Source organism: Pelobates fuscus, chromosome 4, assembly GCF_036172605.1.
Source record: "Pelobates fuscus isolate aPelFus1 chromosome 4, aPelFus1.pri, whole genome shotgun sequence".
Taxonomy (NCBI): Eukaryota; Metazoa; Chordata; class Amphibia; order Anura; family Pelobatidae; genus Pelobates; species Pelobates fuscus.
This window is the reverse complement of record NC_086320.1, coordinates 112133899-112278077: the sequence shown is the minus strand read 5'-3', so window position 1 is coordinate 112278077 and position 144179 is coordinate 112133899. Positions and strand designations below refer to the sequence as shown.

Sequence of the window (144179 nt, the reverse complement as noted above, 5' to 3'; positions counted from 1 at the left end):
AAACGATAAGCAGTAGTCGCAGGCGCCCAGTGTCATCCTAGGACGGCCATATACTTCCTCCCATTTCGTGCTTCTATGTTCAGTTTGATGTCGGGTCTTTCGTGGCCATACAAATGGTCAGGATATAAACGCTCCGGTTCGACATAGGAATTATTAACAATTGTAGGGTACTTCACACACTGCATTTCGCATAGGTTTCGTGGTTTGAAAAGTTTGGTGATATTCTCAACCTCCTTAGCCATCACAAGGGCCGTTCGTATATGTTTTAACTGAACGGCCAATGTTAGCATTAATACACACGACTTTCATACGAATGGTTGTTTCTCTATAGCGTTTATGCATTGTCGACCTCTGGTGGTTCATTTTGATAATGCACAGATAGAGTTAAGTTTTGTCACTATGTTAAATTGGTTAAAGTCATACAACACAGTACTGATTACTTGTGCTTAGTTAGGACTCATTAAGAAACCTGCAATTACGTTTCCTTTTCTAGGTATTTCTATTGTACTACTCAATTTGATCCAGGTCTCTTTTGTTCATACTATAGGTACGGTTATCTCCCTACCATACTTGATTTACTCTCTGGGGGGTGGTTAGGTGGGTGTTACAGGTATGCAATCAATCATGTAGATGCATTTTATGTTTCAGTCCCACGAAGCGCTCAGCATTTAAGTGACACCACTCTTATCTATGCAATTCACCATTTCTCATAGGTTAGTGGTCACTGTTATTCTGGCCCACATACAGTCTCATTAGTCTTCCAGTACTTATGTTATATTTTCTACATTACTATGTAGTCAAAACTTTCGTGGGGTTCTGAAGTTATTAACCCCTTAAGACCGCAGCCAAATGTACAAGTTGTGATCCAAAAGAAATGTAAACAAACCACAGAATTTAACTATATGTAAATGTAAACACTAGCCAAAGTTAACTTGAATATTTGTTTGTGTGTGAAAAATGCAAAAAAACTCATTTGAACGCCAATTTTGAACGCCAAAATTCAAAAAATTTTACTTTCACTGATGATATCATCGTTGTAATACATTTTACGGTTTTGAAACACAAATATTTGTGTTCAGCGATGTCTCCCGAGTAAAACAGTACCCCCCATGTACAGGTTTTATGGTGTCTTGGAAAGTTACAGGGTTAAATATAGTGCTAGCAAATTAAATTCCCTATACTTTCGGCATGGGTTGTCAGGCAGGTCCCGCAAATTGTAATTATGTAAAATTATTACATAAATATATATGTAAAATTATTATATATACACACGTGTGTATATAGAAATGTATATATATATATATATATATATATATATATATATATATATATATATATAAAACATTTTTTTATTATTTTTATTTATATATAGGTATACATATAGTGATATATACGTATATACTTAGGTATATACATATATATTATTTAGTTCTACGTGTATTTTGATATCAATATATATATATAAAACAAAACCGTCTTTAATTTATCAGATAGACCACTTGACCACCAGGAGCTGGATATCCTCAACAAGGGGTTATCATTTATACCTACCAAGGCTCCAAATCAGTTCCAGTTGTGGCAAACCTAGCCACTTCTGAGCTATATGCAGTATAGGTTGTCCGTAGGCTGAATGTATAATGTGTTCCGTTAAATGTATATGTGTTGTGCTATGGCCGTTCGCATGCTGACAGCCGTACGCTGCCAGCATACAAGCAGTCATACGACGAAACACGGCTATCCTGGCCGTTCGCCGTACGAATACGGGCTCCCCAGGTCGACCACACATTCACAAGTCGTGGGGTACCAATTAACCGATTGCAACATTGTTGCAATCGGTAATTAAGGGCTCTCCTAGGTGGCCGTCGTTCGACTACCGACCATGCGGCGGTCGGCCATCTTGAATCCTTTGTCTCTGCAGCGGTGTTCGGTCGTCGAGAGCCTGGAACTGAAAACGGCTACTCAATGATCCGAGCACCGCTGGACTTCCAGAGCGTTCGGGAGTTCCGCGTTCGGTACATTATGTGTCCCGTACTTATTCGGTACTTTTAGACCAACTTCCATGTTTAAATGTATTAGGTGCGGCGTTCGGTCAATTCAGCTGGGATCAGAGCGGTATTCTCACAAAGTGTGCGCTCCGACCCCAGCTATCTACCGAACGTTCGGTTATTCCAAAGTACCGAATATTGTGTGAATTATGTATTTTAAAGTCAATTGTCGGTTTTGCTGCACGAGGGGATAATCCACTTAATCGTCCATTTTGGTGGGAGTATCCTTCTCGTGCAGCAATGCCTGTTGGGAAAGTCACAATGCATGTTGGGGGAAATCCCCTGGATTATCTGTGTGGAAACCCCTTGCATGGGGAACTGCTTAAATATGCTGCTTGTGAATAAACCGAGTTAGTTGACTCCCAAACTGTGTTTCGTCCGGTTATTGGGAGGATTGGGGATATTGCCTTGCTTTCTACTCTGACTGTGGATTTCCTGAGGATACCAACGGATATCGGGTATTATTATACTGCATTCCGTTACACCAGTGGAACGTGGAATTATATAAATTTGGCCGTACACTAAGGTTGAAAGATTTTTCCAATAAAAATCAAAAGCCAGGGGATCAGAATTTGAAATCTAACCAACAATTGTTTAGGAAGCCTAGCCAATTTGATCCTCCAACAAACCAACCCACGATTAGAACATTCTTATCCACGGTGATGAATGAGACTTCGGATGCTCTGAAGAAACATAAACCACTATATTGGAATTTTACAAAGGAACAACATTCTTTAGTTCGTCGACTGGCGTCAGACCCAACAATCATCATCAGACCCGCAGATAAGGGCGGGGGTATAGTGGTACTCAATTACGCTCAGTATGCGAGTGAGATCCATAAACAACTGGCAGTAGAAACAACTTACCAACTGCTGGATAAAGATCCAACTAGTGATATTGCACAGAAAATTGAGGAAACACTCCAATTTGGATTGAGGGCGGGCTTTATTGGAACAGAGCTGTTTGAATATCTGCAGAAAACCCATCCCCGCACTCCTGTGCTATATACACTTCCAAAGATCCATAAAAATCCATATAACCCACCAGGCAGACCAATTGTGTCCGCATTGGATGGCATCTTGGAGCCTATAGCCAAGTACCTTGATCATCTTTTTAAACAACCTGTCACTGCGATTCCAACTTGTATTAAGGACACAAATAGCCTCATACAAAATCTGAGACAAATAGAAGAGTTTGATGGGTTATTTATTACTATGGACGTCAACAGTCTATATACTGTTATCCCGCACGAAGAGGGTATTGAGGCCATGAGGGAACTCTTGTCCAGTTCTGCACATTACCGTGGACCCCCCATAGAGTTTACAATGGAATTGTTGTCATTGGCATTACGGAATAATTATTTTAGGTTTGAGACCCAATGGTTCTTACAAGTCTCAGGCACTTCTATGGGGGCAGCGATGGCCCCCATGTATGCCAATACGTTCATGTTTGATTTTGAGCAGAAATACATTTTGACATGATACCAGAACCAAATAATACGATATTATCGATTTATCGATGACATCTTAATACTCTGGAATGGAACACATGAAGAAGCAGACACACTGATTGAATACATTAATAACTTACCGACACCGATCAAAGTGACCTCACATATTGATTCAAAAAATGTTCAATTTCTTGACATAGAACTTTCTGTCATTAATCACAAACTTGAGTACAAATTGTACACTAAACCCACGGACCGGAACACCATTCTGCATGCCGAAAGTTTTCACCCGCCACATTTAAAAAAATCATTACCGCTCTCTCAATTTTTAAGAGTATATAGGAACAACTCTCAAGAAGAGCAAAGGGAAGAACAATTAAAAATGATGTATGCTAAGTTCGTTAAGAGGGGATATAGACGTCCTGTATTGGAAAAGGCTCTATGTCAAGCAAAACAACAACACTTTAACAAGGAAAGGATTCCTCCAAAGGAAACAATAAATAGAGTGGTATTCCCCATGAAATTACACTCTGCAAGCCAGGAAATAACGGAGTCCATCAGCCGAAATTGGAATATGATACAACAAGATGCGACGCTTCCAAAAGAATTGACATCTAAACCGATGTTCTGCTACAAGAGAAATCGGAACCTAAGGGATCTATTAGTGAAAACTGATCCCATCCATTGCTATAGTCCCTCACAAAGAGGGAAGACGAACAATGGATGCATTAGATGCCTAGGGTGTGTAACCTGTGGGCATATCATTCCATCTAAAACACTCACCCACATACGGGCAAATTATACAAGATTGCTCATAGGATACACTGTCGCACAGAATTTGTCATATATAAACTCACATGTCCTTGTGGACTGAGTTATATAGGGAAGACAGAGACAGCTCTGTGCGAGAGAATTAGAGGCCACAGGTCAAGTATCCGTCTTGCCTACCGTGATGGCAGATCGGACAAACCTGTGGCCAGACATTTCTTGGAAAAGCAACATCCACTCTCTGCCTTGCGATGTGTGGCGTTCGATCATATTCCATTGGCAGCAAGAGGGGGAAATCGAGGAAAGCTTCTCTTGCAGAGAGAGACCTACTGGATAGTGGAGTTGGACACTGTGGCCCCTAAAGGCCTAAATGAAAAATGTTCCTTTGTATCATTTCTATAATTTCGTAACAAAGACTGTAGGACTATAACCCTCGAATATATTGGAGATTGAGGAAATAAGTTTTCTCACGGGGACCTCGCTAGGGAAGATGATCCCTTGCTATGAACCCGTGGAGAAACTGTTTCTGTAATTTTAAGCCAAAAATATTTTTTTATGATTTAGTTATAAATTCAGTTTATGCATTAGTAATCGGTCAAAGATGGCAACCTAACACTCACCAAAGGCTGTATATATAAATATTAGGGTATGTAGGGGTTGGTTTAAATTTAAATTTAATATTTTGTACATCACATTTTGAAGCTCCAGATCACACTGTATGAGAGGGTGTGTACTTAATAATATATAACCCCTCCTTAATTATTAACACATCATAAGAATTTTTTCACTCTTATTTACTATGTGGAAATATACTAAGTAATTCTTAGTAGGTTAAAATATATATATTTTGTATTAGGTAATGTAGTATGTAATGATATTTAGAATTGAATTTGAAACACTATATGATAGCAGAAGAGCTGCTATTACGATGAGACGTTAGTGGCACAATTTATAAATTGGGTGATGACTTCACTGTATGATTATCAGTTTAATTTGTTTTCACTTGTTTATTTATTTATTTATTTGGTATCTAGGTGCTATAAATTAACAAGAAGCTCCTCTTACCCTATAACATAATCTGTATTTTAGCTCTGTTCATTTTTATCTGCTCCTGCTGACACGGCTAGAGCCGGTTGCCATAGCAATTGTCCGTTGCGTTGTGTAGTGGGTGGTGCCAATTACGAAAGGAGATTCCTTCTTCCGGAGGCAGTATACAAAGTAGTTACCGTTGCCGATTGTATCGGAGGTTGCTAGGATACTATGACGCTTCCTGGGTTGATACATGGCCCCCCCTCCGTCATGTGACGCGGAAGAGTGAATTGCTTTGACACATGCGCTGTTATGCCGAGCACACGCCGTGCAGGATGAGCGATGAGCTTCAGCTGATTTGGTGAGTGATTATTGGATGAGATGTCTTATTTAAGTTTGTTTTTTGCAATGTCTTATGCCTTGTGTGTCCTGATGAAAGCTCCGATCGGGAGCTGAAACGTTGACTGGTTCTACTAACAAATAAATTGAATAAATTTACTCCAAGAGTGCCGGTAATATTTCTTTTGAATTTTAATATATATATATATATATATATATATATATATATGAATATCAAAATACAGTTAGAACGTAATTACACACATATATATTTTTAATTATTTATTTTTTATTTTTATTTTTTAACGTATTTACATATTTTTTTATTATATATAAATATATATATAATTATAATTATGTATATATTTAATCAATATCCTTCTACGTGTATTTTGATAATATATATATATATTAATATTAAAATACACTTAGACAGTGTATGTGTAAGTGTGTGTGTGTGTGTGTGTATATATATATATATATATATATATATATATATACTTAGATCATATATATAATATATATAAATGATCTAAGTATATTTTATTTGTAACTTTAATTTATTTTATTTTTAACTTTAAGGGGTTAACAGGGGAGGAGAGGGGCAGAGACAGTGTCAGCCAGTGATTTCACATCACTGGCTGACACACAGGATCAGTGATCACAGTGGCTGTCACTGTGATCACCTCGTGCAGATCGCGGTAATTGGCCACAGGGGGAGTGCCTGGGTGGCCAGGCATGCCCCCCAACGCGATCTGCAGGGGGATCCTGCCTGCAGTTACTATGGGTCAGCCAGTAGGCTGACCCATAGTAACTCTGATCGCAGTGAGAGGCTGTCACTGCGATCAGATCGCAGTGAGAGGCTGTCTCTGCATTCAGATCGCAGAGACAGCCTGCCACTGCGATCATACTCTGCAGATCGCGGTCACAGGCTTGTGCAATTTTGGTAATTATTGTTTACTTATTTGACCATTAATTGTTCATTTGTTTTCTGCTTTATGTATGTCCACCTTTTTGGTTCAATAAAAGCATTTATACAATTCTTAGTAGTGGTTATAGTGTGAAATCTCTTTTGTTGTATTTAAAAACATAAATGTATTATCACGGCACATCAAAAAATAAAGAATTTTAAAAAGGTTTTTTAAATTAAAGTAAAAAATACAGGAATGATGAAACTCTGATCGGAATAGTAGAAAGACAAAGGATAGGAAACCTACATTTTATTACAAGACACTGTGACGGAGCTCCCATACTCTGACTGAGTACCTCCGCCAGGTTTGCATCCTAGCTCCTATCAGGGACCCTGGAGCATTTCAGACCAAGTCACCAAAGCTTGGCTGGGATTGCTGAGGATCTCTTCCACCCTGGACAAGGCTAAAGAGAATATAGCTCTTGAGGCCCTCTCTCCTGAAAAAAGCAGTGATTATTTTAATTTTTATATAGCCTTTCCCCAACACATCAGATGTGTCTAAATGCAGGGGTAGAATGATTTTTATTGCAGGCACACAACTATTACTATGCAATTTGCACATGCTTCCCACGGCCAATCCTGAGGGAACAGTTGATAAATTAGCCTGTGTTTTTAGCTATGTGCTGCATAGTGCCATTATCTGTACTTCACCTATGTAGTGAGCTACTGTTGCATACATATACTTTTCCTAAGTGTCATACCTGTGGTGTGATTGTACAAGAGCCCTGTATCTCTCACACATATTGCTACTGCAACTTCTATTAGTCCCTGTTGTCAGCAGCTGCACTTTGACTTTATAATTACCAGTTTAGTTATTTATTATAGTATGCAGTCCTCATCTCAATAGGAAGTGACTCAGGCTGGACACTCCGCCAGCACTACTAGTCCTACTATTCCATTTGCTTAACCCTGTGCTTTCTGGGGACGATGATGTCTGTCAGGAGCAAATTAATTCTGAGGAATTTCACTTCTTCCTGGATGCTACTACTGCCAAATCTGTCACCAAAGCAATGTATGCCTCTATGGCACTGATGTTTGACAAATCTCTCCCATTCCATTAGTCACACTATATGCCTACCATCTAGGATTTCCCAGGAAGCCCCTGATAAACCAGTTGTGCCATCACTTGGCCAACTACAGGTCACCACTAAGGGACCCATAACTCCATAACTTAACAATCAGAGTCCGTCTTGTCACTCATGATGCCGTGGTTGTACCATGGAAAAGACCCCCCTCACCTGGCAAAATCTGTGAGAAACTGGAAGAGAGCTAAACTGACTCCAGAGACTTCCGATGAAGCCCCTTCTCTTTCCAGTAGGTCTTCTCCTAACCACTCGGCTTGGATTCGGAGTGCCTGTGAGTCTCTCTTCTTTACCTATTATTCTGGGATTGCTGGTCCTGCTCTGGAGCACCCGTGGCCGCTGGGAATAAGTGCGGTTCCCACCATTTACACTACACTAAGTCATCTACTGACATCCTCAAATATGTGATGGATGAGTCTGTCTTGCTAGACGCACAGGGTGAACTAATGTTAAACCCAGAGGACCTGCAACATCCCAGGTCCATGAACTGGTATTTCCACAATCATGTTCCTAAGTAACTGACCTTGAGAGACCTTATGCCTCTTGACAAGGCAATGAGAAATAAGCTCATGCACAATGCCCACATCCCACTGACTCAGATTCAGTATGTGTCCCCAGACATTGATCCACAGATAGCCCAAGTTAGGTTGTAAAGCCCAGGGAGGGTGTGAACGTTTCATTCTGCAACTGCCATGATAAGGTCCTTAATATCAGTGGTCCTTATTAGACATGTGCAATTCGTTTCGGTCCGAATATGTATTCAGACGAATTTCGGGCACTTCGGACATTTGGGTACTTCCGAATGTCCGAATTTCTGAAGTGCCGAATTGCCGAGGTCCCGAAGTTCCGAAATTACAGAATTTCCGAAGTTCCGAAATTACAGAATTTCCGAAGTTCCGAAATTACAGAATTTCCGAAGTGCTGAAGTGCCGAAGTTGCCGAAGTTCCAAAGCACAGTATTGCCTAAGTACTAATATACTTACCCAGTGAAAGAAGAAAAATGTTACATTGTATACAATTTTAAATAAAAAGTATACAAACATAGCCAGGATTCACCTGTAAGCATTTGCAACACTTTCAACAATCAAGTAACATACATTGATATAAAATGTAAGTTACTTGGCCAGTCAATGTAATGACAGGAATGAATAAGTAGATAACTCCCTAATTCCCACGGCATTAGGGAGCTATCTACTAAAAGGCTGAAAGACCTAAATTGGTCTTTCAGACAAATTTACTAATACCAAGTAAAGATCACTTGGTATTAGTAAATTATGCCCCTACTCGCTGTACCGCGAGTAGGGGCCTGTGGCTGCTCACTGTTAAAAAAAAAATAAATGTCCCCCTTCCCGAGCCCCCACCCCTGAGCGCCAGGTGGGGGCCCTAAATTATGATAAGGGGGGGACCTAATGTCCTTCCCCCTGGCCCCACCCCTGAGCGGCAGGTGGGGGCCCTAAATACTAATAGGGGGGGGACCTAATGTCCTACCCCCTGGCCCCCACCCCTGAGCGGTGGGTGGGGGCCCTAAATTATAATAAGGGGGGGACCTAATGTCCTTCCCCCTGGCCCCCACCCCTGAGCGGCAGATGGGGGCCCTAAATACTAATAATGGGGGGACCTAATGTCCTCCCCTCTGGCCCCCACCCCTGAGCGGTGGGTGGGGGCCCTAAATAGTAATAGGGGGGGACCTAATGTCCTACCCCCTACCCCTGAGCGGCGGGTGGGGGCCCTATATACACTAATAACGGGGGGGGGGACTTAATGTCCTTCCCCCTGGCCCCCACCCCTGAGCGGCGGGTGGGGGCCCTAAATACTAATAAAGGGGGGGGACCTAATGTCCTCCCCCTGGCCCCTACCCCTGAGCGGCGGGTGGGGGCCCTATATACTAATAAAGGGGGGAACCTAATGTCCTCCCCCCTGGCCCCCACCCCTGAGCGGCGGGTGGGGGCCCTAAAAAAATGTCCCTCCCCAGGCCCCAGGTGACTAGGGGTCCCCAAACCCCTAGTCACCCCCTCCCCCCCCAAAAAAAATGATCCCCCTACCTACCCTCCTCACCCTAAAAATAATGAGGGGGGGGACCTTTAACTAAGAACCTGTAAAAAAAATAATAACTTACCATTCGATGTTTTCTTTCTTCTAAAATCTTCTTTTTTCAGCCCCCAAAAAAGTCCAAATAAAAAACCATAATAACCGACGCAATTAAAAAAAAAAAAAAACGAGGGCAGATTTTAGAAGAAAGAAAACATTGAATGGTAAGTTATTATTTTTTTTTACAGGTTCTTAGTTAAATGTCCCCCCCTCATTATTTTTAGGGTGACGAGGTTAGGTAGGGGGATAATTTTTTGGGGGGGGAGGGAGGGGTGACTAGGGGTTTGGGGACTCCTAGTCACCTGGGGGGGCATTTTTTTAGGGCCCCCACCCGCCGCTCAGGGGTGGGCGCCGGGGGGGGGGGACAATAGGTCCCTCCCTATTGGTATTTAGGGCCCCCACCCACCGCTCAGGGGGGAGGACCTTAGGTCCTGAAATTACGAAGTTCCGAAATGCCGAAGTTTCGAAGTGCCGTAGTTGCCGAAGGTGCCAAAGTTGCCGACGTGCTGAAGTTCCGAAGTGCTGAAGTTCCGAAGTGCTGAAGTTCCGGAGTGCTGAAGTGCCGAAGTTCTGAAGTGCCAAAGTTCTGAAGTTGCGAACTGCCGAAGTGCCGAAGTTCTGAAGTGCCGAAGTTCCGAAGTGCCGAAGTTCCGAAGTGCCGAAGTTCCGAAGTGCCGAAGTGTTGAAGAGCCGAATTGCCGAAGTGTTGAAGAGCCGAATTGCCGAAGTCCCGAATTGCGAAAATTCCGAATTTCGGAATGCCGAACCGAACCGAAAATTTTCCCCATGCACATGCCTAGTCCTAATACCAATATATTTGACATGTTAGAGACAGCCTTGGTGGAAAGGACCCAGGCAGAACTTCATGCTATCAAGAGTTGGATAAAAAAATATCAATTTGCGGGGGCGGAGCTAGCGGCGCAACGAAGAGGTCGCCATTCCCAGCAGCTCCGAGACTTCGGAGCCAAAAAGAGCGACAAACGCAAAAACCGAAGCCCATCCGCTGATAAGAACAACGGGTACTTACCCCCGACACCCGACGGAACCGGCAAATGCGTTTTTTTGCAAAAACTCAGGCACGAAATGCCGCGTCAAGGGATCTGGGGCCTACCGCACACGCGACCAGATCCTAACAAAGGAGCTAACTTCATGGCTCGGGGCGAGCCCATGCTGCACCGAGGCGGACTTTTATACCTCAGAAGAAATGGGACGGAGATCCCACAAAACAGCTCCGGGCACAGACTCCTCCACCGACGCGGACCCGAAACGCCATGACAGCCTCACCTGAGCGATCTGAAGATGGTGACTCCATGCACAACATGGCTGCAGCTGACATAGACGGCACACGCACACAGACTGCCGAGGACTCAATCCCGGCTTCCAAAAAGGACATCCAGACAATGCTGACTGGCCTCCAAACTAATTTACAACTAATGTGGCAGGCGGATTTGAAAGGGCTAGCAGCGGAGGTACAAGCAGTATCGGCCCACACACAGGCTGCGGAACAAGAGGTGAGAGACCTGCGCCACGACCTCACCTCCCTAAAAGACACAGTCACCCAAATACAAACCGCACAAACTAATATTAACAGACAAGTCAATGTCCTAGACGACAGGGGCAGGAGAAAGAATATTAAAATAAGAGGAGTATCTGAAGCGGTGCCATTGGAGGAACTACCCCACTTTATAAGGCGCCTGGTGGCCTCTCTCCTTCACAATAAGCAGGCGACATGTCAGACATTCTGTGACATGAAAAAAGCACTCTTGCTATTGGGGAGGAAGCTGGATAGTGACAAAGTGAAGCAGACATATGTCGGTAATCCATAGAACTGCAAAATTAACAAATTGTGTAGGAAGGGGACCAATGAGCTAGAGGCATTGGGAAGGTTGATATTAGAAATAAGTGGATTAGTGACACTGACTTAGTGGTCTGAAGAAAGAAGTTAAGCAAAAAGCAATGGCAAAAATCTGTGAATAAGTGCATTGGTTCTATTTGGAAGGGGATGTGACATTTGCAATATGTCAGGGCAGGCCCGGACTGGCTATCGGGCACACCGGGCAAATGCCCGGTGGGCCGCGATGTCCGTGGGGCCGAGGCCGGCAGGGGAGATCACAGGATCTCCCCTGCCATCCTGTGCAGGGCCAGCGCTATCCGAGCGCCGGCCCTGCTGTGTGTCTCCATGGGCCGGTGGGGAGATCAAAGATCTCCCTCACCGGCCCAGAGACACTGTTACATGCGGCTGCCGGCTGGGGTGTGAGGGAGGGAGAAGAGGACCGGCGGAGCTCTAGCCAGCAGCTCCGCCGGATCCTCTCGCGAGGTCTGAGCGTTGCCGCGGTTACCGCGGCAACGCTCAGATCTCGCGAGAGTGAACTCTAGCCGGCAGGGGCTAGAGTTCACTCTCACCACTGGACCACCAGGGAAGGCAGCATGGTCCCCCTCCCAGGCAGACCGGCTCCCCACACCCAGGCAGACCGCCCCAGGCTAAAGGTAAAGTGGGAGGGAGGGGGATATAACTTTTTTTTTATTTATTTTTTTACTTATTAATAAAAAACATATTTAAATGTAAAAAAAAACAGCCCCCTTATACACACACACACATCACCCCCAGAAAAACTCATCACCCCCAGATACACAGCACCCAGACACACACATCCCCCCAGACACACACATCACCCCCAGACACACACAGCACCCCCAGACACACACAGCACCCCCAGACACACACAGCACCCTCAGACAGACAGCACCATCGCTCACACACACACATATATTTTCTTTGTCTGTTAACTCACTGAGGGTTATTATATATATATATATATATATATATATATATATATATATATATATATAGATATAGATATATAAAATAACCCTCAGTGAGTTAACAGACAAAGAAAATTAGAAACCTAGAATGTGACGGCAGATAAAAACACCCTCACACACAGCACCCCTCTTACATACACACAAACTGCGCCCCTCACACATACAATACGTCCAAATATATATATATATATATATATATATATATATATACATACACACACACTACAGCACCCCACACACTGCACCACTACACACATTACGCTCCAGATACACGCTAGATCCCTTACCCTATATGCACTCTTAATCCTCTATACACACACACACACACACACACACACACGATCTCCTATACACACTCTGGGTCCTTTACACACTAGATCTCCTACACACACACACACTGCACCACCTACACACACACTACATTTATTGTCAGCAAACACATACAACATTCTCTAAACACACCCTCTCTACAACCCCTACACACACTACAGCCCGTATGCACACACTCGCTACATCCCCTATAACACTATGCCCCCTATACACACACTCTCTACAGCCCCTAGCCACACATATTACTCCACAAACACAAATTAAATTGACCTATTTACGCAATACCACACTACGCTCTACACACACGCAATCCCACAAGCAGGCTCCAAACGCATGCACCATACACTTTCCTGGCCCTTTTGTCCTCTGGTATCCCACTTGTGGAGACACCAGAGACAATTTAAAAGCAAACACAGCGCAAGCATGTTATTAAATTTGCTTGTGCTGCGCAGAACAAATACAGGGCCTTTTTCTAATGCCAGAGCTCTTCAGCGGGGCTCTCTGAGCATTGAACCAACTTGCTCACTTTGAGAGGGGGCGTGCTTGTCATTAGTGATGACAAAACACACCCTCTCTGGCCCCGCCCCCTTCTTAGGGGGCCGCTCTGATTGAAAAATGCCCGGGCCTGATTTTTTTCCCAGTCCGGCCATGTGTCAGGGAATAAATTGGAATAGAATGGATAAATATCATCTAGAAGAAATCTTCTCAATTGGAGGAGGCATGTCCTTTCTAATTCTATTCTGATGTATGCCTAAAATATTGCAAGTTATACATCTCAAATAAATGCTATGATTGTATATTTATTTATTTTAACAGGAACTCTCATTTCCCAGGATTTTAATACTATACTTATTTATACTGTAAATTTAATAAATCTCCATCTGTCAATCATCATTGTTTTAAACTCTGTCCTGTGCACCTGGCAGTCAGCGAAAGCATACAGAGAAGAGGAGAAATGAAACCGTTTCTATTTCTCCTCTGCTCAATGTTTACCTGAGCTTTGCCTCGTCTGTGAACTAGATTGAGAAGTCATTTGGTAAATCTTTAACATAAATGTAAACGAAAATGGAACAACTCGTGGAAAAAAAGGTTAACAGAAGTCTTATGTGATATTCACTGTTTTAGGCAATGGTGTAAATATCAGAGTGGTGGCAGTTCCCAACCCTTAAGGACACATGACTGAAATATTCCATCATGGTTCCATTTTATTTCTGAAGTTGTGTCCTTAAGGGGTTAAGGAGCTTGTTTGTGATGGGGCTTAAAATGTTTCATGCACATCTACAGAATTATCAAGGTAAAACAGATGCTTTGTTGGGGCAAGGTGTTACATAAAAAGCAGTCATCATGGAAACCAAAAAAGGCATACTTTCCAATGGACAAATAAGGACATTTTAAGTTTAGTGGTCTGAGTGGGGGAGTGTCCAGGAGTGGGGCTTTTATAAGAAACGTAGGTGACTTTAGGTTAGTAATAACAGTTTATGCAATTAAATGTTATTTAGAACAAGAACAATGTATCGTATTTACACAGATTGGTTTCTAAATAGATGTGCTGTAGTTTAAAGATACATTACTGGAAGTATTATTGCTGTGGAGCTCTGTTATACACTCAGACACAGAAACAATATGGAGCTCCTAGAAAATAGGGACATTAGGATAAAAAGAGGGACAGAGGGATTTAGGCCCTAAAATAGAGACTTATCCTTCCTAAATAGGGTCACTTGGGAGGTATGAAAATGTCAATCATTTAGCACTTTGCTTCAGCATAGCACTTGTTTTCAGTTTGATTTTGCTTGTTTAATGCATTTGGCAAAAGAAATGTGTTTTTTTTTGGGGGGGGGGGGGGGGGTTGCATCATTCTCTATAAACCAAATGATTACACATTTTATAGCAACAATAAGCGTCTTTAAGAAAAACCAGTCGGATATAAAGTCCTGCTGCCAGAAGGTTTTTGATAAATATCAGCACATATATTGCTTTCTATGTTTTTAAATTGCAAGTAGCAGAGGTCAGCTCATAGAAAGGCTGGGGGAAAACACCCACATTAAGAATACTCATACAATGAATGTAGCATTTACCCAACATCCTCCAACTTAGAAATAGCACACGAAAACTAATGTGACCTCAGTGGGGTTTTGTTTTCTCCCTTATCAGTGAAAAAAAGAGACCAACAGTCTATTATTTCTTCACATGGTGTAGGTTGCTGGGGCCATGCAAAATGGAAGTAGTTGCCAAAAAATGTCAGAGGTAATTAAGGTGCAGTTGTTAAGATAATGGTGTTGTTAAACTGTGGCAGGTGACCGCTTGAAGCCTGCGGTGTTGTAATTACTGAAGTATAACCTTACATAGAGTTTTGAAAGGAAGTTTCATACAAACAAAGGAAGCTGGGCTCTTTCTGAGGAGCTGCTGATGCTTAGCATCGATAAAACCTGGGAAAATTCTATTTCTTATTGTTGCCCAGGAGAGTTTTACTTGTACATCTGAACTGTTGTGCATATATCACTGATTTAGATATGGCGCCCGCTGACAAAGCGGAAACCATTTTACTACTATGGGTTAGGGCTGAGTCATTAAGTCATGCCGTGTTTTTTGTCTTTATTTAAAAAAGAATAATGTGTTTCATCTAGTTTCCTTCATTATTTCTCTGCAAACAGAAAAGGTGAAAAAAACAACTACTAAAAAAACTCAATTGTGTTTCTCTTGTTTTTCCAAGATTTAACATCAATTAATCAAACTCAGGCCAATCCGAGTTGTACAAAAAAACAACTGCAGAATATTTTATTTATTGTCCTTTCTTGACAAAAAATATACATAGGCATGCTAAAATGCTGATACATCATGGGTGTGCACAAAGGGTATACTGGGTCTATCCCAGGTCTCCATACGGAAAGTCAGTTTGTTCCCTGAGAATTTTTGGTTTTGGTGAGAATTTTATGTTTTATGAAGAAATAATCACGACTATTTCTGTAAATAGATACGATTATTGATAAAGTAAAAATATGTAAATTCTATAAATAGTATTTTTTCCACCTCTAACACACACGTATAGGTTCTTGATACAAAAGCTGTGGTAACATATAACACCATGCAATATAAAGGGCGGAATGTTAAAACTATTTGGATTACAGTGGGCTTGTTTTAATACATTCAAATGCATATTTTGTTGCCAAAGAGTATGGACATATTCTATTTAGTGTTAAGTTTAAAAAAAAAAAAAGGAAAATATTTTTTGATCTTGAACCAGTCTATGAATGGCCAACTGCCCATAAAATTTCTTTTTATAAAGTGTACACTAGGTGGCGCGCAAAATACACGCAACTGTGTTTTTCAGTGGATAAATTAAGCTATTAATGAGTGACATGCCAACAGTTATTGGATATTTTGGTAGAGATTGCTACATTCAATTGCCCATTACTACATGTTAAAATTTACCTACAAACTGCTGTGAATTTCGAGCACCTATGAGACAAAATATCACACGATGTAATGATCCAACAAGAGTAAAAAAGTATTTTAAACCAGAAATATTGTTAGCCTTGCTGCAGCCTATGTTAACTGATGTACAATCCTAACAACCACAAATAAATCAGTAGATTTTCTAAGTCGTAACCCTTTACAAAGCATCCATAACATGTCTAGCTGTCACTACACGGACATTGCACTACACTAACAGAAGTACTCACTACTCTCATTTTGCTGCTACATAATAGTGCTATTTCTCCCCTGTAAACAGGAAGGATCTCAATGATTCTCAATGAGAGCTGTTATCTCCTACAATTATTTCTTCTTCAATACCCCTCTTCAATAGCCCTGTACTGCACGGCTTAGCTTTGAAGAACTAACAGAAGCTCTCTTTTCGGCTGTTTGTAGGCAGGTAGCGTTGCCCTGAAGACCCCAGGTCAAACAACACTAAACGGTTTAACTGCTAGAGAACTCTTGGAACCATAACCACTGAAGTTTGTTGTAGTGACTGAAATGTAATGACTGTCGTGAGTGTTTCTCTAAAATTTATAATAAATTATTCAGTGTCAACCCACCATTATCTATGTCAGGGGAAACTGGATCCCCAAACTATATTCCTACAACAAAACTATTGAATAAAAGAAAAGAGAAACAAAACAAGTGTCCAGTATAGTCCATATTTCAAACCAAACTAGACAGCATTGCATTAACTCATTGGTGGTTGCCCCCTGCTTGAGCTGGCCCCCTGCCCAACCCCCCCCCCCCCCTTGCAGCCCCGTCCTTTCCTGCATTGTAAAGGACTACGCCATTACTGTACTCAACCGATTCCAGTGCCGATCTCCCTGGGTCGGCACTCCGTCTCCTCCAACGTCACCAAACAGAGGGGGGCTAATGCCCATGCGCATCGAGCACATTTGGCCCTCCACTTTGGAAAACATTGCTTCAATACTTTCCTATAAGGTTTTTTCAGACACTGGATATCCTCATGCAGAACGTTAGGACATCCAGTGTCAGGTGATCAAAAGTCCCCTAACAAGCAGGAAGTAATCAGAAAAAGAAGTGAAGAAATCAAGAGGTCTCTCCACAGAGGTACACATTTATACAAATTGAAAGAGCAGAGCCAACACCGGCAAGCATTTCCTGCTTAAGAACGTCCTTGTCGCTTGAGCACACACACCATCTTGATTATGAACAGAAATATACAACTAGCTTTTGACCTGTTTTTTAGAGGCAAGTCATGTGGCAGAGACTCATACACTAATCTTTCAACATTTATCCTTTTCACCTTGTGAGTCCCATATATCTGGGTTCATTGTGCTGGGGTAAAATAAAAATATCTAAATATTTTAAAATGTAACAAAACATCTGCACATCTGCTAAAAAAAAACATTTTCATCTTGTTATCATTTTGGGTAGGTCACAAGAGAAAGGGACAACTAGAGCAGTATTTCATTATTCATGAAAGGACGTCACATTTAGAAATGTTCTACTGCCAAAGAGAAACTAGAAGTCAAGAATATCTCTCCAATTCATAGTTAGTGGGATGATCTCTAGGTTAGACTTCTACAACCTTACACTGACCTTCATAATCAACGTATAGCAAGTGACATATAAGAGGGAAATAATGTTACTTGGTTCTAAATGTTTACAGAGAAAGGAATTAACCGTATAATAATTTGATACGGACAACCTGAGCCATAAATAATGTTACATCCCCTACTAATCACCGAAACAAAGACGGTAATTTTGATGGGATTGGCTGGAAAGTCTGGTTTATAGCCAGGCCAGGAAGCATCTATTAAAGGATCACTATATGGTCAGGAACACAAACATGTATTCCTGACCCTATAGTGTTTAACCCACCATTTAAAAACTCACCTTATTTCCATACAGGTCTGCTGGCGTTGGCTCCGCCCCCTTTGTGACATCATCAAAATGTCCAATTTTTAGCCAATCCAATGCTTTCCCGTAGGGAAAGCATTGGATTGGCTAAAATCGGCACGGGGGCAGGGCCAAATTCAGTTTTAGCCAATCAGGACATCCTCATAGAGATGCATTGATTCAATCAATGCATCTCTATGAGGAAAATTCAGCGTCTCCATGCAGAGCGTTGAGACGCTGAACGTCAGGGCTGCTTACTGTGCAGCCCTAAGCCAGGAAGCCCCCCCCTCCCCCCCCGTGGCCATCTGATGAGTGGCCACTTGGAGGTGTCCATTGGGGCAATGTAAACACTGCCTTTTCTCTGAAAAGGCAGTGTTTACATGAAAAAAAGCCTGAAGGGAGCTATTATACTCACCAGAACAACTACATTAAGCTGTGTAGTGTCCCTTTAACTATATTAAAATAATAGTAGTGAGATCATGCATGCTCAAGCACTTATCGGTTATGATCGAGTAGGGGTTTTAGAATGGTCTGTGGAATCCTAACACATTTTTTATTACGTGTAGATGATTTTTTTGTTACATTGGAGATACTATTGAATGGATTCAAGGCTACAGTATTTTATTTTCTAATGTTTACATGATGGGAGGAGCCTGAACATGAATTACTGCTTTGAGGAATGCATTCTGAGCCTCTACTGGTAAAGGCATGTCACTGATGCTACTAAAACAAATCCGGAAGATAAAATGAACTTCAAGTCTCCACTTGCTTGCAGTACAGGGTGCGCTTGCAGCTGCTGTCATCAGCCTTGTGGCTATTTTTTTTTTCTAATGTGTCTAATGTCTCGTTTAAAGCACAAAGCCTGTTAAATTGGGAGGAGAATTAGATTACCTCGACAAAACTGAATAGTCTGCTTTTATCCATCTTTTTCTGTATGCGTGAATGAAGTGTATATTTAAAGTAATGGCTGTGACTGAACCACGACATGCCTGAAATTGTGTAGCTAATCAGACACAAGTTGGAGTGAAGGCTAGGTCTCTTCATTTATGAGTCAATCAGCTGTTGGTCACCAGGCACATACAGTACTGTATTAGAAGCAATGGGTTTTTTTGACACAGGAACTCCATGCTCATTCTTGGATTGCAGATATGGAAGTAAAGTTTGCAAAGGGGCTGCTCCATTCCTTCAGCTGGGTTTGAGATCACCAAACACAGGGTCTCAGTTCCAAGCACCCTGTTCGAGCTTTCAGCAATAAAAGTGTATTTATTTCTTTATCCTCACTTTGTCTTTATTTTTCTGTATTTCATTTTTGTTTTATGCTAATCATGATTTTTATTTCTGTCTATATTATAGATGCTACAAATGTATTGATTTTTAGATTTGGACATTCATTTTGTTACAAACTGTAATTCATCCAAATTTTAGTTGAATGGGTGAATATCCAAAGTCCGGATTTCCGTACAGCCATACAGACAAATGACTCACGCAATGGATATGCATGTTTGTTTGATTCATGTTCCGCCAGTGATAGCAAAATTTGATTCATGTTCCGCCAGTGATAGCAAAAAAAGAGGTGATTGATGCAAAAAAAGCTAATTGATGGCTAGGTAACAGCCACTAAATGTTGATTTTATGCACAGATCAAGTGAAAAGTGACCAAAAGAGGGGGGTGGGGGGGGGGGGGGAGGAGCAATAAAACAATTCTATTTATGCATTATATAATTAATTAATAAATCTATATAGATTGATTTTATTGCTCCTCTTCTTTTTCCCTCTATTGGTTAGTTTTTTTCACTTGATCTCTAAACAAATATTATATGATGTGTATATTCTGCAGTACACTGATTGGCCCATTTTCGTGCTCTTTTGGTTCATCTGATCTTTTTCAGCAGCCACAATTCTTAGCCGCACAGCCACGTGCACGAAATTCTGCTTTCACTATTTATTCATTTTTTACGAAATAGTTTGGCCTCAATAAGTTTTTCCACCATACACAAGTGCAGCTATATTTAAACTTTAAAACAAAATTTTTGACTACGCTACTGCTATTCCATTTTTGTTATTTCCATTCTACGGAATACTTAAAACTAATGCTTTATTGCTTAATTGTGCTTCTATACCAGCAACTTGGCAGCCATCAGTATTAGGACATCACTCTGTGCCCTTGACTACTTTGTTGGATCCAGATTGTGTGATTAATGACTGGTTTATTTACTATCTGACTCTTTGTTGCCAGTACTAATGCCTGGCTTAATTGACATGTAGCATCATTCACTAAAGTGTCAATTATTGGGAATTTGTAGCTGAATTGGAAAACTAGAGAAAAGAAAACGGAGTCTGTCCAAAAGTGTATGAATATATACACAAATGTCATTAAATAAACAGTTAGAAATAATACACTTTATTAAGTGAAAAACAAAAACTGAACTATATACAAAAGGGGAAGAGGGAGGGGGGAGAGGGAGATGTAGGGTGCAAAGCACCTAGGTAAGTAAAATACAGCTTCCTAACTCAAGGGCTAGGAAAGAGAGCGCTGGCCTCCCCTGACGAGCCAGGTATACACAGGCGAAACGCGCGTTGGGCTAGACATTGGGAGATCTTATCCAATTCTATTGACTGACATTGACCTCGGGTGAGACCTTCACCCGCCCCACTGCACTGAACAGTTGGGTTATTTCTGTCTAATATTGACTTTAGATACCATTGTCGGGAAAAAACCCTACCCGACCTCCTATACGCTATCATTTACACACAGAACCTTTTTGCCGATCAGGGCAATTTACAGGTTACTACAGAGTACCTAATGGGAACTTTCGAACTCCCGGGCATTCTATAATTTAGAAAATTCATGGGGCACCCCCCCATACGACTATTATACACTTAATTTGTACGGGTCATTGCTATATCCGTACTCAGTATTGCACTCCTTCTCATCCTCCTTTTACTCATCTTTCCTATACCTGGTACCCATGAAGGCACCATTCCTCTCTATCGCTATCCGGCTCTGTTAGACTAGCTGGTAAATAATGACCTCTTGCAATAAGACTTAAATCTCTTAAGGCTCTTATCCCATAGCCTTACTGTTATAGTAGGAGGGTGCATTTTACAGTGTATTATATCTGGGGGAATCCCGGCCATTCATCAATTGCCTACTACTTATCAGTCACATGTGTGACACTCCTGCTTAATCTAATTTTGCCTACTTTAGGGTTACCCGTCTATGAGTACTGCTAATCACTATTTGGGGATTTCTGTGCAGCTCTACATATGAGCACACGTACCCCTGCAGGCGGATTCCGTCACCATTGCAGCAATTTCAAACAGGCATTGGTGTACTCAAAAATCCAGCCTCATTGTGTTCCTATTCAGTATCATGGTACCTTCATTGCCCATGAACCAGAGGTTTATTGTATAGACTTATCTAACCAAGTGGGCAATCGAATTTACCGTAGCCTCTGTTACTACAGGCATACATACCTAGGTGATCGCCCTGCACAGTTACTTATCATCATTTGTTTCTCTCTCGGCAAGAGTAACATTGTACCGAGTAGAGTTTTGATGATATTTGTATCCTATGCGATCTGATACTTTCTTTTAGTGGACTTTGTTACCACTGGAGTACCCTGTAGCCAGCGCTCTCTTTCCTAGCCCTTGAGTTAGGAAGCTGTATTTTACTTACCTAGGTGCGTTGCACCCTACATCTCCCTCTCCCCCTCCCTCTTCCACTTTTGTATATAGTTCAGTTTTTGTTTTTCACTTAATAAAGTTTATTATTTTTAACTGTTTATTTAATGACATTTGTGTATATATTCATACACTTTTGGACAGACTCCGTTCTCTTTTCTCCTCTTCACCATTTAGGGTTATCCCCTGTTCTGTCCTCTAGGATCTTTTCTCTGGCCATTCTCCCTTATACTTGAATTGGAAAACTACCAATAAATAGGTCAGTTGTGTTTTTAATTCAGCTGTTCTGGTCTCAAATTAGAAATTAACTTTCGAATCCCCAACAATTCACACTCCAGTAAATAACTGTGGTTTGATTTTTTTGTTTTATTTAATTATTTTTTTCAAATTTTTTACCCTCTATGTCAGATCACATGTTGTATCAGCTGTTTCCAAATATATTGGAGCGTTTCATTTTGAAAGAAAGAGAGAGCTTCCCTGTGCGATAGTGGTTTTCTCCTTGAAACATCAGGATTAATTGTGATTTGTTTTACACATAACTTCAAAATAAATTCTTAAGAGGAGTGAAAAAGGAGCTATATTAGTGCACTAACTGCACTCCAAGGCAGTTTTTAAGAAAACATTTGAAAAAGCCTTTGTGCTCAGGCGATGGTTTTAAAGTCGGCATACGTGCACTGATTAATGTACATGTTTTACAATTAATGTTACATGTTCCATAAAATATAATTTGTTAATGGATAATGTTGATAGGTTTCGACTGTCAAACCCACCTGGTGTGCCAATACGTTTTACGGCTGACAAAGAAACGCCTACCAGCAGGTGCTTGACTTTGGTTAACAAATAAACAATGATTGGGTTACAATAACCACAACTAAATTGACTTACCTTTCTGGCACAGAACTCAGACACTGTCCTTGATCTGACCTCTTGAAAAGCACACAGAGTTATAGGTATTGCCGACTAGAAACCTATGATACTGAGACTGTGTAAAATAAATCAATTTTTTTTTATCGAAATGCAAATATTTGAAATAACATTCATAATCAACTTAAAGGAAGTATTTTAAGAAATGTTTTAATAATAAAGGTCAGTTCTCTGATTTAATTGTCCGTTGTTTTTTGTTTTTTATTCTAGCTTGTATTGTGTTTTAACAGTACAATGGCTTATTTTATTAGGTAGAATAGAACATTTTCTATGGTCAGTGAGTTCTGTGGAATCCCATTCCAATGTTTTTTTTACTCCAAATAAAATTGCAATGTCCTCTAAGACCACCTTTGGGACTCAGATCCTTTTTTTCTAGGAGCTCAGAATACTCTGAGTATATATGTGTATTAGAGTTCCAACAAAATAATACTCTAAAGCAATGTTTATTAACATTACTAAGGATAGTAAGTGTCTTTAGAAATTAGCATATTAAAAAAATAATTCATGGCAATAAAATATTTGGTTGTGTATGCAACTATGGTCACACATCCTAAAATCACCCACACCCTTTATCAGTGTCCCTTTTTGGCAATTCAAAATTCAAGTGCTAACCGCTTTTTTTCAAATGCATTAATGTTTATGGATAGCCATAGACGTGATACAAGGGAAGAGAGGTAAAGGAAAACTGTAGACATATTATTTTTTCATAAGGTAAGTTTTTTACATGGCAAGATAGAAGAAATGTTAGCAGTGTTATTAAAAGACACCTAGCAGATTTAATTATTACCTTTTCATTGTTCCGTATCGAACATATGAAAAGAAGCAGAAAGGAGGATCCCTTGTCAGTCATTTTATTTGTTCTAGGCTTCTTCATGACTTATTCTAAGCCTTCCATGCACATTCAAATCATTGAAGTAGAAGACTGTAAGCTCGTTTGAGCAGGGTCCTCTTCAACCTATCGTTCCTGTAAGTTTTCTTGTAATTGTCCTATTTATAGTTAAGTCCCCCCCTCTGATATTATTGTAAAGCGCTACGGAATCTGTTGGCGCTATATAAATGGCAATAATAATAATTATAACTTATAGCTATGCAGTAGGGTTCACATAAAAGTAGCAGCATTACACCCATCAGCATGGGATCCAAAGAAAATCTTGGAGGAGACAGTTTTTCATAGCATCCCCTGGAGCTCAATAGTTTGGGTCACTCAGACATTTCCTTATTTTCTATTAAAACATACACGAATGGGGTTGAATAGAAGGTTAGACATAAAGAATGTTAAGTGTCTAAAAAATAATTGTGTTATTCGAAGTTTGCCTTTGTCAAAGAATTCCCAGATTTTACTAGTAACATGACGTAAAGTCATGATTTTATTAAAGACACGGAGGCGAGTATTATGCATAACTCTTTCTTTATTTCCTCAGCAGCAAAGATAGAGGAATATAGGGGGCGTGGTTTGGCCGCAAGCGAGAATGGCTGCTTAGGGGAAGAGCTCCGTCCCACACAGCCTTAACAGCAAAGCTAACACCGCAGCACGGCACGATAATGGGGCGCACAAAACGCCCAGACGGCTCACAAACCCCCAGGACTCACCCGAGCAATCCCCAAGCTGGTCCTATGGACGGGTACCTGGCACCGTCGACGACCGGACGCCACGTGGCAGCGGGCGCAAACATGGCCGACTCCCCGGTCAGCACACATGCCTCTGAGCCGGCTGAACTCTCGCTGGCTGACATCAGCGCCGATATAAGAGCCCTGACAGCAACCATGGCAACCATGGTTACCAAGGAGGACATGAAAGCTCTATCTGACACCCTGCATGCGGCGATCCGCACAGAGGTAACCACGCTCAGGGCTGAACTTACAGCACAGGCCACCAGGGTGCAGGCTACTGAACACTCTGTGCAAGCTATAGGGGAGAGAGTGGAAGCTTCAAACCTTGCAATCCACAGGCAAGGTAATATGCTTTTACATTTAAGACGCCAAACGGAAGATCTTGACAACAGGGGTCGCCGATCAAACATAAGGGTCCGCGGCGTACCTGAACCAGAAGGGACAGAGGACGTCGAGGCCAAATTACAGACGCTATTCCGAAACATATTGGGACCGGAAGCGCCGGAATCCATGGTGTTCGACAGGGCACACAGGGCTAATAAAGCCCGCGCAACCGATAATTCGCCAAGAGACATTATATGCTGTATGCATTCCTACAAACTAAAGGAGAAGATAATGCACAAAGCCCGTTCGAGACCCACCTGGCAATTCAGTGGCGCTGAGGTGGCCCTCTACCAGGACCTGTCTCCCCTTACGCTAGAGGCACGTAGGGCCCTGAGACCTATCACTACGCTGCTCAGGGATAGAGGGATCCCATATAAATGGGGTTTCCCCTTTATGCTCTTAGCCAGACACCACAAAGAATGGTTCCCGTTAAGATGGCCAGAGGAAGTTCCACGATTCCTGCAGCACCTTAACCTTCCACCCACAGAGGTCACCGACTGGATCCTGGGGCCAACAGACCAGAGGCAAGGGATCCGAACCCCAGGCCAGCAGCGCAGAAGAAGAGACAACACACCACAGCGCCCGCAAGCCCGCAGGCAACTAATCCCCACGGACCCTGAGGAGTGAGGCTAGGCACCCCTCCCACCAGGCACGAATGGCCGACCACGACACGTGCACCCTACCAGAGCAGGCAGATACCTTCGGACGCCAGCGTCGTCCCGAGCACCACAGAATACAGATAAGTACTGTTTGCACGCATACACAAGCAAGGGGTATTCACATGGTCCCCTAGACCAGGCATGGCAGCACAATAATAGCACACCCCTTGGACTGGGAGGCTACCCTGAGTTAACTGGGGTGGGGGGGCCTGTTGGGGGAGGGGCACATGGCACACCAAACTCACAGGCTGCGGCCCATGGTGGGACAGACCCGAATGTGCACATGTCCTGCAAGCTGCGGCACTCCACGGGACTGTTGACAGATTCCGGGACACTTGGGCTCAAGCTACAGGGTAACACTTCTGGTACTACGAAAGCGTTCCAGTCGTACCAAGTTGGCACTCTAGAGACTACCTGAAGATTTGCCAGTGGGATGGTCGGGGGGTGGGAGGTGCCTAGAGAAACCTAACCATGGGTCATTGTATTGTATTGAATTGTATTATATTATATTATTTTGTTGAAAATGTTTTATCGGGCTTTATTAGATGAGGTGGTCCTACGGGTGGGAACAAGGTAGTGATTAGTGTACCTATAACTTAGAAGGTAGTGGGACAAGGGGGGGGGACAAATCGGGACTGAAACTATGTCACTCTGGGTTATACACAGTTTTAGTAGTGGAATATTGAAGACAAGCCTGGCAGAGTGAGGGCATAAATGGGTTCCCGGACAGTACAGATGAGTAACACAGTATACTTGATGTAATGTATCTCGTGAGAGCATGTGATCCCACAACACAGCGCGATCACCGCGCGCGTAGACGCACACATATGCCGCAACCAAATATACGCACACACGCAGGAACTTTTACACCGCGGACAGGTAACTAGACCACCAGACCAGTTCGTCCCTGGATTCCTCGTCCAGTCGTACCCGGGATTGGAGTGCCCCGAACGGAGGTGTGAACCCTTGAGACGTTGGAGGGCTCGGTAATGTAGCGGGCCCGGGAATATCGCCTGCATGGAAGCTGCAAGTAGGCCGATAAACCTTGCTAGCTGTCTGATGGACAAATCCGACACCCGGAGCGCTCGTCGAAGCTCCTTCTGGATGGTCTTCATCTTGGATTCCGGTAGGTATAGGAATTGCTGGATGGAATCCACCCGGAAACCCAAGAATTACATGGATTGGGTAGGAATCAGGGCCGACTTGTCCCAGTTGATCAGAAAACCTAAGTTTTGCAGTAGGTTGATCGTCCAGTCCAAATGTAACAGTAGCTGGTCTCTGGACTGTGACATGATTAAAATGTCGTAAAAATAGAAATCCAGCGCACTCACTTATCAACTAAACAGCTACTTTGATGCTGACAGATTTGACTAGGTTTTATTAAAAACACCTAATCTAGGCAAAAAATAATGGGGGTTTAGTTACACTATATGATCATACATTGCATAAGCCTGCCACAAACGTCAATGTACCCCATCTTTGGCAGGTCCTACTCTCACTGTCAACTGTCTACTAAATGAGCTACTCACTTGGGGAAATCCTTCCATCTCGAGTTCTCTGCAGTACAAGGCTTAAATAGGGTCCTGAGATGAGACACCTGTGACAGGGGGCGGTGCAAAACCAAGGTTCTACCTGCCATGACTGACGCGCTAGGGCCCTGGATGATGGGTCGGATACCGACTAGAGTGTGGAGAATGAGTCTGACGCTATGGAGTATGAGTATAATGAGGGGGAGTCGGGTGAGGATCTACCCCTTATGGGTGTAACCCCTTATGGGACCTCTGCCGCCTCTAGCGCGTCAGTCATGGCAGGTAGAACCTGCATCGAGGAGTGGGAGTCTACGTGTTTTGACTTCGCCTTAGCCTTACGGGCCCCAGGCACAGTCGGGGTAGGTGAGGGGGTCCCCACACCCAGGAGGGCAGGGGCCGCTAGGGAAGGTAATAGCATGGTATGCAGAGACTGAGAAAAGGAGGAAGACACAGCACCCATGGCTGAAGCAAAAGCTTTTTGCAAGGAAGAAGCCATAGTGGCATGTAACAGGGCTTGAAATTCCTGGGAAACATTAGCACCCTCAGGATTGTCTATGGTAAAATCAGTAGTGAGGCCCTCAGACCCTTCCTCCCTGTCCTGCATAGTGGTAATAGTCAGTAGAAGAAAAACCCCAGAGTAGAAACTATAGAAGTAAAGTGAAAGAAAAAGGGTTGATTAACCCACAGAGAAAACTGCACAGGGGAGAAAACCTGAACGCTGGTGCACCCAAGGGACCCAGAGACAGAGCAGACCGCACGGCAGCAGAGGGAGCGACCGACTACAAAGAAGGACCGCCCCTAAAATGGCCGCCGCACGTGCAGTGAGTGCTCGCGGACTGAAACCCGGCGGGGGAAGGGGCGCGTGCACCCTACCCACGCGGGCAGCCCGCGAGCGAGCAGTGAGACACTAACAGCCGCGGCAGATGTTAAATAGCCGCGGCTGAAAGCCGGTACTGGGTCCTGCGCGGCACCCACAGGCAAGCAGGGCGGGCGCAGGGGAGAGCAGAAAAGGTGGAAAAAACCCAGGGAACAGATACCAGGGATTAGACACCAGCGCAAGGGGAAAATATGAGAAGGAAAACACAAAGACTGCTGCACAATAAATAGGCAGCAGCAAATAATGACAAAATAAGACAATCATAAATCAAATAATATACAATCATAAATCAAACAACCATGAACATGAGCACAAGAGCAAAGTACTTAGCTGTCTGAGGAAGCAGCAAAGAAAGAGGGGGATTGTGGGAGACACAGGCCTTATATAGCCACTCCTCTACTGTGTGATTGGTTGCCTATGTACCTATACAGTTTTTTCTTTCATTTTGATAATATTTATATTCCTCTATCTTTGCTGCTGAGGAAATAAAGAAAGAGTTATGCATAATGTGAGCCTCCGTGTCTTTAATAAAATTGTCCATGTGCAGCAATTACAGACTTGCAGACCTGTGGCATTATAGTTGTAAAATTGTTTTATATAATCTGAAGATATTTCACCTAATGCTTCCCAAAGCACCTCCCACAACGTGGATTGGTTTGATGGGCACTTCTTATGTACTATACAGTCAAGCTGTTCCCACAACAATCAATCTGGTGACTCCACTTTAATAAAGGCAGAATACGAGCTGACTGCGTCTTCCCTAAATAGTTCTTGAATATACTTTGGAGCTGTGTTTTGGGTCATTGTCCTATTGTAAGAGGAAATGGCTTTGACCAAGCGTATGGCATGGTGTTGCAAAGTGGTAGCCTTACTTCTTCAAGGTCCCTTCTACCATGTGTACATCTTCCACTTTACCACCACCAAAGCTACCCCAGACGATCACATTGCCTCCGCCCTGCTTGACAGATGGTGCCAAGTACTCCTCTAGCATCTTTTCATTTGGTCTGCGTCTTACAAATGTTCTTATTTGTGATCCGAACACTTCTTTCCCCCACAATTTCTATGTCCAGTGTCTGTGTTCATTTGTCGGTCTTCATATTTTAATTTTATTGGCCAGCCTGAGATGTACCTAGAAGACCAGCATCATTGAGTCGCCTCTTCTCTGTTGACATTGAAACTGATGTTTTGTGAGTACTATTTAACGAAGCTGCTAGCCTATGGGGTGTCTTTTTTTCTGTAATGTATTTTTCTTCCTGCTCAATTGTGCACTGGGGGTCTCCTACTCCTCTTTATATTCTGGTTAGGGCCAGTTGGATCTGTTCTGTGAAGGATGCAGTACACACAGCATTGTACAAGATCTTCAGTTTCTTGGAAATTGCTCACATTGAATAGCATTCATTTCTCAGAACAAGAATAAACTAAAGAGTTTCAGAAAATGATTTGCTTCTGACCATCTTGAGCCTTTAATTGGATCTACAATTGCTGATGCTCTGGATACTCAACTAGTCAAATGAAGGCTACTTTTACTTCCTTCATAAGCAGCAGAACAATTTTCAGCTGTGCTAACTTCATTGCAAAAGAGTTTTATAATGATCATTTAGCCTTTTTTCATTCTAAACGTGGATTAGAAAACACATTGTGACATTGTGACACCTATGTAGATTATTCCATTACAAATTAAAGCTATTCGCAAACTATCGAATACAGACAGTGGCATACATACCGGGGTCGCAGGGGTCGCAGCTGCGACCGGGCCCGGCCCACCAGGGGGCCCGGCCGCCCTGCGACCCGGTATGTATGTCACTGGGCCAGCCTCTTCTCCTGGGGGGCCCAGGAGCCGGCCACCTCCGGGCCCCCCGAGGCTGGCCCTGCTGTCATCCGGCTGGCCGGTACTGCGGGCGCGCGAGGGAGCACTGTCTCCTGGGTGCTTCCTCTTCAGCTCCCTCGCGCACCGCACTGATACCGGAGCCGGAAGATGACGTCATCTTCCGGCTCCGGCATCAGTACGCGGCGCGCGAGGGAGCTGAAGAGGAAGCACCCAGGAGACAGTGCTCCCTCGCGCGCCCGCCAGTCTGCCTGCCCACCGGGTGACCGGCCCCCCAGGAGCCCAGCAGCACCACTGGACCCCAGGGAATCCCCTCAGCTCTCCCACAGGTAAGGAGGCTGGGGGGGATTTAAAAAAAAAATGTGTTTGTGAGTGTTAGTGTTAGTGAGTGTGTGTTAGAGTGTGAGTGTATGTTAGTGTGTGTTTGTGAGTGTGTGTGAGTGTATGTTAGTGTTAGTGAGTGTGTGTTAGAGTGTGAGTGTGTGTTAGAGTGTGTTTGTGAGTGTATGTTAGTGTGTGTGAGTGTATGTTAGTGTGTGTGAGTGTATGTTAGTGTGTGTTTGTGAGTGTTAGTGTGTGAGTGTATGTTAGTGTGTGTTTGTGAGTGTTAGTGTGTGAGTGTGTGTTAGTGAGTGTGTTAGTGTGTGTGAGTGTATGTTAGTGTGTGTGAGTGTGAGTGTATGTTAGTGTGTGTGAGTGTGTGTTAGCGTGTGTGTGTTAGTCTTAGAGTGTGTGTGTGAGTGTATGTTAGTGTGTGTGTCTGTTACTGAGTATGTTTGTGTGCATCTGTTAGTGAGTGTGTATGTATGTCTGTCACTGAGTGTGTGTCTGTCAGTAAATGTGTGCGTCTGTTCATGAGAGTCTGTGTGTGTGTGTCTTAAGCACTTACCTTTCTCCAGCGCCGGACTCCCTTGGAGTTTTCTCTGAAACGGCTATGTTTTCAGCTGCAGGGTTAAAACTAGAGACCTGGCACCCAGACCACTTCATTGAGCTGATGTGATCTGGGTGTCTGTAGTGGTCCTTAAAGTGTATGTGTTTATGCATGCACTGGCGTACATACCGCGGTCACACAGGTCGCAGCCCTGCGACCCGGTGCCCGCCGCCATGTGTTGCGGCCCCTGCCCGCGCAGCGTAAGCACGCGCGCGGGGGGGCCCACGGATCAGTTTTCGCACCGGGGCCCCATGGGTTGTGTGTACGCCACTGAATACAGAGTTATGTTTTCAATTTTTATTTAATATAAAATATTATAGGATGGCACAGTATGAAGGCAATGAAAGGGTGATGACATGAGTTGTTTTTGGCAGAAAGAAAATGCAAAATTATATACAAATATATCATGACATGTAGAATATTTTCCCTTGGAAACTAAACAAACAACAAAAAAAAGAGCCCAGATCTGGTGACAGTAGAAAAAGAATCCAAAGATTGTTTAGAGCAAATGATGTACAGCTAGATCAAGGAGGCTATTCATTAAACTGACAGTTACCATGGCAATTTCGGTGCTTACTTGCTAACTCATGATCAGTGCTGCCCAACTCAATAAAATCAAGAAATATAATAGAAGCAGCTGATTTCAGGTGATATCCGAACATTTTTTTTGGAACCAGGATAACGTATCAGAGCAGAAAACAAGCTAAGGTAGTGTCTTGAAAATACGGGAAAGGGAGAAATTTTAAATAAACATTCTGAAAATCTTTGTCATATCTTAAATCTGTTTGAAAAAAATGTTTCCTTCTCCACCACCACCACATCTACAGGATTATCAAACCATATTCCTATATATAAATTGCATAAGGATGGGACAACTGCCAGTATCCCTCCCTGTTCGTCTCCTTCGTGGTATGTGAGATGGTGGTCATAATGAATGCATTTTAGCTATGGGTTAGCCTGAGGGGGCAGGGCCTGGCTCCTGATCATGCAGGTCACATACTGGAGAAGCTCCTCTGATTCTATAAGAATTTAAGTTTGATTAGTAAGTTTTCCTTCCATTTTCTGCAAATAACTGACCTATAACTGTATGAAAGACACCCTGCAACCTTTTTGTACTGTGACTTTTTATTTTTATTGTGATCCTGCTGGTCACCTCGAGATGGAGGAGGTGGCTGATTTCCACGCTTTGTGGTGCTTGTACTATTCTCTGTGCTCCCTTTACCTCTCTCTGGGCTTTTGGGGGTCTGCACTGCTTAATGTAGCATCTCACGGGTTCAGCCGGGGTGGACTGACAAGTCACAGGGCCCACGGACAATGGGAGACCAAGGTCCCCCATCTGTTGCAAAGTTTTTCATCTGTGTTTGCTGGTGACATCACAAGCAGCGCCCGATTTCCATACGTCAGCAGTCTCTGAAAGTCAGCTTGGTAAATGACCATCAGCCAGTGTGTCCAAATGTCCCTATAAGTCTGAGAGCGGTCTTGTGTCGCAAATGTCAGTTCCTCAAGTCTTCAGAGGTGCTCCATCTTATCAAACCGCACTGTCAAGGGAGGTGGCGTATCTTTTTTCCAGAACAGAGGCAACACTTGTTTGGCTGCGTTCAGTATTCTTACCATCAGGGATTTCTTGTACGTCGTTGTAGGCGTGGTGGTGTGATGTAAGAGGTAGGGGGCCAGTCGGAAAGGGGGCGGGTTGTCAGAGAATTTGTTTAAGATTTCACTTATTGCCTACCAAAAAGGTGTTACCATAGGGCATTCCCACAAATGTGCAGGAACGTTCCAGTGCTGGCCCCACAGCGCCAACAATCATCTCCCAGGGCCGGATTCAAATACCTTAGAGCTTGTGGGGTAATATACCATAATGACAAAACCTTATAGGCCGTCTCCTGTGTCTTACTGGCTAATTCACAGTGATGTACTAAGTCACATATCTTACCCCACTGCTGTTCTGTGAAAGTTTCCCCTAGCCAAGTTTCCCATTTGCCCATGTACGTGGGAGGAGGGAGGTTTCTATGCTGTAGGAGTAAGGAGTATAGGTAGGATACCGTATGCGGTAGTGGGTCATGGTCATCGACTAGGGTTTTAAACGGGGTTAGTGCCCTAATCAAGTTGGGTTTTTGTGGGATGTGGTTTATGAACTGTTTCAGTTTTTCATACCTCAATCCCTTAATAAAAGTGTGGTGTGCACTATCTACGAGCTTACAAAGGGGTTTAAGTTCCCCCCATCATCAGGTACCGGGCTTGTACTTGTGGCTGTAGAAGTAAGCATGTTTACGCTTTGTCCTCTATTCCGGGGGCAAACTCTGGGTTATGTATCAAAGAGTAGAGAGGGGAGGAGAAGGACGAGAGCTTCATTCTCGTTGCGGTTCTTTGCCAGACGTCTAGGGTGGTCCGTACGAAAGGTTGGTGGTGTGCAAGTTTCCTGCTCACTGCCAGATGCATCCGCTTGAGCGCCCTCAGAGAACCTCCCATCTGGAATTGCTCAATCTCTTTCCACAGTTTGGATACTCCATCCTTGACCCACTCCAGTACTCTCTGTAGATGGGAGGCCCGGTAGTATAAATGGAAGTCTGGTACCACCAGCCCTCTTCAGTCTTTGGTCTTGTTAGTAGTTGGTATGCCAACCTCGGCTTGTGCGAACCCCAGATGTATCTGTTTATCATTGACCTGAGAGATGTGAAGAAAGCTGTTGGAATATGAATGGGCAGCATTTTAAATAGATAGAGGGTGTGCGGTAGCAAGTTCATTTTCGTCACTGCGATACGCAGTCCACCCTTCCAGGTTCATCTTAAAGATATTCAGCATGGGCGTGAAGTTAGCGTTATACAACTGAGAAAGATCGTCAGTGAGCCAGGTTCCCAGGTATGATCGCCTCATCCGCCCAATGGAATTGAAAGCACGGGCGTAGCGCTGCGGCCCTTCTTGTCGGCACTGTGATATTCAGTACGGTAGATTTAAAGTAGTTGATCTTGAAATGGGAAAACTTGCCATAGGTATCAAACTCCTGCATAATATTGGGAAGGGTCGTCTCTGACAAGGAAACGGAAAATATCAGGTCATCTGCGTATGCGCCCACCTTATGCGACGTGGGTCCCACTTTGAGTCCCTTAATGTCAGAAAGGAGTGTTTCATTAAGTCGCCAATGAGTGGACCCCAGTCTGGACACAGGGGAGGATATGGTCAGCAATACCAGAGCATGGTCCGTCCAAGTCATCAGCCCTATGTACCTGAGATAGGTAGTAGTGCGGGACAAAAGAGTAATACAGTCGCGAGTATCTAGCATGGGGTATGGAGTAATAAGAGTAGTCCCTACCATCTGGGTGCAGAGCACGCCAGCAGTCAGCATGACAGTGAGCATGCAGAAGGTTTTTAATCATCAGCAGGACCTGTGAGGGCATTGTCGACATGCCCGTGGAGGTGTCAGCCCGAGGATCCAGGGCAATATTAAAGTCTCCCCCAAGGATCAAGAAGCCCGCTGTAAATGGCATTAATTGTTTAATTCTACGCTGCAAAAACTTAACTTGTCTGAATTCGGTGCGTAGATGTTGGCCAGCATGTATGTCTGCCCCAGAATAGACCCGTTCATGAATACATAATGACTTTCCCTACCTACAAGCGTGTCCGTGTGTTGGAAAGGGATTGACTTAAAAATGAGTATGGCTGTCCCTTTTTATTTACTCTCGAGATTATTCCCATAAAAGCCTTGAGTATAAATGTGATTGGTCAGTTTCAGGGTGGTACCCTCCCTGAAATGAGTTTCCTGGGCAAAGACTAGGTGTGCATTTTGTTCCTTAAAATCTCTCAGGGCAAGTGTATGTTTCTCCGGGGTATTAAGGATTTTTGCGTTGATGGACATGAGTTTCAAGGGGGTACCGTTGTGAGTTATTGTCTGAGATTCCCGCAGGGATAATGCAGTCCTGTTTCCCTAAAGGGTCTCGAGTCACTGGTCACCTTCCAAATGCAGACTAGCGTGCACTGTGTAAAAGCAGCAATTAAGTGATAACCAAATTGTCACAAAGCGAAGTGAAATATAAAAACAGGTAAATTAAGTAAACAGCAGTCCAGGTGGGACAGTGGGGTAGAGGGAAAGGCGGGTCTGAAGCGTGGCTGTAGTGGGTATGCTGGAAAGGGTGACTGAGCGGGTCAGGCCCCCAGCCCAGACCAGCTGGTTGGGAGGAAACATGTCCGCTCAAAATCTGTCACTAAAGCGTAAGTGGGATAGTGAGTGGAAAGCCAAAAAGAAAGTCCTGTATAACGGTGTGTACGGTGGGAAAATAGAAAAATATATTTTTTAAAATGTTTTAGAGCAAAATCTTGTAACAATAAGAGTTTGAAGAGGATGCCCCAACGAAAATTGGCCACAGCAATAAGAAACAATTACCCAGTGGCTGACTCATCCCCACTCACCGCACCGTTCCATGCTGGGTCAGGTCGACTTCTGGGTGTCGGGTGGTGGCTTGGGCCAAAGTATAAGCAAGGTCCGTGAGAGCCCCCTTCGACATAGGCTGGGAGGCCAGTTCCAGTAGGGTAGAGAGGTATTGGCATAACAACGGGGTAAGAGACCTCTTTTTTAGGATCTGTGGCCCCCTGGGAGCCTGATGCTCTGTGAGTTTTCCCAATAATGAGGGCAGCTTGCAGTATTTTTCGCTAATTTACACGAGGTGGTGGAGGAGAACAAAATGAAGTGGCCATCTCGGTTCCCTGTCAGGGTCCGCCCGCCCCACATATGTTTTCAATCATACAAGTAGCCTCCAAAAACATGTGTTTGTAGGCGACTTGTGGGGTTCAGTGTGTGGGATGCTGCTTGTGATGTTAAAGAAAAAAATTAGAAAGACACCTAACCAGGGGCTAACATGGAGGTAGCCAGTGGGTTGGTGTGGATATGCCCTGAAAACTCTCCAAAGCGGGGAATAACCCACAAATGTTAAACGTAGAAAAAAAGAGAAAAGAGACCTAAGTCCCTATTAGGAGAGTAATGGAATGAAGGGGTCCCTACCTTTAATAAATCTAAAGTAATAAGTAAAAAAGACAGGAGGGGACCAAACAGGGATAATAGGAACCAGTCTAGACCATTATTATGTGGTGAGTGAAAATAGGTAGATGATAATGGGAGGGGGAGGGGATGGAAGCCAGAGAAGTAAGGGAGACAATTCTCCTTGGAATAACCAATACCCCAATGGCTCACCTAGGGTCCCGAATCCCCACACCTAAAGAGGGCACACTAGCTGCCCTGTATATCTCAGCACTGTAGAGAAAATCAAAAGTGTCTACCTAAAAACTCAATATCCTATCCAACTACACAGCTGAAGATCAGGATCTCGTGACCTGGTCCTATACGAAAGGGGGGGAGGAGGTTAACCAGGGGTAGAGGGAGAGGAAACCGGAGGAAACATAAAAGGATTCCCTTCCTTGGAGGGGTCCCAGTAATCCACCCAGAGTCCAAAGTATCCCAGTAGTACACACTTGGAGAGCACACTGAACCTTGCCCTGTATACCTCAGCACTCTGGATAATCCGAGAGTGCCTACCTTTAACCCTGATGCCCTTCCTGTCTTAGTAGCAACGAACACACACTTAGTGAAATCACTCCATAGTGCTACCTAAATCAATAGTGCTACCTAAGGTGAAAAAAGAAAATTAATTAAATTAAAATTCTATCTCGACGCGCGTTTCGGCGTTCTAACACGCCGTCGTCAGGAGTAATGAGCTTCAGTATAAACTGTGTTATCCAGAGTGCTGAGGTATACAGGGCAAGGTTCAGTGTGCTCTCCAAGTGTGTACTACTGGGATACTTTGGACTCTGGGTGGATTACTGGGACCCCTCCAAGGAAGGGAATCCTTTTATGTTTCCTCCGGTTTCCTCTCCCTCTACCCCTGGTTAACCTCCTCCCCCCCTTTCGTATAGGACCAGGTCACGAGATCCTGATCTTCAGCTGTGTAGTTGGATAGGATATTGAGTTTTTAGGTAGACACTTTTGATTTTCTCTACAGTGCTGAGATATACAGGGCAGCTAGTGTGCCCTCTTTAGGTGTGGGGATTCGGGACCCTAGGTGAGCCATTGGGGTATTGGTTATTCCAAGGAGAATTGTCTCCCTTACTTCTCTGGCTTCCATCCCCTCCCCCTCCCATTATCATCTACCTATTTTCACTCACCACATAATAATGGTCTAGACTGGTTCCTATTATCCCTGTTTGGTCCCCTCCTGTCTTTTTTACTTATTACTTTAGATTTATTAAAGGTAGGGACCCCTTCATTCCATTACTCTCCTAATAGGGACTTAGGTCTCTTTTCTCTTTTTTTCTATGCTTGTGATGTTGTGTTCCTGTATGTCAACGTGTTGTGTTAGAGATGTTTGTCTTCTTTTACCTATTGTACTGCGCTGCAGAATATGTTGGTGCTATATAGATGATTGTAAGTATTGCGTGAGCATTTGTGAGAAGTGGCCAATATTTTGTATATTGACTAATCTGTCTGTTGAGCATTTACCTTAAAAAAAAAATAATAATAATAATAATACCTAAAAAAAGATATGGGCTGGGTTAGACAGTCATGTGTGGTATAAACGAGGAGAGCTAACCAATTCTGTGAAATGAAAGAATTGAAACCTACCATATTTGGTCTAAATTTATGACCATTAGAAAAAATGACAATGCAATCTAAATATTTGTCACTTTTAAAGATACAAATACCAGCGCACGCTGAAGGAGAGGTACCATTATTTTTTCATCCATTGATTAGTTTACTTATACGTCCAGAATTTTGGACCTAGATTCTGGTAAACATTAGAAATGTTAAAAACTATTTATTTAAATTAGTACAGAACAAAACAACAAAATATTTAGCAATATTACTACAACTTTTATTAGAATTTTTATTACAGGTTAACTGTTCATGACTAGCCAAGCTTGCACTTGTTAATACACAACCAGAAATTAGGAATTGTTGGATCCCCATCAGCCTTTATTCCTGTCATGTTTAATACCTTTGGTACCAGGACAAAACAAGCTTAAATGTAAAATGTGCAAAGACAAAAAAAAAAAAAGGTATTTCATGCATATGAAAAGCAAATAGGGGATCCTACACTTATCATATTCTGCAATATTTAAAGATTTTAAGAATTTTGCTTTCAGGCCATTTAAAAACACTCAGCATTCTACTCAGCAAGAGAGCTTGTACACAAGTGACGATTCAGAGAGAATCAATGACTGAGCTATTGGGGTTTGGCGGCTCCAAGCCAGATCATCTTACAGGCACCAAGATTTGTCATTGCATTATTTGTTAACAGATCATCGGCACCCATTAACATGAAGATAGCTGATAGATTGTCATATACCTCTAAATAATCTATAAACCAAACAGGGAAATTAACAACCTTCTGACATTTGACTGAAGAGAAACTGATTGGGTGAACAAAATCATAATTTTTAGTGCGTTCTTTAGTTTCTAGTTATCATTTTTAGCATCTCAGCTGTAGTGCCTCCTCTGATACCCGGTTAAAAATTGAATGCTCTGAAGCATAAAATTAATTAAATCTTCCTGATTGCAGTGCTGAAACTGTCTGTTGACATGGAACTTAATATTCTTAATATCCATCAAATCTCCCTTGATTCTCTCCATTTAATGCTTCCTAATTCCTGTATATTGAGCAGTTGCAGCAGACATAGATAAAGTAAGTGCATATTTCCAGTGATGATACAATCAATATGTGATACTCTAACAACCTGTGTGGGTTCCCCTTAACCCGCATCAACAAATTATGAAACAAAAATATATAGACACGGTGGAGTATCTTACATTTGTTCTTGAAATATTGTATACAATAGGTACAAGGAAGGTTGGTTTATGGGCTTTGGAAAATAGTTGATAGATCCTTAGAGAATGGGATCCTAAAACAAGAGAGAAGCAAACACTGGTGCAATATCGTTTGTATCCTAGTTTTGCAATAAATAGGTATATGAAAATGCACGCATAAGTGAGGAGCCAGTAAAGTCTGGGTCAAAGTATCAGCTTGTTGGGATTTAGGGGTCCCACTCTCTCTCCTTTGGAGCGAAGTAGCTGCAGTATATTTGATTGTAGCCACAGGTTGTAGTATTTTTAAAGTGCTTTATTGGTAATAAACTGCACAATACATGAGTAAAATAAACATATAAAATAAGATAAAAAGTTTTTACAGTCTGTGTAGTCCTTAGCAAAATGTGTTTCGCCTCTCTAGAAGGCTTCTTCAGTTGCTGTGTAGTGGTCTCTGATTCTTCTTCTTTTTAAATAGTGTTTGATTGACGCTTTCCGGTGTTTCGTATTAGCGCCGGAAACAGTGTCCGTCTATTTCCGGTATTGCGTTTCACCGCAACGTCCGCGTTGCGTCTAATGAACTTCTGGTTCCACTGTGTCATTAACTATTATCCCAGAGGTGTAGGAAGTCCTTCTAATTGGAACGCAACAGTGCGTTCCACCGCTATTGGATATGGCATTCATATGTACATTGTCCCAATTGTCCATGACAAACTAAGTATTGTGCGGGAACGGAGATGTAGGGGGATGTAAAGAGCTACCTTCTCGACTGATAGATCTACAGCCAGCCAGATACTCCAACGGATAAACACAAGGGAACCTAACAGGAAAAAAACAGCAACAGAAAACACAAGCAAAGTGCCAGTTGCTACTAATCTGTCTGTTTATTTACATTATACATTTACTATGCAGGGGTTTGCATAAACACAGGGTCTCCTGAAAATTAGAGGACCTCTAAGAAGAGACGAAATAGGGATAATAAAGAAAACTGCATACAGGGGGCAATACACGATTTAAAGATTATTTAAATCAAGTTCATTTCTGCCAATAGCTGGGAACAGACTACTATACAGGTCTGTGTGTGCTAGGGGGAATTGCCCAGAGGCTTCAGTTACTTTTTGTGCTTTTCCTTTTAGTTATTGTCTGTATTTTTTTGTTATTATTTTTTCTTTGCTGTCACACCACTTGCACTTCTCCCCTACTCCTGTTACTTAGTGCAATTCTCTGCGCAACAGAATAGAAAACAGAATAGGAGGGAAAGGGAAGAGGAAAGGGAGGAAATAATAAGGAAAAAAAGAAAGGGGAAAAATAATAAAACAATTGTTTACCAGGATAGAAAGGTGAAGGTGGGAGTGAAGGCGAGGAGGAGAAGAAGTTGGGAAGCAAGAAACGGAAGATAAAAAAAGAAACGGAAGATAAAAAAAACGGAAGATAAAAGCGGAGATAGCTCTAGCCTAAACAGCATATAACCTCCAGAAAAAAAACAGAGTAACACTAAAATACAAATACAAATTAAAACAAAAATGGCTACAAAAAAACACAAAATGGCAAGCACCTAAAAAAAAGAAAAAAAGCCTGAAAATAAAACAGAAAAATGTCTTTCCTTCTTTTCTCCAAACCTATCAAGCAATAAAACAAATCTTGAGGAATCTCTTATCTCTTATATCCCATCAGAAGAAGGCACCAATAAAGGACAAGTGGAAGAAATGCAAGAGTCAAGAGAAGGAAGAAATGAATATGACATCTTACTCAGACACTTAGATACACAATTTGTAAATCTGAGAGAAGAAATCCAAGCTAATACTCTAGAAAGAACTGTTGACTCTCAACCAACGTTTTCAAGGAATAGAAGAAAAACTAAACGGGTTTGAACAAAAGGAAAATGTCCACAGAGAAGAACATCTGGTGCTGGAAAAAAATGGCTGACATGGAGAACAAATTGATAGATCTGGAGGACAGGTCAAGATGGAACAACTTAAGAATTAGAGGAGTATCAGAACAAATAAATCTAAAAAATCTGGAACCATGCACAGATGAATTCTTTAAGCATTTGAAGGTGGAATAGGACCTCAGACTTCCCATAATGGAAAGATGCCACAGAGTTAACAAACCCACGGGATTCCCAGAACATCTTCCAAGAGATGTATTGATATGCTGCACCTCCTCCAAAATTAAGTCACAAATTTTGAGAGCCATAAGAAGCAATAAATACGCAGAAGAATACGAAACATTGAAAATATTCCAGGATCTGTCAGGGCCAACCAGACAAAAAAGGAAGACCTTCTCTAACGGCACACTAATTCTGAGACAGAACAATATTAATTATCAATGGGGATTCCCAACGGGAATTATCATATCTCAGGAAGGGAAGACCACCACCATTAATTATGCAGAAGACCTAAAAAGCTGGTTAAGGAAAAATAAAATTGGAAACAGCTCCAACCACTAGTTAACAAAGGGGGAGGTCCCAAATACTAGAGGTTAGAGATAAGAAAAATGGCACTAGTGACACTTAACCTTTTAACAAGGGAAGACGAAAACGAATCATACATAAAATAAGAGAAATCACAGATTTTTTTTCTTTTCTTTTTTTCCTTTTGCAGTTAATAACACAAGGGGATAAATGGGATATTCGGGAGTTATAAAAAGTATAACCAAGCATCTAGGGGAAACAAAGAAATGAAATTAGATAAATGTAGAATATATTACAGGCACTTAACAAGATAAGTAATGCACAAAATGAATGAAAACTATCTTCCTTTTACGTTTACTTTATTAGAATGAAATGACATAATGTACACTAAAAAATTATATTAAACAAAAGGAACATATAAATACACAGAAGGGCACACACCTACATAAGGAGGAAAAGAGAAAAAGGGGTAAGTGAAAGAGTGATAGATCTAAGAATAACACAAGTTTTGTAAAATAAAAATGTAAAGTAATAATCAGTTAAAACACTTTAGAAAAATAGACTCACATAAAGTATGTGGGGTGTAGATTTACAAGGTTCCCTCTACCCCTAGTTCTATACACAGTAGGAACATTAATGCGTACTTGGGTGGTTTTCTTCTTTCATTTTTTTTGTTTTTAAATTTTTTTTGTTTATAAATTACTTTTTTATTTACTTATTTATTTATATATATGTACATATATATATATATATATATATATGTATATATATATATATATATATGTGTATATATATATATATATATATATATATATATATATATATCTTGTCCTATACTAGTAGTACCTTTAGGTAGGCTCCCCCTAGATTGTCTACCCTCAGTACGCTTTTCCCACAGGACATGTGGAACCTATATCTCAGTAATGTTTTGTATTACTCAAGATACTGTATGGCAGGGGCTTTTTGCCATACATCACGTTTCTCTTAGGTTTACACCATTGCTTGGGATCAACCTGTCATATTTTATGTAATCACAAATAATTATGTTTTTTTACTTTTTTATAAAACTTTGGAAACTCATGGAGAGAGAGAGCCTCGAGAACAGATAAGAAAATACAATTTATGTTGATATTAATAAATGTCAACACACCATGTAAAAGGTCTATAATTGTGGACTTCCTGATTAAAAATCAGGTACAAATTTGTGCCCTGCAAGAAACCCACTGGATAAGATCTAATCAAAACATAATTAACTCAACAAGATACCCTACAATTATAAGTGTGGCTCTAGAAAACAAAAACATGGCGTTGCATTTATGTTTGCAAAAAATTTCTCCCTAATCATTAAATATCAAGACTTAGATCCAGAAGGACGTTACATTATTTGAATATGTGAAATAAATAATAAGCTATTCACATTAGTTAACATTTTTGCATCAAATAAATTTATCACAGAAGCGAAAATAGAGCAGATTAAACAAGGGTTGGTATTAATTATGGGGAACTTTAATTGCGTAGTGGACCCTCTCAAAGATAAAAAGAGCCAGAATGACAGGATAAGTAGGAAAATAGACTGCAAAACCTATATAGAAATATTGAGAACATTTTATCCCTCAGACCTAGATTATACATGCTATTCTAGAACATTCAATTCATACTCCAGAATCGACCTTATCCTGGGTAACATAACCATGCTATATCTTGTTAAAAGAATAGAGATACATGATATTGCATGGTCAGACCATAGTCCAATTATGTTCAAAAATACATTTTTGATACATTTCGAAAAGAGTGGCATGTAAAAGATTTTTTATTACACAAAAAAATAATGTTGAAGAAATTAAGAATATAACAAATCTTTTCTTTTTAGAAAATAAAAATAAAGGTACATCGGATATCACGGTCTGGTGCGCTTATAAATGGCAGCCACTGCAAATAAAAATGGATTACCGCCTCTCTTCAAACTGTATATAACATTAAGCGAATATAAGAGGCAAAATAAAACAACCCCTTCCACACAAATAGCAAGGAAGATTGTAGAAATAGAAAAACAGATAAATAGCCAGCTAATGTATAAAGCAACCAAGCAGTTAGACGCATTACAATCCAAGTGGTATCTAAGGGGTAACAAGCCAGAAACATTAATATCTAATACATTTAAAAAAGAGAAACATAAAATAGTAATATCTAAAATAAAAGATAAAGAAACCTATCTAATGTCCCGAGAAAAATAGGTAGAGCATTTCAGAGATTTTATCAGAATCTATATAATCTACCAAAATAAATATATGGCAAGAAAAAAGAGATTGAGGAATTCTTCAAAAACGTATCCATTCCAAAAATCCTACCTGACCAATTAAAGCTGATAAACAAGCCTATAACCTAAAAAGAGGTCAGTAAATCCATAGATAAGCTTAAAATAAAGACTGCCCCAGGCCCAGATGGCTTCACAAACAAATTTTATAAACTAATGAAAGACCAACTAAAAGGGGAATTTACCACCATTTCCAACTATATAATGAAAACAGGAAGCTGTCCTGGAGAGCTGTTGAGAGCGAATATTGGCCCTATCCCAAAAGCAGATAAAGATGTAGAACTGATTGGCAATTATAGACCTATATCATTAATCAATACAAATATTAAAATATTATCTTCTATCCTTGCTGATTGATTAAAAACAGTAATACCACAACTAATTAATAATGACAAAGTAGGATTCACGCCAGGGATGTCCTAAATCAAGAATATTAGAAAAATAATAAATATATTGGAAGAAACAGAGAATAATGGAACCCTTCTAATGCTACTGTCAATAGAGGCAAAGCAAGCGTTTGACAGGGTTGGATGGGGTTTCATGTTTGCCACCTTAAAACAATTTAAAATCACTGGATCAATATTACAAGCTATATCCACTCTCCACAGCTCTTCATCAGCTAATGTAACAGGGTCAGGATTCACATCACAAAACTTCAGTGTTAAAAATGGGACTAGACAAGGGTGCCCTCTTTCCCTTTTACTGTACTTAATGGTGTTAGAGCCCCTTGCGATTCTAATAAGACAAAATAAAATAATTAAAGGATTTACGAACTCCTTACTAACTTTAGAAGAACCAAAAACCTCAGTCCCAGAGATTCTGAAGGAGATAAATAAATACTCCAAAGTGGCAGGATATAAAATGAATATAGAGAAATCAATATTTATAGCTAAAAATCTGAACAAATGGTTAATTAACTTTCTTGTACAAAACCTTGGGCTCTCAGAAAACAAGGCAGGCTAACATATTTAGGTATAACATTAACCTCAGATTTAAAAGACCTAAGAGAAGCCAACCTTTTATCCTTACAAACACAAACTAACAAAAATTTAAGGGACTGGAAAGGTATGGGATTTTCCTGGTCGGGAAGGATCAATATCCTACAAGCATATATTTTACCAAAATGGCTGTACCCATGGAGAATGATCCCACTTAATCTACTCAAATTAAAGAACTATAAAAACATAATGGCAAAATGCGCTAAAGTTATATACAGATGGAGACACGATAAACTGATAGCACTTATTAATAAATGGGAAAAGAACTGCAAGTACATATAGAAGAAGAAGAGTGGATAAGCTCTCTAAATAAATTAAATAAATATGTACAATGCTTAAATCTTATGGAAACCCAATTTAAACTCTCAAACAGATGGTACCTAACACCGAAACATTTAAAGAAAATTTTCCCAGAGTCATCAGATAGATGCTGGAAATGTAATATTAATAAAGGCAATCTAACCATAGTTGGTGGCAGTGCATACCCATGAATAAATTCTGGAAAGATGTAATCAAGGTAATATATCAAATAACAGATAAACTGTTCTGATAAACTCGCACTGACCAAAAACGACAAAAAAAATATTTATGTTAATTTGACATATAATTACAGCAGCTAAATTACTTCTAGCATGAAACTGGAAAACAGGGATAATTCCACGCACTCAAGAATTAATAGCACAAGTCATATGGCAAGCAAGAATGGAAAGGGGTATCCTGGTGAACTTGGGAAATAGATATACCCAAAATCAAAGATTGGGATACATGGATATGCAAAATGGAAATGATAACCTAATAAATACCATCATGATTACTTTCCTCCCCGCTGAATCACACAATAATCAAATCAGGCATAGTTAAGGTCCAGACTAAGCGAGTCGAGGGCCAGAAAAGAGGAGGGGAGGAAAAGAAAAGAAGGTAAAGATTTCAACCCCTAAGCGGGCAGACAAAACAGAATAAGAAAAATACACTGGGCATAAGTGTCTCTCTCTCTCTCTCTCCAAAAGTAAAGGGAAAAAGTAAATTGATAAATGAGAATATACAATAAAATCAAACAAGGGACGGAGGGGGAGGGAGGAACGGGGATTCGGGTGGGGGCTCACAGGGAGTTTAATAATACAGCATGAGATATTTATGATGACAAGAGTACCAAGGCCTGAAATATATATATATATATATATATATATATATATATATATATATATATAAATTATGTATGTGTGTATGTATATATATTGTTTGTATATTGAATTTTTGTAATATTGTATCCTATTGTAACAATGCAATGTGGACCCAGGACATAATTAAAAATGAGAGAATTCTCAATGTATTCATCCTGGTAAAAATTTTTATAAATAAATAAATACTCTAAATAAACGTTTTTAAAATATATTATGTGATAAGTGCATTTAGTTCATGTTGTAGGAGAATTCATACATAATACTTATATATATATATATACATATATATATTTTTATATATATATATATATATATATATATATATACTTATATATTTAACCCCGTCATTTATCAGCAATATAATATATTTGCAAAAATTGCTGTGTTAAAATGTTATAATAGATTGTATCTACTTAATAAATTCGCAGCAATTGTTTGTAAATCATTTTATAGTGTTGGTTGAAGGCCTGGATTTCACATAGGGTGCCCTTAATTGGTGCTAATAATTGTAATAATGTATCTTCTGAGGGTCTAGAACTTGAGCTGTGCTAGGAACCCCAAAATGTATGATGGCAGCCCTGTCTGTGAATAAATTAGCGCGCACTGAAGACTGGCGACAGACATAACTGCTTCTCCCTTGCAAACAGAGCCTGTCTCCCCTCCCTCCTTCTCACACAGAAGGAAGCCATCCCATTTTGCATTTTTTTTTAAAATACCCACTCCCTTTCTTTTCCCTCTCTTTGTGGGCTCACAGCACGCGCATGCACTCTGAGCCGCTCTGATCTTCCAACCAAAGGCTTCTCTATTGTCAAGGCTTTGATTGGACCTCAGTGCAGCTACCATGACATCAGAAGGGGCGTGCCAAGCAGTGCTGGATTAAGGTAGGTAATTGTGCATAAGCTCCGCATATTGTCAAAATTTTCAGCTTAACTACAATACACTAAAAAAATAATACCTTCTTTTAGTTATGTATTTAAAAATGCATAGCATGAGGACGCCCAGCATGAATTAGGCAACCGAAAGTCTAGTAGACAGTCACTAGAGGTGGAGTTAACCCTAGCAGGTAATTATTGCAGATTTTTAAAAACCCAGGGTTAAGGGACCTGGGACTATGCACCCAGACCATTTCAATGAGCATAAGTGGTCTGGGTGCACTGCAAATATGATAACATGTAAAGTTATAAAATTACTGGGTCCAAAAGAAACCTCAGTGTTTAAGGAAATATATTTAACACATCAAAATTCAACAATTGTGCTATACTTCATCCAGCTGAGTCTCCCCCACATAAGATATTATTGCTGCAAATACCATGCCCTGTGGCACAATGCTAATTATACTCACTTGAAACATAGTTTGAAAGAATCTACAAATCTATTTTGCCTTTCATCTCGCACCTCTTAAAGCATGATGAGAAATGTTGAAACAGCAATAATCAACTCATGTATGAATCTGTTGCGCTCTAGCTAAGCTAAAACAGACAGGGTGTGTTTGCTTTATAGCTTAGTCATTCAGCAATCAAATTAGACAATATTAATCTTTTAGATGCCAGAGGGGCTTGCAAGACCTATAGTAGTGGGAAGACTACAAAATTATTATATATCACAAATGTCATTGATATACAGTACATGTGAAAGCAATGTGCCCCAGATATGAATATTTGTCGGGGGTGGGGTAGTGGGGAGCCCACTGTGATGTATCAGGGGTAGTCGACACTACACCGTGCAACTGATTAATTAGAGGTGTAGTCAAGCCATGGGTTCCAGATCTTCTGAAAAGAGTGCTATGGGTGGTTGGCATCAATTTATCTACTATTTATTTGACTTCAATCTTGGCAATTACTTGCCATCACAGAATGGGTAACGTACCCAAACCAGGCAAGAGCCAGGAAAATGCTGACTGCTAATGACATTATATTAAATAATTTGGAAGAGAATTCAGCGGAAGAGAATTTTGCACATCTGCTCCTGAGGCGCAACACAATAGAAATTCTAGGCAGCCTCCATTCACATATTCCTTTAAGGAACTGCCTTCAGCTGCTCTCCCAGACCATTATCCCACTAACTAATATACAGTAGGGTGCCCCATACATTAGAGATCGTGCAAATACAGTTTATGCAAAACGAGACCTTTCTGATATGAAATCCATATATATATGCTCTCAAAGGTAGTGAAGTCAGTTTAGACAGCCTTGCAAACCTCTCGAGAATAGGCAAAATCACTCATTTTGATTTATCCAGAGAAATTTGTAATGGATAAGGGAGACACAGATTGCAAGTCAGTAAAGGTAACCTCAGATACACTTCTCTACAGAAGGAAATATCTTTGAATCCCTACTTCTAAAAATCCCTGGGACCCATACCTGGGGCAAAGCTCTGTTTGGCAACACATGTAAGAGGGGGATGTCATGCTTTCCCTACTCTTTATGGTCTTTCTAGACTCACCATTTGCTGATTTGTTTACATGTTCTTTATACATAAACATGCACAAAGCAATGTATATATATTATTTTATAAAGGAATATAAAAATAATTTTTTTTTGTGCTGACACCATCAAAAAGTACTCTTTCCAGGGTATTTTATAAACAATACGAAATAAAAAAAGATATTAAAGTTTATCCTCTGTAAAATTAAATGTGTTATAGTTACATCTGCTTATCACCCTTTGTGTATTTTTGTGAACGTACACTTATCTCAGGCCTAGATAATTAAGTGCATATGGCAGAGAGAAAAGAAAAAAACAATTAAAGTGCAGGTTGTTACAAGTTTACTATTTAAAAACTAGGGTAAAATGAAACACCTCACAAATATATTAGCAAAAATCAAGACAAAATGTGTAAAAGTGCATAATTACTGAGGCTCCACGTCCCATGTGGGATAATTAGCTTGCCAACTAAACTGTACCAACAGTCCCCAATAAAACGTTCACAAGTTCTGGTACTTAGGGCAAAGTTCCAGAAAAGTTCTGTGTTTTTAATTTTTGAATAGAATTTATAGCAGTGGTTATAGTGCTGCTAGTACATAATGGGTGCAACCACTTTGTTTTCTGTAAAACTATTTTCAAGAGGTTTGACAAAATATGGAGGCTTTCAGAGGAGCCAAATTCTTCTCCCTTAATTTGTGGAATCATAATGATGAAATCTCACTTCATTTTCTGTCCTGCTTGATGTGACTTTCATGGCATCATTTATTAACTATCAAGTTATTTCACTGTATCCCACCATTGTTTTCTCAGTATTCCTGTCTGTGATCTTAAGGATGCAAGGTGCTGTGAGTGTCAGGGGTGCAGTGTATGGGGGGGTGTGAGGGTGATGTGTGTGTGTGTGTGTGTGTGAGTGAGGGGTGTAGTGTGTGTGTGTGTGTGTGAGGATGTAGTGTGTGTGCGCAAGAGGGGTGCAGTGAGTGTGTGAGGGTGCTGTGTGCATGTGAGAAAGCTTTGTGTGAGGGTGTAGTGTGTGTGTGCGTGCGTGTGCTGTGAGTGTCAGGAGTGCAGTGTGTGTGTGTGTGTGTGTGTGAGCGAGATGGTGCTGTGAGTGTCAGGGGTGCAGTGTGTGTGATTGAGGGTGCTTTGAGTGTGTGTGAGTGAGGGTGCTGTGTGTGTGAGTGAAGGTGCTGTGAGTGTCAGGGGTGCAGTGTGTGTGTGTGAGTGAGTGAATGTGCTGGTGTGTGAATATGTTTGGAGGGCTTGTATATTGAGGGAGCAGATTTTTATCAATATATATGAATCTAAAAACAGAAATTAATAATTAAACAAGCATTGATTGTATCCCTCCTCCTATCTTACCTTTAGTGCTGCTGCCATCCCTGGTGGTGCTAGTGGTGAGTGAACGCTAGCCTGTGGGGCAAGAGTTAACTCTGGCGAGACCAAGAGCGTTGATCTCCCCACCGGCCCGTCATGGAAAACAGCGGGGCCGGCGCTTGGATAGTGCTGGCCCTGCATGAAATGGCCAGGGAGATCCTGTGATCTTCTCTGCCAGCCTCGACCCATGGACATCGCGGCCCCCAGGGCATTTGCCCGGTGTGCCCGAAGACAGTCCGGGCCTGCCTGTTTAACACCACACAATCAAAATGCCTACCCAGCTCAGAACACCTGTCTAACCCCAAAACACAACCAACTTTAATACCTATATTTCCAGTCCCACAATTCCACCAGCTCTCATTGTCACCTGCCCAGCCCCAAACCACCATCCTCACTTATACTTCCCTGTCTAGTCCCAGCACTCACTCAATCTCTGCTGTCTCATATCCATGTTACTAACCATACTAATACCACCTTTACAGCACCATACCACTATCCGAAGTTATGCCTACCTACCCAGTTCCGCCTACCTTACTTATATGCATCTCTCCAAACTTATACAACCCACACAAATATCCAGGCTGCACCTCTATGTGCTCACGTTTCATCTTCATACTTATAGACATCTGTTCATCCCTTACATCTCTATCCACTATGCTGCTCAACACATCCTACTTGTCTACTAACCTGTCACCCCTGCAATCCCCTTGCTGATATAAACACATACTCCTTACAAACCCTTAATGAACAGACAGTGGGGAGAAGATACAAATAGAAGAACTAATACTCCCACACATGTAGCTAGCAATACCCCTGATCTTATTTTTTCAGATGCATGCAGTCTCTAATCTCATCTCTGTGACACTCCATTTCCTTTCTCAGATCATCAGCTTGTTTCTTTTGTTCTTGACGTCCCTCACCCAATACCCCCAACCATACCCTTCTCAACTCAGGAGAAACCTGAATACTCTTTACCTTCAGCAAATGCCAGCTGATGTCTGTCCCCAACTCTCATCCATCATTACCCTCTTCTGTCCCTCTCTGTCTCTTTGTACAACACTACCCTCTACTTGTACAACGTTACCCTCACTTCTATCCTTGATACTGTTGCCCCCCTTCAAACATACACCTCAAGGACACATACACCTCAAATATGGGACAAATTCAACCACCTACAGATATGCTCTCATTCAGCTGAATGCTGCTGGAGGAAGTCTCGCAACTTGTCAGATTTTCTTGGTCTCCTATTGTTTTCTCTTCATACTGCCTGTGACGGTACCAACCCCGCCACTGGGCATTGGAGGAGCCTGGTTGCTCGCCTGCTCCCTCTGGACTATGGCCCCATGTTGAAATGCTTGATTTTCCCCTGCAAAGACCCGAAAGCCGGGTCATTCTGTACTTTCCCTATTTGAATAGTGATACCCCAGATAGCTATGCCATGGAGCCCATTCATATAACGAAAGACTATGTGAAAGATTTTGGCTCCATGGCAATTGAACTGTATGTATGTGATCTGAGAGCCATTCAGTATTAATGTGCGCTGAGATCTAAGCTATCTGGGGATATGTTGAATGTACCTGTTTTATGCAATAGCTGCACAGTTATATATATTTATGTATTTTATTGTCTTTTGCTACCATGTGGCTAATGGAGTTTTGCCTCTGTCCTTGGAGATAATTGGATTACTTCCAAATTATCTCCAGGATAAAAGACTCTGTGGAACAGGTTTTGGGCAGAAAAGCCATGCTTCATTTGGTCACAAAGGACTTCGACCTAACTTTTGACCCACTGGACCAATTTGTATGATTTTGACATATGTTTGTATTTGCAGTATGCTGATTCTGAAAATTTAAGTTTTATGTGAATGTGATGCATACCTTTAAAGTTATGAATATTGTGTAAAACTGTGTATTCTCCTGCCTGTGATAATTACATTAACCCGTTGTGTAAGGTAATTGTATCACAGGCAGAGAGGATGATTTTGTTTGGGAGTGTCTGAGTGTATTGTACATGTTTATTGGTTGTTTTACAAAACCCTGTGGGTGGTACTAATGTGTAAGAATGTGTATATAAGAACAATAAATCCACAGCTCTGGCAGTTCTGCTTGACCCTCAAAACAAACTTTCGTCTCGTTCTTGGGGGAATTTGATTGTATGCTGTTACAGTTCGACTGCCAGAAGTGTAAACTGTTCATATGGTTTTTCCTGTTCGGCTGTTCACAGCATTCGTATGGTTCCAGTTCGGGAGTTGGAGAATTCATGTGTTTGCAGTTCGGGAGATTGGTGATTACAGTAGCTGCTCGTCTATCTGGAAGGGGAATATCGCCTAAACTGATTTTAACCCCTTGTGTGCTGAACGGTCCGTTACACTGCCTCTCTTGGAAAATCGTATTAATTCCTTTGGATTCTGCTACCACCTGGATTCCAATGACATCCAGATACATCTCTTCTCCCCTGATCTCTCCTCTGCTGTCCTAGAATAAATCACCGTTTGCCTCTCTTCCATCTCTGATTGGATGTCATTCCACTTGTAAAACAAAATCTCTTCTTATACTTCCTGCTCATAATACTAATCCTCCTCTTTCACTTTCCCGGTAACAATCCATCCTTGCAAGCTCGCTGTCTTGGTGTTATCTTTGATTGTGGCCTCCTCTTGAAAGCTCACATCCAGTCTGTTGCTAAATCGTGCCAATTCCAAATCCTGCCAATAAAAATATTGCCCACATCCGCCCCTTCCTTATGCATGATTTTACTAAAAAACTTGCTCATGTCCTTGTAATTTCTCGCATTGATTACTGTAATGCTCTCCTAATTGGTCTTCCCAGAAAACGTACTGCGGCCAGATTGATTTTTCTCTCCTGTCGCTCCTTTCACAACTCGCCCCTATGTCAAACCTTACATTGGTTTCCTGCATCCTATAGGTGTCAATTCAAAATATTAACCCTTACCTATAAAGCTCTAAACAACTCTAACATTACTTCACTGATTGGTCTCTTCTCGATCTCTCCACTCTCCCGGTGACCTTCTCCAGTCCGCTGCTCACACCCTTACTGCTATATTGTGCTTTCAGAACTTCTCATGGACGGCTCCTCTCCTTTAGAACAGCCTGCCTACTTCCATCAGCCTCTCCCATAGACTTCAATCTTTTAAGAATGCTTTCAAAACCCATGTCTTCAGAATAGTTTATGGCCACCCATAGTATCTTGTACTTTGCAAACCTATTTTTACTCTTTCCTGAATAGCCACACTTCACTATAATCGTTCAGTTTTGCAACTATCCACCGTGTCACTTGATTGCTATCCCCCGTTCTGCCCTTCCCATTATGTTTTTGTACATTACCTCCTCTAGCGCTATATTAATGCTATAATAATAAGGGAGTGCAGAAATCAAGATAGGGGAAACAATGGGAAAAATAGGTGCATGGAGGATCTTTGTAGGGGATGTCCTTACTTGCTTTGCAGAGTGCAAAAGTTGCTAGGACCGGCCCTGTTTGCCTTGGCCCAGGAGGAATTAATCAAACAATTAGTACCATTACTAAATAAAGGTAATCTTAATATAAAATGAATTTTCCATTGCTCACTCGCTTCTATGTTTCTTCTTATGAAGGCTTGATTAATAAGAAGTTTAAAGGTTTATACAGAACTTTAGTAAATAATATTTACAAAACTGAGGCTTAAATAGTCATATTTAATACTCTAAAATTCAGAGTTTATTGAATAACCCTCCTGTATTCCGGGAAATAAGAATAACATATGAACCAGAGGCATCAAAAGAGGGTGTGAACTCCAACGGTCATCAGATTGTGTTATTGGACGCCAATTAATCCAACACAGCTCCAATGCTGTACATGTAAAATGATACATTTACAAAGATAAATGACTTTAGACTCTCCCAGTTGTGTTTATTCTATCCTTCCTATCTCATCTCTGACAATGTATGCCTGGAGGGTACAAATTCTGTTATCAACATTTCTCTGCACCTCAGTGTTAGCCACGTTGTCATGTTCAACCATTATATTGTGTGTTATTTTGTGGAGCTTTTTTTTTTTGTTTTTTGGTTTTTTTTTGCATTTTGAGTCTAAACATAAGGAAATAAAAAAAAAAGAAAAGAAAAATGATAAGAACAAGTTGTAATTTTTGTAGAGTCTATTGGCTCTTTGTGTACCTGACACAGGTTATTGCATTGCCACTCCCCCCAGCAACAAACTAAGTGAATTATTTTGCTGCAGGCTACAAATTCTCTCCCTGTTTGTTGGGAGTTGACGAAGGAATGAATCATTCACAGAAATGTATGGAGCTTTGTGGTGTTCAGCCACAGCATGTTGCTCTAGTCTTTGATGCAGACTGGTTGGACCTGTTCCTGGCTGACTGAGGAACCGGTTTGACAGGCCTTTTATGCCAACAAATTCTGGTATCATTCCATGTTACACAGAATGTAGAAACCTGCCCAGCCAGTTGAATGAAAGGCATATTAGGATATCCATTGCACATTGTATATATCTGAGGTGTTGCTTAACGTGCATTCAGTTCAGGAGCAGTTTCCCTAGGATGGTCAAATGTGTCTGCTGACATTTTAGGAAGAAGACATCTATAAACGTTCCTCACCCCAGGCACTCAGTTAGCTGAAATTTAATCAGATTGGTAAGTCTATTCATTAGATTCCCCAGATTTCGATTTGCATGTATTCATTATTTATACGTTTGATGGAACCATTGTTTAAACACTGTTTACTATTATTATTATTATAATGCTCTTTACTAAAAGATATATGTTAGGTAATTATCCCATGATGTCATTACCTAAATATAAGTAAATGTAAAAAGCCAGAAGTAAGTAAGATATACTAGATGGACTTTGAATTAATTCTGTGTAATTCTAAATTGGAAAATCACAAATAGGTTGTTAAAGTACTAAGATTATTATATTGCTATATAAATATATAAATGTATACAAAATGTAATGCAGGATATATAGATAGATAGATAGCTTGTTTGAGCAGGGCCCTCATCAATATATTGATCCTGTAACATTTTGTAATTGTCTCATTTATTGTTAAATGTCCCCCTTTATTATACTGTAAAGCGCTGCGGAATAAGTTGGTGCTATTTGAATACCAATAATAAGCTAGATAGATAGATAGATAGATAGATAGGGTTTTGCACAACTGTACATTTTTAAAAGTTGTAGGTAAACTACTCAATGCTTTTTTGTTACGAGAAATAAGGTGACATAGCCAGTTAATTTAAGAATTCTTAATAGAAACAGTTCACAGTCAAGTAATTGATTAACCTCAAGATTTCAGCATTATGTACACGGGCCTAATAGAAAAGAATGAGGACAGGTTATATCTTGCATGTGTCCTGGAACATTCCTTAGTTAGGTCAATTGGAATCTGCATATCATGTTTTCAAAGTAGATATAAACAACACTCTGCTATTCCTTTATTGCAATCTCTAGCACGCCACTGACTCCAGAATTACACTAGAACACATTTATGCTAGCATGCATAGTAGTTTAAGGGAAATTTTTAAAACTGCAAACCATAGAGGCACACGGAACATTTTAATATGCAATCTATTTTTGAAGTGACACCACAGCACAAAAATTCCATCTAATAGACCAGTATTCAAAAATAATCTTGCTATGTCTTGCATGATAACTCATGCATGGTCTACAATTACTCTAGAACACATAGTTACACTGACTTTCGTAAGAGACAGACCCTAAGAACCACTGTAAAACTGTAAACACCAGGGACATACTGAATATTCAAGTAGGTAGACTATTAGTTTAAAGTGGCCCTACAGGCACAAACTGTGAATATGATAGATCATCGTTCAAAATCATCCTGATATTTTTTACATGATGTCCGATGCATGTCGTTTCAAAAATTGTCAAACTATTTGCTGTCCAGTTCCAAACCCTTGCTGTAAGAGAATGTATTGAGACAGATATATCAAGTAATGTACAGTAGAACGTTTCTCGTGAACCTCTGTGCAGCATTCTCTCATTCGAGAGACCGAAGTGTATCAGGTGTTCGTGGGGAACTTTGAGAAGGGTCTACAGGTACAAACAGAAATGTAAAATCCATTGCAAATCCTGAATGAGAATCACTACTGTATGTGAATGAAACCGCTGAAATAATTGTAGATTATGCTAGTTTTGGTGTATGAATAATTGTACTTTTAGTAATGACAGAAGGCAAATATTTATCTGCATCCTGTTACGGATAGACATGTCTGTAGTTTATTAACATTTTGTTCAGGCATTATAATTCCACAAAGGACATTATGTAAATTCAAAGAGATGTGCTTTTATTAAATGTTTTGTATTTGGGTAATAACTGGAGTGATTATGAACAAGAAGGAATTTATCAAGCCAAAAGGACTAAAATAATGTCTCAACATTTAGCACTTTGCACCCACAATAGCCTTGATAAATCCCATCCACACCCTTAGATTCATTAAAGGCTGACAAACATTTTTAGCACCAGGTAAAAAAAATGAGGTCAAAATGGCATTTACTAGTATTCGTATCTGGCATCCAAAACTGTGCTAGTCAGTTGAAAAATTCCCATAGAGAAACAGAAATAGGGACAGGGAGTGGTATTTATTAGGTAGACTAAGCAATTTAGATACATACGGCAGAAATCTTACAAAGTAAGCTTAGGGCTGGCATATCTTTATACCTGCCACTACACTATATTTATATATACATATATATATATATATTTCAGTAAAGGATAGCCGCTCACCGGTCTTATAAAAATCCAAAATTTATTTAAACAGTTAAAAAATGAGACCAACGTTTCAGTCCCCGCTCGGGACTTTCCTCAGGGTATCAAAACAATAATAAATACAAACGCAAACACTGACAATATATAGGTAGAAAGCAATTAGTACAAACTCACCCAGGTGCAGTAGATGTGTGTCAACCGTGTATGGGAGCACTTCCGGGTATGCGCGCGCAAACCCACGTTGTTGTGTTATATATATATATATATATATATATATATATATAAACATTTTTTTAATTTAATAAATGTATTTATTTATTTTTCTAATAATAGAGAGAATAGCATATTTAAAGGGCTATGCCTATAAGATGAACAAACTTAGCATGCATGGAAATATATACAAAGAAAAAAAAATGAAAAAAACTATGCCATAGTATGCATCCTGTTTGATCACACTTGCGCAGTAGGCTTTGGGAAGGCAGTGCGCGATTAGATCATCATATTTGTAGGTGGGTTCTTGAGGTATCCACTTCCTGTTTGCATTTCACGAGACAGGAAACGTGGCCTTGCATTCCATCAGACAGAAAGTCTACCCTCAGGAACCTTGGTGGCGTTTTCTTATCTTTTTACTTTTATTTATTTTTTATGATATTGAGCACCTATTGTCCTCCTTCCCATGGACTGGACACAGAGGTAAGCCTTTAATATATTTATTTATATTACATCTTGTTTGCATGTTTTGTTATACCACTGATCTGATTATATTATTGATGATTAGTATATGTAAATTTAGTATTGGTTGATTACCATCAATTTGCACAATGGATATATTTTTAATGTGGTGTTAGCTTGACAAACATCTCGTAGCAGGCCGAAAATTTGCTGCTCTGTCACATTTTTGTGACCCAATAAATCTGCCCTTGGCTTCAACACCCTGAGTGCCTACCATTCTTCAGTTTGCCTGAGTGTTTTGGGATTGCTGGTCCTGCTCCAGTGCACCTAGTGTAAATTGGAATTGAGTGCGGCTCCTCTCTTCATTCTTGTAACATAGTATGCATCAGCGGCATATGCAGAGGGAAAGACATGATATATGTGAAGTAAAGAGCGGTCAATGCGAGTTGGGAGGCCTGGGCTTGCAGAAGTGGGATTCCTTGTGGAATAGGGTGTGTTAGGCCATTATCTAGCCCCCAGATAAACAAACAAGCAGGTAGAGCATGCTGGCAGTCCAGGCAATCTGCATGCCTTGTACAGTCCTGGAGTAAGGCTGAGGCTAACAACTGTGTCCATGCCACCTCAAGGGTGTTGGCAACATGGGGGGATATGGCCTTTTGAAGCCTGTTTCCTACGGAAGAGTAAAGGCCTAGACTTCCTCCAGATTATGCGGCACAGCATACCACCTATCATGCCTGACTCACTTGAGATTTAGAGGCCCCTCATTTTGCTGGCATGCCCAGAGTGCGAACTTTCCCCAACTGGGTGAATGCCCTGACCCCAGCATTCACAACTGAGCCTCAGTCGATCCCAAAAAGCAGCGCAGAGAAAGTCAAATGCTGTTAGGAATTGTGAGGCTGGGTTGGAACCTCCTGCATCAACATAATTGCTCTCCTAAGCTCAACAGCCATCTTAAGTAAGTTGAGAGTGTGTGCACACTCAAAAGACTAGGACGAAATCCTTTTCAAGGAAAACAATGATAATTGCCAGGTTAACCAACACCAAATCTACGTTATTTCATCTTGATCTCTGGTGTATATTCCACCATCATCTGCCCAGTTCCCAGAGATGTCTTAAAAGGAAGCATCATTTCTCAGTTGAGTCGTGCTTACGCATGCATGCTCACACCATTCAATGTGGCTTTTTCACATAGGCTGTGCAGTGAGATGTATGTACGTAACACTGATCCAACGCTGATCCAACGCTGCAACATCAGTAAGAAGGGCGTATGGAGTCTTGTGCTTGACCTTTATCCAAGAAGCAATCAAATACCATTTTTTGGGGATTGGTTTCTAGGGCTAGCAATAAGTGCATACATTTTACCTGATAAAATGAAGCAAAGGGAACACATACATTTGGTTAGAATAAAAACACATTACAAAAAGACACATCCCGTAGTCATGGAAAATATGTTAGTCTGTTTGAGAAGGGTCAAATCATTGGCATGCATCAAACAGAGAAAACATCTAAGGAGATTTCAGAAACTACTAAAATTAGGTTAAGAACTGTCCAACGCATTATTAAAAACTGGAAGGAAAGTAGGGAACCACCAGTGATGGGTGCATCAGGGTAAGAAGAGAGGTAGATTAAGTGATGCACCCATCATGCCTAGTGCCTACTGTGCAACCCTGTGGGGGCAGTGCTATGATCTGGGGTTGCTGCAGTTGGTCAGGTCTAGGTTCAGCAACATTATGTGCCCAAAGAATGAGGTCAGCTGACTACCTGAATATACTGAATGACCATGTTTTTCCATCAATGGACTTTTCTTCCCTGACGGCATGGGCATATTCCAAGAGGACAATGACAGGATTCATCGGGCTCAAATTATGAAAGAGTGGTTCAGGGAGCATGAGACATCATTTTCACACATGGATTGGCCACCACAGAGTCCAGACCATAACCCCTTTGAGAATCTTTGGGATGTGCTGGAGAAGGCTTTGCGCAGTAATCCGACTCTCCCATCATCAATACAAGATCTTGGTAAAAAATTAATGCAACACTGGATGGAAATAAATCTTGTGACATTGCAGAAGCGTATTGAAACAAACCCACAGCGAATGCGTGCCATAATCAAAGCTAAAGGCGGTCCAACAAAATATTGGAGTCTGTGACCTTTTTTGTTTTGGTGGCAACTTTTTTTTTTGGCCAGACAGTGTATATATTCATATTCTAAGACCTAGGAAATTAATTCAAGCAGCCAGCACAAATCCTGTTTGTTTCCCGCCTTCTGCATTGATGCCCTCTATAGCCAAGATTTTGTTTTTTTTACATAGTGCTTTTCATTCATTATTTTATTGAGTACAAACCATTCAGTTGGTCTATGCCTTTGGAAGAGGTAGACATGATAATAGAATTGTGGTGAAAGTGTGTTTATTTGTGCAAACAAACTGCATATGTCATTATGCAAAGAAAAAAAGAGAAAGGGGAAAATATATAAAGACTACTACCCATTGCAGCTTCCAACATTTTCCCCCAAAACTTGTGCATCTATCTCCTGTAGTGTACAGTCTGTAGACACACATTGCACGGTCAATTGTTAGTGCTTTACAATACGTATAGAATATTAAAGGAACAGTATAGTTCAAATGTTGTATTTTTATTTATTTTTTTACTTTTTGCCTGATAAATGCTTAGATTCCCAGCGTGTAAATAGTCTGCCAGCACAAATTCAGGAGTTTCCCTGTTGACTGTAATGTCACATATCTGCAATTTAGGCTGTGTACACAACATGAAACCCAGTCTCCTTGCACAACATACCTGGGAAGCCATCAATGAATAAAAGAGGCAGTGTGTTACATAAAGTGTTTTTTTCATAATAATAATTATTTTATTCATAATAAATAAATGGGGAAAAGAAACATTTATAGTGTGCCTTTTGGGGTACATTTCAAAGTATGGGGCTGGAGCTACCACTCCAATAACCCAATAGCTCCTATGTTTATCTGGAGTAACATCATCAACTATATATGCAAATGCAAATCTGCCAGTCTCACTCAACCAAGACTGTGCCCAGCCCTGAAAATTCTTGTTTTAGAGCCATGCAGCCCATTTTTGCAAAGTTTGGATCTCTGTTCTGTCTACAACTGTACAGTGCTGCTTTAAAATTATTTACAGAATTATCATTCACTCGGTGGTATTTCCAGCACTGTCTGTGTTGTTATAATATGTGTATGTGCTTTACATATTGCTTTACATTGGAGTTATATGATCCTGCGGCACACAAGTTTACCATCTGTCGTGGGACAGGTGCACTCAATGCATACTATGAAACCTGTGATGAAGGGAATGTTGGGAAGAGGGGCATGAGTCAGGGAGATAATAATGGCACAATTCTGCTGTCAGAAAAGTATAATTTTATTGTATTCCCACTAGACATAAATTCCTGTTCTGAGGGTATAAAGGCATGCCAAGCAGCAGATACATACTACCGGGAACTGGGCAATACAAACTTAAAAGAAAAAAGATACAAACTTAATGGCCAGTTGATTTATTCTGGAGGAAATAGAGCAGTAACGAGTCCCTTGTGGTCTCTTCCCAGGGAGGGGAAAGGATAGGCATGTTCTAGCTGGTAGTTCTTTAAGAGAAGTTTAATAAAATTGGCTTGTCTTGTGTTAGAGAGAGAGTCTGCTCCCACATGAATGTGTAAGAGCAGTCAACATTCTCAGAGTGAAGGAGAAGGTACTGGTAAAGGTTTGATATCTAGCTTGGTGGTCTTGCAATGTTACTTGTCATCCTAATTCAGATGGTTTGGTCTATTGTGTCACTGTCACTCCCGATGACACCTTCCCTGCCTCATATGTAAAAATGTTAAAAGATACGTCAAATTCTCTTCTGCAATGTCTGTAAAGCCACAAGTAAAAGGGACATTATATTCACCAAAACAACTTTTGCTTAATGAAGCCGTTTTTGTGTGTAGATCATGCCTTTGAAGTCTCACTGATTAATTAACTGCTATTTAGGAATTAAATCACTTTTGTTTGTGTTTATGCAGCCCTAGCCTCACCTTCCCTGGCTGTGACTGGCCCAGCCTGCATGAAAACAACATGATTTCATTTTCATTCAAATGTAACTTACGGTACTTTAAAAGTTTTCATCTCCACTTCTGTAAATTAAACTTTAATTACACACAGGAGGCTACTGCAGGGTCTAGCAAGCTATTAACAGAGCAGAAGATAAGAATTCTAACTAAAGCAGAATTTGCAATAAAGGAAGTTTAAACATTAGATTACTTTTTACAGGAAAGGTCTAGGAAGACTGTGTAAGTCACATGCACCGAGGTGTCACTAGGGTTGCATAAACAAAGTGATTTAACTCCCTAATGGCAAAGAATTGAGCAGTTAGACTGCAGGGGCATTATCTATACACCACAAATGCTTCATTAAGCTAAGGTTGTTTTTGTGACAATAGTGTCCCTTTAAATATTAAAATAATAATAAAAAAATAATAAATTAGAGTCACCCCAGAGAAGTGGCAGCACCAAGGGTAAGTTATTTAGCTGTGTTCATACTCAAAAGTGGACTCTGGTAACTAAATCAGAGGTCTCACATTCATAATAACATAATAATAATTATAATAATAATATGTGTGGGAAAATTGCTATTTGAATTACAAGAGAGAAAAATGTCACATATAACAGAACCTAACCCTGATCGTGATGTCATTGTTATTTTGTTTATTATTATATGTTGTTGACTTTTTTAGTGATACATATTTATACATCATGTAGGTAGAAATGTTGTGGAATAACCTACCGCAGCAGAATGCATGTTTAAACACTCCCACATAATATGAAAGTTAACGGCAAAACCTGCATTAAGGCAAATAAGGGCAATCAATGGGTTCAGGTGACATTTATAAAAGTTGTTTATTTATGTCTCCAGAACCCTTAGGTGGTATTGATACCGGAGAAACTGACGGAAGCCAAGCACAGAGAGATGGACACAGGTTTCTTCAGGAAGGAAGAGATTCTTTATTGGATCACCGATCGGGACTCAGAGGGACTAGCGTCACCAAAATACAGCAAAGTCTGAGTACTGAATACATAGAGTACATTCCTTATATAGCACTGTAGCTCCTCCCACAATTAACTACACCCACACATACCCTTAACCTATTTAATGAATAGAGTCTAAACTCATCCATCCGGTCTAACCACGTGGCTCATCTGATACAAAGGAGAGGGACGCGTAATTCCAGTTCTTACATTCCTGCACCTGGTCAGTACAGTGATGACAGTATCTTAGCTACGTGTAATTAACCAACTGATACTACAAACACATATACATACATATGCCTTGTGGCAATCTTAGCCTGCTAAACTTATATTTTACTGGAATTACATCACATTCCCCCCTTTGATGCCTCTGATATTTCACAATTACTTGAGGCATCACTTAACCTTGGTTTGCATATACCTCAGGTTACCATGAACCAGACCAGACTTATCTTATGATGTGAATCTTCAACATTCATCTTCTTGCATTGGTTCTCCCTGATCTAGAGCCTTATACTTATATATCGCCATTATCTGTGCAGCAGCCTTCCTCTCTGCTATACTTCCTATCAGGCTTTGCACAGACCTAACTACTAAGGGTATAAGACACGGTAGGAGTAGACACAACAGTAAAATCAGTAGGACTCCACCTACCACTGCCTTAAGCCCTCCAAACCACTCATACCAGCTACCAAACCAACTACTTGGATTGTACCCTTTCCATACCTGAGTAGGCACATGCGCTAGTTTAACCATATGGCTAGTAAGCTCAGCTATTGCTTGCCCTTCGTCATCTATTTGAAGACAGCAATTACTTAGGTTAAACTTCCCACATACACCTCCCTCTACTGCCAAAAGGTAATCCAAGGCTAATCTATTTTGGTAGACTGCTGTCCTCATCCTGGTGTTATGCTTCGCTAGAAGATTGAGCGCTTGTGATGTTTCATTAGTGATAATCTCAACCACCGCCTGTAACCTTATAATACGGTTGAGCATATAAATAGGGGTTCTATAACCAAAGGTACCATCCTCAGCCCACGTGGCTGGCCCATAATAATCTATGATACGCTGGGGAGGCCATTCATTATCTTCCCAGGTGCCTATCTCTATGGGTCCCCTTTTCTTCCTATGATTCACATCATACACTTTAACACCTAAAGTCTCACCTGTTTCAATCGGTAACAAGAAGAAGGATGGTTTGAGCATACCTAACACACATGCCCCTTCCCAGTCCTGTGGCAGCTCCGAATAGGCTTTCTTACCACAGATCCAGTACAAATTTGCTGGGGCTCTCCAAGTAGATGTGATGGATAGATCAAACCACACATCCTTTAAATTGGCATATCTAGCAAACGGGTTAGATGGTTCTGAGACATTTGAAGCCGACCACCAAGTTGTATTCTTTGTATCATCATCATAAGCTTTTTGCCCTAGACAAGTTAATTCTCCTACAGAAGTATTATACATTATTCCTTTCCTTGCTATGCAAACATAACCTATGATGGAGGTCTTTAATCTCCACTCAGATTTACCTCTAACACTCATATGATAATCGGCTTGTGTAGATATTAATTGGTCAACTGCCTCAGAACCGGACATTACCTCCTTTGCTTCCTAAGGCCATTGGTCTCCCATGTTAGTACCTCCACACACATAGCAGTTGGTAACATTAAGACTACCGGCAATACTTTCAGCTAAATCGATGAACAGGTTTTTAGCATTATGGGGGATCTTATTATCTATACTCATCTCTTCGTAAAAGGAATGGTATACTTGATGAGTCTGGGAGGATACCGTATCAGTCTCTATTCCTATAAACAATAATGTCCCAGGATCTAAACCCGTCCCGTATATTTGAAACCCAAATAAATTACCATATTTATCTAAGAACTTGTCGGGGTTATTTATAAGAATATGGACTGGATTGCATTCCATAGACTTACAATAAGGGCTAGTCGGCAACTTAGTCACTATCATGTCTTTGTCTACTGTCTGTCCCCAAGTCGCCCACCCCACACAAGACCAATATGGACAAAAGTTATAATCTCTATTTGGGCATCTAGGACTCACATATTTATTTTTGCTACTGGGACAAATATATTTATCGTTAGACCCATACGTCCTCTCCCATCTAAGATCCCCACATACATTCCACGGCTTTCTACCACTCGATATCGCTTTACACGCATCAAATAGCAGAACACCCGAAGAATGTACGGATTCTAACACCGTTTTATTAATTAGGGTCCCCTGAGGATCTCCATTCCTGAGAGTCAACCAAATTGTACGAGGTTGATACTCCGGACTGAAGCACTTAGGTTCTCCTACTCCTAAATGGCACACACTATAATCTATATTTAAGTATCTACATCTCGATACATCTCCTTTACATTCGTATTGTGAATGCCAAATTAGGGTTTGGGAAATATGGTTACCTGTTCTCGTAGTCTTAATGCATACCTCACAGCTAGGAGTGTCGGTACCTCTACCTTCCTGAATATAAAAACACATATAAATAAACACTATCAAAAGCACATCTTTCGCCGTCATCCTCAGTCTTCGTCCGTGCGATGGCGCCTCAGCTTCCAGGATGTGAGGGGCTGCAGGGAATGGAGTTCTGCTCATCTTCACAGGTGTCCCTTCGAGACTTTCCTGGCTTATACACTATGTGATGGTAAGCGGACAGGCTTTATTATGGCCTTCTCACTCACACCTGTAACAATAAAATTTGTAATCCACAATAATTCCTCGTTACTCCGACTGAGTAGTGCGTTTTAACCGGATCTTGCAGGGATTCTCTGGATCTGCTGTAACTTGCCAAGAATCGACTGCTGCTGGTTTAACCCTGGAGTGATGTATCCACGGAGTCACTTCTGCTACTTTTATTGCTGTAGGGGTAGACAAAAGAACAACATAAGGACCTCTCCACTTGGGCCCTAACGGTACAGTATTCCACTCTTTAATCCACACTTGGTCTCCTGGATGGTAACTATGAACAGGGGGATAAATATTCACAGGTAATCTATCTTGTACCCATTTCTGTACCTCCTCCATAGTCTTACCCAACTCTACAACCTGCTGCCGGGTAATTCCTTCTCCCAACTGACTCAAGTCCCCCCTTAAGTTACCAAGTACGGGAGGTGGTCGCCCATACATGATTTCAAAAGGAGAGAGGCCCATCCTTCTGGTAGGGGTACTGCGGATTCGCAATAAAGCTATGGGTAAGAGAACGTTCCACTTAAGTTGGGTTTCCTGACACATTTTAGCCAACTGGTTCTTTATAGTTCTATTCATTCTCTCTACCTTACCAGAACTCTGGGGTCTATATGCAGTATGAAGCCTCCACTTTATACCAAGCATATGAGTCAGTTGTTGTAGGCACTGATGAACAAAAGCTGGACCATTGTCCGATCCTATAGAACAGGGTAGTCCATATCGGGGTATTATTTCTCGTAGCAGGAATCTTACAACTTCTCCTGCTTTCTCTGTACGAGTAGGACATGCTTCTACCCAGCCTGAATAGGTGCACACAATTACCAGCAGGTAACGATGTCCACCCGATTTAGGCATCACTGTAAAGTCTATTTGTAGATCGGACATGGGGAGTCCCCCCATAAACTGAACTCCTGGTGGCTTTACTGGTCCTTGTCTTGCATTATTCTTAGCACACGTTACACATCTGCGTACAATGGCCTGAGTCAAGTTGGACAATCTTGGTATGTAGAAATGTTTTCTAAGAGATTCTTCAGTACTGTCTCTCCCAGAATGTGTCCCGTTATGATAGTTTTGGACAATTTCTACTGCTAGTGATGCTGGTATAACTATTCTTCCATCTTCTAGCTGATACCACTTGTTCTCCAAATACTTTCCCGGTTCAGTCTTTAACCACTCCTCTTCTTGAGCTGTATAAACTGGAGTCCATTGGGACAGTGGAGTTGGTATAAGAGCAGCTATATGCCCTACATACTCCTGTCTTCCTGATTCAGCAGCACGCTTAGCTGCACTATCTGCCATCCGATTTCCCTTGGTTACATCACCATCTCCTCTCAGATGCGCTCGACAATGTATGATACCGACTTCTTTCGGCTCCCACACTGCTTCCAATAGTTGTAGGATTTCAGCTGCGTACTTGATTTCTTTGCCCTCTGAATTCAGTAGTCCTCTTTCTTTATACAAAGCTCCGTGGGCATGAGTGGTTAAAAACGCATACTTAGAGTCCGTATAGATATTTACTCTTAAACCTTCAGCCAATTGTAACGCTCGTGTTAGTGCTATTAATTCTGCCTTTTGTGCTGATGTTCCTTTCGCCAGTGGCCGAGCTTCTATCACCTTGTCTATTGTTGTCACTGCATATCCTGCATAGCGGATCCCTTCTTTCACATAACTACTGCCGTCGGTGTAATATTGAACATCGGGGTTCTGGATGGGAAAATCACGAAGATCTGGTCTACTTGAGAATACTTCATCCATTACTTCCAAACAATCATGTTGACTTTCAGTAGGTTGTGGCAAAAGGGTAGCTGGATTTAAGGTGTTTACAGTCTCTAAATGCACTCTTGGGTTTTCACACAACATTGCTTGATACTTGGTCATACGGCTGTTACTAAACCAATGATTTCCTTTGTAATCCAACAACGTCTGTACTGCATGTGGGACTCGTACATAAAGTTCTTGACCCAGAGTGAGTTTATCGGCTTCAGCTACTAGCAGGGCGGCTGCAGCTACGGCTCTTAGACAAGGTGGAAGTCCGCTGGCCACTGCATCCAGTTGCTTAGACATGTAGGCAACAGGTCTTTGCCATGATCCCAAGTACTGTGTCAATACTCCCACAGCCATTCTTCTTTGCTCGTGTACATATAAGTAGAATGGTCGTGTGTGATCAGGTAGACCTAATGCTGGGGCACTCATCAAAGCCTTCTTCACATCTTCAAATGCCGTTTGCTGTTCTTGGGTCCATAAGAAGGGGTCGTGCTCTGTACCTTTGATAGCTGCGTACAGAGGTTTTGCTAGTATCGCATAGCTGGGAATCCATATCCTACAGAAGCCTGCTGCCCCCAAGAATTCTCGCACTTGTCTTCTATTCTTGGGTATTGGTATTTGGCAGACAGCTTCTTTTCTCTCTGGCCCCATAATTCTTTGACCTTCAGAGATATGGAATCCTAGATACTTGACAGTTGGCAAACACAACTGAGCCTTCTTTCTAGACACCTTGTATCCTGCCTTCCAGAGAATGTGTAGTAGATCGTGCGTTGCTTGCTGACAGATTTCTTTTGTAACTGCTGCTATCAACAAGTCATCTACATATTGTAACAATACACACTCTCCTGGGATGGACTCGAAATCCAATAGATCTTGACTTAGGGCTGAACCAAATAGGGTAGGTGAATTTTTAAACCCTTGGGGCAGTCTTGTCCAAGTCATTTGGCGTTTTGAGCCCGTTACAGCGTTCTCCCATTGGAAAGCGAAAATACATTGACTTTCTGCGGCAATTCGGAGGCAAAAGAAGGCATCTTTGAGATCTAAGACTGTGAAGTAAGTAGCCCCGCCCGGAATTAAAGCAAGCAGGTTATATGGATTGGGTACAACTGGATGTATGCTAACAACCGCATCATTGACTGCTCTTAAGTCCTGCACAGGTCGATACTCATCTGTGCCGGGCTTTTGAACAGGCAGCAATGGGGTGTTCCAGGGGGAAGTACAGAATTTTAGGATACCATACCGTATGAACTTATCCAGGTAGGATTGTATGTTCTTCTTAGCCTTCTGCGGGATGTGATATTGTCTCAGGCTCACTGGATAAACCCCATGTTTAAGTTCAATTTTTATAGGTGGAATATTGCGGGCCAGTCCTGGTGGGTTGTTCTCTGCCCAAACTCCTGGTATGTTAAATAATGTCTCATCACTCCTAGGGTTTTGGCTAGTCAACACTGTATAAAGTCGCCACTCTTCTTCCTTTGGTACGGATAAAGTCATAATACCTGAAGGTCCATTAAACTTTAAAGATGTTGTTCCATCTGGTAGGAACGTAATCTGCGCTTGTAATTTGGATAGCATATCACGTCCCAGCAATTGGACTGGACATTCAGGCATATAAAGGAATTGGTGTTTTACTACGTGGCCTCCCAATGTACAGAGTCGACTTTTAAGAACCGGTTTTTCAGCACTTCTTCCAGTTGCTCCTATCACAGTAATAGTCCTTCCAGATGGAGGAGCAACTAGATTAGTCACCACTGAATGTTCAGCACCAGTGTCGATCATGAACGCACTCCTTTTCCCCCCTATTGATACATCGACCATAGGCTCCGCTCGACCAAGGGGGATGGAGCCCGGTCGGTATCAATAGTCCTCCATGACCGTGTCAGCCAATCCTACAAAGTCCCTACCTTCTCTATCGCGAGACCTTTGCGCTGCTGGAATATACCTGTCTTCCCTAACACTTCCTCTGTTCCCATTACTCCCTCTATAACCATTACTCCCTCCGGGACCTCCTCTACCTCTCGCTCTGCCTCTAAAGTTTCCGTAGCCTGCCCTGGGTAGGACCCTCTCGTACTGCTCTCTTTGCGGACATTCGTTCCTCCAATGCCCTTCTTCCTTGCAATACGCGCACTGATCCCTACTCAAAGGCTCCCTACTCCATCTATTATTGCCTCTATCTGGGCCCCGTTTATCTACGCCTGCGATCGCTACCGCTAGCATATCAGCCTTTTTTACGCATCTTGCGCTCCTCCTCTTTCTTGCTTTCTGTTTCCCTATTCATATAGACCTTATTAGCTACCTCCATTAGTTGGGAGATTGACATACCTGCAAACCCTTCTAACTTTTGTAGCTTGCGCTTAATATCTCCGTAAGCTTGGCTGACAAAGGCGGAGTTAACCATTCGGGAATTGTCTGCGTCTTCCGGATTAAAGGGGGTGTACAAGCGGTACGCCTCCAATAATCGGTCATAAAAGACACTGGGCGCTTCATCGCTTTTCTGGATCACCTCAACTGTCTTCGACATGTTAATGGCTTTCTTTCCTCCGGCTTTCATGCCAGCAATTATAGCGTCTCTATAGGCTCTGAGTTGAACCATATCAGCACCATTTACGTTCCAATCGGGATCAGTGTTGGGATAATGTGTTGCGGCCCATGCTGCTGGATTAGCTTGGTTCAAAGCACGGGCTCTATCTTCTAATGCTTTAATGGCTGCTTGATTTATTCTTGTCCTTTCCTCATTGTTAAATAAAGTCATTAGTAACTGCTGGCAATCAGCCCATGTCGGATTATGCGTCTGTACTATTGAGGTGAACAGATCAGTCATGGCTTGTGGTTTCTCAGTATACGAGGAATTATGGGTCTTCCAGTTTAAAAGGTCGGTAGTGGTGAAAGGGACATATACGAAGACAGGGTCAGCGTGTGCCATTTGACCTGCGGCATCGATATAAGCTGACCCGGGATTTAAGCGAAGAGGCATCTGATAGTGCTTTAATTGTTGGGCACCAGTCAACTGTCGGGTTTGGATGGGGCTACGTAGGGAAGCGTCAGTCATGGGTTCCGGTCGGGGAGAGATAGGGTATGGGGATGTGGGAGGTTGGTTTTGGGAAAAGGTAGTGAATAGAACACTTCGGGCCGAGCTAGATGAAGCTTGACCGGAAGTCTGAAGTGGCGCCAAATCAGGATATTCGTTTCTAATGGGGGTGGGTTCTGGTTCCGGAAGGGGAGATTTAGTACGAGGGGGGGTGGATCCTGTACTGGAGGAGGAAGCGGAAGTGGATGGGGGTAGTGAGGGAAGGGTTACAGGACTTCCTGTATTTGCGTCACTTCCTCTTACCGGAAAGTAAGGGGGCGGCAAAGGGATCTCGGACTCAGGGGGCGTGTCCAAAATGGGCCTAACACCAGCCCTAGTGGACGAACAAGTCCTAGCTACCATGAGGCGACACTGTTCCTCGTGGCATGTCCGGAGCCATTTTGGCGAGTCATTTACGGCCTGTCTCCAACAATCAATATAAGGAAACTGGCCGTAAAGTTCAGGCCTACCTGATACAGCCACGTGTAAGCGCTGTACCAGAGTTGGATCCAAACTGCCACGTGGCGGCCATGCCGCAACCAAAGTAGGCCACTCCCTAGTGCACAAAGTGACCAAACGTACAGGGGACATCTTAACCCCAAAATCACAAACTTTGAATCCCTTTTTAAAATTCTTAACCATACATCCTAAGGGATCCGGAATCGTTGACTGCGACGCACCCATATTTAACAGTGGAACGTCGTCGACAATGATTACTATACACGCGTACTATTCAACAGTCACACCCGTTTCCTCTGGCAACAGCACCACGTGGTACGGTTACCAAGTGAAACGTACACAATAACAATAAACACTCAGGGAATTCCCGTACACACACAGCTGCTACACCAGTCACTATATAATCAATATTATGCCCTTTGGCGTAACTACACAGTCACCCACGCTATAATTCTCTATATACGAATTACCCGTCTATAACACACCCCAGTAACATCGTCTTTTACAAATAGCGGTTACAGTACGGTTAGCATAGGTCAAAGCACAAGTTAAGGTCACAATACAATTATTAGTGGTTATGGTGTTAAACATGCAATGGACGACAATGATTAGTACTTATTATATAATGTCAGTAAATATACAGGGTTATGGTACCGTGCACTATAATACAGCAACACACTATTAACACTCTCGCTAGACGGCTGAGCTCGCGCTATCTAACAAGATATACACTTTACTAAAACAATCGTTAACACATTTACAATTCCCAACTAAACTATTGGCCAGTACCTTGAATGGACTACCTAAAACTATATACACCCGTTTTGGTTAGCCACACTGCCCAATCACCACATATACATAGCGAGCTAGAGATCCGAATTTACACAGGCGCCTCTTAGTCGCACTATACAACGAGCTAGAGATCCGAATTTACACAGGCGCCTCTTAGTCGTACTATCAAAAGTCTAGTGGGTTCCAAATTTACACGCCTTCCCACTTAGCCCAGATAGGATGAGAACTAGCGAACCGAATTTACACAGGCGCCGCTTAGTCTCCCGGTCCCTCCGACCTAGCGAACGTAATATACACCCTAGAACGCTAGTCTAGACAAGACACCGGTGTCCGGCTAGGGCTATCTTACACCAGGACCCCGCCTGACTAACCAAATCAAACGGTCTGACTAAAGAGCGTTCGATCGAGCGGTGCGCCTTCGCTCCTTCCCTCCGACAGAGGGGGCAGATACAGATTCAAAAACCCCTTTGGGCCTACCGCACAATCGGTATACCCCTAGCGGGTCCTGCCGTCTAAAACAGCAGTTATCTTACCTCCTCGTTCCTGAACCTGAGTTCACACTCATCGACGGGGACACCCCAGCACTTCTTACGTAGAGGCCGATGATCTCCTGGACAACAGACCAGTGGCGCCGAGACGAAGGGAGGTCCACGCAGAAGTTCAGGGGTGCAGCCGTAGAGAACGTGGGCAAAGATAGACCGTCTCACGCCTCTGCCTCTCAGCTACCGTTGAACGATGAGCTTCCCGGCCAATGCACCAAATGATACCGGAGAAACTGACGGAAGCCAAGCACAGAGAGATGGACACAGGTTTCTTCAGGAAGGAAGAGATTCTTTATTGGATCACCGATCGGGACTCAGAGGGACTAGCGTCACCAAAATACAGCAAAGTCTGAGTACTGAATACATAGAGTACATTCCTTATATAGCACTGTAGCTCCTCCCACAATTAACTACACCCACACATACCCTTAACCTATTTAATGAATAGAGTCTAAACTCATCCATCCGGTCTAACCACGTGGCTCATCTGATACAAAGGAGAGGGACGCGTAATTCCAGTTCTTACATTCCTGCACCTGGTCAGTACAGTGATGACAGTATCTTAGCTACGTGTAATTAACCAACTGATACTACAAACACATATACATACATATGCCTTGTGGCAATCTTAGCCTGCTAAACTTGTATTTTACTGGAATTACATCACAGTATTATTTTCTTTTAAGTTACCATCATGTGCCCTCTCTCTTAAATAAAAAACCTACTGCATTAAAACACTATACCTACAGCAATACCTCCACACTGTGCTTTAAAATGAAGGCCATAAAGCGGCATTGTCACAAACTATGTTATAGGTGTTATTTCTCCCTCCATATTACAGGGAACCTGGGTCAACTGTATCAAAATCAGTCCCTTGACTTTCAGGACAGCATTTAAGGTTGCAACCCTGATCAGCCCCACTTGCCATCAATGCCCCTGAGCACCTGACTAGCATTGCTCGAATACAAAGAATTAGTCTATTGAATGCATTTATGAGTAATGTGCGAGTCGCGCCAGAAAATCCAGGAATAATCAAATTTTGTTTGCTTGCCGGATCGCCAGTTTATGTATCCTTTTTTTCCCACACTTTTACTGCCTAGGTGTGTACATTTACTCATATTCATATCAACAAGTTGTTCCAGTCTGTCCAGTAATGCTCAGAGATTGTGCGACAAAGAAATTAATACATGAATGGATGGTGTGAATTTTTTTGAAAATTCACATGACTGTATTGAGAAGAGTCAGGTTCTTCTCTGTTTGTTTTAGGCTTTGTTTGTTGTCTGCAACTTCCTTGGGGTGCAGAGAACAGAAAGGTTAGTGGTTTATGGAACGCACAATGGGATTTATTAATTTAGGTATGTGAGGAATGTTTCATAATAAGGTTTGAGAGATCTCTCTTATAACCAAACAAAAACACACTTTAAAGTGTTGGGAAATTAAATCTGAGGACAGAATTACAGGAAACACATTATTAGAGACAGCTATAAAGCCTTATGTGTTAACCCTTTGAAGGCTGGCTGGAAATAAACATTATACTTTCGACTGAGTTGCTTAAAAACACAGAAATCGCCAAAAAAATAAATTCTCTTTGAAATTAGAACAATTCAAACCTTAGTGAATAACACCTCTATAGCCCTGGATACTTGGTCACTTGGCAAAGCAGAAGTAAAAGAATTGTCTGTACCAGAAAAGGAAACCTGAATTAAGGTTTTAGTATTGCTGCTCAAAAATACCAAGGGGAGAGAGATCACTTGTAAATCAGTGTAAAACATATTTATGACTGTGAATTGCTTTTAAAAACACATCAAATTTAAATAAACTTGAATACACTTTTAACAAGATTTTATCAAATTATTAAAATATAAAAACAATTAGGTATCAAAAATATACCAATAAATTTAAAAAAATAGCAAAATATTTTTTTAAAAAATATGAAATCACTTGAAAGCTTATTCAATGATGTTTAAATTGAGGTCACTGTATATAACAAAAAATTTTCAAATCTCAACTAAAATATTGGTTGATTTAACAACACATTTAAGAAAATTAAATCTGAATGTGAACATGAGGCTAAAATAGTTTATTTAGAAACATGAACTTTGCTCTAGTCACAGCTTTTCTGTTCCACCCTCCATTTTGCCATTATTATTATTATTAATAATAATTAATTCTGTGTTTAGCAAGTAAGCAGACAAAGTCTGCAATTACATTTCGTCTGAACAATAAATGTATTAAACATCACAAAATAGCAAAGAAGACCATTCAGAAAATGTGTGATTTTGTTGTTTTTTTTTTGTCACATCCTATCACATGAATTACTAACATGTTATATACCAGCTTTGGGGGGCGGGAGAACAGAATAAAGCTAGTAGTGATAAACTAGTCAAAGCAGGGTCCCTGCATGCTGCGGCTGTTAGTGTGCATAATAATAATAATAATAATAATAATGAGGAGCATGCTGTGTACAGCCCAGTGTGTGTCCCCCAGCAGCACTATTACAGAGAGCACATGGAAGGGAAGTGTTTGTCGGCTCACACTTCCTGTTAGTTTGTATTTCCCGCCCAGCAGCCGGGGAGTGAATCAGTGAGCCGGCAGCCGGCCAGACAGCTGGGTGCAGGGGGACATGCTGTATGTATTTTGGGCTGTGGGGCCATTGAGGGAGACGGGGGTGCTCTGTATCGTGATATAAATGAGTGCCGAGTGGATCCTCAGTGCTTGTTACTAAGGAGGAGTTACTGACTTCGGTTAGTATAGCCCAGCAAAGCATGCTGGTACTTGTAGTCCGCAGGGGGTGGAGTGCCAGAGCCCTGCGTTATAATACAGGGGACGAGTCATTGAATTTACACTGTGCTGGGACAGCTTCAATGGGAGCTTTAATGGCACGTTCCCCGGATTATTATTATTATACTTTATTTGTATAGGATTGTACAGTACTGGGTGCTAGCTTCCTCTTTCATGTCCTTTATAAAAGAGTCATTGCCACAACTATTGGATTTAATTAATCCCACTTAATGAGCTGCTAACCATTTAATTTTCTCTTTCTATGGGTTTATATAGAAGCCTTGCTGCTGTGTGCTTTAGACACTTTTTAAACTTACATTGTTTTACATGGTATGGATAGGTTTGGGTTATGTATAAGAAGTGATAGGTTTGCTTTCGTTTTTGTGGATATGCTCTATTTTGTTTTGTATAAACCCATTATTCCACTACACAATAATCAATTTTTCTGCCAATTTTTATTTTTTTTGCTCCTTTTTTTCCTGATGAGTTTATTCACAATGTAAATATTCCGTTCAACATTCCAACATCTCTTGTGCCATTATCGGATTGATGAAATAGGGCCCAGTGCCGTAATCTAAACACTTGTGTTTAGTAGATTACAGTCCTGACATAGAGGACAATAAAAAAAGGACACTAAGTAGCAGAACCACGAGAACTGCAACCTCAGCAATACAAACACTGGATTTTCTAAGAAAAGGCAGTGTTTATATTGCTATCTAGGGACACTTCTAGTGTCTGTCACTCATGCAGCCACTATATGCCTTTCCTGGTTAAATGATTACTAGCTCGTTCTATAGTCTGTATAATTAATATGCTATTTGTCATTCCAGGTTTCAACCATTTCCATCAAGGAATCCATCGCTATGTGATTTGAGAATTACAAACCCACTCAGCAAGTGATTCGTGGTTCCTTCAGGATGAACATCTCAAGTGGTAGCTGTTCTAGTCCAAGTTCAACTGAAAGTCTTCCTCCTGGGGATCTTTTCAAGGACCTGTGGTCCAAATTGAAGGAATGTCATGATAAGGAACTGCAAGGTATTGTGCCTTTACATGAACCAAGTGACAGATTCCACATTTTTTTTTAATGTTTTAGAGATATATTGTTTTGAAAGGACGTGGACCGGTCTCATGAGGGTATTTGAAGTCCTTAACCCCTCCCCCCCCCCCCCCCCCCCCCATTTTATCTCATTATAAAATATGCATGAGTATAAAACAAATGTTGGGGGGTAGGGGTAGAACCCTCTTGACTTTACAGAGAAGGGCATGCCACTTGAATACATAGAACTCTATGAAACTGCCTTTAAAATGAGGTTGGTACTTGGTTGGTGTGGAGTATTTGCTCCTGTTTTAATTAGTTGAGCTTATTGCTACAGTTATTTAACCCCTTAAGGACATGTGACATGTCATGATTCCCTTTTATTCCAGAAGTTTGATCCTTAAGGGGTTAAAAGAAGAAAAAACAAAAACAAACCTGTAACAAAACTATAACTTCCATGTGGTAATCCGTGCAATGAGTGCTTGGATGTCCAACCAAAATGGTTTTAGTTTGGCACACTCCCACAAGGCATGTAGTACGTATCTCTTGTACGAGTTTCATCTCTAACATCTATCCGAGGAAGCTGGAAATATATGGGCTGCCGCTAGGCGGTGGGTGTCGGGTACCCGTGATACCACAGTGTTAGAAACCTTTAAGTTCCCATCATGGCTGTCACAGTTATTAAATACTTTGTAATAATTCATGCTGGGTAAAAAAATAAGCAATGACTGCACCCAAACTATGAGCGATCATACCAAAGAGTGTGTGTGTGTGTGTGTGTGTGTGTGTGTGTGTGTATATATATATATATATATTTTTATTTTTTTTTATTTTTTTTTATTTATTATAAAGGAACACAAACATGTATTCCTGACTCTATAGTGTTGAAACCACCATTTAGGTGGCTTGGTCCTCTATCCGTCCCCTTGGTGACATATTATCCGGATTTACGATTCTTTTTTTTTAGCCAATCTAATGCTTTTCCCATAGTAAAAGCATTTGATTGGCTGAATTTGGCAGGGTGGGGGTGAGACCAAACGCTGTTCAGTTGTATCTCTATGAGGAAAACTTTGCGTGGAGACGCTAAACGGCAGTGCTGCCTACTGTGCAGCACTGCCCTAGGAAGCACCTCTAGTAGCCATCTGAGGAGGGGCCACTACAGGTGTCCTTAGGGGGCAACGTAAACACTGCCTTTTCTCATGAAAATGCCAGAAGGGAATGATTAACATTAAGGGGAAACTTCAGTGCCAGGAAAACAATCCCCTCTCCCTCCCACCCCCCAGTACCTGGTTGCTGAAGGGGTGAAAACCCCTTCAGTAACTTACCAGAGGCAGCGACATGTCCCATGTCGCTGCTTCTTCCGCCGCTCCTCCTCCGTATTACGCCTGCGCATTAGAGCTCCCCATAGGAAAGCATTGAAAATGCTTTCCTAAGGGGAATTGAGCGACGCTGGAGGTCCTCACACAGCGTGAGGACGTCCAGCGATGCTCTAGCACAGGTTTTCTGTTATCCTGGGTACCAGCAGTCCTGGTGTCAACATTACTACAGCACACTGTAGTGGTTAATGAGGTTGGATTGGTTTTTAACCCCTTAACGGCGTTCCATGTCGTCCCAATTTTGATGTTCTTAAAAGCCGTTGCGGCAGCATAGACCGCTGCAACGGCTTTGAGCCCCACCACCCAAGGTGTATCGCCCCTGCCGCAATTCGCTTCTGGAGGACTGCCTGACAGCCCAGGCAGTCTCCCAACAGCAAATTGGGCTTCCCAGGCCAGAGGTGGCTTAGGATCTGCCAGCAGGGGGACTGCCTGGGCTGTCACACCTTAAGAAAAGAGGGAGAAGAGCAATACATCAGGTGCTAAGTTCACACCATAATGCAACCTTCATACCTCTTCTGTTTGTGGATTTGTCTACCTCTACAAGGCTCTAAAGGTCTCAAAGAAGTGTCCAAAACATTTGCACCCCCCTCCTCCAGCAGCAGCCACGGACTCGACTTCAGCCTCTGACCCGGCTTGCTCACCACTTCATTTGGGGCTCCAACTGCCCACAGGGCCTCCTACTCTGTTCCCATTTTCTGTAACTGGCTTCCTGGCGCGTGACGCAGCACACTCACGTATGTACACGTGGGAACCTGTTCACCACGTTCGGGCCTAACAAATGCGGGGATTGGCTACCTCTGTTTTGCATAATCATGCCGTTCGTCTAACTCTGTTCGTTTGCATTCCATTAGATTCATCCATTCGTTAAAATGGTCATTCATTTAATCCTTTCGTTTTAAATCAATTTGTATGAATCCATTTCGTTTATATCCTTTAGTTAAAAGTATTCGTCTAAAACCTTTCATATAATTCCATTTATGTAATTCCTTTCATTTAAATTCCATTAGTTTAAATCCATTTTGTTTAAAACTATTCGTTAATATATTTCATTTAAATCACAGTTAAAATTGTTCTTCTGTCTCTTACACTTTGCACTTTTCGTGCATTCGGTCAATTAAGCTGCACGGTTGCACACTATATCATTCGTACGTTGGCTATATCATATGCCCATTAAAACTCTAGAATACCTAAAGTCTACCACTATAGTTTGTTTCTGCTATTTGTTTGGAATTTTGCATATTGTCACAATTTACGTTGGGTAATTCACAAATTTGTACAGTTTAACTGTTCGGTCTACGCAGATTTTACTTAAAATATCACAGACACTTCAGTTGTTCTTGCACATATTTGTAGGTTAGTTCCCTGGATCTTTATGAGCCAGGCACATTACTTTCTCCACTATCCCCTGCTACACGGTTATTTAATTGGTACACCAGCCTGCCCGGGTTACTTACATAATAAACTCCATCCGCACGGTAATAATGTTGCTCTCAAATTGTCTGGATTTTGCCTCACAGGATACTATTTTAAATAAGTCTGTCAACATATCCAACGCCTGTTAGCTTAAAAACACATACTAGTCTGTATATACGGTATTGCTAGCCCAGGCTGGAAGCAGATAGCACAACAGGAGATTTGTAAGATATCGTATAGAAGTTCCTGAATGTGGGATGTAATAAGACAAGCCCCTTAACTGAGCATTAACATGTAAATGTAAAAGGCAGTACGAGGCCTTGATGTACCGGTTTGACTATGAGCGTAAGGAAATGGAAATACCTGATAGAGAGAGAGAGAGAGAGAGAGAGAGAGAGAGAGAGATCTCTATTTAAATTTTACATTTATATGTTACTACTTATTACACATATCCTCAATTTTTCTGTCAGGTGCACATAAGAGACTCCTATCCCCTAAGAGTTCTCTCTTAGGCTCAGTTAAGGGTATTCATTAGGATATAACCATTACTCCACTTATCATTAGTTAATAATTGATCCTCTTTCAAAATAGGCATTTTTAAACCTGCATCATCACCATCAACTCGCCCCTACTTCTTCTTCACGGACACCCACTTCAAAATTCATAACCCACGTTGGAACACTACTGCTAAGATTGGGACATAACCCGGCTGCTTTTTCCGGTCATTCCTTCAGAATTGGGGCAGACTCCTCAGCCTCCAGCACGGACATACCAGTCCATATCATCAAAAGACTGGGCAAATAGAAATCCTCTTTTTACAGCAATTATATTCCACATCCTGAGAGAGAAATCAGGTTATGTCCATGTTTTTTAAATATTCTGTTGCTAAAAAAAAATACCATTAAATAACAAATGTGTTGTGAAAATTTTAAAGCTTGTTGAACCAGTTTAAGGAAGGAAAAAGACAACGCACCTATAAACCAGTTTTATGTTCTTTGCAGCAAATTTTATTTTAGTTATATTTTAAATGCTGTATAACATGTTTACCATAATTACAGTCTATGGTCAGGAATTTATTGGCATGTGTGTAGGTAGTGGGTACCGTGTAGTGCGACACCATTCCAACCACCCTCTTTACAATAAAAACCTTAGACTTACTTGTGGTCTAAAATGAGCCACAGCTTTATTTACACGTGAACAAATATCATTAACCATAACTTAACATATTAACATAATATATTTAACTTGTCCTTGCCAATTCGTCCCACCGATAATCCCAAATCCTCCTGGGGCCTGTCCTCCCCCCCTCGTCCTAACCACCAACTGGCCCCCAACTTGGCCTTACCATTCCACAATGCCAACCACTAGCCGGCCTTTGGCTCAGTGGGCACGTCTCTTTATCAAAACCATGTACCAGAGGTTAGGGGAGGGATCAGCCCCAAACTTCCTTCTTCCCTATGTGCTCCTGATCCAATCCCGATTGGCAAGGATCTTACCCGCCACTAGCCCTTTATGCCTAAATCAGTGGGAGCGACCCCACCAGCGCCATGTCCTGCTCCAGAGCATTTTGCAGTGTGAGGTTGAACAGCAGGTGATGACATTCCTGGTGCACTGGGAGGATGCACCAAATCACTCTGAAAACTGTGTCAACATATATGTGGCAATAACACAGCCAGACACAATAACAAATCATACAATATTAAGGGATCATATTCGTGCACATCTGCGAATGTGGTGTACATGATACAGTGTGTGACAAAGGTTGCTACGTTGGAGAAACTGGTCTTAAGCTGCATCTCAGAATGAATTGACACAGACACTCACTCGAGAACCACAAAGAAAACTGATCTTGTACCCCTGTTGGTCATCACGTCACCCAGACTGGTCACTCCATCCAAAACCTCAGGATTAAAGTTCTTAAAAGGAATTATAAAAGACTCTCATGAATGAGACATTTGAGATGAAAATGATCACACATTTCAACACCAGAAATGAAGGACTTTATGTAGACTCTGGCTTTCTACCAAAACTTTTTATAAACACACATCGTAATGTCTTCTATAGTTCTTTTTCAATATTCTTGCTTCATCTTTATTAGATCAGTTGATATACATACATACATACATACATACATACATACATACATACATACATACATACATACATATATGCATGGGCGTAGGAACCAGGGGGGATGGGGGGGGGGCATCCCCCCCCAGCAAATCATGCGGTGGAGACAGGTTATGGGGAAATCCCCCCCCGCCGGCCCCCCTCATGCTGCAGCCGCCCGAGCGCTCTGTAGAGAGCCTCAGGCGGCTGCAGCTTTGCCCGGGCTGGTGCATCCATTAGGGCGCACCGCCCAGGCGCAGCATGAGGAGAGGGGCTGAACGGAGGTAAGCGCTCCCTCTTGTCACTCCCTCACTGTAGCGTGGCCAAGCCCTGTATGGTCCGCGGGTACAGGGAGCATCTGTCTCCTGTACCCGGCCAGACTAACAGGAAGTGCACACTGAGTGTGCACTTCCTTTTAGTCCGGCCGGGTACAGGAAACCAAAGCTCCCTGTACCCGCGGACTATACGGGACTCTGCCACGCTACAACAGAGGTAGGGGAGGGGGGAGGAAGAGAGTATGGAGGCAGGGGGGTAGAATAAAGAGTGACGAGGGAGGGGGGAGAAAAAAAGAGTGACGAGGGAGGGGAGAAAAAGAGTGACGAGGGAGGGGGGGGAGAAAAAGAGTGACGAGGGAGGGGGGGGAGAAAAAGAGAGTGGCGAGGGAGGGGGGGGAGAAAAAGAGAGTGGCGAGGGAGGGGGGGGAGAAAAAGAGAGTGGCGAGGGAGGGGGGGGAGAAAAAGAGAGTGGCGAGGGAGGGGGGGGAGAAAAAGAGAGTGGCGAGGGAGGGGGGGGAGAAAAAGAGAGTGGCGAGGGAGGGGGGGGAGAAAAAGAGAGTGGCGAGGGAGGTGGTTTCTAATATGCATGGAAGAGGTAGGTGGGGTTCTTTTGTGCATGGTAGGGGTGGTTCTAATCTTCATGGGAAGGGTAGGGGTGGTTCTAATCAGGAGGATCCCGGCACTGTATCCGGGTAAGTAAAACCCCTTCCCTGTAGTGACCCTTTAATGTTATTATTTAATCATTTATATAGCGACTGCAAATTCCGTAGCGCTTTACAATGGGATAAACAACTCCTAGTTTACGGAATAAGAATATACCCGGCTAGTAAAAATGCTATCCCCCCCCCCCCCCCGATTTTTTTTGGGTTCCTACGCCCATGCAAATATGCAACTATATACTTGCATGCCCTGCTCTGCTGTTTTCTTGTTTGCTTTTTTCTTTTTAACTAGCTTATTGACTCTCCTCTGTTTATTTACTTTTTTCTGGCTATTCTCAGCCAACCTGCACCTTTCACATCTTCTGCTATTTATGACACCCAACTCATCACCCTCCCTCCCCTTCTCTAACATCAGTTGTTTTAAGTGTTAAACTCTATCAGATTGATCATTATTGCTGTAGAACTGAGGAAGAGAGGAAAACTCTCAAAGCTTGTCTTTTAAATATTATGTTAGTCTAATTAAAAAAATAAAGGTATCATTGCATACTAATACCTATGGCATTTTGGCATCATATATAGATCTATCTAACCCAAGCTAAAATATATATATCTATCTCAATCAAAAATCTGCACACCAGTCAAGCCATAAGAATTGCTTTTCCCACAGAAATCCCCAAACTGCAGCGATGTTGCAACCGCAAAGGATTCGGGGTGGGCATATGCAAATTAGTTTAACAAAGAATCACATTTTTGCCTCATTCCATTTTAAACATGGATTCCTTTTAATCTGTGTTTGCAGTATACCACTGCTTGGAACACAATTTAGGAAAAGATGCAAAACCAGTGAACCACTCATGGACAGCTGTTTCATTGTTAATGCAACTCATCAGCATGAGGTTGGTTACTGGTTTGCTTATTAAGGCTTGGTAGTGCTTGAGAAGCAAAATCCAAATAGGTTATGGTGGGGAAAAAAATTGTGATTGAAAACCCCTTCCACCTGAATATATATTGTAACAGTTTAAGGCCAGTTTCTCCAATGTAGCAACCTTTGTATCATGTACACCATATGTGTATATATGTATGTATGTGTATATAATATATAATCTCAAGAGGCAGCTGCCCTGGTGCTGCAGGTGCAAAGAGAATGGCGTTCCTGCTCTGGAAAAAGTGCAGGAACTCCGCTCTCATGTGTTCCTGCAGGACTCGAGCCCTGTGTGTATTAAATAAAAATGTGCACACCAGTCAAGCCAAACCAGACTTGCTTTTCCCACAGAAATCACAAATTTGCAGTGATAACCTTTTTTGGATTTTGCTTCCCAAGCGCTACCAAGCCTCAATAGCAAACCAGTAACCCACCTCATGCTGATGATTTGCTAAGTTGTGTTTCAAAGCTGTTGTATACAGCAAACACAGACTCAAAGGAATCCATGTTTAAAATTTAATGATGCAAAAATGTGATTCTTTGTTAAACTATTTTGCATATACCCACCCAGAGTCCTTTGCAGTAATAACATCACTGCAAATTTGTGATTTCTGTGGGAAGAGAGTCTAATGGCTTGACTGGTTTGCAGATTTCTGTTTAACATTGTATTAACTATCCACAGACTTCAGGTGGAGGGGGTTTTCAATCATTTTTTTTTTTCCCCGCAACATAACCTTTTTGGATATATATATATATATATATATATATATATATATATATATATATATATATATATATATATATATATATATATATATATATATATATTATACACTAAACAGCGATTTCAAGTCTTTTTTTGTGTTTCTTTTTAAACACATCACCTGCCACAACGTCAATGTACCCCATTCTTGGCAGGTCCTACTCTAGCACCTAATGCCTGCTCTTATGAGATTAATCCACTCACTTGGGAAATTCTTCCTCCTGGGACTCTCTGCAGGTCAAGGCTAAATAGGATCTCGGAATGAGGCACCTCTGACAGGGAGGGGTGCAAAACCAAGGAGTTTGCCTGGACTCCCAAATATATAAATAAATGAAACCAAGGATGGCTAGGGCTTCTCTCGCCTGAACAATGCATATATTATAGGGTGTTGCTGGGGCGAATTTAGACAACATACAAAATACACAATCCAGCGAACTCGCTCTCATAAGAGCAGGCATTAGGCAGCTAGAGTAGGACCTGCCAAGAATGGGGTACTTTGACGTTGTGGCAGGCTTATGCAACGTATGATCATATATTATTGGGGTGGGGGGTGCGCGGGGGCTGTTCTGATGTGCAGCTAAACATTTCATTAGACAGACTTGTAAAACAAATTCAGAGCTCCTCATCTAATGCACATTCGATGCCCTACTGAGTTGTCAGATTGGTTTTTAAAAGTTCAATACTCACATTGACATTTTTTCCCCTCCTGTAAAAACATTGTGATTATTGTTTAAAAAAAAAAAAAAAAGTTTCAGTGATTTTTCACTACAATGTTACAAATGGATAAGTTGTTCCTAGCAGTATGTTACTGAATTTTGAAGGTTGAAAATTCAGATTAAGTCAGAACATGTCCGCTATAGATTTGCAAAGGCAAAACACAGAACATAATTTTTTTTTGTTCAATGTCTCGATTTTTATTGACATTTTCATAGAAAGAAAAAAACTCAAAAGGGGATACAGAAAGTAAAAGGGGAGGGGGTATGCATACTGTAGATACAAACACAGAACATAATTTAATGAGCTTTCCTATGGGTTTTGACAAAGACACTATGTGAAGATGTATGGCTCTTAAAGAATACAATTTATGGCAAATCCAAAAGGGTTTTTATGCTATCAATGGAACAAGTAATTTATGTTTTATCTATGCCGGTTATTAAAAATAAAATAAATATTGGTGACAAAGAATATTTTTCATGCTGATGGTCCCATGTGAATGTTTATATAGAAGTTCATGAGAGGCTCTGGTGGATCGGTATGTAAGCCTTCACAAATTAGTATTAAAGTATTTTTCCAGTGTTTTTTTTTTTGTTTTTGTTTTTTCCCCAAGACGCCTTTGTTTTGATACTCTTTGTATATATACTTAATACAATAAGTTATTGAAATGGAGGAGATAAAAATTGCAATTTTTTTTCTTGCAATGATTTCAACACTGTTTTATTTCAAGAACAAAATAGGTTAATTTACTTGTCCTCATGGTTTTAAATATCTATGATTCTTATATATGAAAATAAGTCAGTAGTACAAGGAGTGAATGAACCTTTTAATACTAAAAAAGTTAAAGTTCATTATGAAAGTTTAAAATTGCTACACAAAAGTAAAAAAAAAAAAAAAAAATAGATATCCCAGGATATTTACAATGTGGCATTTGTTTGGGGTGTGTGTGTTTGTGTTCCCCTCAAACATATATGTGCAAACGTTATTTTCACTATTACTACAGTATGCTTAATGTGGGCTATTGCAGAAAATGAAAAATCGCAATGGTATTGATTTGATACGGTCAAATTAGATAGATGACCTTTTTGGAATTCAGACTTGCAGTTGCGAGAGATTGATATACTGGGCCTGTCACACATTTGGGTTTTCTTTAGCTCCAAGCAGTTTACCAGGATTGGGCCCTTCAGGGGGCACCCAGATATTGGCCGATCATAATGGTCAATTAATGGCTGTTGGTACCTTGTGTATCATTCATCCCTGAGGGGTTGATGTTTTACACCTCATATTTTCAGGGATTCTGCAGTGACCGTGACAAAAGAAGTATTCTTAGTCACTATAATAAAATAAATGGACACTTTGGAAAACTGTCACTCAAAATTGAATTCATCACTCCTAATATTCCAGTCACTAATAGGCGTGAACAGGAAGGCTCCTGTTCCTACCTGCATGGATGTGCAGCCTCATTCCTTCTCATGGGTGTGGAGCAGCATTGTACATGTACTTTATCTTTGAGAGACCCTGTGCTATCTTTATATAAAATGATTTAGCAAAATTTGTAAAAGTTCCTATGCTTGCTTACGTTATTTTGTAAAGTAGTCTACAATTAAGCTAGCCAAACTTTAATATTTTCTAGGGCTTGTGAAAGACCAGACGCTATTTAAATATTGTTACTACAGAGTATTTTCTTTATGGAATTCTGGAGCAACCTTTCCTAGTTCTACTGTATTCTAAATTCTCTAAATGTCAGTGTGCATTGTATTGCATTGCTTCTCGCTACAGTTAGTTCATGTAAGTAAACGAGTGCTCAACACATGTTCTGTGGGCCAATTGTGGCCCACCAGACCCGTTTGTGTAGTCTGTAAAAAGCTTTTCAGATAAAACAAGAACATGATGTTCCAACTTCAAGACCAGATTTTTTTTTTTTTCCCAAAGCATGCACAGATTGCAGTCTGCAATTTGTGGCTACAATATCTCCACTCAAGGCCAAGTTCCAAAAAGTTTTCCACACTATAGAAAGGACAGTGAACGAGGTAACGAACTCTTGCTCTGTGAAAGTCCTCCTAATGAAAATCATTGACCTTAAATGTGGAAATCAAAATTAATGTAGACTCTCCTAGAATTTTACCAAAAGTATGTAGAAAAGGGGAATATTGTCAATATTATGTGTGTGTGTGTGGCAAGAAAATGCCTCCCCTCGTAAGCAGGTACTTATATATTTTTCAGAATGATGCACTCAAAGTCAAAATTGAGGACAAAAAAAGATACTGATTGTCATCTGGAGCACTGCCTCTGATTAGCTGCATCAAAAATAATTCTGAATATTTCTGGTTAAAAATAATTAAACCACAGTCCATGTTCTCGCTAATTAAAGGGATTCTACAAAGCAGTTTTCCTGGCACTATAGAGTCCTACAGTGACCCTCTCCTGCTGCGCTGAGTCCTTAGCGTGAGGACGTCCAGCGTCAAATACTGGATCAAAAGTCAGTTGCAATTCAGGAAGTCTAGTGACTGTCTGGTAGACAGCTGTAGCAGACTCTCTTCCCTTGTGTTCAGTTGTCCGTACCCCCTTGTTCGTCTCCCAAATGACTGGTGTGTGTGGTCCCCTTGTTATGCTCCAGCGAACACTGACCTCCGCTGGCTGTTGACCACAAATTAATAACTTGACACCTTCGCTTGAGTGCTTTCCAATGGTGACTCTCGAACACAGGCAGCAGTACATGGTCGTCGTACGCCTGGAAGTGGTTTCAGCCATGTGAGTCTGCAAACCCCGGTGCAACTTCCCGACCATCTAGACGAACAACGTTTGGGAGATGCGATCTACCGACTAGGGGGAGCATTCGTTGGTGTCCGCACTGGAACCTCCGAAAGCCGGTCAAAACTTTATTTGTACAGAACTTTCGTTCTACTGAACCAACCTGAGCGCTTCTTGGATATGTTGTGTGCTCCGGTTGGGGCTATTCTTGAATACGATTTTTGTGGGGTTCCTGTATTCGTTTCGTGTATTTTTGGGGTATTTTAAAAATGGACATTTCTGTATTTGAGAGATAATTTAGTTATCCTAATTTGAGCTCCATTATCTCTCAAACACAAATGCTCTTGGGAAGAAACCCCTCTGTTCTTGATGTGAAAACCCCATGGTATGGGCCAGCGCATAAAAGCCGTGTGTGGCAGAATAAACTTGAGTTGTACTCCCAGAACACTGTGTCGTCTAGTTACTGTGAAGGAGGTGGGCTATTTACTTGGCAATTTCTTGGTCCTGATTTCTACTATTGGCGATCCAGCGGAGGAAAGTCCTGGGCAGGACTAGGGCTCCGCTACAACAGCTACTAGAGGTGGAGTTAACCCTCAAACTGCAATAATTACCACTGTAAGGTTAAGGGAAATTGAACATTGCACCCAGACCATTTAAATAAACTGAAGTGGTCTGGGCGCTTAGTGTCCCTTTAACGCTATCATTCCTTTCATTGCTGTGGTATAGCCCGTGAAATGTACTACATTTGAAGCAAAAATGTTGATTACTGATTGATAAATCAGTTGGAATATTTTATGATTATCCCATACTAAAAAAATAACAATTTAGTATAGGCTTGCACGCTTTCAAATGAAGCAGTGTGACTGGCCCACCCTAAAATACATTCCAGAAGCCAACCAGTTAGGTTTCAAGTAGTGTATTATTATTATTATTATTATTATTGCAATTTATATAGCGCCAACAGATTCCGTAGCGCTTTACAATATTATGAGAAGGGATTTAACTATAGATAGGACAATTACAAATAAACTTACAGGAACAATAGGTTGAAGAGGACCCTGCTCGATCGAGCTTACATTCTATAGGAGGTGGGTGTAAAACACATTAGGACAGGAATAAACTATAACTGACCATTCAACATGGTGATTTAGCATTTTATATCATCTCATACTTGTCACTGTTATTGGGCAGAAGTAAGAGGGTTGCGTAATGTACAGACATGCTGTCACTGTCTGGTCTGATTTAATTTGCCTATAAGCAATTATTAGCTATTTGAGGCTCTAACCTGATGATTATGTTTGCTGTTATATCTTCTAGAAACATGTGCTTAAGTCCCCAGCTCACAGATTTTACAAAATAAACTGGTGTTGATAATCTCTTGACTTGATGGCATCATATGAGACAAAATGTTTATGGCTTAAAGGAACACAAACATGTATTCCTGACCCTATAGTGTTTAACCCACCATTTAGATGGCTTGCCCCCCATATAAAAGTTTAAAACTCACCTTATTTCCAGCGCAGAGCAGGTCTTCCGGTGCTGGCTCCACCCCCTTTGTGACATAATCAAAATGGCCGATTTTTATCCAATCCAATGATTGGCTAAAATCGGCACGGACCGGGGTCAAATGCAGTGTTGGCCACTCAGGACCTCCTCATAGAGATGCACTGAATCAATGCATCTCTATGAGGAAAATTCAGCATCTCCATGCAGAGCGTTGGGGACGTTGAACTGCAGTGCTGCTTTTTCGGCAGCACTGACCCAGGAAGCACCTCCAGTGGCCATCTAAGGAGTGGCCATTTGGAGGTGTCTTTAGAGGCAATGTAAACACTGCCTTTTCTCTGACTAGAAAAAGGCAGTGTTTACATGGGGGAAAAAGCCTGGAAACGATTATACTCACCAGGAATACATTAAGTTGTAGTTGTTCTGGTGACTATAGTGTCTCTTTAACCCCTTAAGGACCAAACTTCTGGAATAAAAGGGAATCATGACATGTCACACATGTCATGGGTCCTTAAAGGGACACTCCAGGCACCCAGACCACTTCTGCTCATTGGAGTGGTCTGGGTGCCAACTCCCACTACCCTTAACCCTGCAAGTGTAATTATTGCAGTTTTTCATAAACTGCAATAATTACATTGCAGGGTTAACTCCACCTCTAGTGGCTGTCTACTAGACAGCCACTAGAGGTCACTTCCTAGTTTCTAGCACAGGTTTCCTGTGCTAGAGCGTCGCTGGACGTCCTCACGCTGTGTGAGGACCTCCAGCGTCGCTCAAAACCCCATAGGAAAGCATTGAAATGCTTTTTCAATGCTTTCCTATGGGGAGACGTAATGCGCATGCGCGGCATTTCCGCGCATGCGCATTAGGTCTCCTCGGCCGGTGGGCGAGATTAGTCTCGCCCACCGGCCGACGTAATCACAAGGAGGAGCGTCGCGGAGACAGCGGCGAGGGACATCGTCGCTGTCCCAGGTAAGTCACTGAAGGGGTTTTCACCCCTTCAGTAACTGGGGATTGGGGGGTGGGAGGGAGACGGACCCTCCAGTGCCAGAAAAACGGATCGTTTTTCTGGCACTGGAGTTTCCCTTTAAGGGGTTAATGCCCTTTTGTACTTTAAAAAAAACAACAGATATGTAGGTAGCAGCTGCATGTGTAAATTAAGACCTCATATTTTTTTTTTTCCTTTTTCAGAGCTGCTACTGAAAATTAACAAATTGAAAAAGCAAAGGTGCCTGTAAGTATTTATTTATTTTAATGAAAGTTTTCATATAAAATTATTTTTGACATATTGAAATCCCTGATCAACTATATTCAGACATTCTGATGACTCCCAATGTCAAAATTGCTTACATAAATGGGGGGCTGGGGGTAACTGTATCTGCAGGTGAGGTTAAAATTATATTATCTATTCCAGTAATGGCTAACATGTGGATCTGTTGTGTATCTCAAGATGTTTAGTCAAATGCCTTGCTTGCTTAGCCTGGCCATAATGGTTACATTAACTCCCTCAGCATGAAACTATTACAGTATGCTTTTAGTGATTTTTGGCGCAGCGTGTGACATCATACCCGGGGTCTGTACTGTAATAGTTTTGGTGCTTTGATTCTTCCTTAAAACGATTGGCTATAGTCTACCAACCAGCATTGCAAAAGAGCCTTATTGGTTGAGTTGGATGAAAGATCAAGGTGCAGTTCTGTATTTGGTGAATAACCCCCCAAGTTGTCCCAACAGTCAGACATGTATTTATTTTATATTTTGGTGAATGTATTTTATACATTTTGTATGGTGGGAAATTCAACTTGTATGTGTGCTGTATTATTTGTTAAAGATTGTTTAGTCTGAAAAATGCAATGCGCTTTGATGCTGTAAATCGACTGTATTAAAGTATTTCCTTTTCCCTGCTTTCTTTTTTCACACCATGAAAGTGTATTTTATTTTTGCCAGCTTAGCTGCAGTGTCTGCGGTAAAGGAATATTCTCGGCAAGAAGCCTCAGCCCTGACTTAATGCATACCACACGAAATGCCTTAATTATTGTTTGCTGGAGTCTCTCGACAAGCGCCCCATTGTAGATACAATAACTGTATATAGGCATTCTTGTTCTCCTTGACCCTGGTTGAATACCTGAGGTTTAATATTTCTGAGCTGATAACCAGCGTGACAATGGACGCCTTATGTTATTCTACGGTTTCCCATTGAATCTAATGATCTCTGAGAGGCTGGGTCACAGACTGTGATTGCCAGTGTAGCATGGAGCCAGATTGTCAGTCATCTTACATGAAGCGGCCCTCAGATCCAATTCTAACATTCCTTTTGCCAACTTTCTCACGGTTTTTTACTTGAGCAAAAAACAAAAATGTCTTGCCAATTCTTTTAATTATTTTAAAAACTTCCATGCTTTACATAACGGGCAACTTTGCATTCTTTTTTTTATTTTATTTTTTAATTAATTTTTTGTGTTATTTTAAAAGTGTTTTTATAATATATTTTGCCTTTTTTAGAGCACTCGTTCAAGGATGTAGTGTTTTAAATTTGGGATTCAAGCTAGATTTCCCCAGTTAAGCTGTGCTTTTATTTCACAAGCTAAGACTTAATTTGCAAGCCACCATGTTGGCAACAAACATATAAGAATTTAACATGGTTACCGCCGCTAATCACTGTTGTTAGGATCAGATGTACTAGGAAAATCCTCTAGTTCCTCTCAGAGGGATATTGTCAAAAATATGACTTGTCAAGAATTCAAAATGGATTAAGTTCAGTTAATGTTGTCGGTCACCAATTTAAACTCTGGTTTGTTTGTGTTGTTTTTTGTTTTTTTTTTCTTTGTTTAGTGATGCACAACGATTGGATGAATTTTTTACTAAAAACAAGCAGCTTCGCGAACAGCAAAAGGGGCTTCATGATACCATTAAGGTTTTAGAAGACCGGTAAGAGAAAATTAAATATTCTAAATATTGCAGCCATTGTCATTATGTTAAAAATATATAGCTCACACTGTGCAGAAGAGAATCAGTGTGGCTAAAGCTTAACCCCTTAAGGACACATGTCATGTGTGACATGTCATGATTCCCTTTTATTCCAGAAGTTTGGTCCTTAAGGGGTTAAAGGACCACTATAGTGCCAGGAAAACATACTCATTTTCCTGGCACTATAGTGCCCTGAGGGTGCCCCCACCCTCAGGGTCCCACTCCCGCCGGGCTCTGGGGAGAGTAAAGGGTTAAATCTTACCTTTATTCCAGCGCCAGGCGGGGAGCTCTCCTCCTCCTCTCCGCCTCCGATACTCCCTTTCGGCTGAGAGCTCCGCGCGCATTCAGCCGGTCTCATAGGAAAGCATTTACAATGCTTTCCTATGGACGCTTGCGTGCTCTCACTGTGATTTTCACTGTGATTTTTCAGTGAGACAGCCACTAGAGGATTTGGAGGCTGGATTAACCCTGTTATAAACATAGCAGTTTCTTTGAAACTGCTATGTTTATTTAAAAAAAAAAAGGGTTAATCCTAAAGGGACCTGGCACCCAGACCACTTCATTAAGCTGAAGTGGTCTGGGTGCCTAGAGTGGTCCTTTAAAATGGCACAGAACATTGGAATAGAAGAATATTCCAAAAGCAGACATTTAGAAGAAAAGTAAACCTAAAAAAACGAAAATGTTAGCAGAATGTTGTTTAAATGTACATAGATCAGATTGAATAAGATCATATGAATTGAGTGCGGCTGTTTGAAAAAACCTATTAAAGGATCACTTTAGGGTCAGGAACACAAACCTGTATTCCTGACCCTATAGTGCAAAACCCAACATTAAGGTGGCTTGTCCCCCTCCTTAGCTCCCTTAAAAGCATGAAAAACTCACCTAATTTCCAGCCCTGTGCAGGTCTGCCTGCACTGGCCCCGCCCCTGGGTGACATCATCAGAATGGCCGATTTTTAGCCAACCGGCATTGGATTGGGTAAAATCGGCAAGGGGTGGGGCCAAACGCCTTTTGGCCAATCAGCACCTCCTCATATAGATGCATTGAATCAATGCATCTCTATGAGGAAAATTCAGCGCCCTCATGCAGAGCGTGGGGACGCTGAACAGCAGGGCTGCTTACTGTGCAGCACTGAGCCAGGAATCATCTCCAGTGGCCATCTGAGGAGGGGAAAGGCAGTTTTTGCATGAAAATGCCTGAAGGCGATGATTATACTCACCAGAACAACTACATTAAGCTGTAGTTGTTCTGGTGACTATAGTGTCCCTTTAAGGATTAGAGCTGTCCATATATGGCCTTGTTCCAAGCACAGATCTGTAGAGCCACAGTACAGCAGAAAGGGCTTTGGAAGTTCTGTAGTAATTAAAAATGCAGGAACATGACTCCGTGGAGATAGAGATACATAGATATATATTAGTTAAAAAAATAATTTTCTCATTGCTAGACTCCGTGCTGGTCTGTGTGACCGATGTGCAGTAACTGAAGAACACATGAGGAAGAAGCAGCAGGAATTTGAAAATATCAGACAACAAAACCTAAAACTCATCACAGAACTAAGTGAGTGTCTTTACATGCATACCCATTGCATCACAGTTTCCTTATATCTTTCCACATGCTGTTTATTTCCTCAAACAAATTTGCATAGAGATTTTAACGATTAGTGCAGACATAATGGCAAGCCCATACATTTTTTTATTTTTAAATTTTTACAATATGATTTTTTTTCTAAATACTTCTATCAAGTTCTGTCTACAGCTAATGCGGAATTAACACATTTTTACACCTGGGCATCATTTGATAGGCTGAGCCAGGTTGGATGACATTGATAATGCAGAGGTGTTAATTCTAAATTGCTGCTAATTTTTGGCAATCTCTGGGCACTGTGAAGATGTCAAACCACTCCTTAATGTTTTGGCATTAAAACTAAATTAAAACTATGGCACCTGGCCGCTCTAGATAACATAACCCCTAAGTGAGCTGTATTGTTTTTTGCTTAGTGTGTCTCTTTAAGAAAATATAGGTTTATCTACTTACTTAATGTTATTTTGCACATACGTAATAGTCTGAAATTAATGGCATAGAACCTATTCTTCTTTTAGATGCTGCATTCTTTCATTTCAATTTTTTTTAAAAAAGGTATGCATTAATTTTTTTAGATTTCAGAACTGTACATACGCAAACAATTACCCAAAACATATGGAGGAGTCTGCGATGCCTCTGTCATTTGAAACTGCCTTTGCAGTGGGCATTTGTTTGCTGTTATTTAGCATGCGGGAGGGGGAGAGGGTTGCAGTTTGTGTGCAATATTTATATGTATCCATGCTTTTGGCGTTAAGAGCACATTTTAGTAGTAAGGCAGTCGCAGCCACTATCCTTCGTCATCATAGTTGTTCATCTTTTGTTACAGTGAATGAGAGGAATACTCTTCAGGATGAAAATAAAAGGCTTTCAGAACAGCTTCAACAAATTCAAAAGTCAGAGTGAGTAAAATGCTTAAATTATTTATTTTAATTTGATTGTCTAATAGCTCCCAAATGAAATAATAAAAATTATTTGCTTTAATGTTTCAGTAGCTACATTTCCCTATTTTCTATGGCGATTCACCTCCCTTATCTAGTGGCCAAACCTGGCTTTAATCTGACCACTATAAAACTATCATGACTGGGTTGTTTCAGGCACATAGACCTATTTGCTCGTGGTCACCTCAGAAGAAACCTTCAAGAGATATTATCTGCTGCTTGGCCAACTCCTCTTAAAGAGTAGAGTCTGCAGGCAACATGACAGCTGGAAGTGGTATTCGAGGTGCAACAAATTGAGATCTTTCAAGACTTGCACTTACCATTTTAATTAATCATATGATCAAGTAAAAGGTGTATCAAGCCCATACAAAGTGACAGTTTCCATAGTAGAAGTAACCTTAGTTATATAAACTATAACAAAGTGCAGTGTGCTAAACAACAACATCACGGAGTACACCTTTTTTTTTTCAAGAAAATGTTACTCAGTGATGTTGTTTAGCACATCGCACTTTATTGTTTACATAACTATGGTTACTATCACTATGGAAACTCCCTTTGTATAGGCTTGATATTCCCCTACTTGATTGAAATGGTATTAATGGGGCGGGGCATGAACGCTGAGCGAGGCAGACGTTTGTTGCTGGAGCTCCTCAAAGAAAACCCAAATATAAGCCAAATATATCGAAACCTACACAAATTTAAGCCTGTAACCCAGCTATACACAATGGGAAACTGCAGCCCATCGAAAGATCCCTTTGGGTATGCACTAAATCCTGGCACCGAGAAGATTTGCCTCTGAGGCCTTCTGGCGGGCTCTGGGCTCAGAAAGCGGCTGATCCTCTGCTCACATCTGTGCCTGTCGAACCAGTGCCCTGTTCTCCCCTCTTTTCCCCCCTCCCCCCCCCCAGCGGGGGATATCCCGGTCCACACTGAAGTCTACCGTGCTACTCCTGCTGCACGTACCCCCAGATCGGCACCCTGACGCCTAATCTCAAGCAAGCTGGCTGATGCCCCTCATGCTGGATCGCTGGAACATACCTTGCAACGTCGAGACAAGATTTTCCAGAGGTTTTGGCTTAAGTTATGCCAGTGCAACCACAACAGAGACACACCGCACCGGAGAAGGTGATTACCCCCTCAAGGCACAAGTCTGCAAGCTCACCCTGTTGCCTGCCCTCCTGGACCGAGAGCCTCACAGGGCACTGCTTCCAAGCACCAACGGCGTAAGCTGCAGATTGTCCGCCAACTGAGGTATTCTCCGCCTGGACCATCTTGCTGCACCCCACAGCCGAAGTCCAAGACTCCGGCAGTGACCACTGACTCACACCATTATCTGGGACTGCACTCTACCTTTGGCGGGCATCGGCTGAATAGCTAGAAAGACGCTCAGCTCACCCTCTCATCACATTCAGCCTGGCTGTTCTGTGGTGGAGATATGGTGCACTCACTCCGTAGTTTAATTCTGTCATTGTCATTGTCATTGTTTAAACCTGCACATACTTATGGCTTCAAATGTCCTTGTATTAGTGCTCCAGACTACAGTGCAACTCAACTTTCAGCATAGCCTACTTTGTATCATAATTTAATTCCTACCTAACCACTACTGTCAGAACATGTTTTCGTAGATCAGTATTAAGCACCTTGTCCTAGCTCAATCGCATACCTGCAAGCTCAAAATGTTTTAGCCTGTCACACAGTCTTGTCTCATAAGCCATATCGACTTGATAGTTTAGCATGTCATCATTTATATGTCTAGATACTACTGCAATGATAAGCTATACTATAAGCTAGGTCTGAATATGCACACTCCACATGTACACTTTAACAGTTAAAGGGAATCTCCAGTGCCAGGAAAACAATTCGTTTTCCTAGCACTGGAGGGTCCCTCTCCCTCCCACCCCCCAATCCCCAGGTACTGAAGGGGTGAAATCCCCTTCAGTCACTTAAGTGAGGCAGCGGCGATGTCCCTCGCCGCTGTCTCCTCCTCTGCGACGCTCTGCCTCTCCATTGCGTCGGCCGGTGGGCGAGACTGATCCCGCTCACCGGGGAGACCTAATGCGCATGCGAATTAGCGCACCCCATAGGAAAGCATTGAAAAATAATTTCAATGCTTTCCTATGGGGATTTGAGCGACGCTGGAGATCCTCACACTATATATGCTATAGGCAAAACAGTCTGTGATGTGTTAAAGTTCTAATGACATGAGACAACCGGAAGGTGATTCAGTTTGCTACCCTGTTATTGGAGTAGTCCATTCCCATGGGGTGATATTTTAGCGTAGTTCAGGAGAAATAGTTTGGTATATATGCATCATCATCATCCCCTTTTTTGTTGGATGGTGACTTCTGAAAAGCAAAACATTCCATTTCTGATCCTGAACCTAGTTATTCTTGGTAATATACATATGGTGCTCTAACATTCTGTTTTAGGCAAACATCAAATCAAGACTTACATTCAGATCCAGTGGACTGTGAGGATGGCATTATTCCAGATTCCCCAGTTGGTTCTTTTCCTCAGTCCATGGTTAGCCGAATGCGGAGGAGAAAAGAAAATAGGCATGTCCGGTACAAAGAGCAAACACAAGAGCCGGCAGCTCCTGAGTCTACCAACAGTAAGTTGCATATACATAAATATATTATTGTGTTGGCATTCTACTACAAGGTGGTGCAGATATCAGAGGTAACCCCCATAAGGACCTCAATAATAGATACAAATTAACTACTAATACCACACTAAATCGCATATCGAAAAAATTCACATATATATATCTATATATATATATATATATATAATCTCACAGGTAATGCATCTTAATGAGACTAACTTTCTGAAGACGATTTCATATACAGATATTTAATTAGAAAACCAATTCTCAATATGCCAGATCGTTTTTTTTTTTTTTTTTTTGCCGATTTTTATGGTTGATTGAACTGGTAAATGGTTTTAGTGTTCTAACTGTTCGGATAGAGCACTTCATCTGAAAACGTTTGGCTTTGTAAACTTTTTTTTTTTTTTACCTCCAAAGTTTGCATCCCAGCAGCGATATTTTACAACTGATTCTCAAAATTGTTTCCCACCTGAAATGTTCTCTGATCTTCCCCTCATATTTCCTTCCTCTAATTTCCAGTTTTTCTCACCCTTTATTCTAGCTAACCCCATGTTTATAGCATCTCTTAACATACTTTCAACATACCTCCCCTATAATTTGAAGTAACCTATTTTTTTTTATTTTTTTTATAAATTCTTTATTTTTGAAGCGCAATGTCAATTACATCATAAGATTATGGCATTTCACTGGTTACATGAGTCGGCACAAAGACATAACGGTAAAGATGATTTGATGCGCTTTTTTTTTTTTTTTTGGTTGAGTGGAGGTGTTGCACTTGGGCCAACTGGGCCGCTTGGTAGTATTGCTTGAGGTTGGGGAGACCTAAGCCCCCGGTTTTCACTGTTTTGTACATTGTTATCCGTTTAATCCGTGGTCTTTTGTCCGCCCAGATGAATTTGTCTATTTTTGATTGGAGTGCTTTAAAGTCCAATCTAGAGATGGGGATGGGTAGGGTCTGGAACAAGTATAAGAGTTTGGGTAGGAGATTAATTTTTATGGATGCGATTCTGCCCAGCCAGGATATGTGCATGGGTTGCCATCTTTGCAGGTCTGACATGGCTCGTTCGATCAGTGGGGTGTAGTTTAGTGAATATGTTTTGGATAGATCTGCTGGAATGTGTGTGCCTAAGTAGTGAATGCTTTGTTGGTTGTATCGGAATGGATGTGAGCGGATTATTTGGGTCAGGAGTGGTTGTGGTATGTTGAGGGGGAGGGCTTCTGTTTTATCCAGGTTTAGTTTATAACCTGAGAGGTGGGCGTACTCTTGAAGGAGCGTGAGGAGGGGGGGTAGGGAGTTGGTAGGGTCTGTGAGAGTCAGGAGGATATCATCTGCGTATGCTGCGATCTTATATTCATCTCGTCGAACCTTAAGGCCCTGGATTTCGGGGGTGGAGCGGATGAGTTGGAGTAGAGGTTCTAGGGAGAGGGCAAACAGGAGTGGGGAGAGCGGGCAGCCTTGTCTGGTCCCGTTTTTTTATTGTGAACTCATGTGGATTGGTGTTAGGGAGTAGGAGAGCCGCTGTGGGGTTGGAGTATAGGGTCGTGAGGGCTTTGATGAAAGTGTCAGGGAAGTGGAATTGTTGTAGAGTGCGGAATAGGAAGGGCCAGAGCAAGCGATCAAACGCTTTTTCAGCGTCCATTGAGAGTAGTAGGGTTGGGGTGTCCTTGTGTTGGGCTCTCCATATTAAGTCTATCGTGCGTCTGGTATTGTCGCAGGCTTGGCGGTTGGGGATAAATCCTACCTGGTCTGGGTGTATGAGTTTTGGGAGGAGTCGTTGAATCCTGTTGGCCAGTGTTTTTGTGAGGATTTTAATATCCGTGTTGAGGAGGGATATTGGGCGGTAGTGACCAGGGTCTAGGTGTGTTTTGTGTGGTTTGGGGATTAGGCAGATGTTGGCTTTGAGCATTTCCGGCGGTACCTGTTCGCCTTCCATTATTGAATTGCAGAGAGTGGTCAGATGGGGAATCAGTATGGTGCTGAATGTTTTGTAGTAGAGGCCTGTGAAGCCATCGGGACCTGGGCTTTTGTTGGGTTTTGTGTGTTTTATCGTGAGGGCTATTTCTTCTTCGGTGATTGGGGATGCGAGAGAGTCCCGTTCCTGGTTTGTGAGTGCTGGGAGGGGGATTTTTGAAAGGAAGTTATGTATTTCTTGTCCGAAAGTCGGGTGTGCTAGGGTATGGGTGGGGCTGTGGTTGTATAGTTTAGTGAAGTATTCGACGAATATAGAGGCTATTTGGTCATGGTCGTTGTGGGTTCGGCCCCCAGGTGAGGCGATTTTGTCGATACGTTTGTGAAGTGATTTTTGTCGAAGTTTGCGTGCCAGAAGGGTGTCCGACTTGTTGGATTTCTCATAAAATAATTGTTTGGTCCATTGTAGGGCCTTATGAGCGTCTTTAGACATGTAGGTTTTAATTGCTTGTTGGTGGGATTTAATTTGGTCAAGTAATGGTTGGGAGGGGGTATGTTTGTGTTTGATTTTGAGCGTCCGTAGGGAGGTCAGGTGGTGTTCTAGTTCATGGAGTGTTTGTTTTCTGTGAGTGCTGGCTGCTTTGATTATTGTTCCTCGTATTGTGGCCTTGTGGGCTGCACACAGTGTGCTCGTGGATGGGACTGATCCGATGTTGGTCATGAAGTAGTTCGTGAGTTCTTGTTGAATGGTTTGTCTGATTTGGGGGTTGTGTAGGAGTGTGGGGTTCAGTCTCCAGGTCCATGCTTTGGCCGTGTGAGGTTTGTCTATGTGGAGGGAGATTTCGGCGTGGTCGGACCAGGTGATTGAGCCAATTGAGGTGGATCGTGTGTGGGGCACCAGTGAGGGGGATATTAAGAATAGGTCCATTCTGGAGTAGGAGGAGTTGGGGGTGTGAGAAGAAGGTAAAATCCGGGGTTGTGTGGTGTTGGAGCCTCCAAATATCTTGTAATTCAGTTTGGGTGACGAACTCCATAAGGAGTGTCATTTTTCCTAGTAGGGGGTGCGTGAGTTTTATCTCTCCTTGAAATTTTCCTGTCTATGGAAGGGGCGAGGACTGCATTGAGGTCTCCACCTAGAATAGTGTGGTGGGAGGGGAACAGTTTTAATTGTGTGCGTAGCGCCGCCCAAAAAGCTGGGTCGGGTGTGTTCGGGGCATAGACTGTGGTTATCGCGTATTTGTGGTTGGCGAGGTGGCCTGTGACGGTCAGGTATCTCCCTTGGCGGTCTGGGAGGCTGTTTGAGATTGTGATTGGGCATTTTTTGTGGATCAGGATTGCTACCCCGTTCTGTTTGCCTTGGTAGTAAACCTTTGGAGTGAGTCCAAGTGGTGAGCGATCAGCCCCGCATGGGTTACTGGCGGCATTCCCGGCGGTGCGGAGGTGGCTCCTCCGGGTGAGCGGGTACTCTCTGTTTCTTGGGCGGTCTGAGGTGATCAGGGTCTTCGTGTGGACGACCTTCTTCTCTGTTCCTGTGGAAGGGGGCGAGTTGCAGCAGCTGTATCCCCAGTGATTCTGCGAAGGGTGACATGTCTGCAAATGATGTGAGGATGTGCATTTGATCATCTTTCTTGATCATAAGTTTGAAGGGGTGTCCCCAGGTATATTTGATGCCTTGTTGCTGCAGGGCAAGTGTCAGAGGTTTGAGGTCTCTCCTTTTTTTTGAGTGTGGAGGGAGCCAGGTCTTGAAAAAAAGTGAGACGGGTGTCTTGGTAGCGTGGGGGTTTGTCCCGCGCCAGGGTTAGTAGCTTTTCTTTGGTTTTGAAGAAATGTATGCGAGTGATCACATCTCTTGGGGTGGATGCGCCTAAGTTTTGTGGGCGGAGGGCTCTATGGGCCCTATCCATTTCCAGCTCCTGAGGTGTGAGTTCAGGGGCTATTGCTTTAAAAATGTTTTTAAGTGTTGGTACCAGTTGTTCCATGGTGACAGTTTCAGGTAGGCCGCGGATTCTAATGTTATTCCGTCTGGACCTATTATTTAGGTCTTCCAGACCATCCTCCAGGGCTGACATGTGGCCGTATAGATATGCTATATCCTGGGTGTGATTTGTGGTGGTGGCTTGGAGTGATGTGAGCCGGGTTTCTACCTGATCTGTGCGGGCGTTGAGGCCTACTATCTCTGCCTTCAGGCCTGCTACATGCCGTCCTATCTCGGCGGCTACATGGGCCTTGATGTCTGTGGTCGCCTGGTGTAGCATGTCCCGCAGTACCCCGATGGTAATGGGGGCCGCCGGATCTGTCATCGTGTGCAGGCTCTCTGTGTCTGAGCCTGACTCCTCGTCTGCCTGCGAGGAGGTAGCTCTCCGGTGTTCCGATGGCGTGCGGAATATGGAGGCCACGGATGGGTTCGTGTCCCTCCGTTTTTTGTTACCCCCCCTTTACCTCTGTGTGGATTCGGGTGCAGGCTGTTTAGGGGCTTCGGCCGGTGAAGTAACAGGCTGTTTTGCGGTGTGAGGGATGCGGATGGCAGTGGATTTAGCGCGTGGGGGGATCAGAGCTCTGGGATCAAGCGTCCATCTTCTTCCGAGGTTAGGCCACGCCCCCTGAAGTAACCTAGTTTTAAGCCTACTGTCCACACTCTTTCCAACTTCCCAACCAGATTTAGAGTCCTTTCCCCATCCTTTACTACCCATGATTTCGCACCTGATGGTTAATCTAAAGAGAGCATTCAGTTTTTCTCTTTCCTGCATACATGTACAACCGTATTTGCCTTGCCTATGTTAATCCTAAATCTGTGGTAGAATTTCACATCATCGTTCTCCTTGGTTCTTGATCTACAGTCACAGCATTGGGTCAATGAAGATTGATCTTGTAAAGAAAATCCACTGAAATGTATATTTTTTGTTAATCAGCAAATACCCATGCCCTCCCTCCATTCTGCAACACATGGCAGTTTGCAGAGATAGGGGCAAACCATGACAATTAATCGTTGATATTCTGTATTGTGAGCATTACTGCAGCCTGCCATCCTTTCTAGATATATTGCTATTTTACCTTTTGCTTTATTAAACCCACTTTAGACAGTAAACTTGTATGCACTGTCACTGTTCGTGTTTGATTAACTGTTTTTGTCTTACCTCTACCTCTTTACCTACTATACAGTTTTGCGGCAAATATAATAATAAAATAGGCCTTTAAGATACTAAAACAGACTTTAAACTCACAAGATACTATTCTACGTAATACTATTATTATTATTTGCATTTCTATAGCCCCAACTTATTCCGCAGCACTTTATAAAGGGGGAAATTGTAACAATAAATTGGACAAGTACAAAATGTTACAGGGAGAATATACATAATATAACCAGATGCATTGCAACACTGACTTTTTCTCACAGCATAAAGACTGGCCAGCTTCAAAGTTTCAGACAAAGGTGCAATTTTTCATATTTTTTTTTTTATTTACAATTCTAGTTATTTCCACTTACCTTGATTTCTGAGTATCCTTCTAGCTCTGCATTCAGCTCATGATGCACCATTACAAAGGACCACTATAGTGCCAGGAAAACAAACTCGTTTTCCTGGCACTATAGTGTTAATAGGTTCCCCTCTCCCGCCGGGCTCAAGGGGGGTTAAGGGGTTAAATTCTTACCTTTCTCCAGCGCCGGGCGCCCTCGGCGCTGGCGACTCTCCTCACTCTTCCTATGTCATTCGCTGAATGCGCATGTGCTGCAAGAGCCGCACGCGCAGTCAGCCAGCCCATAGGAAAGCATTTCTTAATGCTTTCCTATGGACGCTGGCGTCTTCTCACTGTGAAAATCACAGTGAGAAGCGCAGAAGCGCCTCTAGTGGCTGTCAATGAGACAGCCACTAGAGTCTGGATTAACCCTAATGTAAACATAGCAGTTTCTCCGAAACTGCTATGTTTACAGCTGCAGGGTTACCCCAGATGGACCTGGCACCCAGACCACTTCATTGAGCTAAAGTGGTCTGGGTGCCTATTGTGGTCCTTTAATTCCTCCTGCTGGAAAAACTCTAATTCACCATGACGTTAGTGCAAGTTTAGGGTTGGGAATGTCAAAAACAAAAACAAAAAAATGTTGGACTTAATACTGGTTCCTGTTGGGTGAGTTTTACCCACTACATTAGTGGTTTATGTAGTTGTCTTTCCCAGTTAGGTGCAAATGACACCTTTCAAGTTCATCTGATTTTTCAGTGACATGGGCTTTGTGATGTAACTCAGTCTGTGACATGTCACAGTGATGTTTATGATGTCATAATCTGAGCTCTGTATATCCTATACATATCTGTGGAGGTCAAAACTATATTGTAATCCTCTACCTTGCATTTACCCATTTACACCTAAACATTACTCACTGCATTCTTTACCCACTTTTCTTATGATTTTTTTTGGTTTTTTTTATCTCCTCTTTAACTTCTTTCTCAGGTGTGGCCAGTGCCCATCTCATCTCCTTCTTTTTGGAAGTTCCTTGTTTACCTCTGTTCAATCCTGCTCTGCTCTGGATATGTTTACTGATTCCTTAAAGGAACACTATATTGTCAGGCCTACAAACACGTATTCCTGACACTAGTTTTGGAACAGCCTATTAGGTCTGCCTCCTTAATTGAGGTCAAACATGATGATCTCCGCCAATCCAAAGCTTTCCTATAGGAAGGCTTTAGGAGGCTATAGCACAAGCACAGCAAAACGCTGAGTTGCAACAATTGTAATCTCCTCATAGAGATGCATTGAATTAATCAATCTGTGAGGAAAGTTCATGGCTTACTGTCCTCCTAATATGGACTGAAACCTTCCTAAAAACATAAATACCCACCGCCTTGCGTAATGGGGTATATTTACTGCAAGTCATGAAATCCTTCTCTAAAGCACTCATGATAAGAATAGATGTGATTGTATGGCCAGTCGACTAGATTGATTATATTTAAAAGACCATTTACAATTCAAATTCACTATTTTATTCCATGGAAAAGAGTGTCTATTTTTAATTTGTTTTGCATCCCAGTGTACTTTTCAAAGACTAGGGCGGATGTCTTTCTAGTATGTGATTGAGTCATAACTAATTTAAAACAACCGATACACTAGCTGTGCTTCCAGGATTGGAGAATCAAAGACAATCATTGAAGGGGTAGAAAGCTCATCATTCACAACATGGGAGATATGAGATTAAATATACTCAAACATTCTATCGAAGAGAATGAAATGGATATAAATTATGGTTATATCTCTGTTTTGACATTATTAAAGTGGTCTGTATTTGGGATCGGATGTTATGTCACAACATGATACCAGAACTGTAACACTGTACTCCGCTATACGAAACGGCCATCGCATTCACCCTTTGCATCAGCTCATAAAATCATAACTAGGGTTTTGTTAACCAAATGAAAGTGACTGGTTGCTTGGGGGTGTTATAAACCCCTTAACACCGCAGCCAAATGTACAAGTTGTGAACAGAACAAAACGTAAACAAAACCTGGCATTTGCGCTATATGTCTGTCCAACCGTAATTCACCTCTTTCATATGAAATGCATCCCCCCTTATTATATATCATTTTATTCAGGGGAAACAGGGCTTTCATTTAACATCAAATATTTAGGTATTAAACATAAATTAATATAAAAAATATATTAAAAAATGGGAGAAAAAAAGATTTTTTTTAATTTTTTTTAGTTCTATGTGACATTTTAACCCCTTCAGGACGGAGTCAATAGTATACGTTCTGATCAAAACAAAACGTAAACAAAAACTGGAATTTGCGCTATATGTCTGTTCACCCGTAGTTCCCCTCTTTCATATTAAATGCACCCACACTTATTATATATCATTTTGTTCAGGAGAAACAGGGCTTTCATTTCATATAAAATATTTGTATTTGAAACAATTTATTATGAATAAAATTAAAAAAAACTGTGAGAAATTTGATTTTTTTTTTTAAATTTGTAGTTCCGCCTCACATTTTAGCTGTAAATGTCATAATACTGTTAGGTTTTACGGCAACAAAATGCACATATTTGTAATCAGCGATGTCTCACGAGTACAACAGTACCCCCCATTAACAGGTTTTATGGTGTTTTGGAAAGTTACAGGGTCAAATATAGAACGTTCCATTTTCAAATTGAAATTTGCCAGATTAGTAATGTTACCTTTGAGACGGTGTGGTAGCCCAGGAATGAGAATTACCTCCATAATGGCATACCATTTGAAAAAGTAGACAACCCAAGGTATTGAACGTGGGGTATGTTTAGTTTTTTTTAGTAGCCACTTAGTCACAAACACTAGCCAAAGTTAGCGTTCATATTTGTTTTTGTGTGAAAAAAGCAAAAAACTAATATTTGGCCAGTGTTTGTGACTAAGTGGCTACTAAAAATGACTGGACATACCCCATTTGCAATACCTTGGGTTGTCTACTTTTGCAAATGGTATGCCATCATGGGGGTAATTCTTATTCCTGGGCTACCATACGGTCTCAAAGGCAACATAACTAATCTGGCAAATTTCAATGTCAAAAAAATGAAATGCAAGCCTTATATGTGACTCTCTAACTTTCCAAAACACCATAAAACCTGTACATGTGGGGTACTGTTATTCTCGGGAGATTTCACTAAACACAAATATTAGTGTTTTAAAACAGTAAAACATATTACAACAATAATATAGTCCATAAAAGTGCCGTTTGTTTGTAAAAAATGCAAAAAACGTCACTTTTACTTAAAATATCATCGTTGTAATACAATTTACCAGTTTTAAACACTAATATTTGAGTTCAGCGAAGTCTCCCGAGTAAAACAGTACCCCCTATGTACAGGTTTTATGGTGTCTTGGAGAGTTACAGGGTCTAATATAGTGCATGCGAATTAAATTCTCTGCACTTTCTCCCTGTGTTGTCAGGCATGTCAATCAAATTTTAATTAATCAAATGACATAATTATGTTAAAAAATTACTTAAATATACACGTAGAATTTTAATATATATGCATTTATAGGTATATAAATTCTACGTGTATACTAATGTAATCTTTTATGTAATTATATGTATTTATCTCTCTATATATATTTGCGGTTATTTGTATTTTATATATAGATAGATATATATAGAATGTCATTCTAAGTGTATTCTGTTTCCAATATATATATATTAATAACAAAATACAGTTAGAATGAAATTACATATGAATATATAATTTATTTTATATTTTGTTTCAATATTTTATTTATTTATTTAATTATTTTATTTATTTATTATTGTAATTATGCGTATATATATATATATAATATATATGTAGATCTATTATATATATAATATATATATACATATTATATATATGTAACGTCATTCTAAGTGTATTTTAATATTAATATATATACTAATATTAATATTAAAATACATTACGTATGACGTTACATATATATAATATGTATATATATTATATATATAATATATATACATATTATATATATATATATATATATAAAAAGGCATTTAATTTATTTTATAACATTTTAATATTTATTTTTTTACACTACCTACCAGCAGGGGGACTGTCTAATATTTTAAACAGTCCCCCTGCTGGCAGATCCATAGCCAGCTAAAGGGGGCCATGTGATCGCTCTTTGAGAGCGATCACATGGCCCCCGGGGGCCTCATTTGCCGGAGGGGGGCTGCCTGGGCTCTCAGACAGCCCCCCAGAAGAGGATAGCGGCGGAGGTGAGTACACCTCTGCTCCTGGGGCTGCAAGCCGTTACGGCGTTCTATGCCGCCGCAACGGCTTTAAAGCCCTTTAAAGCCGCGACGGCATAGAACGCCGTAACGGCGTTAAGGGGTTAACTGTGGATGTCAAAATACTGTTTGCATTTACTGCAATACAATACACATATTTGTATTCAGCGATGTCTCACGTGTAAAACAGTACCCCCTATGTACAGGTTTTATGGTGTTTTGGGAAGTTACAGGGTCAAATATAGCGTGTTACATTTGAAATTGAAATTCGCCAGATTGGTTACGTTGCCTTTGAGACTGTATAGTAGCCCAGGAATTAAATTTACACCCATAATGGCATACCATTTGCAATAGTAGACAACCCAAGGTATTGCAAATGGGGTATGTCCAGTCTTTTTTAGTAGCCATTTGGTCACAAACACTGGCCAAAGTTAGCGTTAGTATTTGTTTGTGTGTGAAAAATGCAAAAAGCGCCAATTTTGGCCAGTGTTTGTGACTAAGTGGCTACTAAAAAAGTCTGGACAAACCCCATTTGCAATACCTTGGGTTGTCTACTATTGCAAATGGTATGCCATCATAGGGGTAATTTTCATTCTTGGGCTACCATAGGGTCACAAAGGCAACGTAAGCAATCTGGCGAATTTTAATGTGAAAAAAATGAAACACAAGCCTTATATTTGGCGCTGTAACATTTGAAAACACCATAAAACCTGTACATGTGGGGTACTGTTGTACTCGGGAGACTTCGCTCAACACAAATATTTGTATTTCAAAACAGTAAAAAGTATTGCAGCAATAATATCGTCCGTGTAAGTGCTGTTTGTGTGTGAAAAATGCAGAAAACGTCACTTTTACTGGCGATATCATCGTTGTAATACATTTTACTGTTTTTAAACACTAATATTTGTGTTCAGCAAAGTCTCCCGAGTAAAACAGTACCCCCCATGTACAGGTTTTATGGTGTCTTGGAAAGTTATAGGGTTAAATATAGTGCTAGCAAATTAAATTCCCTATACTTTCGGCATGGGTTGTCAGGCAGGTCCCGCTAATTGTAATTAATTAGGATACCTAATTATGTAAAATTATTACATAAATATATGTGTAGAATTAATATATGTATATATATACATATGTGTATATATACGTATATATATATATAATTTTTTTAAAATATTTTTATTTATATATAGGTATATATTTATGTATATAGATATATATATTATGATATATATTATTTTGTTCTACGTGTATTTTGATATAAATATATATATATTATTATCACAATACAGTTAGAACGAAATAACACACATCTATATTTTTTTATTATTTATTTTTAAATATTTTTTTAATTTAATTTTTTTACATATTTACATATATTTTTTTTTAATATTATATATAAATATATATATAACAATAATTATATATATATTTAATCAGTATCAGTCTACGTGTAATTTGATATTAATATATATATATATTTATTAATATTTAAATACACGTCGTGTATGTGTAAGTGTGTGTGTGTGTGTGTGTGTGTATGTGTATATATATATATACTTAGATCATATATATATAATACATATGATCTAAGTATATTTTATTTGTAACTGTAATTTTTTTAATTTATTTTTTGAATTAATATATTTAATTTTTTTTTACAGGACAGGGGGCAGAGACAGTGTCAGCCAGTGATTTCACATCACTGGCTGACACACAGGATCAGTGATCACAGTGACTGCCTGTCACTGTGATCACCTCCTGCAGATTGGGTAATTGACCACAGGGGGGAGTGCCTGGGTGGTACAAGCACTCCCCCCTTCCAATCTGCAGGGGGATCACTGTGCCAGTTACATGTGTCAGCCAATAGGCTGACACATGTAACACTGATCGCAGTGACAGGCTGTCACTGCGATCAGAGTGCTTTGAGATCGCAGTGACAGCCTGTCACTGCGGTCAGACTTAGCAGATCGCGGTCACTGACCCCAGGGGGACTGCCTGGGGGGCCAGGTAAGTCCCCCGACCGCGATCTGCACAACGGGAAAGCCGCCGGCCGCATGTGTCAGCCGATTTGAAATCGGCTGACACATGCTGAATACTGGTCGCAGTGACAGCCTGTCACTGCGATCAGAGACTGCAGATCGCGGTCACCGGCCACAGGAGGGGTTGCCCGGGGGGCCAGGCATCCCCCCCGACCGCGATCTGCAGCGGGAGAATACCGCCGGCCACGTGGGCGGCAATAAAAGCGAGGACGTACTATTACGCCCGCCGGCGTTTAGAGCCGGTTTCTGCGTGGCGTAATAGTACGTCCTCCGGACTTAAAGGGTTAAGGACTGAGACAAATGTACACGTTGTGATCAAAACATAAACAAAACCTGGAATTTGCGCTATATGTCTGTTCAGGCGTAATTCACCTCTTTCATATTTTGTGCACCCACACTTATTATATATCATTTTATTCAGGGGGAAACAGGGCTTTCATTTAACATCAAATATTTAGGTATGAAACCTAATTTAATATAAAAAAAAAAATGGGAGAAAATAAGAATTTTAAGAATTTTTTCAGTTCTATGTGACATTTTAACTGTGACTTTCATAATATTGTTTGCTTTTACTGCAATACAATACACATATTTATATTCAGCGATGTCCCACATGTAAAACAGCACCCCCTATGTACAGGTTTTATGGGGTTTTGAGAAGTTACATGGTCAAATATAACATCTCACATTTTTCAGTTTTTTTCACATTGAAATTCGCCAGATTGGTTACGGTCCCTTTGAGACCGTATAGTAGCCCAGGAATGAGAATTTCCCCCATGATGGCATACCATTTTCAAAAGTAGACAACCCAAGGTATTCCAAATGGGGTATGTCAAGTCTTTTTTAGTAGCCACTTGGTCACAAATACTGGCCAAAGTTAGTGTTAATATTTGTTTGTGTGTGAAAAATGCAAAAAACTAATGTGAATGCCAATTATGGCCAGTGTTTGTGACTAAGTGGATACTAAAAATGACTGGACATACCCCATTTGCAATACCTTGGATTGTCTACTATTGCAAATCGTATGCCAACATGGGGGTAATTTTCATTCCTGGGCTACCATACAGTCTCAAAGGTAAGGTAACCAATCTGGCGAATGTGTTTTTCTTTTTTTTTTTTTTTTGTCATTCCAGGCACTCCCCCTACTGGCAATGTTATGGACGGCTTTGCTGTCCATGTGATCGTGAGGTCCTTGCAAGGACCTCGCGATCACATGGCCCAGGGGGGCCGGAACGGAAGTTGAGTTGAGTCCCCACACCGCGAACCTCGGCGAACGGGAAAGTACAAAGGACAACTGGGACGTGCTATGCCACCCCCCGTCGTTTAGAGCCAGGTCCCTAAGGGCGGCATAGCACGCCCGCTGTCCTTAAGGGGTTAAAACGTCCCTGTCATGACATCAGGTGTTTTTTTTGTTTTTTTTAAACTCCCCTCCTGACTCCTACATTTGATTGTCCCCCTAGTCACAAGACAGGGGGATATGGTAGAAACATTTAAATACGTAAAGGCAGTCAACACCGTAAAGGAGGAGAGTATATTTAAAAGAAGAAAAACTACCACAACAAGAGGACATTTATCAAGAGGTCTTGATAAACTTGGGAATTCATTTTTCCTTCGATGATAGCAATCCGTCCAGGCCCTGACGCAGCAAAGCAGCCCCAAACCATGATGCCTCCACCACCATACTTCACAGTTGGGATGAGGTTTTGATGTTGGTGTGCTGTGCCTTTTTTTCGCCACACATAGTGTTGTTGCGTGTTTCTTCCAAACAACTCAACTTTGGTTTCATCTGTCCACAGAATATTTTGCCAGTACTACTAGGGAACATCCAGGTGCTCTTGTGCAAACTGTAAACGCGCAGCAATGTTTTGTTTGGACAGCAGTGGCTTCCTCTGTGGTATCCTCCCATGAAATCCATTCTTGTTTAGTGTTTTACGTATTGTAGATTCGCTAACAGGGATGTTAGCATTTGCCAGTGACTTTTGTAAGTCTTTAGCTGACACTCTAGGATTCTTCTTCACCTCATTGAGCAGTCTGTGCTGTGCTCTTGCAGACATCTTTACAGGACGGCCACTCGTAGGGAGAGTAGCAGCAGTGCTGAACTTTCTCCATTTATAGACAATTTGTCTTACCGTGGACTGATGAACAGCAAGGGTTTATAACCCTTTCCAGCTTTATGCAAGTCAACAATTCTTAATCGTAGGTCTTCTGAGAGCTCTTTTGTGCGAGGCATCATTCACATCAGGCAATGCTTCTTGTGAAAAGCAAACCCAGAACTGGTGTGTGTTTTTTATAGGGCAGGGCAGCTGTAACCAACACCTCCAATCTCATGATTGGACTTCAGTTGGCTGACATCTCACTCCAATGTCATTAGTCTAGGGGTTCACATATTTTTCCACCTGCACTGTGAATGTTTACATGGTGTGTTCAATGAAAACATGGCAACATTTCATTCTTTGTGTGTTATTAGTTTAACCCCTTAAGGACCAAACTTCTGGAATAAAAGGGAATCATGACATGTCACACATGTCATGTGTCCTTAAGAGGTTAAGCAGACTGATTGTCTATTGATGATGATCATATCACATTTTATGACCAATTTGTGCAGAAATCCATATCATTCCAAAGGGTTCACATACTTTTAACCATATAGTTTAGAATGATTCTCTCCATAATTAATAAAAGTCTGGAAGTGCTGTCTTGAAATACTACTGGCAGGTGAGTTTTCATATTACTTGGAGGTAACAAAGCTTACATGTTTTTTCTGGCCTTTCTCAAAAAGAAAATCATTTGATTACAAGATTAAGCAAAACGTTTACATGAATACTAATTGCTACTGAATCTGTCCAAGTCTTGCTTTCTTGATTGTAACACCTTTTTTTTTTATTTTATTTTATTAGGCGCTCTGCACAGATTACATGCCTCTACACAAGTACCTAGAAGAAAAGGAGAAGAAATATTGGTAGCTGAAACTTGTGACCTGGAATTGTCCCCACTTGCAAGTAAGTGGATGGCAGCTGTAACGATGCATGGTATATATGCTAATCCGGTATTTAATATTCTGCCCATTATGAAACGAAAACTTCAATTGATGTCATACACCCTTTCAAAAAGCAAGATTCAGACTTCAGGGATGTCATTGCAATCAACCATAAGTGGTAGTAAGTGATGCCAGAACTCCCATCTACGCAGAGACTCCTTGCCACTAGTGTACTGAAAAGCAAAAAGTAAATTATCAGTGTGGAGAATTGCCCTTCAACATATGCACTACCCTAGTATAGACTATCCTGCTGTGGATTTATAAGGCTTAGTGAAACTATATGGGGAAGAAAGCATGACTTGTATTGAATACTGGTTTTTACACCAGTATTTGTGCTTGTTAAAACTGATATCTCTTCATACTGCTCAGTTGGGGATGCACAATGACTGTCCAGAAGCTGCTACCTTAAAGGATAGTCGCATTTTGACTGGTCTCTGATTCACCTGATTTAAATGTAGTTTTTTTTCAGGATTTTTGCCTTATTGTTTTAACAGAGATGGGTGACTTTCCAGCAGAGAAACCACTATTCAACCTGGCAGCTGTTGTTGCAGAAACACTAGGACTTGACACTCATGAAGATCCTGTGAGTTGAAATAAACTATACTGAATTCATGTTAAACCTCTCTGGAACCCACTTGCATATTTGTCACAAAAATCCTGTTAAAGGAACACTATAGCTGTAGGAATAGAAAGCCTCCCTTGTGTCCACCCCCCAATTAAGGGTAAAAGAAATCCTGTAAAACACTTACCTGATTCTAAAACACTAACCTGATTTTCAAAATTAGAAAAAAAATGAAGAGTTCCAAAGCTAATCGCTTACTGGTACCGGGTGTTTGTAAATTGCACATACAGTTTCCATCATAAAGTGTCCACGTCATATTCTGCACGTACAGTCAATGCAGGGACCTCTACGAAGGACAGCTCCAAGGGATTTAAAAAAAATAAAATAGTACATAGCAAATGTTATTGGGGATCCAAACAATGCTATTTTTTAAATGTGTCTTTACATACTAGGCAACCATAGTAATGTTAATTATTTGACTAAATATTTTGCGTAATTAATGACAAGTTGTTTTAATGCATGTAGAACATCACTTGTTTTTAGGACATATTAATGAGTCTAAATTCTGTCGTTTTTTTTTGTTTTTTGTTTTGTATGTAACTCTGTTCAGTCCCAGAGTGTGTTAAATCATGGCAGGACCAGTGCTATGCCAGCACAGGAGCACTCTCCAAGACCGATTGAACTTGAGTAAGTTTAACACACTGTTGATACCTACATACTTATTAATGATTATTAATTACACAGGCCAATTAATAGGACCTAATATGTTCCTTGCAAAACAGGATACTCTTCTGAATCAGATGTAATATCTAGGCAGTATAAACAAATAGAGAGGCAGGAGCCTAAATTGAATAGTATCAAACACAGTATTTATTTAACCCCTTAAGGACACATGACATGTCTGACACGTCATGATTCCCTTTTATTCCAGAAGTTTGGTCCTTAAGGGGTTAAACAAAAGGTTAAAAACTCTTACTTGAAGTAGTGGGTTTGCCAGCAATAAACCCACAACTAGATAAGCAGGAATTTACACACAGACAATGATACAGCTTAGACACTTCCTGGTTCCGGTCACGTGACCGCTGGGACCGCCTCTCTCTGATGTCACACGTGACTCATTTCGCCCGCCTCCTGGGAGTCTTCTGACTTTTTTTATTTATTTATATGATTTGGGCTTGGATACAACAAAAAGCTAATTATATCAGATCAAAGTAGCCAATCTTACCCCCCACATTTTATTGCTGTGTTTTTGCCTAAAAAGTGAGAAACTTTGCAGCGCTGGCTTTTCTTGAAGAAGAGAGACTCACTACTGGGTAGGGAGAAATAAATAAAATAAATAATTAACCCCTTAAGGACACATGACATGTGTGACATGTCATGATTCCCTTTTATTCCAAAAGTTTGGTCATTAAGGGGTTAAACCAACATCAGTTGATCTGATGGATAAACAAAGAATAATATCGTGACTTAAGCACTTTTCATAAAAATCCAATCACCCTTGTCCTATATATAAGAAAAACATATATTATGCACAATCACATCTACACTTACCTGACCTCTACTAAAAGCACATGTAAGAAAAATATAACTAATCTTGACACCGTGTGACTCACTCAACAATTGCTAAATAAGTGTTCTTCAAAATATTGCCTGGAGATTTTTAACTGGCAGAAAAGCGAAGAGGAAGAAGGCTCCTCGCCCAGATAAATAATTAATACGTAACTTTTAATATTATGGATAATTAAAAAGGTATACAAGGTTGTTGTATGACCACTAGGTGGAGAGAGGACTTAACCACAATAGGAAATAACATTGAAATACAAAATAAGTGATACATTTTCAATATACAAAAGGAAAAAAATACAAAATATGTACAGATACTAAAGTTTACTCTGGGGTGTCAGGGGTAGTTGAAAACAGAGCTCAATGGCAACATATGTGGAGAATAGTATCCTTTGGACGATCAGAGCAAAATGTAGCTAACAGTAATTGTAATAGTAATAGTAATTCTGCTCACTAAAGGCTAACTGATCTATATTTAGATAGATGAATAAAGACTATCTGTCACTAAATGGCAGAATCAAAGAGGTCTAATTCTGCTGAAAAGGTTTACTAATCTGTTCCTTCAAGGGCACCTATATGGAGAAAGATAAAAAAATAAATAGGTTCTATCAGTCAGTATGTAGCAGAATGCCAAAAGATCTTACCACCTCTTAACTGGCACCTTCCTACCCTTATGGGTGGCACCTTTCTACAGCTCTGCTTAGGTCATCGTTTATTCCAGTACAATGTATACATAAAATAAGAAGGACTGTAGAGAAAATGTGCCTGCAATACCATAACTTGGTACATAAAACCTTTTTGGAAGACAGATGTGTTTTCTAAAAACTTTGACCTCGGCTGTCTCTACAACAATATTATTTGGATTTCTACCAGTTTCACACAGTGAGCGTTCTTCTCTATACAATCAGAATCTACTAAATTTCTGGGTATGTGGACCCTGTCCTCTCCTCATAAGATAGTGCAACTGCAATGTAAAGTAGCATCCCAGGTATTGACATTCCCTTTCACTAAATGTAACTGATAACTGTGCAAATTGGTAAATTACAGCTTGCAAACTCACATGAATTGGAATCTGTAGACTGTAGGTGGATTTGTTGTGGTGTCCTTTGAATAGGTGACACAGAACCTTCTCACAAGACCAAACCCCAAAGTAACTTAAAATTCAGTGTTTATTACACTTTGCACTATTTTGTCCTACAATATTAATGACACCATGTCTTTCCTTTTCTTTTTTTCCTCTTATTTTAAGTATGAAATGTACATGTGCATTTAAATTATTCAGTATACTCGTATCTTACTGCACATACTGTCTTATGTGGTCTATATGTTTATTAATCTTCAAGCGATTTTTGGGGGGCCCACCACTCTAGCTTTACAAGGATATTGCAACCACCATGCTTACATTTTACGTTATAATATATGTATGCCATTCTTGAGTTTTCCACTCTGGATCAGATTTTGCATCAGTTAGTTAATTGTTGGTTTCATTTTGTGCCATATGTTGTTGTTTTTTTTTATATATATATAATTTTGTGTAACCTTGCATGTGTGGTTCTTTCCTTCAGATATACAGAGAGTTCTCAGGCTAATGAGCATGAAATGGAATGGGGAACGCAGCAACATTCTCCAGAATTTGGGGCAACCCCTGCAAGAATGGAGAACCGCACAGAAACCGACACAAATTCTACATTTCTCTTTCTTGGTACAAAGAATAAGCTCAAGTTTCCATATTACAGCAGAACATCTGACTCCTCAGGACAAAAACCAAAGGCAGATGATGTCACCTTGATGGCGCCTGTGTGCCATGCTACAGAAAATGATTCTGTAATTAGCCACTGTTCAGGCAGCAGGCAGGTTGCCTTGAAGCGTAATCCAACTGATTCCATTATTGGTGTGATCAGCACAAATGATGGTGTGATTGCAAATGACAATTTTGACCGTGAACTTTATATTCAGAATGGAAACAGGTGTTCTAAAAGGAGGAAAGCTGAAAATGATCTCAGATGTGACATGTCAGCCAATAAGGAAAATAATGGACGTTGTAAAAGCACCGCTGTGGACAAACCTCTGGATCTGTCAGATCGTTTCTCGGGGTTGCACTCTCAGGAAGGTGGTCAAGACGATGTTGGTACCAATACAATGCAACTTAATTCGCAGGAATCCTTGAAGTTGGGATCCAAAAAGCATTCTAGCGTCAGGAGTTTTCTCGGTAACTCAATAATACACCCAAGCATGAGAGAGGACCCTCCTCAGCAAGAGCCACAAAGGAAGACTCTTGCTTCCAGTAAAGGAGACCTATGTCAGGAAAGTAATGAAGAGACTGATGATAACCCACTTTTTGAAGACTTGGAGGTAGACTTATTTTCTGTACTTGTTAACTGTGTGCATAAACATTTAATTTTAGAGCACAAAATGTGTTGATACTCAACACATATAATACTCATTGGTTTCGCCTCTCCCCTTGACTAAATCTATAGTGAACATTGCCGAAACGCTTTGAATTTCTAATACACTTCCTTTGATTGCACGGAAACAAATGCATTGCTAATTGCATTGTTACCACCCCCCCCCAGTTTTCGGGTACCCCGTAACCTCACATTCTAAAAATAATATAAAATGAGCCTTCAGTAATTTTTGTAGGCTTCTGCTAAAGATTTTCCAACACAGGCCTCAACTTAATCTTTTTGGATAGGATTTTCAAATGATTTAATATTTTTGGATAGGGATCAACCGATATTGATACCGATAATTTGTGAACTTTCAGGCTGATTACCGATACCGATATTCTGTACATTTACCATTTAAAAAAACTAAAATAAAATATTTCTACACAAATCTACTGTTAACTGAACATGTTTATTATTAATTTTTTTGCAAATCTTTTTTTATTAAGGTAAATGCACAAAATATACATGCCAGTCAGAATTGTTTGTTTTCAAGAACATATGTTTGTGTTTAGTGGATGCAGTGTGTGTGTTTGGGTAATGTGTGTGTGTGTATAGTGAGGGCATTTTTATTTATTTTTTAAATATTTTTTTTTTTACATCTTGTTTTAGTCCCCCCCCCCCCCCCACGCTGCTTCTTACCTGGTCAGGGAGGAGGGGATATGGCATTCCCTGGGGGGCCCAGCACACTCTCCCTTCCCTTCAGCTCCCCTGTCTAACTCTCGTGGCCTGTGTGCCACGCGGATTGTTGCCATGGTAACACGTGTTAGACAGAGGAGCTGCTGGGAAGAAAAATAAGAGTGTGCTGGGCCCCCCAGGACCCTGATGGCAGCCCTGGTCGGCAATATCGGTATCTTTTATTAACTGATACCGATATTGCTGAAAATACAGACTATCGGTCTTGCCGATGTTATTAGCCGATAATCGTTCGATCCCTATTTTTGGATACACTTTTAAACCGATATATATATATATAATATAATCTCATTTTCAATATGTTACATCATTTTAAAAGTTTATCGAACAATATTAAATCAATTTGAAAAGCTTATCCAAAAAATACTAAATCAAAACCATAATTCTTGTCTTAAGCCAATAGCATCTAACTTCTGCACTTTGGATTTTAAAAAAAGGCTATTTGAACATCCTGTCAGATTTGGTTTGCACACATTTGAGATTAGACATCACAGCAGTAAAACCTAATTTAGATTCATTAGCCATACAGAAAATCAGGTTTATTTACAGACTTTCAGTTGTTTGCACTGAACAAATCAACCCAAAGCAATTCAAATTTCTCAACACAACGAATTTTTAAAGTGGTTTCCCCAAATTCAACTGAAAATGCAACTTATAAGGTAATTTAGCCCATGTCAAAGTCACTCAAATATTTTCGCTTGCTCATTTTTTTTTTTGATCTGCTTCCAGCACATAAAATGCAAAAACTGACTGACTGTTCAGTTGCTGTCTAATATATCCCACCCTTGACAATTGCCATTGAAACAATATAATCAATGTTATTCACTTCAACAGTCAGTGGTTTTAATGTCGTTGCTGATTAATCTACAGTTGAGCAGTTCTAAAAAGTTAATATCAGCACCAGCACCAGTTAAACATTTATTCAGTGACATCTTCAACAAAGCAGTGGGTATACATAAACAGTGGGAAGTTCTTCAACATGGCCCCCAAGCCATCAATTTGCGCTCATTAACCCCATCCATTATTCCAAGCCATACATCCACGCCCAGGGCATCCATAATACTGATTAGTCCAGGTAACCTTCAACACCCATTAATCTTAGACACCCATCAGACCCAGCCATCCAACATACGTTTCAAAAAGTCTGGCAAACTTTATCTACCAGTGCCTTCAACTCAGCTTCATTGAATTTATCCTTTGTTTAATTGCTACTCCCAATATTGCAATAGCAGGCCGCCATTCTTTTCATATAGGAGGTAATTGCTGATCGGCTTTTTAAAACAGCTGCCGATATGCACAAATAATTTTGAGCAGTAAGCAAGTAACAACATGGACTGATCATGCAAATAATTGTCAAGTGTAAGAAAAAATGTTTTTACTGCGAGATGTAAATTGCCAAAAATACGCCATGCGATTCAAAAAGAATGCGAGACAGAAATGGATACAAATATGGCTGAAAGTTTCAACTAGAAGTTGTTGGTTTTAATTTATCATTTAAAAAAAATGCAAATCTAGCCCTCAAAGATTATTATTTTGTGTCTTTTATTAACCCCTTAAGGACGCTGGACGGTTCAGGACCGTCATCGGCATTTTTCCATTGCCGACCGACGACGGTCCTGAACCGTCCTAAATTTAAGATGTACTTACCCGATCGCCGTCGCTCCCGTTGTGGGGAGACTGCCTGCAGCCCAGACAGTCTCCCCATGGCGGATTAGGACCCCTGTGGCCATGTGATCGCCCAACAGGGCGACCACATGGTCACAATAGGTGTCCTAGTGTCTGCCTGCAGGGGGACTGTCTGTGCTGACAGGCAGTCTCCCTGCTGCTGTAAAATCATAAAAAAAATGTAAAGTTAAAGTGAATAAAAAAAAAATATTATTATATATGTGTATATATATATATGATATATAGACATATATTATACCTATATAATATACGTCTATATATCATATATATATTGTCATGCTAAGTGTATTTTTATATTAAAATGTACATATATTAATATAAAAATACACTTATAATTAAATTACACACGTGTATATATAATATATATCATAACTATATATATTATATATATATATATTATTATAAAATACAAATAATAAGTAATTTTAATTAAATTAAACATGTAAAAATAATAATAAAAATTAAAAAAAATTATATATCTATACGATATTTTATTCTAACTGTATTTTGATATTAATATATATATATTTATATCAAAATACACTTAGAATGAAATTGTATATATGTTATGGTACTTTTTCAGTAAACCAAAATGTTTAAGTGTCTATCTGTTCCTGTCCAAATTAAAGAGAATTGAATTGCGTATATACGCTGAAGTAATTCAGTCTGACACACGGAGTTCAGGTTAAAATAACTTCGAGGAAATTTATTGGCAAGTGCAGAATCAGAGGGCGCGCAGGCCCTTTTAAGAGACATTTTCGTCATCATTGATTATCAAGATATCAGTGAATAAACATCATTAATTGGATTAATTGTTAAGTGTCTGGATTAGTGTCCACCTATCAATATAATTAATTGGATCAAAAACTAAGTGGTTAGTTCCGTGTCCACCCACCAAGAGGTGGTACTTTTTTGGACACGGGTGGGGGACAAGGGGTCTTGAGCGTCATTTTACTCGGTCGGTGATGTCAAATCTCGTGGTTAGGTGCAAGGTCTCTTACGAATAGAACATTTCATTACTACTGTGTTCTCATGGCCTTTAAATTATACTATGTTGCGAGTTAGGGGAAATTCAACAGTTCCTGGGTTAGTCATATCCTTATGGAGAATACAGTCTTTGTCTATTGTTGTTAGATGTGCTGAGAAATTCTGTCATGTAATGTAGTTTTCATATGGAGAAGTCAGGTTATGGGGACAAAATGGAGGATTTGTCACAGCATCAGGTTAAAATGGAGTTAGTGCAATAATTCAATACAAGTACAATAAAGATTTTTTAATAATTCTACATCATATATATCTATGTATATATAAATAAATAAAAAGAATACGAACTATTCATATGTCCATATACAAAATTACATAAATAATTATATAAATATACACGTAGACTTCAAATATATAAACATGCATATATATTTAAATTCTACGTGCGTATTTATGTAATATTTTTACATAATTAAGTTATTTTATTGATTGCAATTTAAGGGACCTGCCTGCCAACCCAGGCCAAAAGTCTAGAGAATTTAATTTGCTATCACTGTATTTTACCCTGTAACGTTCTACAACACCCTAAAACCTGTACATGGGGGGGTACTGTTTTACTCGGGAGACTTTGCTGAACACAAATATTAGTGATTCAAAACAGTAAAACATATCACAGCGATGATATTGTCAGTGAAAGTGACTTTTTTTGCATTTTTCACACACAAACAGCACTTTTACTGATGATATAATTGTTGTGATACATTTTCCAGTTTTGAAACACTAATATTTGTGTTCAGCAAAGTCTCCTGAGTATAACAGTACCCCCCATGTACAGGTTTTATAGCGTTTTTGAAAGTTACAGGGTCAAATATATGGGTCAAATATTTTTACATTGAAAATGGCCATGTTGGTTACGTTGCCTTTGAGAGCGTATGGTAGCCCAGGAATGAGAATTACCCCCATGATGGCATACCATTTGCAAAAGAAGACAATCCAAGGTATTGCAAATGGGGTATGTCCAGTCTTTTTTAGTAACCACTTAGTCACAAACACTGGCCAAAATTAGCGTTCAATTTAGTTTTTTACTTTTTTCACACACAAACAAATATGAACGCTAACTTTGGCCAGTGTTTGCGACTAAGTGGCTACTAAAAAAGTCTGGACATACCCCATATTGAATACCCTGGGTTGTCTACTTTAAAAAAAATATGTACATGTGGGGTGTTATTCAGCGATTTATGACAGATAATAGTGTTACATTTTTAAAATGTATCAATAGTGACGTATGTTTTGAAACCGCAATATCCTACTTGTACTTATAGCCCTATAACATGCAAAAAAATAGCAAAAAGCATGTAAACACTGGGTATTTTTAAACTCAGGACAAAATTTTGAATCTATTTAGCAGTTTTTTTCATTCGCTTTTGTAGATGAGTAAAAGATTTTTCACATAAAAGTCAAAAAACATGTATTTTTTTTCAATTTTTCATCATATTTTTTCATTTTTTTTAAATTAAATTACATGAGATTATATAAATAATGGTATGTAAAGAAAGCCCCTTTTGTCCTGAAAAAAAACAATATATAATTTGTATGGGAACAGTAAATGAGAGAGCGGAAAATTACAGCTAAACACAAACACCACAAAAGTGTAAAAAGATGCCTGGTCGCAAATGTACAACATCGCAAAAACAGTCCGGTCCTTAAGGGGTTAAAACATAGTAATTGTGTTATGTAATCCCAAATCTACAACTTCATTTTGCATAGGTTTTCACCTGGGGATGTGAATAAATAAGAACTGGAAAACCAACATAGTTATGTCACAAATTATTTCTGAATGAAAGTAAAATCAGTAGTTTGATTTAAGTTCCGATCAAACTATTATCTGTACAATAAATTAATTCCAATAAAAAAAATAACCAACAATTGTGTTCGGACTGTAACTTGCATATTACATGCGTTCTTTACCCAGTGCTTAAGAAATTGTTGGTTTTCAAATTCTGTAAGCTTTTAATATTAATCCCTTAACAACGTTAGGGCATTCTACATAAAGTGGGCTTTAAAGCCTGTGAGGCAGCAGAGAACGCCATCTGTATTTGGTTACATCCCTGTTTACATCAATGGATACCTGGGGTTCCCCTCTGTCTGCTGGGCCCCAGATTTTTTTTTTTTTTTTTTTTTTTATGAGCTGATTGAATTGCTTAAAGCTATCGCTGTAAACCGCTCTTTAGATAGGCATTTAAATGCCTATTAAAAGATTGCGTGGGTTAAACCACTATCACAATAACACCGCTTTGCCCCGGTATCAATAGATACCTAGGGCTCCCCTTAATGTGCTGAGACCAATTTTAGTGGCCCCAGACTTTTTGATGAACAGCTTGCAGCACTAGAAGTGACTCTTTAAATAGGCATTTAAATGCTTATTTAGAGACTGCAGTGTGAGCAAGTTAAACCGGGGGTTAGGGTAGGGTAGGATAGTGTTGGATTCGGCTTGGGGTAAGGCAAGGGTTAATGCTGGGTATGAGCATTGCTGTTTTAGGGTTAAATATATTGTAGGGTAAGATCGGGGTAGCTATATGGTTAGAGCTAGTGTAAGCATTGGGTAAGGGGTATGGTTGGTACAAGTTTAGCGATAGCTATGAAAACTAATTTAGATCCTAAACATATTAAGCAATTAACAATCAGGACTGAGATACAAATCTATGTTGTTCGTTTGTAATTGGTTGAACTGGATGTGCAAAAATTATTATAAACAAAAATGTTTAAAAATGTGTGTGTGTGTATATATATGTATACATACATACATACATACATACATACATCAGGGTTCTTGCACTCAGACTCTTAATGCTGGGTACAAAACATCCTTTGGGGTGTGTGTGTGTGTATGTGTGTGTGGATGATATATAATATCTGTGGGGGCACTTGAAGAGAAATCCTTAAATAACAGTTGAAAAACTTGTAGCTGAATTTCAAGTTTTTATTTTAGTTCAGAGTGTGGAAAATTGCCTCCTTCCTTCAGGGATTTAAAAAAAAAAAAAACGTATTTTCCTATAATCTGTAATATTATTAGTCACATGACTATAATGTCCGTAACATTTTTCAGGCCAGAAGCCCCCACAAACCAAGAAGAAAAGGGAAATTACTGCACAGAGCCTGTGAGCCAGCATCTGTTCTGCAACCAAATCCACACTTGGCACAGGCTAAAGGCGCTGCCGTGAATACAGAGACAGGTAAAATATGAAGGTTTTCAAGGAAATTATTCTGTAATATTTTAATAAGGTTTTCTGTTATACTCTAACAATTTATAATTCAAACGTATTTTAATGTACAATTCTGTACAACCATTGGTAAGGTCACAATACACAACACATTGAATGGGGAAATGATTGGTAAAATGCATACATAAAAATTAAATTAGGGGGTGGAGCCAAGCGACTGAACAGACCAGACGTGTGTCATGTGACATGAGACTCTCGTTCTACGCGGACATTTAGGGGAACACCATGATGTGGAGGAAAACGCTCCAACCACTCACTGCACTCCTCAGAGGCCGCGATATCCGGTACTCCTGGAGGTCATCTCTGACTCGCTTGGTCACCCACGGAGGCTCCAACTACCCGATACACAAGTTGCCCGAAGCAGATGCCCTACTGTGGACTCTTGGCCTCACTTGGGACTGCCTAAACTCCCCCGGACTGGGGAAGGCCCCAGCAACAATCCACAGGTGGGTTCCCACCAAAGTTACCACTTTTGTCCCCCAACGGGCGGAAACTAGCGCCTACGCAGCTGCGGCCACCGCCACCTGAGACTAACCATCACCTAACCGGTCCTAAACACTCAACAGAACAGGACTGTAGCTTGCCGGCTCTACTCGACCGGTATATTGTTTGTTTATTTTACCAGTTGACTTTAATTTACATATTGCTTTTGTTTTAAGTGCCGTCCACCCCACGCTCACTACACCCTATAAGCACCAAACACTGAGAAGGCTTACCAACCGACGACTACCCACTCCCCCCGCCTCCAGTAACCACACATAGCCACACAATAGGGGCATGATAGGTCTCGGAAGCACGGAGGCTTAAAAAACCACTAGATCGCAGACCCACAGCACCAGGAGATGACCACACAAGGGTCACCATAACCAACGCTTGCTCCCAACAGACTACACTCACCTCAATATTAGTCGAAGCACAAGGCCCCAGCTGGCGAGCAAGCCGCAGATTAGTAACGTCAGCATTGACGAACTTGCATCTAACCCCGGCCCTCCTGACAACCACAGAGACACATCCCACCACGCGCCGCAAGCTGGTGGCTTTAGACAGGCAGACGAGTTCCTTACTCCCTTTACCTGCATGGAACTACATGCCCACAGATACTAACACGGACGATAACCGAGCTCAGCTTGGGCATGCCACCAGGTTTAAACATACAGTTAACCCATGTACATGGGGTATCCCACTCCCTGATGAGCCTTAGAAGTCTAGACAGACACACTCAAAAAGTTTAGCACTCTGTGAACACATGATCTACAGCTGTTTGGATAATCTTGCTACCCTCCTGCTTAAATATAAAAATGTGCTACTATGACGAATGCCACTTTGCTGTAAAGTATGTCTGTTTTAATGCCCCTGCTCCTGCTGTTGTGGCAGTGCGGGAATATCTGTTATATTGTGCACAACAAAAATAAAGAATATATATATATATATATATATATATATATATATATTAAAAAATCTGTTAGAATGGAAAGGGGACTATTGCCTAAATATCACTATCATATAGCACTAATTATCAAAACTCCCAAGTATAACTAGATGTAAGAAATAGCAGTCCCAAGTTTCTAAATTATATGGTTAGTAGAATAAATTGTAGATATTTAGTCTGTGCCTTCGGGAGCACCTATTACTAATAAAAGTAACTTTCCATCTATCTATAGTTGTAGCGACCCCTTATACCAGTATAGTCCACATCCTTCCACACTATTAATTAAAATTCTAGAAATCGAAATAAAGTGGATCCTATCTAAATAGATTGAATATAAATAGGTGCTGCTGGCTCTCCAGCAGCCCACACAATACAGCTACTTATCTCCTTACCCAAAGCCCATCCGACTCCACACCTGCCCAATCTTAATCCTGAGGCCGCATGGAGTCGATCAATGCCATTCTTCCAGGCTCCGAAACAGCCCAGACAGCAGCACAAGACTGTGTGGTCTTCCACGCATCACCGCTGCTCAGCCTCGAGGCCTTGCTCGGCAGACCGGGTGAGTTGCGAACACCCACAGCGAAACATATGCCTAACACCTTTTCCGGCACACCAACAATGAGCCGACGCACACAGAAAACTGCCACTACCACACCCGGATGGGACATAGGGAGATGCTTAAGAGGCCAGCACAACTTGAGGCTGCACGGGCAGAGCACCCAACGGACCCCATTCCCACCAGGGGCCCAGACTACAAGGGGCCAAGTATCTCAGAGACCACCCAAGCAGACCTAACCTTACCTTCCCACCCCCCTGACGACTCCGATCCGACCACTAAGTGAGATCTAAAGATCCTACTTGCCGATATAAACAAACTACTGGCAGCTGATGTCACTAAGATTAATAGGGGCATACAACAAGTGACAGAACGAGTCAAACATGCAGAAGAACACATAACTGATGTTCAAACGACCATAACCACCCTCCAGGACTCGGTGATGCACCTCAAACTGAACAACACATGTTAGCCGCCCAAATGATGTCTAGAGGACATCGCAGAACACACCTTAAAATACGGAGATTACCCACCACGGTCTCAAACGAATAATTGCAGCACTATACCAGGCGCTTGCTATCTACAATCTTGTCACACACAACAACCAAAAAAATTGTTCTGGATGGGATCTATGGCATAACCAGCACAGCGCGCACTTAAACCACAGTGGCGAGAAATGTCATACTACGCTACGTGACTGTGCTCGACAAGATACAAATCATGATGGCCCTGAAGGGTAAAACACAAATGGCTTTTGAAAACTCCCAGTTAACGTTCTTTCAAGACCTCACCAGACAACCTCCCTGAGACAAGCAGGAAAACCCTACAGATGGGGGCGCACTGGACCTCTCTTGGTCCACCATTATAGGACTGCTCATTCTCTCACAGCCATGACAGGGACAACAGCCTTTATAAAGACACTGGGACTGCCCACACAAAATCTACCGCCTGCTGCGGGAACCATCAAGGAGTCCTTGAACCAAGACGACATCACCCCTGCGACCCGAGGAAACACTGCTCAGATGAGCCAGTGACCAGAACCAGATTGAGGACAATACAGGTCTACATGCACAAATGTTTCCATTTCTTTTATGTTCCTTGTTTCCTTTTCCTTCTATTGATAAGCATTTATCCAAGATTTACAGCCTTACTCTAGTTCCCACAGAGGGCGATTACCATAAACATAACTATAAGCTGGAATAGTTGCATAGTTGCATTATGCTGCTAAGCGCTAGCCTGACAGGACAACTCTCAATACGCTACCCTAAGCGTGGTGACAATATCCTCCCCCCTCCCCCCATGCTGCTCACCAAGATTAGGGACAACCAAAACGGACGACAAACATATCTCTCCCATAGAGGGGCTTATACACACGCTCAAGCCACCTACTCCCCACCGACTGACACCATAGCTCGACAATACTATGCAGCAAACCTCACACTTAGCCTAACTTCAAATCACACCCCGGTTTTGCTGGAACATCTAGACGAGCCGGATACCACCCTGCCTGGGGTATCCCGGAACATAGCGAACAGGGTTAATATCCTTTCATGCAGCCCAACCCTAGTTCATCCTGGGACTGTAACCACACTTGTACTCTATAAATTTGAAATGTGCTTTAACTGTTACTTGCTTGGACCTACCATACTGTTGTTTCCTATGTATGAACAAACTTGAAGCATTGTCTAAGTTTGTTATGCCTGATACTTTTCCAATCACTACAAGCACGAAAAAAAAAGAATAAAAAAAAAAAAGGCAATGCTCCTTCCTGCAGCCTTCCAGTTACTACCTGAGGATAACACTGAGCCCCTGATGCGTGCGTTTCGCCACCAGGTTCATCAGAGGGGGAACCGGCTTTTGTACGTGGCCGGTATAAGTAGGAGGGAAATATTCCTGATTGGTCCAATATTTAGATTGCTAGTATTTTAATTAATGGTGTGGAAGGATGCGATCTATAACTATAGATAGGTGCCCTGGAAGTCACAGACAGGAGAAGTGTGTGTGTATCTCTGTGTCAGTGTCCATATATGTGTGTCATTGAGTGTATCTATGTGTCAAGGTGTCTGCATGTGTCAGTGTAAGTAGTTGTAATATGTAAATAGTAATGTTCTGTCATAATAAAATGCCCTTGTTTGTGTATGTGTGCATTTTGTGGCGCGCATGTGTGTGGAGGTGCGTGCATGGAGGGTGCAGTTGCTGGTGAAGCCACCTCCCTGAAATGAGCTTTTGCATGTTGGGATGTCTACTCATGCAATGCGCAGTACAGTGACGGAGACCCTGATCTGCCAATTTTGTCTGTCAGTTTTAGTTGTATTGTTTTTTGGAGTGTACATTGAACTTTAATACCTCTCCATTCTATTTAGTCAAGGGTTAAAAAAAACTATTTAACTTTCCTCTATTTAGCTGTAATCCTCCTAATGTGAAGTCATCATTACTGATGACTTGTGTCCATTTAGATGCGTCTCATAGAAAAGCATTTGGACACATAGACAATCTTTTCATAGGGAAGTATGGAAACTAATGATTCTCTATAAGAGATACTCACTCCCACTTTGAACTATAGTTCAAAGACGAGTGAGGTCAGAAACCATCCTAGTTGTCTGACACGAAGGGGATGCAAAAAAGTGCAGATTTCTCTTTTACAAAAAAAGTCTATGGAGACATGCAGGTAACCCTGAAGTGCTTTAGAGGACTTCTGTGTCCCTTGCAAAATAAATGATCATGTAGCACACACATACATACATATACGGTATATATATATCTCATGTGATAGTTGTGTAAATGTTCCGTGACGGGAACAGCGTCTCTTCCCCCATGAGTATCTTGTTACGCTGAGCAGACTTTCTGATAAGGTTAAAGAGAAATGGCTGCATGTCAGCATTTTGGACTCATTCCACACTGCATGAACATTGCCCTATATCCTCTTTTACTCTGAGTTAACTCTTAGTTGTCAGAGATGGCTAGTGTTGTTGTTTTTTTTTTTCTCTTTTGGATCAACAGCAAAAAACAGGTGTGAGGAAGGCTGAACTTGATGGACGCAAGTCTCTTTTCAGCTATGTAACTATGTAACTATGTAGTGTATTGAGAAGCAATACTCCATGAAGCTATATGTTTAATTGTATCGTGTGGGCTGGTTTCTCAGGAAATTTATTTTTATATTTTATTTTTTTGGGGGGGGGGGGGTGTATATGTGGCTGTCTTTCATTAATATGGTAATATTTGAAATGTTTTGATGATTTATTTATTTTTAACTAAATTTTAAATCATGCTGAAAAATTTCGTTTGAAAATAGCATTTTAGGGCACAGTACAAAAATAGGAATAGAACAAAATAGGAATACAGATGCTTTGTAATGTATTTATTTATAATTTATTTTATAAACCCTGTTTTGCTCTCCATTTTGAAATGTGATTCTCCAATCTCCTTAATTCAATGCTTTGTTACGTTGGATATATTTAGAGGTGGAAAATGTCTAGTTCTGTTACTAGATATAAATTAAGGAAATAATGTATAATGCGCTTTGGTTACTATTTTGTAGGCACCCAGTCTTTGGATAACATGCCATGGAGCATTGATCCAGGGGCAGATCTTTCTCAGTACAAAATGGATGTTACAATGATAGACACCAAGGTAATTACATAATTTATAAGACAATCTTACTAAAATAATAGCATTGTCAGGTGTATAGATGACTTTCAGGTTGTCATTTACTTTATATTTTTAATTTTTTTTTTTTAGTATGAGAGTACGGCAAAGGCAGATCGAGAGGATATGGACTATACCTATGTCAGTGACAGTATTTTGTTAAAGATGAGAAAACAAGAGCTAGCTAAAAGTGACTCTCAGGGTAAGTACACCACACTTCTTGATTAATTTCTTAACAACTCGGGCTTAGGTTGATGACTGGCATGTCACATTTACCAGGTTATATGGCGGATGCCATGACTGCAATTATTTCAGGAGCATGCAAATCTTTAAGTTAATAAAAAAAATAAAATGGGCTATAAGAGTTGCTGTAATTTTGGAAATGGTTGACTTAAAGGTTAAATGTTGCTGCAAACTGGAAGATCCAGACATGCACACATATAGTCAAGTCCAAAGTGGCAAATTTTGTCTTGGGTGTAAACCATGGAAAAGTCATGCAAACATCACAGCCATAGCCACACTTCCCCTATACCTCCTTAAAAAAAAATCAGGCTACATTTTATAGCTTCCCTTATTGCACAGTGTAATTTTGAATTGCTGATTTCCTGCTCTGTTAATAGCATGCTAGAGCCTGCAACAGCCTCACGTGTATGGTTAAAGTTCAAGTAGCAGGAGACAAAATTCTAAAGTAAATACACTGCGCTGTAATTTCTGAAAATGAAACCATTTTCATAGAGGATGTGTCTGTCACAGCCAGGAGAGGTATGGCTAGTTCTGCACACAAAGTTATTTTACTCCTAAATGTCAGAGAATTGAGCAGGGGCATGATCTATACACCAAATTTGCTTTATTAAGCTATGGTTGTTTTGGTGTTTAGAGACCTTTAAAGCTAGTGCATTTTATTTTAGGATACTCTTCATTAAGTATTCGATTTAGCAAATGTATTTTTTCTCCAACAGAAGAAAGCAAAGAGAATGACAGTTTTGGGGAAATGTTTGAGAAGACCGAGCACGGGGAGTATATTTCCTATGTTCAAGAGAAAAGCCCTTCCCAGAGACTTGACAGTGAGGAAGAAGATGGTGGTGGAGATGTATCAAAGGAAAGAGGTGGGTATCCTGTATTACAAGATTTAATAGGAACTACACTGTTTATTATATAAATTGTTATGGAACAAGTTATTGTGTAGGCATCAGTATAGTTGCAAATTAAATAATCTAATTTATAACCATACATAAGGCTCATAAGCAGAACATAAAGCAATATACACTTATGAACTGATTTTGTTGATGCTTTGAAGAATATTTAAAATTCCACCATACTGCACAAATGGAGAAAGACACACATAGTTTATTCACTAAAGTGAGAATTTCTTGGAATTCAAAATTAGTTTTAAGGCCAACATAGTCAAACTTAAAACAGAATTAAATATATCAACAATTCTCACTTTAGTAAATAATTTGGTGAGTGAGTCCACCTCTCAGCAACTCTCTCATGCATAGAGTGATGCTCTTCATATGCCCTTAGTCTGCAATATCTTGGGTAGAACATCCAACATGTCTAGTTTTTTTAAGGAAATATATTGCAAGAAAGTATTACTCTGCATCAAAGCAATTAAAACTCATTGTACCGATTATGGTGCTGTGAGTCATTGGGTGCCATCCTCTGGTTTTATGTCAATCATTTTCTAACGAAATAAAGGTCTCTTTCCAGAACCCAAAGCCCAGCTCCTCGGATAATGATTTAGATATGGAGGTGGCATGTCTCCCAATATACATTCAATATGTACAAAGAAACCGGGGGACAGAGTTATTAACTAAATTGAGATTTCAAATGTAATATATAATTAAATCTGTAATCCTAACATTTTATGCCCCTGCCCTACCGTAGCTGTGACTAAAAACATAAAGGAGAGAAAAAAGGTTTTACTGACCTTTTTCCAGTGCCTAGGCCCCTTGGCGTTGCTTACCTCTATGCCTCCCAAGACATAGCTTCCTCTGACATGGTCCAATCCAAAGCTTTCTAGGGAGGTTTCCGTGTCATGTGTCTGAGTATTACTCGGTCAGTGCAGCGGAAGCGTCTCCACTGGCTCTCGATGTAACAGCCACTGGAGGTGTTTTAACCCTTCCAGGTAAACATTGCTGTTTCTGCAAAATGACAATGTTTCACCTTGAAGGGTAAATTGACCGAACCACTGCACCCAGTCAATGAAATACACATGGTTACCCTTAGTGGTCCTTTACGATGATGCTGTTTAATATATTGAAAAATGTTTTGTTCCCACTCCCCCCCCCCCCCCCCCCCCCCTCAAAATAATGTAGAATTAAGTTACTCAAAGGGGTTTATCGGTTAAACAGGGTTGTAGACACAATCTCTAATTTAACAATTTTGGACTCAAATTTGCAGTGTAGTGCTCCTCAATTCAATTTAGTGAATAATCCCCAAATGTTTGTTAAAGTGTACTGTTTAATATACGGTTTTGAGTCTTTTATTGTTTTACATGATTGTATGCTGTGTTAATCTTCATTCTTGGGATCACTGTATTTGCAGAGAATGATGTTAAAGGGGAGGTCTACCAGAAGCAGAAGGCATTTGTTGAGCCTTATATGCAAAATGCTGACAGGTAAGAAGATCCCAGCAGGTAACACCCTATCACACATCGTTACATAGCTGAAAAGAGATTTGTGTCCATCAAGTTCAGACTTCCTCACATATTTTTTTGCTGTTATGTTTTGCTGTTTTTTTGCTGTTATGATCCAAAAGAAGGCAAAAGACCCAGTCTGAAGCGCTTTCAATTTTACAACAAACTAGGAAAAAAATCTTCTTGACCCCAAAATGGCAGTCTGATATCTCCTTGGATCAAGCAGCTATTACCCCACTAATTAGAAATTATATTGCTGTATGCTATGCTTTTGGAAGTATTTATCCAATTGCTGTTTAACCCCTTCCCACATACGTCTGACAAAAAAGTCCGTTAACGACCTCGGACGTACCTGGTAATCGTAAACCCCCACTTACCTGATCGCTGGCAATCGCGATCTTGGGGTCTTCCTGGGAGCGCAGGCAGACCCCCGCTGCCCAATCTGGCTCTCCAGGGCCAAGTGATCGCTGGGTCCTCGCAATCACATGGCCGGTATAGCCGGCTTGTGCAGTGCCTGCACAAGTTAGTAAAACTTGTTAATAAGTTAAAGTAAATAAATGTACTTGGAATATATATATATATATATATATATATATATATATATATATATATATATATATATATATATATATATATATATATATATATATATACCAAAAAGCCTTGCACTCCTACCAAAACAGGATTATAACCCGGTGCTTGATTGCACAATAAACATAAAGCCAAAAAATAATCAGCACTCCCAGGATTTACAAATAAGCAAAAAAATACTTTACTCCATAGTCAACGTTTCAGCACCTCTTGTGTGCTTTCATCAGGACAGCATACAAAATACAAATGAACATTACATTGCTTAAATAAGAACATCAATCAAATTAAAACTTACATTTCAGGTGTGTTGCTAGCTAATTTTTTCCAGCCTCTGATCAGAAAACGCCGGGGAAGATCTCCTTCCGGCTTGCGCTCGCGCTATCACGTGATTTGAATGTCATCATCACGTTTTTCGTCCCTATGGAGATCGAGACGCCGTTCGCGTCTAACGATCTGCTCTTCAGTTACTTCCTGATTGACCGCGTTTCCCGTCACTATGGGAACGCTCAGCGCGTGCGCACTTAGCTCACTGTCCTGATCTCTGAGTACACACTCGTAACAATAGTACGAGCAGACTTTTGCTGATAAAAAAATGGAAAAAAAATAGAAAGAAAAATGGAAAAAAATACCTATACTTGGGTCAACTTCCTCTACTTTACCAAGTGATATATATATTAATAAAGAATAATAAAGAGGGATATAATCAATCTGAAGGTTGCTATTACTAAGCAAACCAAAGAAAATTGCTTAGTGCAATTCCTGTATAATGAGACATCCCAATGTGAAGATCCATAATCTCCTATTAAATTCAATCTATAAAGTGGCTCACTACTAAAGTGCTAAAAAGTGCCTTGCAAATAATCATCACTGAAGTGAAGTGACCAGCAGGGAAAAAGGCAAACCTGCTCTACATATGACTATAATAATGTGCATACTAGGCATCCTTACGGATGTCTCCTAAATATTGTCAAATTCAAAATATTAATGATCTGCCCATACCTCTATCTGTGTACGTGCCTACATTGGTCATAAAGTGCAAAGTGCGAATAAGTGAGAAAATAATATCAATACATTTAAAGTGGTAAGTGCCCAAAATCCAAAAACCAACTAGCAGCACAACAGCCAGAGTAAGGTAAAATCCAACCTACCCTATAGTGCTCAATAAGGGAAGTCCCAGTCTGAGAGGCAAGAGAACTAAACATCCCAAAAGTGTATCTATTATAAGACCCACAATGGATAGGATCGCTGTATAGTATAGTAACTAAGCACCTGAATAGAAAGTCCTAATCGGAAAGACATAAAGTGTAAGTGATTGCCTGAAAGATACGGCACAGCTAATAGAGGAGCTTAAGAAATTGGAACATATTGAAGAATCGATTATCTTCATCACTTTGGATGTTTCAAGCTTGTACACGGTAATTCCACATGAAGGGGGAATAGAAGCGATGCGAGAATTGCTCTCAGAAACGGAACACTACCAAGGACCCCCCATTGAGTATACGCTCGAATTGCTGTCTTTAGCCCTTAAGAATAATTACTTCAGGTTTGAAACCAAGTGGTACCTACAGAAAGCAGGAACATCCATGGGGGCGGCAATGGCCCCCATGTATGCTAATTCATATATGTATCAGTTTGAGAAAGAACATATCTTTAAAAGACACTCAATGCTCATACTGAAATACTTTCGGTATATAGATGATATACTGATATTATGGAGGGGCACCACAGAGGAAGCACAAGAGTTAGTGAAAGAGATAAATGAGTCAGATACTCCCATCCAAGTAACATCACATATTCATGACCAAAAGATACAATTTTTGGATTTAGAGATATCATTGGAACAAGGGAAAATAGAATTTCAATTGTATACCAAACCAACTGACCGCAACACCTTGCTTCACTATGAAAGTGCCCACCCCAAACATGTTAAGGATTCATTGCCATTCTCCCAGTTCCTAAGGGTCATAAGAAACAATTCGGACATTATCCGATGTGAGGAACAAATACAGCAAATGCATAATAAATTCGCACAGAGAGGCTACACACGAGCCATACTTGACAAAGCACTCAGGAAAGCCAGGGATCATATGGCTGAGGGTGTGACAAGGACTCGGGACAAGAAAGCTCGAATTCCTTTTCCAATGACGTACAATGCATCTACTACCAACATCTGTCGAGAGATTAATAAGAATTGGCATGTTATGGAGAATGACAAGTCTCCCTGAGAGCTTCCGAAGCAAACCACTATTTTCATATAAAAATAATAAAAGCCTGAGGGATCTTCTAGTTCGGACCGATCCAATCCAGAATTATCTGCCAGCGAATAAAAACATGAGCAACAACGGATGCATAAGATGTTTAGGATGCGTAACTTGTGGCCATCTGATTCCCTGTAAAACTTTCAACCATCCACATACGGGACAGACTTTTAAAATCCAACATAGAATCACCTGTCGGACTGACTTTGTGATTTACAAACTTTCCTGTCCCTGCGGACTCAACTATGTTGGGAAGACCGAGACTGCCCTCTGCGAGAGGATTAGGGGACATAGGTCCAGCATTAGATTGGCCTATAGGGACAACAAGACTGACAAACCAGTCGCACGCCATTTTTTGGAAAAAGGGCACCCCCTCACAACATTGAAATGTGTGGCCATAGACCACGTTCCTGTTTCAAGAAGAGGTGGTAATAGACAGGAACGTTTATTACAAAGAGAAACGTGGTGGATCAAAAAATTGGGAACTTTAGCCCCACATGGACTAAATGAAAAATTGTCGTTTATTGCTTTCTTATGATAGATCTAAAAGAGAAGGGGTGAAATAAGTTGTATTAGGATGAAATATGGAACTGGTTATGGTACCTTTTGTGTAAGAGTGCCAGCCCCTCTTTATAATTTCATTTCATCTCTATTTTTAACTCACGTTAGTTGTTATTTAGTGTTTAAAATCACTTACACTTTATGTCTTTCCGATTAGGACTTTCTATTCAGGTGCTTAGTTACTATACTATACAGTGATCCTTTCCATTGTGGGTCTTATAATAAATACACTTTTGGGATGTTTAGTTCTCTTGCCTCTCAGACTGGGACTTCCCTTATTGAGCACTATAGGGTAGGTTGGATTTTACCTTACTCTGGCTGTTGTGCTGCTAGTTGGTTTTTGGATTTTGGGCACTTACCACTTTAAATGTATTGATATTATTTTCTCACTTATTCGCACTTTGCACTTTATGACCAATGTAGGCACGTACACAGATAGAGGTATGGGCAGATCATTAATATTTTGAATTTGACAATATTTAGGAGACATCCGTAAGGATGCCTAGTATGCACATTATTATAGTCATATGTAGAGCAGGTTTGCCTTTTTCCCTGCTGGTCACTTCACTTCAGTGATGATTATTTGCAAGGCACTTTTTAGCACTTTAGTAGTGAGCCACTTTATAGATTGAATTTAATAGGAGATTATGGATCTTCACATTGGGATGTCTCATTATACAGGAATTGCACTAAGCAATTTTCTTTGGTTTGCTTAGTAATAGCAACCTTCAGATTGATTATATCCCTCTTTATTATTCTTTATTAATATATATATCACTTGGTAAAGTAGAGGAAGTTGACCCATGTATAGGTATTTTTTTCCATTTTTCTTTCTATTTTTTTTCCATTTTTTTATCAGCAAAAGTCTGCTCGTACTATTGTTACGAGTGTGTACTCTGAGATCAGGACAGTGAGCTAAGTGCGCACGCGCTGAGCGTTCCCATAGTGACGGGAAACGCGGTCAATCAGGAAGTAACTGAAGAGCAGATCGTTAGACGTGAACGGCGTCTCGATCTCCATAGTGACGAAAAACGTGATGATGACATTCAAATCATGTGATAGCGCGAGCCGGAAGGAGATGTTCCCCGGCGTTTTCTGATCAGAGGCTGGAAATTGAAAATTAGCTAGCAACACACCTGAAATGTAAGTTTTAATTTGATTTGATGTTCTTATTTAAGCAATGTAATGTTCATTTGTATTTTGTATGCTGTCCTGATGAAAGCACACAAGAGGTGCTGAAACGTTGACTATGGAGTAAAGTATTTTTTTGCTTATTTGTAAATCCTGGGAGTGCTGATTATTTTTTGGCTATATATATATATATATATAATTTTTTTGTTTGTTTTTTTTACGCCGGGTCCCGCACTCCTGCTCCCAGTCTTGTTTATTGCCTAGGTGCCACTCCGACCTCAAAATATAAAATACCTTGTTGGAAGTGCACTCACAGGACTCAATACTGTTGCAAAAAATGTGCCATTTATTCAAGCTTCAAAAGTTGATTGCATAGTGTCAACGTTTCAGTCCACTAGGGACTTTTTTCAATACTTGAAAAAATATACACTGCACCCCTCAATGCAGTCTGTGTGTACTCAGCATTCTGTGTGTGTTTTCAGCGGACTGTGTCTATGTTGGTGTGTGAATGTGTTCAGCAGTCTGTGACTGTATTCAGCGGAGTGTGTGTGTGTGTATGTACTGCATTTGTTGGAGATGCTAATAAATATAAGCTTAATTTGATCTATTTATATCATTATTTAAAATTTGTATCATTGAATTATCTGTTGTTGTGTTCTTCTTTTAAAACAAAAGATGTTAATAAGTTCGGACAACTGTACGAGTTGTTTTTTCTAAACTTAACCTCAGTATTAAGGTTTAATTGCTGTGTTGGCACTTTGAGGGAAAAAAAGTTAGCATTTATTGAGATTTGGGCACTCTGGCTCAAAAAAGTTCGCCATCACTGCCGTAGGGTGTCTTTTCAAAAATATATTGTGTGATCGGGTAAATTACGTTGGCCGGCTTCAAAAATGTCCCAAATAGGACATGGGTGCATTATGACCAGCTGTGAAAATTCCATGTTGGAAAACTGGACGCACACCCTCAAAATAAGGTCTCCTAGCCCCCAGAGAACTCGACACACCTATACATGGATGGTATCACTGTACTCGGGAGATGTTGCTGAACACATATTGGGGTCTTCTTTGGCAGTAACCCTTAAAGTTCTCAGTACATATATTCTTAAATTGCTATGTGTGTCAAAAAAAATCACCAATTATTAATTTTTTTTTAATTTTGGCATAGATTGGTGGTAAAATGGTTGCATGAAAAGAGTCAAAATACCCCAAGTTTAATACCAAAGGTTCTTTTTTAAAAAATATATAAATGTGAAGGGATATTCAGGGATTTCTGACAGATATCAGTGTTACAATGTAACTTGCGTTAATTTAAATAAAAAAAAATTGGTTTGGAAATAGCAAAGTGCTACTTGTACTTATTGCCCTATAACTTGCAAAAAAAAGCTAAGATCATGTTAAAATTGGGTATTTCTAAACTTAGGCCAAAATTTAGAAACTATTTAGCGCAAGTGTTTTTTGGCGGTTGTAGATGCAGAACTGATTTTGGGGGTCAAAGATTCGAAAAAGTGTGTTTGTTTTTTTGGGTTTTTTTTATACATATTTTCATCATATCATTTTTTTTATAGTAAATTATATGATGAAAATAATGGTATTTGGTTTGGACCTGTGCTCTAGAATCAAGAGTGATGCCTGGTGCTTATCTGGCAAATTATAAAATCAATAAGATAGCATTCTATGACTTAAAAAAAACAAACAAAACAACTCTACTTTAAATACAAGTTCTCTCAAAATGTCAGTGTTTAATCAGGACCTGAAAACTGAAATAGTTGCTTGCCACTGCAAGCCATAGTACAATCTCCTGGGGTGAATTTCTGCTAGTCATTGGCAAGTGGAAAGTTTGAACCATGCATATGTGTATTTAATATTTTTTATTGTATGGTTACATTTTAAAGCCTGGTTTGACGCACACAGAGTCTTTTGTAAAAAAATAAATAAATAAAAATAGTGAAGCCAGGTTTTAGTATAATGGAGTAATGTATTACACAAATCTAAGCAACAATTGTAAACATAGATTAAAATAATGGCCTTTAATTTTCATAAAAGGTTATATAAGTTAATCTTTTTTTTTTTTTTTTTTGCAAAGGTACTTAGTGTAAAATTTTACAGTGAAGTATGATGGTATAAAGCAGTAAAAATAAAATACTATTTTGAAGAAAATGATGCAGATCAAAGGCACTAAACAGTGTACTAATGGTAGCTATAATAACAGATGAGAAAAAAATAATTGGACGGCTTTGATCCAACATGAATTAAAACTGTCATTGCTCCACCTTGTGGTATTTTGTGGTATGCACCATCTTCCTAGCCACTCATTCACTGCATGCATAATTTCAGAAAGAGGCCTGCTTTGGATTATCCTCACATTGAGGTTGTACGTAACAAGGAAGAACGACGAAAAATGCTTGGACATACATGCAAGGAGTGTGAAATAGTAAGTACATATGCCATTATTAAAGAATTGCTATGGTTTATAAAGCATTCCTATGTCTTGTGTGCTTGTCATATTGGTCGACATCTTTGTTTTAAAAATAAAATAAAATGACACTTTACTAATGGAATTCTGCTTTCACTGATGTATGGATAAGAACATAAATATCCAAGAGGACACAGAAGGATCTCTTAGTGAATAAAATGATCATAAACAATGTATACCTTCATTGGAAGCAAAGAACTAGTAGGTACCTACTCTCCCCTCATCCAACTGCCAAGCCACTGAGTTGGCATTTTATGTTTGTTTATTTATTTTTGGTGATTTTTTTTTAGTTCTTTGTTTCCAATAAAGATATACATTGTTTATGATAATGTTATTCATTAAGGGATCCTTTTATTATTTTATGTTTATTATTCATTAAGGGATCCTTCTGTGTCCTCTTGACTTTAGGACATTTTTGTACTTATCCATTGTAATTAAAGGGTTAACCCCTAATTTCGGATCCCTATACACACCATATAAGTCTCTATTAGGGATTTTTTTCGTCTGTCTAGTTTCACTGATGTAGTATGATTTAAAATACACATCTACAAAACTTAGATACACAAAAGGATAACTGTCATCACTTTTTTTTTTTTTCCAATTTGAATTTTATTGAAATTTATTTGCATTAAACATCTGTTTTCCAACATGTGTAGAATATGTAAAATAGGTGAAAAATATGTCAAACATTAATACAGTTGGCACAATTAACCTAAATGTACGGTAGTATAATAGACATTGTATGATTCATTATATGGTAGGTATACCGAATAGACAAGATACGGTGCTTGTGGGGTATAGGGTCTTGGAACGCACGGGTGGGGTATGTATAGGTTCTCTGGTGGCAAGACTATAAGGGTTGCAGTCTCTAGTATATTTATGGTCTGTCAGATAACCTGCGGATCTGTTTTACATACATTCCCCTGCTGGGTTGTGTGTGCTCCCCTGTGATCTGGTGCGCTGTTTTCGGTGGCACTGTGGTGTTTATGTGATCCTGTTGATCCTCTGGCAACTTCAGGGCTCTTAACAGTTTCTGCGGGTCATCTGTGGAGGATAGGGTTAGAATGTCTCTCCCACAAGGTACCACCAATGAGCCTCCCATGTCCCAGCGGTACTTAATGGTGTTGTCTCGCAGCCGTTTGGCCACTGGGCCTAGTTTCCTCTTTTCCGCGAGGACTTGAAATGGGAGGTCGCTGTAGATTGAGACTGGGTGTCCCTCCAGCTTTACCGTGCCCAATTCCCTGGAGCGCTTCATTATTGCACTGCGTGCGGTTATGTCTCTGGTTAAGGCAATGACATCCCCAGGTGCCGTTTCTGGGGCCGTCGCTGCCTTCTGGACTCTGAAGGTTGCTGATATGGATGGGGTATCTGGGCTATCCGTAATGCCCATAGAGGCTATCATTTTCCTCACAGTTGGGAGCAGGGCTCCATCGCTTACCCCTTCTGGCACTCCTCTTAGGCGGACATTTCGCCGGCGGTGTCTGGAGTCTAGGCTGATCACTGTTTTCTGCAGTGCTTGTACCTGCTTGGTGAGTTCCACCATTTGTTCTTTAGTCTGGCTGTGTTGCAGGTCTCGCAAGGCCTCTCTCTCCTCCACCTCTTGTATTCTCTTGCAGATGCTGCAGACCTCGATCTGAGTCTGCTGTATGTCAGCCTTCCAGATTTTCCTCATGGCCGTGAGTAGCCGTTTGATATCTCCCTTTGTGGAGGGAGAGGAGTCCTCTTCCGACTCTGTGGCTGATGATGTGCCGCCCGGGTCCAGTGAGGCAGGGGATTCCCTCTCTGCTTCGGAGTCGTCTGAGATCTCCGGGCTGAAATGAGGTTCAGGCGCCATTTTAGGTTGGGACGTTGGCGCGGGTCTCTGGAATGATTGCCTGATATCTGGCTGACCTGCCGCCTCCGGCTTCTGGTGTTTTCTATTTTTTCGCCCCATATTTGTCTCTTGTGGGGGGTTGTTAGTGGGTTCTCGTCCGGTAGCTTTTTTTGGCACAATTTGGACTGTTTTGGTGGGGCCTTTACGGAGCTCCACCGATATGCGTCTTGTTAGCTGCTTGGTCGGCCACGCCCCCCCAACTGTCATCACTTTTTATTATTTAAAATGAACGAGCACATGTATTAAAAGTCCTGTGTCTATATTATATAATGAATACATACAAGTAAACTCCTTGTCTCGTGGGGCAGTCACGTGTAAAGGACAACGCCCAATGGCTACAGAAAACTTGAGATTTATTTATAGACAGGAGGCTCATATCATGCCGTTAACTTTCTTTACTACTCACAGCAGCAAAAGTGCTAATAACAAGATCGGTACAAGCAAAGAAATAAAATACCACAACCAAACATGTACAAGCTCCTTGACCAGTCTGCATAGATCATAGTCTATATAACAGGTAGCCTGCAACAGTCCCTCCTCTGTTGTGCTGCGACGATAATGGACGTAATAGTGAAGGATATATTGATGCCAATCCAATTCTGGAAAAAAAAAACTGATTGATGAAACTTTGAATCCAACTTATAAATCAAAAATAGATAAGGGTGTTCTTTTAAACTGTGAAGAGAGAATCAATAGGGTGACTTAATACCTGCCTCCTGTCTTTAAACACTATAGTCACCTGAACAACTTCAGCTTAATGAAGCAGTTTTGGTGTATAGAACATGCCCCTGCAGCCTCACTGCTCAATCCTCTGCCATTTAGGAGTTAAATCCCTTTGTTTATGAACCCTAGTCACACCTCCCTGCATGTGACTTGCACAGCCTTCCATAAACACTTCCTGTATAGAGAGCCCTATTTAGGCTTTCTTTATTGCAAGTTCTGTTTAATTAAGATTTTCTTATCCCCTGCTATGTTAATAGCTTGCTAGACCCTGCAAGAGCCTCCTGTATGTGATTAAAGTTCAATTTAGAGCTTGAGATACAATTATTTAAGGTAAATTACATCTGTTTGAAAGTGAAACCAGTTGGTTTTTTTTCATGCAGGCTCTGTCAATCATAGCCAGGGGAGGTGTGGCTAGGGCTGCATAAACAGAAACAAAGTGATTTAACTCCTAAATGACAGTGAATTGAGCAGTGAAATTGCAGGGGAATGAGCTATACACTAAAACTGCTTTATTTAGCTAAAGTAATTTAGGTGACTATAGTGTTCCTTTAATAAAACTCATATTTTCTGTCGCCTATAGCACTACCTTAGATTAGTGGTTGAGCTGCAAAGGGTGCCATCTTTGTTTCTTATTTGTTTTTTGGCAAACAATTTGGATATTGGTTATGCTTAGACTGCACCTTTTAATGAAATGAATGAGAGACAACAAATATTAATGACTGCTTTATTTTCTGTAATTCCAGTATTATGCTGATCTACCAGAAGAAGAGAGAGCAAAGAAGCTGGCTTCCTGCTCCAGACACCGCTTCCGCTACATCCCACCCAGCACCCCAGAGAATTTTTGGGAAGTGGGTTTTCCACCCACTCAAATATGCAAAGATAGAGGTAAGTAACAATACATAATGCACCAATTCCTTCATAGCAATCAACTATTTAAAGAAACGTTCCATTAAAATTTGTTGTGGGTTTTTAAACAATTCAGTAAATATAGTCCAGGACAGATTACTAATCCTCTCTGACAGGGTTAATTTATTACTATCTACACCTGAGTGTTTGTACTATCCTGGGCTACTATATATTTCATTTATTGAATTTTTTCCAGGTCATTAGTCTAGGTCTGTGTAACCAATTTTGCTGCAACCCCAAGTCACTGTTTAGACATTCGGGGCCACCTTTGCATAGGTTACAGTCAGACTTAGCTTCTACTTGGACATTTTTTATTGTCTCAGTCTGACACTAAGATATTGGGAATTTAGAACTGTCAATCTCTTTTTTTCCTCTGGCTAATCAGACACTCTGTTTAGATGATTAATGTCTCTAAAAACAGAGACTTTGTTTCATCTTCTATTTAACAGCATATAACATTGTAGCACATAGGGAATTAGACATTACCTTTTCTGTTTCTATTTATTAATACATTAGAGACAATAATACAAGATTTTTGTTTTACTTTAAATTCATTTCTCCCTTTCTATACCCTCTCTGTTTTCCCTTCTTTCTCTGATTGGGTCTATGCAGTACCTAATATACGTATTTGTCCTGTGCTAGGTATTTTTCCAGCTTTTTTAAATTTTGAATCTTATAAAAGTTAATTTTTAAGCACAATTTTGGTCACTGGACAGCTTAGTTTCCTTCTGTTTGTTATTCAGTAAATATACCCCAAAGAAAACATTCATGTTTTATTCCAAGGCACATTAAAAAAAACAGCTCACAAAATTTGCAGGCTTGCCGTCTGCAGCCTTTGGAAGCCGTCCACTCCTTTCCGGGCACAGACTGTGCCAGGAAATACACCAATCTAATCTCAATGAGAAGTCTTTGTACTGGAGCCGCAAGCACATGCCATCAGGCTAGCCCAGCATCTACCGCTTCTGTTAGCTCTTTGGTGCTAACAGAACAAAAATTTCCAAAAATCTGATTGACCGCTAGGAAAGTGCTACTGCCCTAATTATAAAAGTTTTATAAAGTCTTACAAATATGACAGACTCCAGACTTATAAAGCACTTCAACAAGCTGTTCCTTTAATGATCCAATTTTAAAAAGTAACTACCCACACAAGTAGTCACAGCATGGCTGGTTAGAGTTGTCATTGCTAAGTACAGTGGAACCTCGGTTTACGTATTTAATGCGTTCTCCGGGACGTTTCTTATTGTGAAAAATTTGGAAACGGAAACACGGTTTCCCATAGGAATGCATTGAAAACCAATTCATCCGTTCTGGAGGTCAGAAAAAAAGTCAAAATGAGCTGGCATGGAAACCAACCCACAATGCAGGACACACAATAAAAGGCATGCAAACGACTAAGCTCAGCTCCCTACCTTTCCACAGCTAGAGTAATGCACCAAAAAGTCCCAAAACAACTGCAAACAATTTCCAGAATGGCTCCAAAACTCGATGCAAAAGCCGCTCCAACACCTCCACACTCTACGCCACGTGCTACCCACAGGCTCCAGCATGCAGGGGGCGGTGCTATAAACCTCCCAGGTGCAATGCATCCTGGAGAAATTTGCTTTGTATTGCGAAAAAAGTTTGTAAACCGAGGCATTATTTTCAATGGATTTTCATTTGTAAACCGAAAATTATGTTAACCGAGGCGTTTGTAAACCGAGGTCTCAATGTATTATAGTCCATGTTGGAATAGTGTCTGCACAGATGAGATTGTGATGATGCCATAAAATATCATTTGTCTTGCTATTCTTGGTCACGTGGCAAATGGATGTTCTAAAGCAATGATACTATTTTGTTATAAAGACGTGGCAATTTTTTTGTAAACTCACTGGAACACTACTAAAGGATGCCTACTAAAACTAGTTTTTTAACCACTGTAGAATACTTTCCAGAATGTGAATATATATGTTGTGTTTGTATGTGGATACTGTTTATAAATCCTGTGGGTTATTTTTTTTTTTTGTCTTTGTTTTATCATTTGTTATTTTTATTCTACAGGTTACATCAAGGAAGAACTTTCTCCCTGCCAGCGTCCACGCAGAAGACAACCTTACAATGCACTATTTGCTACCAAAGGGAAGGAACAGAAGATATAAACGTTTCATAGCTTTTAGCATCTTTTTATTTTTTTTATTTTTTTTTTTTAATATATATATTTTTTTATGAGAACTAGTTTGCACCCAAAATGCAGTGAAATGTCTTTGTGCAATCAGGCTGGTCTGTATTTAAACTTGCAGTAAGCTTCTGCAGGCATAGTGCTGCAGTAGACGCAGTGCATAGTTTATGATTTTACGAGTGTTTCTCTGGCTTTGGGTGCAACTTTTAAACATTTAACAATCAAAACCACAGTATACTTTTAGCTGTACAACGGGATAATAAGTAAATATATGTGTGATTGTTGTCAGCCTCCCTAAATATAACATTAAAACATTAGTTGAAATGCTCTGGAGGGTATAATGTCATCCTCTAACTGTGCTCATTAAATCTGCTAGCAAATGTATTGATAAGGGTGTATTAAATGCTGAGCCCTGCACTTTATATAACATGTATTGGTGTGTAGGCTCCCACTGCTGTATGCACTCTTATTAATGACAGGGCACAGAGGCTTGACTACCACAATGTATAGACCAGAAAGCAAACTCAATAATTATATCATCATAATTTATGCATTTGCCTACACTAAATATACATTAAATTTTTTTACTTGCATGAAAGGCGCCTTGTCACCAACAGATTTTGTGGATCCCCAAACAGCTTTTGCGGTCTTGCTGTGACACACGGTTCTCTTTGTGGTGTTAAGCAGGAATGCTGGTCATCCTCAAGCAACTAAGACTTTCTGAGGATAATCTTAATTGTATAACAAGTAGAGGGTTTCGGTAGAGAGTAGTGGTAAAACAATTATTCAGATACCTGATTCAAAAAAACTGTAGCAATAATAGTATAAAATAGGTTGAACATTAATACCCCATCTCATGTACTGTATGCTCAGTCTCCTCAATAAATATTTAATGCCACATAATCAGTGCTACAACCAGTAGAAAATCCCAGTTTAAAGTATTGTAAAGCTGTGTATATGGTTCGTATAGATTATACAGTACTTGGTAAAAGCTAGCTTTGTCACTGTGCTACTGCACATACCACTGTGCTCCTGTAGAACGGAGAAATAGTTGTATATTTTTCCTATCTCTGCGTGGAAAGAAGATTATTGTAAGATTTTTAATATTTGTCTTGTGTCACTGCACCCAAAGCATATCTCTGGCCTTTGTATCATGGGAGTCATCCAGCATTTAACTGGGAATGGACTATCTGAGTATGGTGGGAGTTGTAGCAGCAGGTTGAGGTATGTGAAACTGCCTTTGGTATATGCAAATGTTTACCACATGGTCATAAAGTGGCCAGACATATGATATAAACCCAGTTTTAATATGCATGTCTTCGTCCATACCTCGCCTGTATTCCATCTGGTTACAAGGTGGAGGTTTTTAAGAAATCTGTTTGCCTTTGTCCATTTAAAATATTATTTCACAAATGTTCATCTCTATATGTAAAATCTTATTGTTTTGTATTAGCACCTTGTTGTTAATGTGCTGGGTGCTTTGTTTTGCACTGAATAACTTTAAAATATAAAATTGTGTTTCAGTTTATAGTTGTAATACCTAGAATTGTTATAATAAAAATGGAGAATTCAAAGGTGTTATTTTATTTTTAATTTAACATTGACACAAGGAAAAACTGACCGATACTCCTTGGTTAAAATGCTCTATTCTTTGTAAAATGTGGCTATCCTAAAAGTCCACCATGGTAATGTAGGTTAAAAAAAAAAAAAAAAAATCTGTCCACCATTTTTACTATTTCACACATCTGAGCCAAAATAGGATATCCTATGCCAGGGTTGAAAATGTCCATTCGTCCTCTCACAATTTTTTTTTGATTATTTTTTTTAAATTATACTTTAATCAATACATTATTGACCTTTGCAACTGCGGACTCGTATATCATATTGCTGTCTAGTCTGTTGTCTATAGTTATTCCCAAGTCCTACTTTACAGTTATCCGAAATTCAGCCACGTT

At 40.5% G+C, this 144179-nt stretch overlaps 1 protein-coding gene across 1 annotated transcript; it reads left to right on the top strand.

The window, feature by feature from the left end:
- The first annotated feature begins 53536 nt into the window (after positions 1 to 53536).
- Positions 53537 to 143752, top strand: RBBP8 (RB binding protein 8, endonuclease). Its single transcript, XM_063451476.1, has 19 exons — positions 53537 to 53818; positions 74568 to 74772; positions 88447 to 88489; positions 90085 to 90180; positions 91664 to 91776; positions 92627 to 92699; positions 95168 to 95349; positions 109931 to 110032; positions 110565 to 110653; positions 111243 to 111319; positions 113761 to 114547; positions 121112 to 121238; positions 126810 to 126901; positions 127010 to 127118; positions 127876 to 128022; positions 129464 to 129536; positions 136429 to 136525; positions 139907 to 140048; positions 142107 to 143752. Exons 2-19 carry the CDS (start codon positions 74655 to 74657, stop codon positions 142202 to 142204), a joined length of 2565 nt encoding a protein of 854 aa, XP_063307546.1. The 5' UTR covers positions 53537 to 53818; positions 74568 to 74654; the 3' UTR covers positions 142205 to 143752.
- Positions 143753 to 144179: the final 427 nt, after the last annotated feature.

Coding starts and splice junctions, on each gene's coding strand:
- RBBP8 (XM_063451476.1), top strand. CDS start 74,655: ATGAACATCTCAAGTGGTAGCTGTTCTAGTCCAAGTTCAACTGAAAGT. Junction 92,700..95,167: donor CAACAAATTCAAAAGTCAGA/GTGAGTAAAATG, acceptor ATTCTGTTTTAG/GCAAACATCAAATCAAGACT. Junction 121,239..126,809: donor TGCCGTGAATACAGAGACAG/GTAAAATATGAA, acceptor ACTATTTTGTAG/GCACCCAGTCTTTGGATAAC.